Raw genomic sequence first — 144,179 nt, forward strand, 5'->3', positions numbered from 1 at the left:
TACAAAATTCATATATAGTGTTTGTTTACAAGCTTACACTCACCAAGGAGAGTTTTTGACTCATGGCAAACAAATACAAAAGCACAAGTGTATGACTCAAGAAAAAGGAAGCTTTGGCCATCTTTGCATCTGTTAGGTCGACCTAGCTCATCATCAGGTCGACCCAAACTGAAGCAAATAAAGGATATCACTGTTAGGTCGACCTAGCCCACAATCAGGTCGACTCAAACTGAAGCAAAAACAACATGTCTCTGTTAGGTCGACTCATTCACGTTCCCATGTCGACCTAAACTGAAGAAAAGTCTCAAGAATGAATTCTAACTGATTTTAGGTCGACCTAGACTCCCAACAGGTCGACCCAATGGAAACAAATTCAAGCTTGCTTAATATACTTCATTTAGGTCGACCTAATCAATGAAGTAGGTCAACCTATCTGCTCAGAAAATGCCAAATTGAATGTTTGCTCAGCACCAACATACTAGCTCCTTATATATCATCTTATGTTAATTATTTTCTGATTAACACCAACAACTGAAAGAGACACAAAGGCTTCTGATCTTCGATCTTCGTCACAACTCCAACACAACTACACACAATCATTTTTGCGTTGAGGGTTTGCGTTCAAGATCGATAACGTCCATGGAACGGAATTGAAGATTCCTAGTGGGTGAAGATTTGTGGGGTTTTTGGTGAATAAAATCTGCGGATTTTGTCCTCCAAGATTGGTGAATTTTGGGGGTTTTTATCAAGAGGCTTTATCAAAGATTCAGCTGAGTGTGAAGATTAAAGAACAAGGGTTCAAGGAATTCAATACACTGCAGCAAGGAAATCAAAGTGAAGCTCTTGGAAGATACTTGATCTGGCTCAAGATCAAGGGGAAGAAGATTCAAAGGATCAACATATTCGGTTTATCGTTATCGCTTTGTTATCTTCTTTGTATAAACTGCCTGAACAAATATCGTGTTCTTATCGCTTTTATCTTTTCATTTACGTTTCGCTTATTTCTGGTTATAATCACAAATTGTTCAAAGGATCAAGTGTTAAACTTGTGTGTTAAAACCTAATACAAACATCACAAGTCACCACACATTGAATTAATATCAATTTGGTTATTATCACCAAGTGTTTTATATATTGCTTAAACTATTATCAAGTCATTGCAAACAAGTTAATCAAGCGTATAGTTTAAACGATTTACATTAGTGTAACTGTTTGATTCGATAAGCGATCTTTTCATCATTAATCCTTAACTATTTTGTGGTTTTATCACATATCCGATTCTTTCAATAGAGGTTCGGAATAGACGCAAGTCGATCCGGATACGCTTTCGCCTAAGTTTGAAATAATTCCGAAAAATTCTGTGTGATCTATTCACCCCTGTCACACGCTCACGAAATGATGAACAACAGAGTCGCCACCAATATATTTATCCCATCGAGGGAAAGGAATATCAGAAAACCTAGGATGAATAAGAACGAGGTCTTTCGACCAGAGATAGGGTACGAGAGTCGGTTACGCAAGGGGAAGGTGCTAGCACCCCTCACGCCCATCGTACTCGATGGTATCCACCTCTGTTTGTTGCTATCTAAATGGTGTATAAATATAAAGCTTAATCACTAAGGGAATGCATGCAAATGAAAGAAAAGGAAACACGGGGAAAATAAGGATTTTAAATAGTTGTGCTCGCTTAGGCCCCGCGACCTAATGCCTACGTATCCTTTTCAGGAATCAGAGCGTCGTAGTTCGGCTCACATGTTTTTGTTTGTTTTTGTGTTTTTTAGTGGACGGAGTTACATTCGCAATTTAGCGTCAGGATAGCAGCTCGTTGAGTGGAGTTTTATGCATTACCAGTCTGCGATCGAAAGGAAGCAACATGTCCGTTTAGAGAAAGAATGCCTCAGAGGCGAGATAAAGAAGAGATTTTGAGCGTTTCAAGTGGAACCCTTAAGCAAGGGAGACTCGAGTTGCTCTATGGTGGGTGTTTTTTTATGACTGGGAATTTCCACTCAAGTGATTCCCTTAAGCAAGGGAGACGAGAGTTTCTATTTCCCTTTTTCATTAGTCAAGCATTTATTAGTCATTTTTTAGGTATTTTCTTGGTATCTTTTAAGGGAAATTAAGTCAAGTATTTGTTAGGTGTTTTAAAGTTGAAAATGAAAAGAAACTAGCCTAAATGAAAACTAGCCTAATATTGAAATGGGAACTTCTAAGTCCTAATGTTATCATGGTTTCTACCTAAAGTTAGGAATTAAAGGGGACATGAAAATTAAAGTCACATTAGAAGCGAAAATGAAGAATGATACAATGGTGCAAAGTTACAAACAAGCATGAAGTAACGAGTCAAAATATAGTACAAAAATGAAGTGAAATACTACTATTTTTTATATTGATTTTTATGGGAGAAATTGAATTACAAATCAAGTAAAAAGACAAAAAAACAAATAGCCTAAAAACTAATATTTTTGTGCACATTTCTATACGTCAACAATTGTGTTAAATGTCTAAAACTAAAAGGAAGAGAATTAGCATTTTTGTTACCTAAAAGAAACATGAAAAATCTAAGTAAGGAACTAAATTCTACTAATTTTTTATGTGAATCCAGGGGGGGGTGCAACTCTGAAATTATAGGTGCAAAGAGCACATGGGGCGCAGGGCCCAAGGGTGATTATTGGTGATTATTGTTGCTGAGTTTGTTTACCAAAAAGAAAGCCCTGGGGGTGTAAAACTTAAAAATAGTGATGCAGTAATGATAAGGGCGCCGGGCCCAAACAGGACCTGGCCCATAATTGTTTTTTTGTTCAGTTTCTGCCTAGCAAAAGCGTGTAGCGATGGGCCTCAGGGGTGTGCATTCAGTAATTTTCCCCAGGTTATTTGCATGATCCAACTATTATTGTTTTTTTTTCAGATTTTTATTATATTATATAATAAATTTAATTAAACAAATTAAAAAAAGATAAAGAAAAATAGAAAGAGGAGTTAGGGTTGTGTTAATGTGTCGATTTGGCTTCATCATTCTCAGACCTCCTTCCTCTCTCAACGTGCACGAACGGCGCCGGAGAAGCCTTCTTCTCCGAGCGGCCGTCAACATTTCTTTTTGCCTCATCCTCTCGGTCTCTCTCGTCTCCGTCCCTCACTCTCATTTTTTCGCCTAATAATCTAACAAGAATAAGCCCTAAGTCTAGCGGAGCAGATTCAAATCTAAGCTTCAACGAATTCTAGTCAATCGGAGTTGCAACAAGCATCACGTCGAGAATAATGAACAATAGAGGGCAAGAATATGATTCGGGAACTTACTGACCGGAGCAGCTTCCGGTGGCTCTTCACACTGACGGCGTCGGAGACGTGTCTTCGTGAAATCCAGGTAATAACCAGCATCCACAAGTTTCACCTCTTTGCTTCCTTCGATTCGGTTTCTTATTGTTTTCTTTATGTTTGCGATGGCGAAGATGTTCGGTGATGGTTCTCAATGGCGTTGAATTGCTGTTGCTTCATCTTCATAGGTGATGGGGATTCTTGGTGATGATTGAAGATTGGTGTTGTATGAAGATTCAGAGGTGGAGAATGGGAGTGAAAAAGATTGATGGTGAAGTGAAGAGAGAGCTTGAAGCGTGTATGAACAATGGTTGAAGAAGATGAAGGTGATTGTGAGGTATGAAGAGTGAAGGAAGAGAAGAAGATGAAGAATGGAGCAATGCTCTGTTATATAGAGTGAAGATTGAGCACTCAGTTACAACTTGAAGCCTTCTCAACCTCATGATCAAAAGTCAGTTATGTTCAATGGATGGAGGAGATTGAGTCTGGTTAAAAGGTTAGTTACAATCTGTAACAAACTGTTTTTTCTGTTATTGATAGTTAGGATAGTTGGTTACAAATCTGTTAGAAATGGTTAGGATTCTGTTATTGGTGTTGGTGAAAGTTGTTATGACAGTTATCAGTGGTTAGAGATCAGTTGGGAAATGGTTAGAGTTGGTTATAAAGAATCTGTTAGGTGGTTAAAAACTATTAGGGAAGTTAGTTGTTGGTTGAAGGTAAAAATAGTTAGAATTCTGTTTTAAAGTTTAGAAGGAATAAGAACAAGTTAGTTAGGATCGGTTATGTGGTAGTTTGTATGGTTTGGAAGGTTGGTTAAATGGTGTACGTGTGTATGCTGATTGTTTATGGTATGTAGATAAGTTTACATGCTGAAAGGTTTGTAACTTCCCTTTATTTGAATATGCAGGGACCCTGTTTAGAATGTGGAGAAGCTGGCAGGTCTTGGATGCTTGATGATGAATGGAGCTGCCGGTTTGATTGTTGCAGGAACTGTTTTCTGGAACTGCTGCATCTATTTGAGGGCAGCATATGGTGCACCACGTAAGCCACGTGAAACTGAAGCTTTTGAGGACTTGAAGGGGAATAGGTCTTAGGGGAGTGTCGACTTTGTAATTTTGTATCTCTTTTGTAGTGAACTTGTAACTTGGATGAACGTGAACGATGTTGACTTTCATAAACTTGTAACAAACTTTAGAAGCTTGTAATGAATCCTGATAACCATTTGAATGAGCTTTATAAATGGGCTCATCTCAAATATTGAATATATTCGAAACTTGGACTCTGAATGAAATATTTTCAAGTTGTTGCTTGGGTCCAAATTACAAGTCCCATATGCTCAAATTAATCTTCTTTCCCAATTGAATCTTTTACGTTCACGCTCATTTTGATCAATGTCTTGCATATAATTCCATGACCATGGTGTGAGCCTTTTAAACAAGTGAGGGACTAATGCCGAATACAACCATAATTTGCAAGATGAAACCAAATGAATTCTCTTCCTTTCTTGACCAATGCCTTGTGACTCAAGCAACAAAACAAGCTCCTTTTGATTAACCCTGAGAAACCTCAATGACAGTGAACTTTAGAATACTCATCACAACTCTACCCATGCTCTTGAGATAAGGACCGACTGCATGCCTCAAGGTATGTATATGGACCCTATCTTTTCAAGACCCTTGACCCCAATTCTGAGTTATTGATTAATGATACATGGAGTGTTAGATGACCTAATGAAAACATGCAAATGAAATGTGCAGCTTAAGCCAATTAGGAATAAAATCAGATGGCCAAATTTTGGGGTGTAACAACCCCCCCTCCAGATCCTTAAGCCTAGCGTCTAAAAAGTGGCATCAAGAGCTCTGGTTTATTCCGTGCTACGTGAAACATTTAATGGAAAGATGGCTTCCGAACCTAAAGGGGCTCATAATAGAGCTCCTGTTTTCAACGGTGAAAACTATGGCTATTGGAAGGATTGTATGTGCGTTCATATCAATGCAATTGATAAGAACATTTCGACACCAATTGCTAATGTTCCCTTTCAAATTACCATGACAAATGCAACTGGTGATGTTGTCCCTAAACCAGAAAATACTTGGGATGCTGAAGATGAAAAGAGATATGGATGCGACTGGAAAGCGAGAAACATTCTAATATCAGCTCTAGGAGTTGATGAATACTATCGTGTTTCCCATTGTAGATCCGCTAAAGCTATGTGGGACACATTGCAAGTTGCCCATGAGGGCACGGATGATGTCAAACTAGCTAGAATCAATACGTTAACTCAAGAGTTTGAACTCTTTCACATGGAAGATGGTGAATCCATCGAAAACATGCAAAAGAGATTCATGCATCTTAAAAATCGTTTGAACTCTCTTGATAGACCTGTTTCCAATGCTATTGCTACTAACAAAATCTTAAGGTGTTTAAACAGGGAATGGCAACCCAAGGTTACAGCCATAAAGGAAGCAAACGATCTAAATACCTTAGACATCACCACTCTCTTTGGTAAACTAGAAGAACATGAGCAACATCTTAAATGCCTTGACATGCATGAGAAAAGGGCAAAGAAAGATAAGAACATGGAGAAAGAGGAAGAGAAGAAGTCAATAGCTCTAAAAGCTTCAAGCTCCAAGATGATAGTGATACTAGTGATGAGGAAGACTCGGATGATGAGGAAATGGGACTGTTTGTGCGAAGGTACAACAAATACATAAAGAAAAATGGTGCAAAACACTCCGACAAAAGCTTGATCAACTATAGGAAGCAATTTAACAAGTACAAACAAGATGAGAATAACAAAGGAAAATTCAAAGGTCCTTGTTTCAATTGTGGTAAAGTTGGTCACTACAAACCGGATTGTCCATACCTTAAGAAGGAGAAAGAGAAAAATCAAAGCAAAAGCCACAATAAGCCTAGAAGAGCCTACATAGAATGGGAAAGTGATTCATCTAGTGAGGATTCATCAAGTGATGAAGAAGAATCAGCAAACTTATGTCTTATGGCTCATCAACATAAGAAAAAGAAACATGTAAGTCAACTTAAACCCGAACTCGTAGATAAGGTATCTCATTCTCAATTAAAATTAGCTTTTGAAGAACTACATAGAGATGCAATTGAAGATTTCAAACTTTTGGCCTCAAATAAGAAAAAAAATTCATATCTTGAATCAAAAGTTGAGAAAACCGAAAAGGATATGGAAGCTTTAAAACAATCTATGCTAGATATTCAAAAGGATAAAATTGAGGAAGATCCTACTTCATGGTTTGGTTGTGAGACATGTCATATTTGGCAAAAAGAAGTAGGAGATCTAAAGGCCAAATTAGATAAGGCTCTACAACCAAAAGTGACTTTTGCGGTTGATCCAAATAAGTTCAAAAGATCGTATACTCCTTTATATAGTAAATACACTTTTGTGCCAAAAGAATCAACTAGCAAAACATCATACTTTCATCATATTACTTGTAGAAGGTCTTAAACATAATCTCTTAAGTATAAGTCAATTGTGCGACAAAGATTTCAAAGTAACTTTTACAAATTCTGGTTGCACAATAGAACATACTAAGAAAAGAAACATTATATTTAATGGCATAAGAGTAAACAACATCTATATGCTGAATTTGGACGAAGTATCTAAATCAAGTGCCAAGTGTCTCATTGTTTTAGGTGAGGACTCATGGCTTTGGCATAGACGCCTTGCCCACATAAATTTTGACTTACTAAATAAGGTTGTCACAAAAGACTTAGTAATCGGCTTACCAAAAATAAAGTTTTCAAAGGATCATCTATGTGATGCATGTCAAAAGGGGAAGCAAACAAAAACTTTTTTTAAATCAAAAAACGTGGTTTCAACGTCACGTCCCCTTGAGCTACTTCACATGGACCTCTTTGGACCTTCAAGGACAAAAAGCATAGGTGGAAACATCTATGGTTTTGTAATTGTTGATGATCACTCTAGATTCTGTTGGACAATCTTCTTACCTAGTAAGGATCAAACTTTTCCAACTTTTACTTAGTTTGCAAGGTTATGTCAAAACAAAATGAACACTAAAATAGTTGCAATCCATAGCGATCATGGTGGAGAATTTGAAAACTATCTTTTTGAAAAATACTGTGATAAACATGGAATTGAACATAACTTTTCAGCTCTTAGAACACCACAACAAAACGGAGTGGTTGAACGCAAAAATCGTGTTCTAGAAGAGCTGGCAAGAACAATGCTCCATGAGGGTAGTCTACCTAAATATTTCTGGGCTGACGCTATTAGCACCGCATGTTATGTTTTGAATAGGATACTAACACTTCCTATACTAAACAAAACGCCATATGAATTATTAAAGGGTAGAAAACCAAATGTGTCACATCTCCACGTATTCGGTTGCAAATGTTTTATGTTAAACAACGGTAAGGATAACCTTGGGAAATTCGATGCTAAAGCTGACGAAGGCATCTTTCTTGGTTACTCTCAATCTAGTAAAGCATATAGGATCTACAACAAAAGGTTACTTATAGTAGAAGAGTCAGTTCATGTGTCCTTTGATGAATCTTATGCAAAATGTGTCGAGAAAGGTATATCTTTTGATAGTGCAGGCCCGTCTACTGAAGACATTGTCAAAGACAAGGAAGACGAAGGTGAAAGTGTTGCAAAGAAGGATGCTAAGCAAGAGAAAAATGAGTCTCATGATAATGTTGAAAAAGAAAGCATCTCAAACAGCGAAGAACTTCCTAAGGCCTGGACAAATGTAAAAGATCATCCAATCGACAACATAATAGGGGACATCTCAAAGGGCATGACAACACGCTCCAAGATAAGTAACTTTTGTCATCATTTTGCTTTTGTTTCACAAGTTGAACCGAAAAATGCTAAGGACGCATTACTTGATGAGTATTGGCTAATGGCCATGCAAGAAGAATTAAACCAATTTAAATGGAATGATGTTAAAAGTGCCTTTCTAAATGGCTACATTAATGAAGAGGTATATGTAGCTCAACCACCCGGTTTTGAAAATTACAAGTATCTAACTCATGTTTATAAGTTGAAACGTGCTTTATACGGTCTCAAACAAGCTCCTAGGGCTTGGTATGAACGTGTCGTCCTCGGTTTTTTTCTCGTGAGATATGAACTGACTCTTCTTTTTATTTTTTGAGTTTGTGAAAATCAGAGAGTCGCCACCGACTTTTATTTTATCCAATTAAGGAAAGGTTTATAAAAGAAACAGAAAAAGACCTTTAAGAGATTTTGGGTTCGGGGGTAGGTTATACAAAGGGAAGGTATTAGCACCCCTTTGTGGAAGATTTGGACACATTAAGCCCTTCTGCTTCAGATTATATGGATACCCAGATCAAGCTCCATACTACAGACCCAAGCAGATCATGCCAATCAATAAGCAACAATGGATACCTAAAAATATGGCCTTAATAGCTCATACATCTCTTAGAGTATCAACCAAAGAAGATTGGTATTTTGACAGTGGATGCTCCAGACACATGACTGGAATCAAGAATCTGTTATTTGATTTCAAAAACCATTCTACTAGCTATGTAACCTTTGGTGATGGAGCTAAAGGAGAAATCAAAGGGGTTGGAAAACTAGACTGTTCAGGAGTTCCAAATCTAGAGGGTGTTTTGTTGGTCAAGGGCTTGACTGCTAATCTTATAAGCATCAGTCAACTCTGTGACGATGGATACCAAGTTAACTTCACTAAAGCTGAGTGTGTGGTTACTAATGAAGGAAAGGAAGTAGTAATGAGGGGAGTCAGATCCAAAGATAACTGTTACTTGTGGGTGTCTCATGAATCTAGCTACTCAACTGTATGTTCTAAAGAGAAGAATATTTGCACTATTGACAGTGTAAATGATGTGGTGGATATGGATAATCTAGATGATCCTATTGACATTGCTGATGATGAACTCATTTCTAGCATCTCTCATAGAGTCAAGACTCGAAAGGGAAAACAGGTTGGTGATCAACATCTTTCCGAAACTAAAACTGCTCCTCAAAAGAACGTCACCAAAGAGAAGATTAAGAAGGTCCTTACTAAACCTTCAAAAACTGGGAGCAAGGTTGCTGTGAAGAAGAGGAAAGAAAGAAGTGTTTCTGACTCAGAAGACAATGTCTTAAGTGATGTCCCTGACATCCCTTCAAAGAAAAAGCATGCTGTCACCAAAGCCTCCACAAATGTTCCTGATATTCCCTTGGACAACATTTATCTGCACTATGCTTCAAATGTTATCCAATGGAAGTATGTTTATCAGAGAGGACTGGCTCTGGAAAGAGAACTCGCAAATGATGCTCTTGAATGTCAAGAAATCATGAAGCTCATCAAATCTGCAGGTTTGCTTAAAACTGTTACCCATTTTTCTAAATGCTATGAAATGCTTGTGAAGGAGTTTATAGTCAATTTATCTCAAGATTGTGCTGATGGGAAAGCTGAGGATTTTCATAAGGTGTATGTTAGAAGAAAGTGTATAGAATTCTCCCCAACTGTTGTTAACCTCTATCTAGGTAGGGATGATGAGGCTCAGCCTGAGCATGAAGTGACTGATAATGAGGTGTGCAAAGTTATCACTGGTGGTAAGGTTAAGAAATATTGATGAAGAGGCTGAGGGTAGTGAAGGTGCTGAAGAGACTGGGGAGAGTGATGTTGCTGAAGAGATTGGGGATAGTGATGCTGATGAAGAGACCGGTGGCTCTGAAAATTAGTCCTACTTTTCTTATTTTGTTTCTCTTTTGACTGCCGTATGTGTTGGTTTGGCTTCCTTTTGTGGCTAAAAAGGGGGAGTAATGGATTGTTTATATTTTGGTTTTCTGTTTCTGCTGCTTGTAACAGATGATTAATCAGCTGGTTGTTGTTTCCTTTTGCTACAGAATTTATTTTTCTGTATCCTTGGAGTTATGATCTGCTGCTTGTGCTCTGATATTATATGGTTACATCTGATCTTGTTTTAGCCAAAAATTCGCCAAAGGGGGAGTTTGTAGTTGTTGTTGATTGGCTGTAATTTTTGGTAAAACTCATTGTGATATTATCATGTCAAAACTGATGTCATGACATGCTTTCAGCTGTGGTGAAGTTTACTTATGCAGACCTTTTTACTTGATGACAAGGCCGATGTCATGACATCTGTTGCTGTTACGTCGTTAGTTGTTTTCAGATTGCTATTTCCGTATGTGTGATATTTTGAGATTTTATGCGCCCTGTTTGGAAAGATCATATTACGATCTGATTTGCTATTTCAAGGAAGAGTTTAATTGTTCCTTTTTTGGTTCCTTGATTTGTGGAAATTAGTTTTAATTAGGTTAAAGACTAATTTGGATCTCAGGCCCAGCTGCTGAGTTTTGAAGGCTATATATACAACGAAGAAGCTGCAACCCTAGTGTGGATTAGAGAAGTTTTTAAGAGGTTTTCGTGTTTTAAGTTTTTGCGTTCTAGCTTTCTTGTAAGCCAAACAATCATCATGATGATTGTGTTGGTCTAGGTGTTTTTGTTTGAGTTGTAAGAAGTACTTGAAGCTTTTAAGCAAGAGTACTATTGTACTTGATCAAAGCTTTTAAGCAAGATCAAGTTGTGTTTTTGAAGAGTGTCTTCTTTTGTCATTCGTCTGTTAATTCTTCATCACTGCTGTGATTGAGGGGGAGTGAGTAGGATCTCTGGTCTAAGTTGTTTAGATTGAAGTTGCATTGGGTAGATATTAAGTGAAAGGCGTAATATTGAGTTGTATTACCTTGAATTGATATTACTTATAGTGGACTTCCTCCCTGGCTTGGTAGCCCCCAGATGTAGGTTAGTTAGAACCGAACTGGGTTAACAATTTTCCTGTGTTGTTTTCTGTTTACACTTTGTTCATTTGTTTAAAAACATTCAGATAGTGATGTCGTGACATCCTGTAAGACATCGCGTGTCTGAGTCCAGAATTTCAAAAACTAATAATAATTTACTTGTTACCAGAACAGTCTGAATCCCTGACTCTGCGCCTGCAAAATTTAATTCTGTACCAATTGCATCAGTACTATTTATCTGCAAATAAATCTCAAATAAACAGCGTGTGTGAAGTGATAAACAGTACTTGGCGTTTGTGTAAGAATAAATTCAACAGCGAACCAAAAAACCGTAAAAGAAAAATTCTAAAAACCGAGTATTCTTAAAATCAAGATATTTATGAAATAAAATCCAAGATTATATGAAACTCCCAATTTTTAGACAGAAGTCTGTTGCCTTCTTTCTGAAAAAGATGCGGGCAAATTTTGGGGTATAACAGTTGCCCCTATTCAATCTTCTTAAACCTGAAGAGATCAATTGGAATCTGAAGGTAGAAGATGATTGAATATTTAGATGCCCTGAAAATTTGCACTTACCTCCACCAGAAGTGATGTTGGAAATTGCATTTGAATGTTGTCTAAGAAATGTTGTTGGCAGATCATAACATTACCTGAGATGGGCTTTCAGATGCCATCTAGCAAATGTGTTGATGGTTTGTTCATCAGAATGAATCCATTGATTATATCTTGATGATGGATTTGAAAACCTCTGCGTTGACCGTTTCGGAACCGTCCGAGGTTACCGCTTTAAATCTTGGAGGCTGATCGTTACGGAACTGTCCAAAATTTTTCCGCTTTAGATTTTGAAAGTTGATCTATGTGGAACCGTCTGAGGTATCAGCTTTAGATCTTTGAAGGTTGATCGTTGTGGAACCGTCTGAGGTATCCGCTTTGGATCTTGAAGATTGACTGCTTTAAGGAACCGTCTAAGGTATCGACTTAGATCTGAAGGTAGATCATGAAGGAACCGTCCAAGGTATCGACTTAGATCTGAAGGTAGACCATCAAGGAACCGTCTAAGGTATCGACTTAGATCTGAAGGTAGATCATGAAGGAACCGTCTGAGGTATCGACTTAGATCTGTGTTGCTTGTTTTGAGTTGACAGGTGATTCGAAAAGAGAGATCTCTTCAGAATGAATCTTTGGCTTGATTATATCTGAGAGGAATGTTCGTCTGAAATAGAATCCATGGGAACACTGCATGTGACTGAGAATAACTTTGCTGAGGATATTCGTCCACCTGAAAAAAAATTAAGTTAGTGACATGCAATGTCATGATTCATGTAATGTATATGTTGAGATTCTCAAACTAAATGAGAAATGTGCATGTTATGTATGCGTTTGTCATGAAACATTATATGCTATGTATGAATATGCGTATGATGTATGACTTATGCAATTTAGAGCGTGTCAAATTTCTGGTTGGGAAAATAAATCCCTGCTTGTTATTTCGTAAATGAAGGCATTATGATTGATGATCTTTGCTATCTTGTTCGAGTACACTCAGCTGGGGAACTTCCTTACGGACCAGGATGCTCTGTTGAGGGATATTTGACTACTGCTTGGGGATGAAGGTAATTTGAAAGTTCTGATTTTGATGCCCTTTGAATGGGAATAAGAAAGATGCATAATCCTCCGATGCACTATTTGACCAAGCCTTGGTGTGGAGGATCATGTCTTTTGGGGATAGTGACCTTGAACAGCCCTGCTGGGGAATAAGGTTTCTCGAATCACTTTGTTGGAGAGAAAAATCTCATTGATGATTTTGCCAAGAAACGTATCTCTATTGGGGAACTTTTCTTCTGATACTGGTTTCAGGATGATGTCCAGGTGATTGGGACATTACCTGAATGCTATTCCTGTTTTCTTATAAACATCAGTTATATTCAAAAGCATATGTTCATTCAAAATTATCATTGGGACGTTTATATGTTCAAAACAGAAAAAGTGAAAACATTGATTTTGAGCATGAACTATATTGATTTTGAAAGAGAGCCATAATAGGCGGATTAATACAAGGAGACAAAAATCCTAGTAGTAGGAAATTGTCATAAAACATTGAAAAGTACTTATAAAGAGAAATAGCTATGTGAAAACAATCCAGTAAAGTTTCAACTCTGCTATTGCCAATCTGTCTTTGAGTATCTCATCCTTCACTTGTTGGAAGAAAGTGATCGGACCGATTGGTGCCTTTGATGTGTTGAACTTTGAAGGTGAGTAGGTAGCCAAACGGGACATAGTCGTACGCTTTATTCCCTAACTTTTGCCTAGGCTGCCTTTTCAGGTTTTCAGCCTACCGGGATAATTATTATTTTTTTAGTCTCTAACTTTTGCCTGGATCGCCCTTTCAGGTTTTCAATCCACCGAGACGCTCATTTTTTGGCTAAGTCGCCCTTTTAGGTTTTCAACTTAGTGAGCTTTTCTTTAAGCGAAGTACTTTTTGACTATGCCCGCATTTACAGGGTATGGGAAATCCTCGCCATCCATAGTGGTAAGTAACATGGCTCCGCCGGAGAATACCTTCTTGATTACAAATGGTCCCTCATAAGTGGGAGTCCACTTGCCTCTGGGATCACCTTGTGGTAAAATGATACGTTTGACAACCAAATCACCGGTTTTATATGCCTGACCTTTGACTTTCTTGTTGAAGGCTTTGATCATACGCTTCTGGTACAACTGACCATGACAAATAGCTGCAAGCCTCTTCTCATCAATCAAGTTTATCTGGTCCAACCGAGTCTGAATCAAGTTTATCTCATGCCAGTCTTTGTAGGTTACTTTCATCTTTTGTGTGATCTTCTTGATGTTGTTGTTGGCAGCTTCTACCGCGCCATTCATCTTTGGTCGATATGGGGATGAATTATGATGTTTGATCTTGAACTGCGTGCAGAGTTCGGTAATCATCCTGTTATTTAAATTTGTGCCATTGTCTGTGATGATCCTTTCAGGGATGCCATACCGACCAATGAGACTGTGCTTGATAAACCGGTCCACAACATTCTTTGTGACTGAAGCAAACGAGGCTGCTTCTACCCACTTTGTGAAGTAGTCAATAGCGACCAGGATAAAACGATGTCCGTTGGAGGCAGTAGGCTTGATTTCTCCAATCATATCAATACCCCACATTGCAAAAGGCCAAGGGGCCTTCAAGACATTTAATGGGACTGGAGGTACATGCACTTTGTCGGCATATATCTGGCATTTGTGACAAGTTTTGGAGTGATGATGGCAGTCTGTCTCCATGGTAGACCAGTAATAACCTGCTCTCAGAATCTTTTTAGCCATTGAATGTCCACTTGAATGAGTACCAAAAGCACCATCGTGTATGTCTTCCATAATCTGTTCTGCTTCCTTCTTGTTCATACAACGAAGCAAAGTCGAGTCATGGTTGCGTTTGTACAGGATTCCATTACTCAGAAAGAATTTAGCAGCAAATCTTCTTAGAAACTTTCTATCATTAATGGATGCCCCTTCAGGGTACTCCTGAGCTTCGAGATATCTTTTTACTTCATGGAACCATGGTTTTTCTTCCACTCCTTCGGTATCAATCTCATTGCAATAGGTTGGTTCATCCAGTCTGTAAATGGTGATCATTGGCGCCTCATTGTCCCACCTGACTTTGAACATAGATGACATGGTAGCTAAAGCATCAGCTAGTTGATTTTCTTCGCGCGGGATATGTTCAAAAGTGATTTCTTCAAAATAAGGAATCAAACTCAGCACATATTCTTTGTATGGAATTAGATTCGGGTGCTTCGTGTCCCATTCCTCTTTGACTTGATAAATTACAAGGGCCGAGTCTCCATAGACCTCTAGGAACTTGATTCTTAGATCGCTTGCAGCTTTGAGACCCAGAATACATGCTTCATACTCGACTATATTGTTAGTGCAGTTGAAACATAATCTGGCAGTGAATGGTGTATGTCCTCCTGCAAGAGAAATGATCACAGCTCCAATGCCATTGCCAAGCGCGTTAGAAGCTCCATCAAAAACCATAGTCCATCGGGATCCTGGCTCGGGTCCTTCCTCTGGTCCTGGTTGTTTGTAGTCAGTAACTAGCATAATGTCTTCATCTGGGAAGTCAAAGTTCAACGCTTGATAATCATCCACTGCTTGATGAGCCAGATGATCAGCTACCACACTTCCTTTGATCGCTTTTTGTGAAGTGTACTGGATGTCATACTCTGTTAAGATCATTTTCCATCTTGCTATTCTTCTAGAGAAGGCAGGTTTTTCGAACACATACTTGATAGGATCCATTTTGGAGATCGGGAAAGTGGTATGGTTTAGCATATATTGCCTTACTCGGCGAGCCGCCCATGCTAAGGCACAACAAGTTTTCTCGAGCAGTGAGTATCTTGTTTCACAATCGGTAAACTTTTTGCTAAGATAGTAGATTGCATGCTCTTTTCGGCCAGACTCGTCATGTTGCCCCGGTACACACCCCATTGAATCTTCTAACATAGTTAGGTACATTATCAGAGGTCTTCCTTCCACTGGTGGTAACAAGATTGGTGGTTTTTGAAGATATTCTTTGATCTTGTCAAAGGCTAATTGGCATTTGTCGTTCCATCTTTCCACTTGATCTTTCTTCAACAATTTGAAGATCGGCACACAAGTAGTAGTCATATGGGCAATAAATCTGGCGATGTAGTTCAGACGTCCCAAGAATCCTCTGACTTGTTTCTCGGTACGGGGTATGGGCATTTCTTGAATGGCTTTGACCTTGGCAGGATCAACTTCAATACCCTTGCTGCTGACTATGAAACCCAAGAGCTTACCGGATCTTACTCCAAAGGTACACATGTTCGGATTCAGTCGCAACCTGTACTTCCTGAGTCTGTCAAACAGCTTGTGCAGATGACCCAGATGTTCTTCTTCGGTATTGGACTTTGCAATCATATCATCGACATAAACCTCTATTTCTTGATGAATCATATCATGGAACAGAGCTACCATTGCACGCTGATATGTTGCTCCTGCGTTCTTTAAACCAAAGGGCATTAATTTGTAACAAAAGGTTCCCCAGGGTGTTGTGAAGGTTGTCTTTTCCATGTCTTCGGGCGCCATCTTGATTTGATTGTATCCTGAGAATCCATCCATAAAGGAGAATACCTTGCATTGTGCAGTATTGTCAACCAGTACATCGATGTGAGGTAAAGGGAAATCATCTTTGGGGCTTGCCCGATTCAGATCTCTGTAGTCTACAGGCACTATGTTAGCTATCCATGGAGGATAACTCACAACTTTCAGAAAGCCAGCATTGAATTGCTTCTCAACCTCGTCTTTGATCTTCTTGGACATATCGGGCCTACTTCTCCGTAGTTTCTGCTTAACTGGCGCGCTACCTTCTTTGATTGGCAGGCGATGAACCACAATATCCGTGTCAAGGCCAGACATATCTTCATAGGACCAAGCGAATATCTCAAGGTAGTCTTGTAACATTTGAATCAGTCTTTGCTTGACACTGTCTTCTAGATCAGCCCCTATCTTGACTTCTTTCTTTTCTTCGTCACTGCCTAAGTTGATAACTTCAATTGGTTCTTCATGCGGCTGTATACTCTTTTCTTCTTGTTCTAATAGCCTTGCAAGTTCCCTAGGTACTTCACAATCTTCCTCACTTTCGTCCTTAGTTTGGTAGATCGGATTTTCAAAGTCATGACTGGCAATAGCAGAATCGTTATCAACAAGATCCAGAGTGAATGTGAATCTGCATTTATTATGTGGGTGTGTGTAAGAACACATAGCTATTTGAAAATGCATAAAGCAAAGAAAGAAACAAAAAAGGATCATAAAATTTGAATATGCAAACGTCCCATGATTTTATTGAATGAACATGATCATGGTATGACAAACCCTTATAAAAAGGACTAGTGTGCTTCGGGCAAGGCACCTGGCTTTTAAGTTCATGGTTCGATAGTACAGGAACCATTTTTATCTTTGAACATATAAACAACGAAAACAGGAAATTGCATTTACTCCTGATCAAAGGAGATAACATCTTCAGCTTCCCAGTTGTTCAATCCATTGTTGTGAGTAGGGAATATCCAGCTGCTCCAGTTGCAACTGTCTTCTTTGTCTTCCACAACATTGATTTCTTTAGTGATGAAATGAGCTGTTGATCCTTTAGGATGAGCAAGATACTCTGCTAGATACGAGAGCCCAGGCTGAGATACTTCTGTTGGCTGAGCGAGATACCCGATAAGATCGTCCCATCCAGTTGGGATGATGTCTTTGAGGGAGACTTGTGCATTCTGGGGAGCAGTGTACTGCATCAGGAAATTATTCTCGTTATTTGGTGTTTCCCAGACTTCATCAGGAGCGACAGGGCTTGTGAATGTCATATTGTCTTCGAAATGGTTTTCCCATCCAGTTGGGGTGATATCTTGAATAGCGACTTGCGAGCTCAGGGGAGAGGAATGCTTCACCATAAAGTCATATTTACCACTTGGTTCTCCCAGTGTATCCCAGACTTCTTTTGGACTAGGTGTACTTTGGTATTGCTCGGTAATGGAACTTGTGAGACTTTTGTAATCTTCGAACTGATCATCCCATCCAGTTGGGACAATGTCTTCAATGGCAATAAAAGAACTCTAAGGAGCAGTGTACGTTACTAGAAAATCATACCTGCCGCTTGGTTCTCCCAAAGTATCCCAAACTTCCATGGAAACAGGTGGAACTTCATTTGGATATTGTTGAATAATATGATTCAAGATCATTCCATCGTCTTCAATAGAATTCACTCCTTGGCTGATGAAATGTGACATTAATCCTCCAGAACGAGGACTTTGATCATTCTTTTGAGTTCTATTAGCGTAGCCCAAACCTAGCTTATCGAACTTGTAAGGCACATCAAGGAGTTGTCCCCATACTGTGCAACCACCCTCTTCGATCACAGCTTTAGCATCTTTGAGAGAAGCCATTGTCGGAGTTATTTTTGTAACAGGAGTAGCAGAAATATGTTTGGTAGCAGAGATAGCTGGAGGGACCACCTCAAAAGATTGGCAGGGGGTTTCGATGAATTCGCCATCCATCTCAACATACTTGGAGTTACTCAGGTGGCTAATCACATATTCTTCTTCGCCATAAACTGTGACGACCTTGCCTTTTACTGGATACTTTAACTTCTGATGCAGGGTAGAAGTTACAGCGCTTGCCCCATATATCCAAGGGCGTCCTAGTAAATAGGAATATGCTGGATGAATTTCCATCACATAAAAGGTAGAATCAAAGATCTGAGAGCCCACTCTGATTGGGAGCTTAACTTCTCCGTACACTGTTCTTGTTGACTCGTCGAAGGCTCTTACCACAACATCGCTTGGTTGTAACACAACTCCTTCGAAGTCAAGTTTTTCCAGTACTGCTTTTGGTAACACGTTCAAAGAGGAACCGTTGTCTACCAGCACATGAGACAGAGTGGTGCCGTTACATTCAATAGAGATGTGCAGGGCTTTATTGTAATTTTTCCCAGCAGGGGTTAAATCAGTATCAGAGAAACCGAGACCGTTATTCACTGTTAGACTGGCAACACAATTTTCAAATTGATCGACTGAAATCTCCTGTGGTACATGGGCAGCTTTCAGGAACTTCATCAGGGCCTTGGCATGAGCTTCAGAATACTTTAGCAGAGACAACATTGAAATATTTGAAGCAGTGTGCCCCAGTTGTTCGACAATATTGTAATCACTTTTGCAGATGATTTTCAATATTTCCTCCATTTCTTGCCTCGATGGATCTTCAACAGTGACTTCCACCGGTGTTTGAACTGGTTCAACTAGTGGCTCTTTGCCTCGAGCGTCGATATCTTGATTAGGAACTGGGACCTGGACTGGATTAGCAGCAACATTTGGAGAAATTTCTGGTGAAAAGATCCTTCCACTTCTCGTAATCTTACTAGTCCCCACAATATTATCGACAGTTGGAGTAGTAAAATTCACGGCCTCTTCAGCCAAGGTGTCTTGCTTAACTCCATGGACATAGAAATTAGTGTCATAATTCCACGGGACAGCTTTGTCTGAGGAGTATGGAAATGGAGTCGGACTGGTGATGATTACCGATGCCACTCTGGGTGCAGCAGAAATTTTGAAAGGAGTTTTGGTAGGGATTTTCAATGGTATGTTAGAAACCACTTAGACATCCTCTATTTTCATCCCATTTGAAAAAACTTCGCATAAATCGTCCATAGAAGGGAGCCTCTCAAACATAATGATACGACGATCCATCCACTTTTGAATTCTTATTTTCAAATTCTCACAACCATTGGGTAGGTGTGCACAATAAAAGCAATCAGGGTCACAACCTGGAAAGAAATCAGCTCGTATTAACTTTCTTTTAACTTCAAGGAGCGGAGTTGACAATTCTCTCACATCATAGATATAAACAGTGTCTATGATAGCATTAACGGTCTTGTCGTGCTTTGGCATAGGTGTAGTGATGACATTTGGAGTCTTTGGAGGATCAAATTCAATTTCCCCAGCATCTATCATGTCTTGTATTTTATTTTTCAGGGCCCAACAGTGATCTGCGTCATGTCCTGGACAGTTAGAATGGTATGCACATATTGCATCGGGGCGATAACTCGGAGAGGAAGTGTTGACATTCTTTGGAGGGTCTTTCAATGTGATCAGACTTGCTTTTAACAAGTGTTGCAATGCTTGAGAGATTGGCATATTGATTCTGGTGAAGTTTCTTATTGGTGCATATGGTCGACACGTATACTTCGGCGGTTGATCTTTTTGAGGTGCAGATGCAGAGATCAGAACAGCCCCTACAGATTGGTGATGCTCACTTTTGCGACTTTTCTGACTGTGCATTGTATTGACTTCATTTCTCCCATTGATGGGCCTCTTTGTAGTACCAGAGGAGGAGCCTATTTGAATTTTTCGACTTTGAATACCGCTTTAAACACACTCTCCAGTTAATATCAGGTCAGTGAAACCTGACGACGAGCTTCCCAGCAAATGACTGTAGAAAGGGCCAGTTAAAGTACCCATGAACATGTCGACCAGCTCGCGATCAGATAAGGGTGGTTGAACCCTTCCAGCTAGATCTCTCCACTTTTGTGCATACTCTTTGAAACTTTCTTTTGGTGCCATAGTCATGCCTCGTAGTTGAGTACGGGTTGGTGCAAGGTCAGCGTTGTATTGATACTGTTTGTAGAAAGCAGCAGCCAAATCTTCCTAGGTGTGAACTTTTGCACTTTCCAGTTGGTAGTACCACTCGAGTTGTGTACCCGACAGACTTTCCTAGAAGAAATGAATCCACAATTTGTTATCTGCCGTATGAGGTAGTATCTTCCTCACATAGGACCTTAGATGCAGCTTTGGGCAAGAGACTCCATCATACTTTACAAAGACAGGAACTTTGAACTTTGGAGGGATAACAATATCTGAGACGAGTCCAAGATCATTAAATTCTAAACCAGGTATTTTTTGTATCTCCATAGCTTTCATGCGTTCTTCCAATTGCTGGTATTTGCTATCACCCTATTCATCTTCGGAGTGATAATCTTCTTCGTTTGAAGAGAGGGAGTGTTTGGCAGAACCCTGGTTGCTGTGATTTTCTTCTTGATCACCTTCACCGACTACTTCAGGGATCGGCGCCTTTTTGGACCTCCTGACAGGGATTTTGACTTTCCTCGCAAGGTGACTTAAGCCTACAGATCCTTTGGGCTTCTTTTTCTTCTTGATCATTAGGGCTTTCAGTTCTTGTTCCCCCTTTGCTAGCTCCAAAATTGCCGTCTGAACTTGGGCGTTCTGTGCTTCGAGGTTCTTGATGCTTGTTTTGGAATCCATCCCTTCTAACTAAAATAAACAGCGAGGAGATGAGAAACCTGTCATGTGAACCTGTTATGCAATGTTTATGAATGAAATGTATATGCAATGTTTTCAAGGATCTTAGAATTCAAATTTGTTTAAACAAAAGAGAAACAAACATTTATTAGTCAAACAATTTATTTCTTTTTTTTTCTTTTCTTTTGTCTCTTTTTTTTCTTTTTTCTTTTCTTTGCCTCTTTTTGGGCTTACAAAATAAAATAAAGACAATAAAGGATTTCTCAAGCCTCCCATGGACTCTTTTTCTTTGCACCCAGGAACATGTTGATCTGCTGTTCTTCCTGGAGTTGTCTGGTGAGCTCCAACACTTTCCTCTCATAGCCTTGACAGTGTGCTTTGAAGGTGTCTCTTTCTTCTCTTAGTTGAACCCAAGATTTCTGCAGCTCTTCTAGGTCAGTTGGCATGTCCGGATGTAGAATAACTCGAGGTTCCTCCCCTTCGACTTCTGGCTCAATGGTCACAGGTAGGATAGCGGGATATGGCATGATGAACTTCTGAGCACGAGCACGCACCCATTTGAGGTAAGGCTCCATGGGAATAGAATTCCATTGTCCTAAAGTCTTTCTTTCTACTTTATAGACACTGCCCCACGCATGTATAAACCTTCATTGATACCTTTGGGAATCATCTTCGTAGTCGAACACAATGCCACGGATAATCATGTCATGAGGACCGTTTCTTCGTGCATATCCAAATTGGCGCAAAGCTAAAGAGGGGTTGTAAGTGATGCCTCCCCTGATGCCAAGGAGTGTCACATTAGGGTACTCCCCACAATGGTCAATGAGAGTGATGTCTCTTTGAAAGAAGTTGTTCCACCGGATATCTGAATGAGACAAAGACATAATCCTGCGAGACCATTGCATCCTTTGTTCGTTTCTCAACACTGATCGGGGAAGGTGTAATGTAAACCATCTAGCTAGTAGTGGTACACAGCACATAAGAGTTCCTCATTTCTTCATAGTACGAGTGTGTAAAGAATGTAGTATGTCTCCCAGCAAAGTAGGTACCGGATCGCAGGTTAAGAAAATGTTGATAACGTGTACACTTATGAATTGGTCGGGATTAGGGAATAAAACCAAACCATAAATCAAAAGAGCCACAACTTCTTCAAAAGCTAGGTAACTTCTTTTTTTTAGTAGTAATCGAGCCTTTTCCATTAAGAACTTAGCGAGCAAACCCTTGACTCCACTCTTTGTTTCCCAATTGGACTCGATTTCTGACTTTCGTAAACGTAAGGCAGCAGCAATTATTTCAGGTTTTGGAATCTTTTCTAAACCAGTGAAAGGTAATTGATCTCGAACAGGTAACCCAATCAGTTCAGAGAACTCTTCCAAGGTGGGTACTAGCTGGTAATCAGGAAATGTAAAACAATGATGTTCAGGATCAAAGAATTGGAACAGGACATGTATCATGTCTTCTTCAAATTTTGAGGTAACCAAATGGAGTAGGTGACCGTGCTTTTCAGTGAATTGAGCATTTCTGGGAAATTCTGATATTAAGTCCTTAATTTCAGATGGCACTGTTGAGATGTTGATCCGGATATAATCTCTAGTAGCGGGAGCCATTACCTGTAACAACAGAACAAAGGTAAACTCTTCGATCCTTGAAATGATTAGTGAGAAAATGATATGTTTATGATGCTTATGATGTCATGATGTCAAACATGTGGCACACACAAACAAATCAAACAATAGCCTTAGGTTTAAAGGCTTGCATGAGGTTCATAGGTGATACCCTCCCCACTGAAGTTGAGTTGGTTTAAACATGTCTTAAAATAGTATTCGGGTTCTATGATCCTTGGAGACAACATCTTAATACGGCCCTCGGACGGCCGATCAAAATATTCCTCGAGGATAACTAACTTCGATCAATTTCAAAGCTAGTCACTTAATAGGCTACAAGTCAAGTTCAACTAAAGGTTCTAAGACAAATTAGTGTTTAATGACATTTCGGAAGCCTAACATACTCCTTGATCGTTTTCAAGGGATATCAGTACAGACCAAAGTGTCGCACTAACGGTGACTACCAGATCAACCATATCGGTACATGCCGTACAGTTTCCTTGGTCTATTGTCACATACTTAAGGTATCTTGAGATTCGGGTTAGAATCTTTCACACAAGTAAATACCCAAACAAACCTTTGAAAAAATAGAACAATCAAGACAATCAATTGAAAACATCGAAGTGATCTAAACTCTAAGGTAACCCCTTTTGAAAACATTTTGTTTTTGAAATCCCCAGCAGAGTCGCCAGTTCTGTCGTCCTCGGTTTTTTTTCTCGTGAGATACGAACTGACTCTTCTTTTTATTTTTTGAGTTTGTGAAAATCAGAGGGTCGCCACCGACTTTTATTTTATCCAATTAAGGAAAGGTTTATAAAAGAAACAGAAAAAGACCTTTAAGAGATTTTGGGTTCGGGGGTAGGTTATACAAAGGGAAGGTATTAGCACCCCTTTGTATCCATGGTTATCCATGGGCTCTTAATTGCTTAGCTCACTTGTTTGAATCATTTGTCTTGCTTTGAAATGCTTGTATGTGGTTTTAAAATACCTTTGTAAATTAACTTTGTAATGATCCTTGTGCGGATGTATACAAAGTGTTTTATCTTTCGAAAGATGTTTTGAAGAAAAAGATCTTTAACTTCGTAATGATCCTTGTTTGGATATATACAAAGTATTGTCTTTTTTGAAAGTTTTATTTTGAAAAAACAATGAATATGTGAAGCATTTGTTGTTTTGATGTGATTTGAGCAAGCAATTAGGAGATCTACCCTAAATTTATAAGGTCCTTTCCTATTTTCTTTTAGAAAATTTTCTTTGACTGGATACAGAAAGAAATTGTTTGAATTGTATTTGAAACAGTAGAATTGATTTTGAAAAGAGTAATAGAGGGATTACCCTAAGAGGTGCAAGTGTGATTGTGTTTTGATTTAGATATTTTTGTCTTTGAAGTTAGTGATCTAACGCTTCAGTTATTATCTTTGACATACACGCAGTTTTATATGTACAGAAATTTAAAGTGCGGGAATCTAAAATGTGGGAAATAAATCTACGCTATTACATCGATTGTGCGAGAAATGTAAACTACGCTATTTACATGATTTTGACAACCTATACACTTTATCTATGAATTTAAATTGCAATAAGATAAAGGGAAATATTTTTGGATTTTTTGGATGGTTGATTTTAATTAGAATTAATGCATAGTTAATTTAATTAAAAGGCTAAGAATTAGAAATAAAATTTAAACCTAAAAAATTAAGTTTAAAATATGTCCAAATTGTTTGTTAATTAATTTTAAAATAAAACTAATTTTTTTTGGGATTTTTGAAGTTATTTTGGATATTATTAAGCTAATTAATTAATAATTATACAAATAATTATACAAATAATTTAAACTTAAAGGGAAAAATATTCTAAATATGTACAAAATTAGTCTATAATATATAAACTAAATTTACTAAAAAGAACATATTTTTTTTCTGATTTTTTTGATAGGTTGAAATAATTAAAAAGCAAATATATAAATATATACTAATTAATTAAACAAAATATTTTAATTATTAAGAAAAATAAAATATTTTTGTGTCAAAAATTAATAGATTATTTTTAAACCTAAAAATTTTTTTTGCATATTTTTCTGATTTTTAAAAATCATTTTTAGATAATTTTGCAAAGAAAATTAAATAAAATGAAAAATATAAAATATATATTAAACATGGATCATGTGTGGCTGATGGGAAAGTCCATAGCATGGACTAGCGTGTTTGGTGCGTTGGATTGAGTGACTGGATTAATCATGTGGTCACTGAAACGAAGAGCATGGCAAGAGCGTGGGCAGCGTGACACAGGATCCAAAGGATTTGAAAAAGCTGGCGCGCGCGTTCTGACCAACCAGAGCTTGCCACGCTTCATCTTCTTCATTTCAAATTTTTGCAACTGTAGGTAAAGGTTTTACCTACAGTTTTTTTCCGTCACTAAAGCCCCTGCACATTAAAAATCACAAGATATGCAATATAAATACAACATGAGACCATGGATCGATTGTAAATGATCCACTGAACACAACCATGGCCTTATTTTTCCCTGATTTTGCCTTAAAAAAGAAACCCCGTTTTGAGCTCATAAAACCCTAAAATGGCATATGCTTCAAACGTCCATGAAAATCAAATTTAAGTTCCAGAAACGTTCAGAGCACCTATCTAAACATAAATATGCATTTACATCTTGCTAACCATGCATGTATGATTATATTTTGGTAGGTTTATGTTTGAGCAAACCGTGAGCTCTAGGTGCGTGTTCTTGAAGTTTCAATGCTTGCAATTGATCTGGATAGGTTCAGTGAAGTTCAAGGAACGTGTTTGAGTGTTTAGTTGGTATTGAAATTAGCTTAAACTCATAATTCGAATTTTGAATTTCTTTGAAATTTTCAAGTTGCTACAAGTATGATACAAGCATAGGATTGGGTTTGAATTCGTGTGTCCCTTCCTACTGAAGTATGCTAAGCATTATATGAGCAACAAGAGTGCTTAAATCTTAAGCTAACAATTATTGATGGCTTTTGATTTTTTGAATTTTTTAATATATAAAGCTTTGAATTTTTTACTATGGCTTCATTTTTCTTCAACCTCTTGCTCTAGGCCTGCTGTACCATCTCTTTGTTGCAGAAATTAAGCCACCTTGGTGACTCATACTAAGGACAAGAGCCTTGGATAATTGTCTTGAACCATTTCTTTCTTAATTTAATTTTAAATGTAATAAAATTAAATTAAAAAGAAACAAAAATGTCATGGGCCTAATGTTGATCATGGGAGCCCTTTAGTATCATTAGAAACATGTTTGGATCATGAATGCTTGGCCTCTTTTGGAAGAAAAACATTTTTGATCAATGTTGGTTTCATGCATTTTCCCAAAAAATAGCCAACTTCAACAAGGCATATCTCCCTCAATTTTGATCATATGAAGGAGTTCTTGTACTTTTTAGAAACCTCAAGATGTCCTCTACAAGCTTCTTTGAAAAACTTTTTTTCATTTGGAGAAGTTATCTTGATGTTATGGCCTTTGACAAAAAACCACTTTTTGTTGACTTTGAAAATGACCTGTAATGTCTGAGCTCATATTTTTCAAATGGTGAATCCAATGACCATGGGATCAATTGCATTTGAAAGATAATTGAATTTCCTTCAAGACAAGCTTTGGTTGGAATTTTTTGAATGAACGAGGAGAGAGTTATGGCCGGTCAAAGTTCAGTTGACTTTTTAGGAGAAAACCCTAATTTTGAAACTTAGGGTTTTGTTGATTTTTGATCTTTTATTGATGAATTATGATCAACCATTGATCAAATTATGAATCTTTTGACAAAATATGGATGTTGACAAAAAATTTCATTTTTGACTGTCTGTTGACTTTTCGGTCAAACTGGTCGTCTGTTGACTGTTTGAGCTGCTGACTGTGCTTCTGAGTGAATTGAAGTTTGAAAATTTGTATGGTGGTAATTTGAGACATATGGAGGCCCATGAAATCCATTTTAGGTCTCAAAAAACTTGTTCTCCTGAAAAAAAACAAAAACCCTAGTTAGGGACTGTTCGTGTAGGAGACAGTTAAGCGTACCTGATTTATGTGCAGTGTTGAGTCTCTGCTGATCGTGTGATATTCAGAAGACTTCTAGAACAAAAATCTTGGAATTTTGAAATGCAAAAGAGATTGACTTGATTGATGGTACAAAACACGGAGAATCGCGATGTCAGCGGGTTTGACTGTCAACTGGCTGTCCGGACATTAACGTAACAGTTAAATTGAAAATTCAACAGTTAAAGTTAATTTTTTCTTTTTGTTTTTTGTTGTGTTAATGGTGAAAATTTATTTACATGAGTTGTTAGAAAAACACAAACATAATAAAGAAACAAAAAATACTGTACGCGAACAAAATTACCGATAATAACCTTGAAAAATATTTAATGCACAGAAAAAAAATATTTATCTGGCAGAAAACACACATAATATTATTTTGATAATTTAAACGATAGTATGACGGATAGTACGACATTTAATATTGACAGAACAAATATTACATAATATAATGAACAGTACGACAAATATAATGAACAGTACATTATTTGAAAGCGAAAGATATGACAAACTTTAATAATGACGATTAAAAACCCATGCTATAAATAATAACATATAGATGATAGGGAGTGTAAGCAACCCATGTCCGCATTTTTCAGGACTATGCAGACAGAAAAAGGACATGATCACCACTAAAACAGTGATGACCGTAAGAAAACACGTATCCATCCACTTTGCCATTTTTGTCGGGGAAGAAGAGAAAATATGAGGTAGAAGTTTGTGAAATGAGTTGAAATTTGATGTGAGAATTTATGGAAAAAATGAGAGGTATTTATAGAGTGAAAAGAAGGATAGAGACGTTGGGGAATGAAGTGATTTCGTACAAAAAAGGAAAATTTGAGTGGTAGTAGGATTTGAAAGAAAGTGTATGGTAGGGTTTGAAAAGAGAGATGTATAGAATAAAGTTAGGATTTGATTTGAAAGAAAGAGATTTGAAAATAATAGAAGAGATTTTGAAAATAATAATATAGTACAAAAATTAGTGGGAAATAAAAACTAATAATAATTTACTTGTTACCAGTACAGTCTGAATCCCGGACTCTGCGCCTGCAAAATTTAATTCTGTACCAATTGCGTCAGTACTATTTATCTGCAAATAAATCTCAAATAAACAGCGTGTGTGAAGTGATAAACAGTACTTGGCGTTTGTGTAAGAATAAATTCAACAGCGAACCAAAATACCGTATAAGAAAAATTCTAAAAACCGAGTATTCATAAAATCAGGATATTTATGAAATAAAATCCAAGATTATATGAAACTCCCAATTTTTAGACAGAAGTCTGTTGCCTTCTTTCTGAAAAAGATGCGGGCAAATTTTGGGATATAACAGAACGTTTAAGCAAATTTCTACTTAGTCAAGGATACTTTAGAGGTAAAGTTGACACGACTCTCTTCATTAAAAGAAAGGATAAAGATATACTTTTGGTTCAAGTTTATGTAGACGATATTATATTTGGGTCGACTAATGCAAAACTTGTCAAAGAATTTTCTAAGCTTATGCAGAGTGAGTTTGAGATGGGCTTCATGGGAGAATTGAACTTCTTCCTTGGTCTACAAATCAAGCAACTTAGTCAAGGAACCTTCGTTAGTCAAACCAAGTATTGCATGGAATTGCTTAAGAGATTTGGAATGAGTGAGTCAAAGGAAATTGACACACCTATGGCAACCAATGGCAACCTAGACAAGGATGAAAAGGGTAAAGAAGTTGATGTGAAATTGTACCGAGGTATGATAGGCTCACTACTGTACCTCACAGCTTCAAGACCGGACATTATGTTTAGTGTATGCATGTGCGCAAGATACCAATCATGTCCAAAGGAATCACACCTAAAAGCTGTAAAAAGAATTCTACGATATCTCCGTGGAACCACTACATATGGCCTATGGTATCCTAAGGGAAATGAATGCTATTTGGTAGGATACTCCGACTCTGACTTTGCTGGGTGCAAATCTGACAGAAAGAGTACCAGTGGGACATGTCATCTATTCTCAAACTCATTGATAAGTTGGCACAGCAAGAAATAAGTATCAGTTGCATTATCTACAACTGAGGCAGAATATGTAGCTGCCGGAAGCTGCTGTGCTCAGATATGATGGCTCAAGCAGCAACTCATTGACTTTGGTATTAAGCTTGATCGAATACCTATCATGTGCGACAACACAAGCGCCATCAACTTAAGCAAGAATCCTATACTACACTCACGAACCAAGCATATCGAAATAAGGCACCACTTCCTAAGAGATCATGTAGAAAAAGGAGAAGTAATATTTGAACATGTGGAGAGCAAGAAACAACTAGCTGATATCTTCACCAAACCTCTTGCAACCGAGCCGTTCTTCAACATTCGAAGAGAATTAGGGATATTAGATATCTCTAATTTGAGCTAAGCATGCTCCTTCCCTTGTTTATTTAACTAATTTTAACTCCATACTTTAATTATGTTCAATCTAACACTTTTCTTAGCATGAAGGTAGTACGAAATCAATCAAGGTTCGTGCTACATTGACAATGATGACAAGATATCTGCAAGTTGAGAAGATGGTAACATGTTTGTTGTTCACTTCCAAAAATTCTATTGATGCTATGATATGCTATCAATTAACATGTTTATAGTGACTTCATGTATGCTTTTCCACATATCTCATTTACATGTATATGTTGTTCATCATTACTCATAATAGATCATGCTTAAGCATCCAAATGGTAAAATGAGCATACATCAAACATTCATAGGTCTATCCATTTCTATTTTAAGCATTTTAGACATATTAGGTCGACCTCCTATGCATCTGAGTCGACCTATTGAAGCAATTTTCAAAATTTATAAAACATCTTCCAGTTACGTCGACCTACTCATGTTTTAGGTCGACCTAATTCTGAAATTTTTCCTATTGCTTCTGCTAGGTCGACGCAGTCTTAATGTAGGTCGACCTACTGAGACATAAATGTCAAAAATTGGGCCTTTTGGTCGACCTGACCCACCCTTTTTCATACATAAGCATACACATTTCATTCTCATTCATTTTCAAACACCTTGTGCTCGGCTAACCCTAATTCCCCAACACAAACTTCATACAATTCTCCTCAATTTCACTCAAATCATCTCAAATCATGCCTCAAAAATCCAGAAAAGGGGAGGAAATTGCCTCCGGATCATCCTCTCAACCGGTAAGTGCTCTAGCTCTTGTTCATCTTGACTGTAGAGACAATTTTGAGAACTGGCAGATGAAAAGAAAAATCATCAAACAATATGTGTATAATCCTAAGGTAGCAGACCGTATGCATATACCCGAAGTTACTACTTTGATTAGGCATCAAAATGTCCATCCACTATTGGAATGTGACACTCCTTACTGTGAGAATACTGTCAGAGCGTTTTATGCGGGGTTACAAAAGGGGGAAAGTTGTTGTTTCAGATTCAAAATGGGTTCTAGAGCGCACGTAGTTGACAAAAGAGTTTGGGCCAGTATATTTGGTCTCACAATTGTAGGAGATGAACTCTGCATCGAAGATGGTGAAGTTCCGGCCAACTATGACCACTTGGCCTACATGAGATCAATTCTCAAAGACCCCTCCGTTATGGAAAAACCAAATGAAACGATAACAGCGGGGCACTTGAAAAGAGATCCTAGGCTGTTGAATTGGATCATCTCAAGGATCATTCGACCACGAGCAGGCCGGTACTCTAGAATTGAAGGCAATGAAATTCTGTTAATGTATCTCTTTCAAAACAGAACCCGTGTGAACTGGCCACACTTTCTCGCGAACAAATTCTATGAGGTAAAGCAGAAAACAACTGCTCTATGCTATGGATCAATTATCCAAACAATTGTGAATCATTTCGATATGAAGCTTGATGGACTGCCTTACATTAGAGTCAAACAGCCTCAAGATTTCTCTCAGACTACCTTAACTCTCATGGGATATCACTGGGATCCTGGCAGGAAAACCTACTATCTCATCCAAAAACTCTCATGGGATATCACTGGGATCCTGACAGGAAAACCTACTATCTCATCCAAAAAGGAACCGAAAAAGTTATTTACAATTATGATGATCCTGCAGAATTTGGTCATCTTGGTGGTAATGAAGAAGAAGAACATGATCATGACATGCCAAATGATGATGATCACCCAATGGAAGATATTCCTCAAGATACGGACTTAAATTGGCAATATGTTCCTCCTCAAGAAGAGGAAATCCCTTGGGGATACACAGGCCCGCCTCAGCTGGATCATTCCAACATCATTTCCATGTTAGAAAACATGCAGCTTCGTCAACAACAAAACTTTGAAGCACAACAGCTTCAATTTCAGAATATGCAACAGCTCCAAGAGGATCGTTATAATGCTCACTAGCTCCAGTATGAAAACCTTCATCGCTTGACTCAAGAGCACAAAAATGATTTTGAGACCTTTGCATCCAACATGATTGCAAGACAAAATCAGTTTGAAGAATCAGCAAACAATCGGCACGCCAGTTTGAGCCAACGATTCAACATTCTCAACACATCCGTCTATGAACTGATGGAACAAGTTGAAGAGGATCGTCCTCAAGGTTTCCAAAGAGGAAGAGGAAGAAGGGGCAGGCGTTAGCGACCATTGCATTAGTTCATTTCATTAACATTACATCTCATTTCTGTCATAACATTATATTTTTTCACTTGAATTTCAGTTTGGTGTATAACTTTAAAACATCTTTGAATTTTGTGCTCTAAGTCTTTACTATTATGCTATGCAAGATTGTGTTTTGTTTATATTATTCTGTTATTCTCTTCTACTATTCTCTTTTACTTTATTTTCTATCTTTTGATGTTGTCAAAGGGGGAGATAAATTGAGAGAGTACGGGGGAGCTTAGTACGAGGGAGCTTAAGCATACAAGTCCGGGGGAGCCTTGGTCATTCACTCAATTGTTTGCCATCATCAAAAAGCGGGAGTATGTAAGTACAAGCTTACACTCACCAAGGAGAGTTTTTGACTCATGGCAAACAAATACAAAAGCACAAGTGTATGACTCAAGACAAAGGAAGCTTTGGCCGTCTTTGCATCTGTTAGGTCGACCTAGCTCATCATCAGGTCGACCCAAACTGAAGCAAATAAAGGATATCACTGCTAGGTCGACCTAGCCCACAATCAGGTCGACTCAAACTGAAGCAAAAACAACATGTCTCTGTTAGGTCGACTCATTCACGTTCCCAGGTCGACCTAAACTGAAGAAAAGTCTCAAGAATGAATTCTAACTGATTTTAGGTCGACCTAGACTCCCAACAGGTCGACCCAACTGGAAACAAATTCAAGCTTGCTTAATATACTTCATTTAGGTCGACCTAATCAACGAAGTAGGTCAACCTATCTGCTCAGAAAATGCCAAATTGAATGTTTGCTCAGCACCAACATACCAGCTCCTTATATATCATCTCGTGTTAATTATTTTCTGATTAACACCAACAACTGAAAGAGACACAAAGGCTTTTCATCTTCGATCTTCGTCACAACTCCAACACAACTACACACAATCATTTTTGCGTTGAGGGTTTGCGTTCAAGATCGATAACGTCCATGGAACGAAATTGAAGATTCCTAGTGGGTGAAGATTTGTGGGGTTTTTGGTGAATAAAATCTGCGGACTTTGTCCTCCAAGATTGGTGAATTTTGGGGGTTTTTATCAAGAGGCTTTATCAAAGATTCAGCTGAGTTTGAAGATTGAAGAATAAGGGTTCAAGGAATTCAATACACTGCAGCAAGGAAATCAAAGTGAAGCTCTTGGAAGATACTTGATCTAGCTCAAGATCAAGGGGAAGAAGATTCAAAGGATCAACATATTCGGTTTATCGTTATCGCTTTGTTATCTTCTTTGTATAAACTGTTTTCAAACATAATGAAAGACATCCCAATTCCCGTTTGGAGTTGGGGGCAGATGTAGTCGTAGCGAGGACGATCGACGAACTGCCTGAACAAATATCGTGTTATTATCGCTTTTATCTTTTCATTTACGTTTCGCTTATTTCTGGTTATAATCACAAATTGATCAAAGGTTCAAGTGTTTGATATATTGCTTCAACTATTATCAAGTCATTGCAAACAAGTTAATCAAGCGTATAGTTTAAACGATTTACATTAGTGTAACTGTTTGATTCGATAAGCGATCTTTTCATCATTAATCCTTAACTATTTTGTGGTTTTATCACATATCCGATTCTTTCAATAGAGGTTCGGACTAGACGCAAGTCGATCCCTATACGCTTTCGCCTAAGTTTGAAATAATTCCGAAAAATTATGTGTGATCTATTCACCCCCCCTCTAGATCCTCAAGCCTAGCGTCTAACAGTGTTATCATCAAAACATAGAATATTGATCAGAATAAATCTTGTTCTAACAATTTTCCCCATCAAAGACCGGAGGTCTGTTGTAACCATTGAAGCTACTGCTGTCATCGTTACTATTGTTGTTGTGCTTAGTGGGAACAGGTGTGGGTGTTGTTTCAACCATTATAACAGAGTGTTTTCTCCCTGAATCTTTTGTCTAACACGGTTAAGTGCTTGCACCTAGAACTGGCGCTCTGATGCCAATTGAAGGAGTGAAAAACACTTAGAAAGGGGGGATTGAATAAGTGTAACTCAAAAACTTTGGATGATAAAAACAATGAACACACTTATTTTTATCCTGATTCGTTGTTAACGAAACTACTCCATTTCACCCCTGACAAGGTGATTTACCTCAACTGAGGATTTAATCCACTAATCCAACTGATTACAATGGTTTTCCACTTAGATACCCTCTAAGTCTTCTAGAGTCTACATATCACAACTTGATCACTTTAGGAATCCTTTTACAATCAATGTAAAATAAAGTTTACAAGAGTTTGTTTGCTTCTAATAAAGTTGTAATCACAACTGTGATATTTCTCTTAAGTTCTAAAGTTAACACTCACTAAATATTACAAGAGTTTGTGAGGTTGAAGATGAAGTTCGTAAGCTTTTGAATTTGAAAGCGTTTCTGTATTTTTGCGCAAGTGTTCTATTTTGCTTCTGATCAGAACTTCTATTTATAGACGCTTCAGAGGAAATGACCGTTGGGAGCATTTAATGCTTTGCGTGAAAAGTACAATGCTACATTTAATGTTTCACACTTTTGTCAACTACCTCGAGCCATGCTTTTGCTGCTTTTACTGACTTTGCCTTTTATAGCTTCTATGTTCCTTTTGTCAGTCAGAGATTAGACTTAGTAGCCTGTCATCTTGTACTTTCTTATGGACTCAGATTTGAAGATAAACAACATTTAAATATCAGAGTCAACAACTTGGTGTAGAGAAACTTCTTGTCTTCTGACTTTGAAGAGCTTTGAGCGTGATACCAATAGAGCTTTAGAGCTTATGCTTCTGACTTCAGTCTTCTGATGCTTTATAGTCCATGTTCTAATTCTGCTTGACCATCTTCTGATGTCTTGCCAGAGCATGTTCTGATGTAGCCATCCAGAACCTTCTGAGTCAGTGCTTCTGAACGCTGCTTTGTGCATACTCTTTATATATTTCTTGAAATCGAAAATGCAAAGGATTAGAGTACCACTTTGTGTTATACACAATTCATACATAATGTTATCATCAAAACTAAGAATATTGATCAGAACTTTTATTGTTCTAACATATTTGTCTGAGTTTTTGTTTATTTATGTTTATGCATTTTCACTTTAACGTCATTCTATGCGAATGTTGTTATTGTTGATCAATTCATCTTTAAAATTTCTCTGAGTGTTATACATGTTGTCAAAGGGGGAGAAGCTAAAACCAAGAACTAAGAACAAAGTATAGTTTTTAAAATATTAAAGGGAAGATGCAAATATTCAGGGGGAGATATGATCAGAGACTACAAAAGACTAGAAATATGCCACATGTTTTTCCATCATGAAAACGGAGGAGTATGTGAGTGCAATATCCGCTCTTAGATGTTTTGAATGATCTCAAAACTAGGAATATAGATGTTTTAAATGATACCAAAACTAGGCATATGTAGTATTTGTACATTAGATCTTATCTTACTATGTCTAGGTTGACTTTTCATCTTACGACTATTATAAAACAAGTCAAAAGAATTTGGTCAAGTCAAAAATAAGATTTTTTTATGAAAACTATGTTTGGAACTGACACATCCATGTTAGGAGTCGACTCCCTCTGAAGAAAAATTTAAACAAAACTTGTTTCTTAGTATGAATCGACAAATAAACCATAAGATTCGATGCATAACACGAATGGGTCGACTCCCTTAAGCTGTGAGTCAACTCCATCTGTAGCATGGATTGACTCCCTAACTTCTAGGAGTCGACTCCCATCTCAAATGGGTAAACTCGCTTGACTTAAAATTTTCCAATTTTGTAAATTTGCTTTCTAACACCTCACATGTATACACATTCATACATCATTTCAAATTGATTGAAACAAAAATATAGAAAGAGATTTTCATCATCTTCATCCTCTCTAATTGCATACATACAACAATTATATATAATCATTTGTGTTATGTGATCAAGAGATAATTTGATAAGCTTCAATTAGGTTTGTTGTAATCAATTAGTTTGGAAATTCTTTGGGGGTCTCAAGATAAATCCATTTGGGGTTTTCCTCCAAGATCAAGGATTAATTTGGGGCTTTTTCACAAGATTTCACAATTTGGATTCAGCCAAGTGAAAGCTTTGAAGAAAGATGTTAATGTCAAAATAGTAATTGTAACTAGGTGATCAATTTTGTAATCTCGTGTCACAATACTTCGCAATTTGGATTCACTCGAATGAAAGCTTCAAATAAATGGGTTATGTCGAAGGAGTAACGGTAATCAGAGCATCAAATTGGAAGTATTGGGTTACTTGATCGAGCTTAAGATTAAGGGAAAAGAATAAACTAGGAAAAATATTAAACATAGGGTTTAGAGGGTTGGATTGGTACTTTTCTCTCGTAAACTACATTTGTAAAGGTTAATTTTCATTATCTCAATTCTTTTGGAACTAGGGACAGACGTACCCATAACGAGGCCAATTGGGAAACTGCCTGAACAAATCCTTGTGTCTCTCTCTCACCCTCTTTTGCGTTTACTTGTAAATTGTAAAACCGTTGATTGTGCAATCAATACATAGAGATAAATTCTTCGAATAATTCTTTAAATTGTTTTTTTTAAGTTGATTGTAATCTATGTGATTGTAATTGGTTTTTATATCAACAAAATCAAAGAAAAATATGATTTGAATTTATTGCACACCAAGTTTTCGACAAATTGCGTAAGTAAATTTTTGTTTGTTATTTTACTGGAAATCAACTACTATTGTGTAATTTTATTCAAATGTTTCTATTAAAAATATATTGATTAAGTTACACATCTAACATATTTGTTCTACAAGGTTTAATGCATATACGATCTTTTCCATAACGGTTCGAAAGAAACGATTTTCGATCTGAAATTGTTTTCACTAGCCATACACTCTTGGAAGATCACATAGGCCATCTAACCAGGAAGTACTAGAGGCTAGGGATGACCACACCCAGGATGTAAGCCGCGTCTGTCGATGTATTATGGATATGGAGAGATCAGGTATTCATGCAATAATATTTTTGGAAGGCAGTCTCCAATTAGTCCTCGTAGAAGGCAAAAGAATTGCAATACAGGAGGAGAGACCGTGGGATTAGACATACCAATTAATTTATGTTTGTTTGTATTTCTTTTTTGTATTTTCGGAAAAAATTATTTATGATTTGTACATTTTGTATTTAGTTTAATTGATGTATGAATTTTATTAATGTATATGTAGTATTCTTGAATCAATTAATGTTTAATTTTTTTAATATATGAACTAAAATGACCTAAAATATAATTGGTATCAAAAAATGTCATCGTTAGAACAAGTCATCACAGTGGAAGCTTTTAGGTGTGTTATGGGGATCAATCGGAAGAGTCGGATATTCGTAGAAACAATGGAAAGAAATGGGAGTTTTTAAAGCGGGATGTGGGAGATAGATTGTTGGAAGCCATTGTTGCCTTGGGGGTGGTTGATGTTGAGGGCCAAAATAATATTGGGTGTAGGAATGGAGATTCAAAACAAGGTGGTGAAATAGAAAGGGAAAGAAGGAGCTCATAAACAATGTGCAATGATTAAAGGATCATTAAACATTAGAGGGGGGTGAGTTCACTCAAAAGAAGGAGAATGGGTTCTATAATTAATAAAGGGTGACTAATATGAGTGATGAGGTGGCTAATAGTTTTTGGAGATCCTCGGAGAGTGGTTTTTCTTTCTCTAATTCGGTGGGTAGATGGGGGGGCTAACCACTTTATGGAAAAAAGATAGTATGGATGTGCTAAATAGTTTTAAAGGAGAAGGTTTTTTAGGGGTAAAGGTGAGATGGAAGGAAAATATATACTATGTAGTGAACATATATTCTTCTTGTGATATCATTAAGAAGAAACGTATGTGGGTCGATTTTCTTGATTTGACGAAGAATTTTCGAGACGGAGAGTGGATTATGGGAGGAGATTTCAACGCTATTAAGAACGGTAGGGAGAGAAATTGAAGGGCGGTTATGGTTAATAACAAAGAAGCCGGGCTTTTTGTGGAGTTTATTTTTAAGAGTGAATTGGTGGATGTTCCGTGTAAAGGGAAAAGGTTTTCTTGGTTTAGCGGTGATGGTAAATCAAAGAGTAGGATTTATCGATTCCTTTTATCTAGTACGGTGGTGAATATATGGGATGTAATTGGTCAAATGATTGGCGATAGAGACATATCGGATCATTGCCCCCATTTGGATTATGTTAGACAACCACAATTGGGGACCGAAATCGTTCAAATTTAACAATAAATGATTTACTTTTGATTCTTTTATTCCTTTCGTGGAAAAAGAGTGTAAAAGTTTAAGTGTTCAAGGAAGAGGAGATTTCATCTTAAAGGAGAAGCTTAGACTTCTTAAAGACAAACTCAAGAGATGGAATAAGGAGGTGTTCGGGAAGATCAACTTAGAGGTAGAGGAAGGTGTTCACGACATTAATACCGTCGACGAAAGGTTAGATTTCACTTCTACTTCTTCTTTTAATGATGATCTAGTTTTTATAAAGGAAGCGTCTTGTAGATTTTGGAGGAATCTAAGGATTAAAGAAAACATGCTTTTACAAAGATCTAGATTGTCTTGGCTTAAGGAGGGAGATTTGAATAGTGGCTTTTTTTCTTAAAGTGATGTGTAATACGGTGGGAGAACTGACTTTTAAAATGTTGCGGATAGCAAGAGTCGCCACCGACTTTTATTTTATCCAATTGGAAAGGCAAAAAGAACAGGAAAGACCTTTGAAAGCTTTTGAGTTCGGGGGGTAGGTTATACAAAGGGAAGGTGTAAGCACCCTTTATATCCATGGGCTATTAATTGCTTAGCTCACTTTTTGTTTTCAAAATGTTTGAAGTGTCGTGTGTGAATAGGAAAAAGACAAGGACTTTAGTTTGTAAATAAGCGTAGCCTTTTGGAAATTGTTTTGAAAAGGAGCTGTGAAAAACATTTGAAAGTTTGAATGTGGAGCAAGCATTTAAGAACACTTACCCAAAGATTGTCTTTCTTGTTCTTTAAGTTTTCGTTTGAAAGGGCTATCCATACCATAAAGAGGGTAGGTAGTCCTTTCATTGGATGTATCGGGTCATCGAGAATTATTGTTCGCCATGAGACTGTCCCTACCATAAAGAGGGCAGGTAATCTCGGGGAAGGATATAATAGTCATTAAGGCAACAGTAAGGATACCTTAGCAATCGAAGGGACTATCACCGTTTAATCGAGGGACAAGATCATTTATACCGAAGGCGACATCGAAGGGACTATGATCTTTTAATCGGAGGGACATGGTGATTTTGAATCAAAGGCAGCAGGCTAAGGTATTCCTACGCTCGAAGGGACTTGACTATTGAATCGAAAGGCAACGAAGAGGAATTACCCTAGAGGTGGGTGTGTGTAGCAATCACGTGAATTAGATTCGAGTATTTATCTTGCGTTAGTGAGCTACATCCAGTTATTATTCTTGCCACTCCCTATTTTACTAACCACGCAATTAATATCATATAAAAAAATAAAGCGCGGAAATTAAATCCTACGCTATTACAAGGTTTCGGGGAGGGGGATTACAATAAAAACCTGTCGGGATGTGCGGAAAGTAATAGTGCGGAAAATAAAAGGTCCCAATTACTATCACATCAAAAAAACCTTTGCGACCTATACATGATTTCTAGAAATTAAATAACAAAAATTAAATAAGAAATAACCACACATGCGACAATCAAGAGAATTTGGAGATGAGAAAAGAATCGAAAGGACAAGTTAAGATTGCAATAAAATCAAGTTTAAGAAAACTATTTGAAAAAGCTAAATTAACCTAATTATTAAACTAATCCTAATTTAATTTAAATCTAAATTAATTACCTAATTAATTAACGAAAATATAATTTCTAATTAATTAAAATTATTTAACCTAATTAAATTAATTAGTAAAATTAAAAAAATTGGTTAATTATTTCCTAATCAACTAATTAGTTTTAGTCTAAGATTAATTAATTTTAAAAAAAGAAATTAAGAAGTAATAAAATAAAATAAAAGAAAGAAGGAGAAAAGAATAAAATAACTAAGGCTTGTTGGGCGTGAAATCCAGTGTTGGTGAGTCTTGAAGGTGTATGGTGCGCCTGCCTTCTAGTCCTTCTGATCTGGCAGCGTGGATATCCAATGGCTCTTATGTGAGTGTGCAACGTGGTCTTCCGTGAGTATGTTGCGTTGAATCTATGCTGAAGGGAAAATATGAAAAAAAATCGTGAAGCACGTCTCCCCTGGGTATCGAACCCAGGTTTCTTGAACCACACAGCTTAAGCCTTACCAACCTCACTACAATTCATAGTTGTTAATAATATTACCTTAAATCAATAAATATAAAAATATCCAACAAACCTAGGATTCAACGCGTAGTCAAAGTGGGACCCTCGGTTGCCTGCGGGATCCAATGGAACGTGGAGAGAGAAACATTCTTGATTGACCGACCACTCATATCCTTCACGCGTGGTCAAAGAGTCCAACATACTGTTCATCTCCTTCTCAAATTTACCTGCGGATTTTGTTGGGGTTTTTGCTGCGAGTTTTGTTACGGAGTTTCCTTCCTCGTAGTATCAACCATGGAAGCCGCTTGAGACCTGCAAAAACCAAATCCAACAAAAACGAAAACAGTCCAGTCTGACTCAAAATCGCCCACTGAATACGAATATGATCTCCTTTTCTCATGAAACCAAACAAAGTACGAAAACGAAGAGTTTCTTCGTTTATGCCCTAGTAATGGTGATCTTTCATATAAGCGTGGAAGCTCCAATCTAAGGGACCAGATCCTCTCTAAAGGTCACCAAGAACTCAAAAAAAACCATTAGATTTTGTCAAGGCATAAAGGTATATTGAAAACGAAAGTTTAACATGGAAGAACATAAAGAACCTAAGAGATGAATTCTTGGCAGCACGGGACTTACTCAATCCATTAAGATCATTCTATTTCACCTTGGGAATACGATTGAATGATATGAACACGAAATTCACACTTTCTTTGATATTTTGTAAGCTTTGAAACCCTAGGCCTTGCACCAATTTTTCATCCTCCCCTGTTCTAAATGTCCTCATGTATATATAAGGGTCGGAATTAGGTTAGAAAATTTGGAGAGAAAACATTTGATTGATTGCAACAGATTTGATATGAAAATTTGCATTCGATCTCTATATTTAGTTCAATCATATTTCTTGCATATTTCTCATAATTTTTGGCCATTAGATGAGATTTAATCTGATTATATGAGAGAATATTCCATATCATCTTTCATTTATTCAAAATATGATTTTATTTGATTTTTTTAAATTTAAATAAATAAACTAAAAACTAAATGAAATAATATCATAAAATAAATAATTTTTGGTTTATTGGCCTCCCATACACTTGATATTTCGTGGGAATTGCAATTTCAAAGGCCCATTACTCAAAAGTATGTATTTTGCCAATTAAGGTTTCACACTTTTCTTGAAAATCGACCAACTTGTACCAAGCATATCTCTCTCATTTTTTATGGTATGGAAGTGTTCTAGGACTTTTTGGAAAGCCCAAGATGTCCTCTACAAGCCAATTTGGAACATATTTTTCATTTGGAGACTTTATCTTGACGATATGGCTTATGAGAAAAAACTGCTTTTTTTGCGAGCTCTTAGAAGGACCTGTAATGTTTTGGCTTATATCTCCCAAATGAAGCATTTGTGGCTTTGACATGTGAGAGACAAAGTTTTAGGGAATTCACTTTCCTTCAAAGTGAGCTTTGGATGAGAAATTTCTGATGTTCAATGTGAAAGTTATGCCCGGTCAAAGTTTAGTTGACTTTTTAGCCCAAAAACCCTAATTTAGAAACTTTGAGTTTTGTTGATTTCCGAACTTTCTTTGATAAATCATGATCAATCCTTGATCAAATGATGAATGATACTTCAAAATGAGTATGTTGACCAAAAATCAGGAATTTTGACTGTACTTTGACCATAGTTGACTTTTAGGTCAAATTAGTCGACTGTTGACCATTTGAACTGTTGACTGAGCATTCTTATGGATCAGAGCTTGAAACTTGACATGAGGATCCTTTGAAGCATATGATAGGACATGGATTCCACTTGTGGAATCAGAGGTTGATTTCTCCTTGAGAAAAGAGAAAACCCTAGCTGGAGGGCTATTGCTTAAGAGAGTGTACACTCAGTCAAGTCCTGAGCTTTTGTCATTCAGATGAGCTTGAATATGAAAATATGATGGGAAAATTTTGGGGTATGACATGATGAAACAAAGAATAAGAAGTAGTCATATTGGTCTTATTCTTTCTTTGAGAGGTATGGTGGAATCGGTGGAAGAGGTTAGGAAGGAGGTTTTTTCTCATTTGAGCGCAAGTTTTGTGAAACGGAGGCAATTAGACCTTCGTTGGACGGAATTCCTTTTAAGGATATTAGTAGGGAGGCGGCGGAGGATCTTGAGAAACTGTTTCTTGAAAATGAGATTATGACGGCGATGTAGGAGTGTGGAGGGACGAAGAGTCCGGGCCTAGAAGGATATTCTTTTCTTTTTATAAAGAAGTGTTGGAACATTATTAAAGAAGACGTTATCAATTTTTTCAACTATTTCTTTCAAGGAGGTACTATTTCAAATGGGATCACATCTTCTTTTTTTACTTTAATTCCGAAGTCTAAGAACCCGGTTGGGTTGGACGACTATAGACCCATTTGTTTGGTGGGCTGTTTATATAAAGCGGTGGCTAAAATTTATGCGGGTAGATAAAAATTTGTGCTAAATTCTATAATTTCTCCTTCTCAAAATGCCTTTGTTCCCGGTAGGCAATTATTAGATGGAGTATTTGTGGAGAATGAGGTGGTGGATCATGCGAGGAAAGAAGGGCGCAACTGTGTTCTTTTTAAAGTTGACTTTGAAGAAGCGTATGATAACTTCGGTTGGAGTTTCTTAAGATACATGCTAAATAGAATGGGGTTTGGGGAAAGGTGGAAGACGTGGATGGATATTAACACTAACCTTCATTTCTTAGAGGCGGCTTCCCTCTTTCTTTCTTGTAGGTTGGAAGAGAGCAACTTCTATTTTTTGGGTATTCCTATCTGGTTCAATCCGAGGAAGGAAGCCACTTGGAATCCTCTTTTGCAAAAAATGAGGAATCGCTTGGAAGGATGGACGAACCGATTCTTGAACTTGGGAGGTAGAATAACTCTTCTAAAATCCGTTCTTAGTTCGTTATGTATATTCACTATATCTTTTTACAAGATGCCGAAGAAAGTGGTGAAAAAGTTTACTAGTGTGCAAAGTAAATTTTTATGGGGCATAGTGGAAGAAAGAAGGTGTATCCATTGGATAAAGTGGGGGGCGCCACTTTACCTTTGAATAAAGGAGGGTTAGGCGTCAAGAATATGGCTATGTTTAATTTGGCTCTTCTCAATAAATGGAGGTGGAGGAATCTTCAAGGCCAAAATTCTTTGTGGTATAACATTTTAAAATCGCGTTATGGTGATTTATCTTCAAAGGCGTTCGGGTTGGATAGTAAGGTAAAAGTTTCTCCTCTTTGTTCCATTTGGTGGAAGGACATTTTAAAGATAAATTCTTCTTCCTCATCCTTTCCTCCTTATTTAAATGATCCTATTGTTGGAAGTTGTAGATATATTATTCGTAATGAACATAACACACCTTTTTGGTATTCTATTTGGTTGGAAGACACAACTTTATATGAGGATTATCCAGATTTATTTCTTGTTTTCTGTTTAAAGAATATGTCAGTGGCGGCTATGGGGGGTTGGATGGAAGAAGTGTGGCGGCGGGGGGACTTGGGGCTGCCCGGTTTTGTAGCGGAGGACCCGGTGCTATCGCCTGAATTGTTGTCTCTAATGGGTGGTTTGGTCCGGAAGAAGTCTCAGATTTTGTATGGCCCTCCTATTAACCATGCGGAAGCTTTCGGCCTTTTGTGGGAAAATGGAAGTTCCGTTCAAGATAAAGGCTTTTGGATGGAGACTCTTTCATAATAGACTTCCAATGAAGGACCTTTTGGTGATTCGATGTATGTCTTTTCCTTTAGAAGAATTAAAGTGTATTTTTTGTGGTCATAGTGCGGAAACAAGGGACCACTTCTATTTTGGTTGTTTGGTGGTGAGAAATATTTGGAGTGAAATAGCTTTTTGGGTGGGTAAAGGGTTTTTTTTTGAAGAAGAGTGTTTATCAAATTTTATGGATTGACACTTTTTCTTTCATAGTAAAAAGGTGTTGGATAGAAAAATTGGATATAGTTTGGTTTGCTACAACTAGGTGCCTTTGGTTGGTTAGAAATGGTGTGCGTTTTCGCAAAGAGGCTTGGAATGTGAATAACACGGTTTGAAGTATAATGATGTTGGTGTGGAGATGGTCGTATTGCGGAAAAATTACTCATCCCAGATATTCTTTTATGAGTTTTGCATGGATCAGTTGTACTATCTCTCGTAATGTAATTGGTTAGTAATTTTTCTTTTGTGGGGGTTTACCCATTTCTCTTTTGTAATCGGGTTGGAGAACCATTAGTTCTCCCTTTATATGATATATTTCTTTCTAAAAAAATCAATGTTGCTGTCTAAAATGCATTTAGGAGTTTTCAAAGATACCTCTCTGAAATATCCTTTGAATTTTCAAATTTGTAGAGCGTGTCCAATAAGATAGGGTAAGTATTTGTCAAAAATAAAAAACTCTTTAAAGGCTTTATTAAGGGTAGGGCCTTCTTTAAGAATGCGTGTTCTATCTCTTTGGTTGCTTCCCTTCCGTTTTAATTTTTGTATTGATGATGTGCTTTTTTCATTTTTTTTTAAAACTTTGATAACTTTTGAAAAAATTTTAAATAGTTTTCTTTTTCAATTTAAGTTATAAAATATCTAGTTTTTAAATTAAATTTCAAACTATTCATGCTTTAAAAATATTACAGTAACGAGCATACGTCAGACTAATTAACGCCTATGTGCTTTTATTATATGCATGTGTCAAACCAATTGGTATCTATGTGCATATCTTTTATGCATGTGTCACACCAATTACCACTTGCATATAGAAAATACATATAGGTGTCAATAAAATTGACAAATGCGTGCATGTTGCAAAGGCATATGCATCAATTGATTGGTGTATGTTCTTTAGTGCAATTTTATTTTGTTTGAAACATGAATAATTTGGTATATATTTGAAAAAAAATGATTTATTTTGAAAATTAAGTTGGAGAAAATGATTATTTTGAAGAAAAAAAATTTACTTTTAATGCCCGTAATTAGGATATGTAGTTAATCTTTTTATATTTATTAATGACCTAATTTTTTTATTTAATAGTTTAGTTAAGTTTTAATAAAGATATAGAGTCTTATCATAAATAATTACTAGTCAATAACTTTAACAAAATTCAGAGTAATATATTCATTAACAAAATTCAGAGTCTTATCAGAAGCTAATCTTAAAAATGTAAAATCTACATTCAAATATTTTTTGACACAAAACTATATTTAAAGTAAAATTCAAATTTATTTTACACACGTTTGTTGCACGTGTTTAGACAAGGACACTCTAATCAGTAAAATCTTTATTGATAGCTTAACAAATATTTACTTTATAGTTTGTTAAATTCATCCAATATCAAACAAACAAAAAATAATTCAATAAGCAATTTTTTTAATGTTGAGTACTATTACTAAAAAGAAACAATGAATCAGAGATTCTAAGGGAAGAACAAAATCATTTTTTTATAGATATTTATTTATTGGTTCATGCATGCGTTATGAACCTTGAAAAATAGTCAAATAGTCTTTCTTCAGTTTTAGTATAATATCATTTCTATTTGTTTATTTATTTTAAAAAACCTACTCTTTTACTTTTTTTTGACAAAAATTTAAAAAAATATTGTTGACTGCTAAACGAATTTTCTTGCTATATAATATTGTTAAGTAACTTGTTTTGATTAATTCTTTCACAACAAACTCTATATTGTGTAACAGCAACAATAATAATCTTTCATTCATCCATGGTATACTTTTTCTGTTTTTCTGTGTCTTTTAAATTTGGCTCTATAGTTTTAATTCATGAGCATTATATTTTCTGTTTAGTTTCTTATTTTTATTGTGTGAAATTTTGTTTACTTAATTTCAAATATGTATATAGGATCCAGAACTTAGTTATATTGGAAGTGGTGAGTATACTGATTTCAAAGGCAAGACAGCAGATAGAAGAAAGCATGGTGGAAAAAAACTGCTTCCTTTGCATGTGGTAAGTGAAATTTTGTTTCTTTTATTTTTATCACAAAATGTTATTCTTACACCAAGCCATATACCTGCACCATATGTACGGGCGACAGTGTTTAGGTACGGGCGATACTGTTCATATACGGATGAATATTAATCATGTACACACAAATACTATTCATGTACGGACGTTTATTTTTAATACTTAGACGTGCATTAATCAACTTCATTACTGCATTAACCAGGTTTTTACACTGCATTAACTAAATTTGATAACTGCTAAAAATTATTTTTATTACCTGGATGTTACATTAATCAACTTTATTACTGCATTATGTCGCTACCGCGAAAAATGGAATCAGAGTCGCCACCAATATATTTATCCCATAAGGGAAAGGAATATCAGAAACCTAACTCGGGATAAGAACAAGGTCTTTCGACTAGAGAACAGGGCACGGGAGTCGATACGCAAGGGGAAGGTGCTAGCACCCCTCACGCCCATCGTACTCGATGGTATCCACCTATGTTTGTTTCTATCTAAAGGGTGTATATCTATGTCTAAACCTAAATACGAATGCATGCAAAAGAAATACGGGGAAAAGAAGGAATTATTTACAAGTGTGTTCGCTTAGGCCCCTCGACCCAATGCCTACGTATCCTTTTCAGGAATCAGAACGACCGTAGTTCGGCTCCATAGTTTCCATTTGTTTTGTGTTTTTTAATTAAACAGAGGTTAAGGTCACAATCCACGATGCTCGACCTTTGGAGACTTATACGCCTATTTTGGAAAGGACTTAACTTGTTCTTAAGAGAAGAGAAATTGGGTTTGTGTTTTTTATGTAACTACATGATGAACAAAACCCAATACAAGGTTTCGCACCACTTCATCACTTTGTTTTAATTCGAGCCTTTATTAAGTGTTTTAAGTATTTTTGGTTGGGTATTTTTTAAGGGAATTTACTTTGCGATTAGAATCACATAAAATGTATAATGATCGAGAAGCAGATTAGGGAATGAATCCCACTCACTTCTATCCCATTATATAATGTTCAAGAAACAGATTAGGGAATGAATCCCACTCATTTCTATCCCATTAATTAATGTTTGAGAAACAGATTAGGGAATGAATCCCACTCATTTCTCTCCCATTAAATAGTGACCGAGAAACAGATTAGGGAATGAATCCCACTCATTTCTATGCCACTAAGTGATTGAGAAACAGATTAGGGAATGAATCCCACTCATTTCTCTATCACTTTCTTAATGTGATTCGCATCTTTATTTATTAGTGTTTTAATGTTGAAAAAGAAAAAGAATGAACAAAAGGGAACTAACCTATTCTCTAATCTAAGTTATTCTATTCTACAAGTGACCCTAAGGTCAAGGATAAGGGATCTCTACTTATGTTATCATGCATAGATTACAACCTAAGTTGTTCTATGTGACTAATCTTAATGAAGATTGAAGTCACCGCCCTAAGGGAACATGGTAAGCATATAGTAAGAGATAATAAAAGCAACAACCAAGGTAGGTGACTTAATGAAGTCCCTAACCAAGTCTAATCCTAAGAGAGACTACACACGATGAATCCCAAGAGAAAACAATCCACAAAAGGTGGAGGAAGAACAAACAATCGTCGCCTCTTAAACTAACAACAATCAAAGTGTAAAAGAAGAGGCAAAGCATGAGAAAGAGGGAAGAAAGCCCTAGGGCATTAGCAAACCTAGGAAATTAGTGTCCTAAATCAAACACAAAAGCATCATGGCATCACACGAAAATATTCACAAGAAATTACCAAAGTATCGCATGAATCGTTACTTAACAATTAGTGAACAAACATCAATTAATCAAAACAAAAAGCGAATGAAAACATGAACTAAATTTGAGGTCAGTAGCATATTATATCATTTAGGTCTAAGGCTTTGTACCAATCTATGTTAGTCAATTAGCTTGAAACAACACAAAGTTTTAACAAAACTAGGTCAAAACTAGTTAGTAGGATTCAAATTAGGAGTGAAGTTAGAAAGATGTAATCAAATGGTAGAAGTCAGTAGCTAATGACCTCTAATAGGTATCTAAACAATCATGGAATCAATTCAAGAAGTCTCATACAAAATTATAGGTCATTTGGACAAGTTACGATACAATCGTTAATCAAAAGCAAGTTATTTACATGTAAGAAAGGAAAATTCAATTAAAATAAGAAAAAAAACAATTTAAAAATCTAATTCCAGGTCTTAGGACCTCTTAACATCCCTAATTATATGTACAAAAAGTATCTAAGGCCATTTCATAAATTCAAAGCAAATTATAGGTCAAATTCACATGGTTATCCGTTTAGAAACGCACATAAATCGGGTATAGAAAACCTAATGAAAACCTAACCAAAACATGGAATTGGACTTTCATTTTTTACACACAATATGGTATATGAATCTACTGATATCACACAAAAAATGGCAGTTAAATTCTATTCCTAAAGCATTTAACCAAATTAATTTGCAAAACATATCAAACTTAAAAAGAAAATGAAAATGTTGAAGGAAAAGATTTTTTCAAAAATAGAAGAACAAAATCTAAAAATATACAAAAAATACCAAAATCATCTAAACACATTGAACTATCTAAAACATATTTTTATTGATTTTTATTCCATAAGAAAAATGATTTACCAATCGAAAACTAGAGGGAAAACAAGTTTAAACAAAAAATGCAACTCTGCCTAGCCAGGGGGTGTAGTAGAAAAAGAGACTGAACTGAAATCTATTTATATGGCGCTAAGGCCCAGGCAAGAGGGGGGGTGCAGAAAGCAGGTATATGCTAGGCCCAATGCAGCCTGAATTCGTGGCCCAGATTCACTACAAAATTCACTTATCCATTTTTATTTTCACTTTATCATTCCAGTCTTATTCAGCATGTGTTATCATCAGTTTATTATATGGTTTTTTTATGTGAAAAATGCATGTAACAAATATCAATGGGTCAAGGATTTTTAAGTAGCTAAAAGACAAAATAATTCAAAGCCAATAGCAAGCTGACATATAACCACGCCAATCATATGAACAAAACAAAAGATCAAAAGTTGGGGAAAGGAGAACCAATCCCGCAGTGACACGTATGCAAAACGGAGGTGGACACAATGAACATGCAGGCGCCGGAGATACCTTCTTCGGTTGTCTCTTCCGGCAAAGCTCCGCCGTAGCCATGACCTAACGCGCCCAGAAAGACGCGAATCAGACCTCGTTCCACTCGGATTCGCGCGTAGACTTCAAATATGGCCTCGGTTTTCCCTAATTCTATCTCTAACTTCTGAACCGAGACACATCTTTAAAACCCTAAGATTCAAGATTTCCCCTAAAACACACAAAATTGGTGCCAACGCAAACCTCATGCTACAAGGAATTCGAATACTCCATTCATACATTTAAATAAGCATCATATCACAGAAATCGAAATCAAACTTCAAGATCCAAAAATTCACATAGAATGCAACACATACTTGAAGACATGGTGGTTCTAGTTGTCCTAACCCAATCCCTGATGACGGGTTCCAGGCCTATACATGCTTCTAATGCAATGGAAAGAGAGCTTACTTATTTAATCTTGATCAAGATTTGAAGAAGAATTCTACAGCCGCGTTCCAATCCTTGCTCCTTGAGAATGATGATGATGATTTGCAGTGGAGAATGAGTGTACACTTGAGAAGTGAACTCATAACTTGCAGCTTAAATGATGAGGATAACTTGCTTCTCTTGAAAGTGATGATCACAAAATGATTATGGAGATGATTGATGAAGATGATGGTGATGCTTTGGAGCTTATATCAAGTTTCGATTGAAGCCATAATAGTGATGAAGATGATGATTGTGTGAGAATGAAGATGAAGGTAGATGAGTTTGTTACAAAATTGTAACAAACTTTGTAGAGAGAGAAAGAGAGTGATGAGAGAAAAATGAGAGCTTTCTTTTTTTGAAAAAAACGAAAATGAATCCCCCTTTTTATTTGTGAAGATGAACTTTGTTTTATATGTGAGTGTATGGTTGTATGGTGTGGACGATGTAGCGTAGCTTTTTTCTTCAACACTTAGTGAACAAGTAATGTGTATTTGTGGAATGTTCTTTGCATGCCTTTCACGTTGCAGCATAATGCATGGTTGTTTCGAGTAAAAACTGATGGTGGACACTACATACTACACGCATGCATGCTGCAAGAGAGATGCTTGGCCTGATACACTCTCAACACAAGTTACCCGTGGTGCCAACATTATGAGTTTATATCTCTAGCCATGAGTCACCATTGGCTGCAAACTTATGATCAATATAAAGAGGTTATGGAACTGAGAAAATTAGATGTTGAAAGTGTCTTGAGAAAACGCTTATGAGTGTGAGAAAAATAGCTATGAACTCATGGTGTCATCACAACCAAGGTCCTGCGCGCGTGCCCTGGGGTTATGATCGCGCCCTTGTCAACATGTGACTTGGCTAGGGCGCTACTTTAGTGACTTGTATCTGGCTCCACACATACCCAAATTCCATGATTTTTGTCTCGTTGGGTAGAGGACATAGGCTATAACATGTTCACACTAGAAGTAGCCCAAAAGGATCCCCACGCTTCTCTAAAATTTGCTTTAGATTTGGCATGCCACATGTTTGACAAAATGCCTCGCATGTGCCTTATATTCTTGCCCTGCCGCCTGTCACGAAATAACTTTGCGAGACTACCACTTTGAATCCTCCTAATTCATTCGTTACACTTCCAATTCCCATGGTTCTTGGCTCATTGGGTAGAGTGCGTGGAGGAGAGTATTTTGATTTTAAGCTTGAGTCAAATGGATATTTGTAGTTCCTTATAATCAAGTTCAAAAATGGCACGCCACGTGCTTGTGAAAATGCTTCCCGTGACTTAGAGATCTTGCCCAGACCCATGACTTGCACAAATGAATTTCTTCAATCTTCAAACCTCTATAACTCTTGATCTAAACTTCAAATGGAAAAACTTCCAACTATAAATTTGTAAAGGGCTGTGATTTAAACACTTTTGATGTTGACCTTGTCTTGAAATGAAGACTTTTACCACGTGTAAATTGGTCCTGAAGTCAGCCTTATAACCATTTTTCAAACCTCAAATATTTTTCTAAGTGTTTTTTTTTCTATTTTTGGCAACTTCACATTTCAACTACCATTCCCAAAATGGAAATTTTGAATATTTCTTGATTTTATTTATTTATTTTGACTTTCTTTGATCGATTTTCCACCAAAAGTCAACATTTGACAGTTGACTTTGACTTTGACCAAAAAGTCAACATTTTCTGATTTTTTTCTGATTTCAGATGAATTTCCCGATTAATCCACTTCGGAACCAATTCTCAATCAACTTCCAACCAAATAAACTCCAGTGAATGATATTTCTTCAAGACAGCCATATTTCACGTCCCAGACATCTCCTGATTAAATCCTGACCAGAAAGTCAACAAGGTTGAATTTGGTCAAAAACCCTAATCTGAAAGCCCTGATGAATATGAGATTTGTATCTTTTAACTTGAGCTTTGATTTGGAGAGAATAAAACCCTGATTTTAGGAGTATGCTGATGGAAATGATCCTCTATAATCAGACTTCAGATCCTTTCTTCTGAACCAAGAGATTTTCTTAATAAGAGCTCTTTTTTGTCACTTTTCTTGAACAGTAACTGTGATATGGATGACTGTAATGGATGAATGGCCTATATGAGATATGCACATGAATGTAATGTGAAAGCCAAATGGGGGATAAATAAGTGGGCAAATTTTTGGGTGCAACAGCTGCCCCTATTCAATCTTCTTGAACCTAAATGCACGAACGACACAAGTTCTGGACATGAGAGGTGTAAGTGGATTGAATACCCGAAAATACCATCAAAATTTGCATTCTATGGTAAATCAAAGAGTGTTGAATGTTATCAAAGGATACCAGCTGAAGGTGGATTTTAAATAGATTGCTAACCTTAGTTAGACTTTGAACAAAAGAGACGTAGCCATGGGCCGACTCTTAAAGGAAGAAACCAGCCGTAGGGGAATCTTACCGCAATGCTAACCTTACTCAGCCTTCCAAAAGAGACACAGCCGTGGGGTGACTCAACAAGGATGAAACCAGCCGTAGGGGAATCTGATCCTGATTGCTAACCTTAGTTAGACTTGGAGAAGAGACGTAGCCGTGGGACGACTCTTAAAGGAAGAAACCCGCCGTAGGGGAATCTACCAAAATGCTAACCTTAGTTAGACTTTCAAAAGAGACACAGCCGTAGGGTGACTCAACAAGGATGAAACCAGCCGTAGGGGAATCCGATCCTGATTGCTAACCTTAGTTAGACTTGGAGAAGAGACGTAGCCGTGGGACGACTCTTAAAGGAAGAAACCAGCCGTAGGGGAATCTACCAAAATGCTAACCTTAGTTAGACTTTCAAAAGGGACACAGCCGTAGGGTGACTCAACAAGGATGAAACCAGCCGTAGGGGAATCCGATCCTGATTGCTAACCTTAGTTAGACTTGAAGAAGAGATGTAGCCGTGGGACGACTCTTAAAGGAAGAAACCGCCGTAGGGGAATCTACCAAAATGCTAACCTTAGTTAGACTTCCAAAAGAGACACAGCCGTAGAATGACTCTAGATCTGCAAAGGTATGCCAATAATCATTGGACTTTCCTGAGGAGGACTAGTAATGACTAGACTCTATGGGGATGTTTATGAACACTGAATTTTGAAGGCGATGCCAATAAACATTGGGCTTGAAGGCGATGCCAATAACCATTGGGCTTAACTGAGAGAAAGGCTAGTGACAACTAGAATCAATCAGGTGATGCCAGTAAACACTGGGCTTTTAGGAAGATATTGATGCTTGCGAAGCATAAGAATTACATGGATCCCTCAGGCCAAAGGCGGGGTGTAATTCTACAAGAGTGACAATTACTTGAATTGCCACACACAAAGTATGGGTTATCCAAACGATTGAACTCATCAAAAGGGAAATAACCAAAGAGGCGATGATCTTGATGAAGACTGACTCTGTATTCAATCCACACTGAAAGGAGAAAGTGAGACTTCTTTTGGGGATATGTTACTTTGTACTCTTGGAGTACATACAAACTTGACTTATGCATTGATGCATGTTTGAATCTTTCCATGGTGTAATGCTCCATATTCATGGAAATGCTACGCTTTTTGTAGATGCAATGTGAATGCAATGACTACTATATGCAGAAAGGGTGAATGAACATCGGAAAGAGCCTTATGCCCTAAGCACTCTGTTGGGAATTTTTCTTGAGGCCCTGACTTGCGAGGCCACACCAGATGGTTTCTTGACCGACCCCCAATATGTAAATTCTGCAGGGGTGAAACTTGCACCATAAGACTTGTGAGGAAGGAAGCGCGATGGCACCTTTGAGAGCCATTACGGTCATCATGTTTGAGAACCTTGAAGATTGCACCTCCCCTTTTGAACTTCCACATCTTTGTCGAAGAATAAGGGAATCTAATCAACACTGCGGAGCATTTGAACCTTGGATGAGAGTTCCCCAGAGAAATAAACTATGGTATTTGCGGGAAAGGAGACCTTTGGGTTCCATATCGACAGAGATGTTTGGTTGATACTTCTTGAAGCGTAGGTACTGGCATCCGACTATGCTGAATGATCGGAGATTCCTGCAAAACAAATCAAGCAAATATGCCCCAGGTATGATGGCTCTACCTCGTCCACCATCCCAAGTACTCAAAATTTTTAAGCAATTCTATCTGTTTTAGATCATGTTCTTTTTGTAGGACTTCGATGTTAGAAATGCAATGCTTACCAAAATAATTGGACGTTTTTGTAAACAAAACAGTAAAAATAAAACGATGTAAGAATTTTTGAGTGAAATATTTTTTTACTAATGAAAAGAAATGCCTAACGTAGGCGAGTACATCAGGAAGTGGCCTCCTTGAGGAGGTGGCCACCAAAAGGGAAAACAAACAGCATTTACAAACATGGCAACGTAAGAAAAAGATTCCATTGGGTTCCAATCTTGCTATGCCTTGCAGATCTTCCATATTCCTTCTGTTTTGCTTTTAGAAATGGATGAATGAGTTGGATCCTTTACCCTTCTGAGTCCTCCAGTTGTGGTGACTAACCATGCTCGAGGATCCAATGCACGACGCAGTCATTCGCTTTTTGTCCCTCTTTTGCCTGGACCGCCCTTTCGGGTTTTCAATCCACCAGGACCCCTTTTTTGCCTAAGTCGCCCTTTCGGGTTTTCAACTTAGCGGGTGTACTTTATTTCTTTTTCATTCTTTTGCCTGATCTTTTCCTTTTCTTTTTATTTTCATTTTTGATCGGGTTTATGCGAAGTATTTTTTAACTGCGTCTGCATTTACGGGGAGTGGAAAGTCTTCGCCATCCATAGTTGAGAGGATCATGGCGCCACCTGAGAAGACTTTCTTTACAACATAAGGCCCTTCGTAATTCGGAGTCCACTTTCCCCTAGGATCGTTATGAATGGGCAGGATCTTCTTGAGCACAAGGTCACCAACCTGAAAGTGTCGAGGTCGAATCTTCTTGTCGAAGGCTCTCTTCATCTTCTTTTGATAGGCCTGCCCATGACATATGGCTGCTAGTCTCTTTTCATCAATGAGGTTCAGTTGATCAAATCTGGTCTGGACCCATTCAGCTTCACTGAGCTTCACATCTGTTAATACCCTTAATGAAGGAATCTCAACCTCAACCGCAAGAATCGCTTCCATGCCATATACTAACGAGAAGGGAGTTGCCCCTGTGGAAGTACGTACCGAGGTACGATAACCATGTAAAGCAAAAGGCAACATCTCATGCCAATCCTTATAAGTGACCACCATCTTCTGCACAATCTTCTTGATGTTCTTATTGGCCGCTTCAACTGCGCCATTCATCTTTGGCCTGTACGGGGAGGAGTTATGATGCATAATCTTGAAATTCTTGCATAATTCCTTCATCATCTTATTATTAAGGTTGGATCCATTATCAGTGATAATTCTCTCAGGAACCCCATAACGACAAATTATATGGTGCTTGATGAAACGAGTCACTACTTGCTTGGAGACATTTGCATAAGAAGCAGCTTCAACCCACTTGGTGAAGTAGTCAATAGCAACGAGGATAAAACGATGTCCATTAGAGGCGGTGGGCTTAATTTCTCCAATCATATCGATGCCCCACATAGCAAACGGCCAAGGAGATGTCAACACATTCAGAGGAACCGGAGGTACATGAACTCTATCTGCGTACACTTGGCATTTGTAACATACCACCACATGGTTGAAACAATCATGCTCCAGGGTCGACCAATAATAACCTGCTCTCAATATTTTTCTAGCCATGGTGTGTCCACTTGCATGTGTACCAAAGGATCCTTCATGCACCTCTTGCGTGATCTTTGCTGCTTCGTGTCTATCCACGCATCTGAGTAACACAGAATCAAAATTCCTCTCGTACAACACACCTCCAGCAAGGAAGAACTTGGCTGATAGTCTCTTCAGGGTTTTCCTATCCGTAAGGGAGGCACCCTCAGGATACTCTTGGGTCTCTAGAAATTTCTTAATGTCATAAAACCATGGTTTCTTATCGGGCACGTTATCAATAACGCCACAGAATGCGGGTTCATCCAACCTTTTGATCACAATCGAAGGCGCTTCATTGTCCCATTTGACTTTGAACATGGATGCTAAAGTGGCCAAGGCGTCAGCCAAATGATTTTCCTCTCGAGGGATGTGATCAAAGGTGATCTCATCAAATTATTGAGTCAATTTCATGACATGTTCTCTATAGGGGATCAAGTTGGGGTGGCGTGTTTCCCAATCTCCGTTGATCTGACTAATCACCAAAGCAGAATCTCCATAAACTGCGAGATTTTTAATCCTCAAATCAATGGCGGCCTCGATACCATATATGCAAGCCTCGTATTCAGCCACATTATTAGTACAATCAAAACAAATCCTGGCCGTGAATGGAATATGAAAACCTGTCGGAGAAGTAAGCACAGCCCCAATACCATTACCCAATGCATTAGAGGCACCATCGAACACGAGCTTCCATCGCGCCCCTAGTTCAGGTCCTTCCTCTTGATCTTGACTCTTAGAAATCTCTGCCACACACATTATATCCTCATCAGGAAACTCAAAGTACATAGACTGGTAATCGTCCACAGGTTGATGCGCAAGGTAATCAGCTATTACACTACTTTTAATGGCCTTCAGAGTAGTGTATTGTATGTCATATTCTGTCAAGATCATTTGCCAACGGGCAATCTTTCCTGTCAATGCTGGTTTCTCAAATATATATTTGATCGGATCCATCTTTGAAATCAATAAAGTGGTGTGAGTCAACATATACTGTCTCAGTCGGCGAGCAGCCCATGCCAAAGCACAGCAAGTTTTCTCGAGTAGTGAGTATCTTGATTCACAATCGGTAAACTTTTTGCTAAGGTAATAAATTGCGTGCTCTTTTCTACCGGACTCGTCATGCTGACCCAGCACGCACCCCATTGAATTCTCGAGGACCGTCAGGTACATAATCAAAGGTCTACCTTCCACTGGAGGCATGAGGATTAGAGGCTCTTGCAAATACTATTTAACCTTATCAAATGCCTTTTGACAATTGTCATCCCACTTTATTGCCTGATTCTTTCTCAATAGCTTGAAGATAGGTTCACACGTGGCGGTAAGGTGTGAGATGAACCTTGCAATATAATTCAACCTTCCCAAGAACCCACGAACCTGTTTCTCAGTTCTCGGCTCAGGCATCTCTTGTATAGCTTTTACCTTGGCGGGATCGACCTCAATACCCCTTTCACTTACGATGAAACCAAGCAACTTTCCTGATCTCACTCCGAAAGTGCATTTATTAGGATTCAACCTTAACCTGAACTTTCTTAACCTTTCAAACAACTTCTTCAGGTGGACAAGGTGCTCCTCCTCAGTATGGGACTTTGCAATCATGTCGTCCACATAGACCTCAATCTCTTTATGAATCATGTCGTGAAACAAAGTCACCATAGCTCTTTGATAGGTTGCCCCAGCATTCTTCAACCCAAACGGCATGACCTTATAACAAAAGGTGCCCCAAGGCGTAATGAATGTTGTCTTTTCCATGTCCTCGGGCGCCATCTTTATCTGATTGTAACCAAAAAAACCATCCATGAAGGAGAAAACCGAGAATTGAGCAGTATTATCTACCAACACATCAATGTGAGGAAGCGGGAAATCATCCTTCGGGCTCGCTCTATTCAGATCTCGATAGTCAACACATATTCGTACTTTCCCATCTTTCTTGGGTACGGGTACAATATTGGCGACCCATGGCGGATAAACTGTTACAGCAAGAAAACCTGCATCAAACTGTTTCTGAACCTCTTCCTGGATTTTCTTGGACATGTCAGGACGTGTTCTCCTGAGTTTCTGTTTGACCGGTGGAGAGTTTTCTTTAAGAGGTAACCTGTGCACAACAATCTCAGTATCTAATCCAGGCATATCTTCGTAAGACCAGGCGAAGATATCAGAATACTCTTTCAACATTCCAATCAACTTTTCTTTCACATCCTCATTCAAAGACGCCCCTATTTTAACCTCCCTTCTCATCTCTTCGGTGCCAAGATTCACCGTCTCAATAGGCTCTTGATGTGGCTCGATCACTTTCTCTTCTTGTTTCAACAATCTGGCCAACTCATCAGGGAGTTCACAATCTTCTTCATCCCCTTCTTCAGCGGTGTAGATAGGATTGTTGAAGTCATAACGAGGCATAGCAAGATCGTTACCAACAGAATCTGGAGGAGAAGTGGATCTGCATGAATTATGATTTATGCTTTATTTTAGAGTAGAGGGATGATGATGAATAAGAAACGTTGCCATTTTTTTTATTTAAAACAAATGTAAAAGTAAAAAAAGAAAGACAGGGAGCAAAATATTTGAATGCAAAAACGTCCTTTTATTAATGGTTTTAACATTGAAAAACAACAAGTGATGCCCTACATGTGTTCACTATGTCTTGGGCAGAACACAGGAATTATTGTATGATAAACAAAAACAGACAGTATTACTCTTGATCAGAAGAAATTGAGATGATGTCCTCGGATGACCAGTTGAGAAGCTTCTGTCCTGGGACACACGGCTTGATCCATTCTTCAATGTCATAATCTCTATCCATATCATCATCAGCAGCACAAATATGATCCTTGACGATGCCAGCACTAGAGAACTTGATCGGAACGAAGGTTCCAGGCTTCTTGGAGGCCTCATTAGATGAACTCTGACCCAACTGATATCCAATCCCACATTTATCCTGCTTGATTGGTAGATCCAAGACTCGGCCCCATCCTTCAGGATGACCAGATTCAACCACAGCTTTAGCTTCCTTTAGTGAAGACATGGGAGCCTCCAACTTCTTATTGTCAACATAAGGGATCTTGATAGTCTGGACAGCCTCAAAGGCTTGGCAAGGCGTCTCGTGGACCTCTCCTTCCACATCAATATACCTGAAGGACGCAAGATGGCTTACCACGTGTTCTTCCTCCCCACATATTGTGACTATCTTTCCTTGAGTCGCGAATTTGAGTTTCTGATGCAATGTGGAAGTCCCAGGAGACAACTGTGAGACGGGTGGATATCCATCACAAAGAAGGTAATAGTGAAGAGCTGAGGGCCTATCATTATCGGCAAGTCAACCTCCCCAAATACTGATCTCTTTGACCCATCAAAGGCTCTCACTGTCAATTCACTCGGCCTTATCTCGACACCAGAATAATCTAGCCTCATCAAAGACGACTTCGGTAATACATTCAGAGAAGATCCATTATCCACGAGAACACGAGATAACATAGTCCCTTTACATTCCACTGATATATGCAAAGCTCTATTGTGGTTTCTACCTTCGGAGGGCAAGTCTGCATCAGTGAATCCCAATCCATTACCAGCATTGATGTTTGACACCACTCCTTCAAGTTGATTCAATGAGATTTCTGGAGGGACAAAGGCAGTACTTAGAAGCCTCAATAAAGCATTTCGATGTGTCTCCGAACACAAGAGCAACTGTAAGATCGAAATCTTTGATTGAGTTTGACTCAGTTGGTCAACCACTTTATACTCACTCTTCTTGATGATCTTTAGGAATTCTTCCATCTCTTTGGCCACAGTGTCCTCAGAGTTAGAGCTTTGCCCCTGATCCACTGTATCTTCTACCACTCTTTTCCCTTTTGCTTGAGCTAGAGCTTCTGCATTGTCATCGCGAGTATTCTGGGGAGGATTGAAAATACGACCACTTCTCGTCATTCTTCCAATGCCCACAACATTATCAACATCCTCTTTCTCCACCGGCGCTTTGACCACGTATTTGGCCCCTTGGTAGAAAACTTCTCCCCCATAATTCCATGGGATTGCTCTTTCACTAGTATATGGGACGGGGCCAGGAAGTGTAATGACCAAAGGAGGTGTTCTGGCAGGAATTGGAATCTTGGCAGGAGTATACGGGATGGATGCCACATTAACTGCGTTTTCAACCATTTCAGGACGTCGCACACGCTCAAACTGTAGATACCCACTATCCATCAACTCTTGAATCCCATCTTTCACCTTATCACAAACTGAGGAAGTGACCATGCAATCAGTACAGAATTCTCCACAACCAGCGTATAGCCTCATCCTCAACAATTCCTTCTTCAATAATGGCAACAATGAACCCAATTGGATCACATCCTTGACCAGGTGAGCGTCTTCAACAACCTCGATGGCATTTGCAGCATGAGTTCCATGGGGAGGCATGGGATTTTGAACAACATTAGGTCCTTGAGTAGGAGTAAACTCAATGGCCTTAGAGTCGAGAAGATTTTGAACCAGATTTTTTAATGCCTTACAATTTTCAATATTGTGCCCAGGTGCCCCAGAGTGGAATTCACATCTCGCATTGGCATCCAATTAGCAGGCAACTTTCAGGAGTGGCTAGAGTCCTCAATTGTACTAACTTCAAATCAAGGAGATATGGCAGTACTTGAGCATATGTCATTGGGATCGGATCGAAAACCCTTTCTGGCATTTTCGGTCGTTGTTGATACTGACGTGGCGGATACCCTTGTTGTTGATGCTGGAAGGGAGCATTTGGTATAGTCACAGCGGCTACTTGTTGATGAGCCTGATTTCTGCCCCCGCCATAGTAAGCAGCACTAGTCTCACCTTCCCTCTTCTTGGCAAACCCATTGTATGGCTTCTTTCCACCAGCCCCAGAAGAGGAACTAGCAGCACTTGGATTCTGTATTCTACCAGCCTTAATCCCACTTTCAATTCGTTCACCAATCATAACCAACTCAGCGAAACTCGAGGATGCAGAGCAGGCGGAGTAGTATTGGCCCTCTAGAGTGTTGGTGAATAGGTCCATCATCTCTCTTTCCATCATAGGTGGCTGGACTCTAGCTGCCAACTCGCGCCATTTCTGCGCATATTCTTTGAAGGACTCATTAGCTTTCTGGGCAAGATTCTGTAACTGAGTGCGATTCGGGACCATGTCAACATTATACTGATACTGCTTCACGAAGGCCTCAACTAGGTCCCTCCAACTTCGGATGTGAGTTCTCTCCAACCTCATATACCATTCCAAGGAGGTCCCAGTCAGGCTATCTTGGAAAAAATGCATCAACAGTCCTTCGTCCTCAGAGTATACATGCATTTTGCGATAGTAAGCTCGGACATGTGTTTTAGGGCAAGTATTCCCCTTGTATTTCTCAAAATCAGGTACTTTGAATTTCGGTGGCACACGGACGCCAGGAACCAAACCCAAATCACTGATATCCATACCAAGTCCTTGGCCTTCCATTGCCCTCATCCTCTCTTCCAGACCTCTAAACATCCTTCCAGCATCATGTGGAAATCCCCATTCACTTTCAGGAAACAAATCCTCATGTCGGTCCTCTTCCAACACGGGGATAGCAGCAGCCCTTCTGATTTGTTGTGTGGTTTTTCCTTCAAGAGTAGGCTGGGGAGGCCCACGGGGATTACCTTGATTAGCAGCAGGAGGAATTACACCAGGTCCTCCGATCACAGGTTCACCATTGACACGAATATCAGCGGGATTTCTTTGCGGGGGGTCCGCAACAACCTGAGCAACTGTGTCCATCCTGATTCTGAGTTCTTCTTGGCGATCAGCCATGTTTTGCATGACTTCCATGAACTGAGCCATCTGAGCAGTAACCTGAGTTCTCATCTGGATAAGATCGTCCCTTAACTGATCCATTTGCAGTGAGTGATTAGCCCTTCTGTAGTAGCGATGTGTAGGCGTAGGTGCAATTGCTGAAAGAGAAAACCTGATCAGTCAGATAAGAACACCATCTGATGTACCTGTTTGTGCATGATGTGCATGAGGTGCATGTGTGCATATGATGTGAGGTGCCATTTTCAGAGTATCCAAAATATTTAATATTAATCAAGAATGTTTAATAATGTGACAAAAAGATAAGCATCAAGAGGAAATGACAGACTCAAATTTCATTAATAATCTTCTTTTGAGTTTGGGCATACCCATTCATTGACAAGATAGTTCAAACAACAGAAAAAGAAAGGACCCCATCCAACAAGCCTGGTGGTGGTCATGAAATACGAGCTTAAACACTAATCCATCTTGGTGTAAAACAAAGGTCCTCCTTGTTTGAAGTGCCTGTCGCTCCACTTCTTAGTTTCATCAAACATTTTCTTGGTCACTTCTCGATCTCTTCCTTTGACAAAACTTTCAATCACCACATCTTTGCGGAACAACTGCCCCTCTAACATCTCACAGTGGGCCACCAAGCTCTCACATCCTTTGCAATCAGGGGGGGTATCCTTCTCAGATGCGCTTCCCATTTCTGTTATCTGATTTTTGAGTTTTGCATTCTCTTCTGTTAGTCGAGCGGAGCGGAGATGACTACCTTTAAGTTGAGTCTCCACGGCTATCCTTTGAGTAATTTCCTCTTCAAGCTTCTTCTTGATTGCTATCCTCTGAGTGGTTTCTTCTTCAAGCTTCTTTTTCAAACTCTTTACTTCGGCCCTAGCTTCTTTCTCTACTCTGAGCTTGTGTGCCCTTATGTCTTCTCTATATTCTTGCTTGAGCTTTTCTTCTGCTTTCTTCACTGCTTCTTCTATAACCCTTTGGTGATCCTCAACACGAACAGTGGTAGCTCTTTCACCCTTTTCAGTTCTAGCCCTTTTTTGAACTCTGGAAGATCCTCCTTTCAGCATTTTAACCTCATGTGCTAATTCAGCCCTCTTCTGATCCACCAAGAAATACTCTATTTTAGCGTCTTCTCCTTTTTCTCGCAACCTGATATTCTCCACATGTACTTGGTTATACTCCTCAGCTGGTACAGTGGCAGTTAAAATCTCAGGTGGTTGTTCATAGAGAGGGCTGACCTTCGGGAAAGGCAACAGGCGCTCCTTAACCCTCTCTCCAACCCATTCAGTATAAGCTTTCTTAGCAATAGCATTCTTTCCCCCCAAGGTAGTTTGGTCTTCTGTATGAATTTTGTTCCATGCACTCCTTACCTTCTCCAAACCTTCTGGATCGGTTCCTTTCTCAAAGCAGACGGACTCAAATATCTCTTTATCCAAAGGCTTGTCCTTCAGTACAAAACCCAACTGGCGCAGTGCGAGCTTCGGATTATAATTGATAACTCCTTTCGTCCCTATGAGAGGAACATTGCCAAAACTGCCACATCTGGTTATAACTTGCTCAATGTCTGTTCGGAGGTGATACCAAACAATATCATTTGCAGTAAGTCCCATAATCCTTTGGGGCCACTTCTGTGAATCTCTTGTGGTGACAAACGCTCCGCTTTTTGGCAAATGGGAAGAAAACCATTCGTACAGTATTGGTAAACAACCCCCAACTGATCCTTTTTTCCCATACCTAGAATGGATGGCATAATAAGTGTCAGCCAACAGAGTGGGTACAGGATTTTGATCCATAAAGAGACAAATGGCGGTGAGATCAACAAAATTTGGAATATGCGGGAACATCACTAATCCATAGATCATGACGGCCAGGAGAGCATTGAATTCTTTCCACTTTTCCTTATCAGCAAGGGCTTCAGCTTCCCTCATCAGAAATTTCACATAGAATCCATGGGTCCCACCATTAGGCTTCTAGTTATCCTTAACGTCTTTCATGCTCAAATAAAGAGCATCAGCAATGCGATCCATTTTGGGCTTCTCAGGTGCACACACAAAAGGAACCTTATGTTGAACTTTGATTTGAAGAATATGTGCATACTCCTCGAGGGTAGGGGCTAATTGGTAATCTTGAAATGTAAAGCAGCGCAGCTCAGAATCATAAAACTGAAGAAGGGTGTAGAGACCCCACTCATCAATACGAGTAGTTAACATAAGCAGAATGTGGCCATAAGTCTTTCTGAATTCATCTAGATTTTGCCCAGTAACTCGGGTGCTCAATCGAACCAAAGGTGTTACATCCTCAAAGTAGAAACTGCAAGAGAAGGTATGCTCCGTAGCCTTTTTGTTGACGGTCACACTGTTAGCCATTCTTGATGAGAGGTGTTGACTTTGGATACCCTGAAAAAATGGCATGCATATGAATATTAATCTCTTTTCTTTTTTCTCTTTTTCTTTTTTTTTCTCTTTTTTTTTCTTTTTCTTTTTCTTCTTTTTTTTTTTGAAATTAAACATGCTATGATGAGTATGATGCAATGAGAGGTCCTCCCCATATAAGAGAGGTGTATGTTGCTTCTGAACAAGATCGGATGTTGCAGGATCAAAAGTCCGGCATAGATACCACAAACCCATAAGAACCATAGTCACCAACAGAATAGAACAGTCACCAATGGTACCTGTCATGAATATCCCACCCCACTCATAGGTGAATCTAGGTCAAGGTATGTCAAAAGGTCTCCAGCGTTAACAACTCTCTTGAAACACCATCATTGTTGCAAATACATGCCAACAACGGTATCCCATTCGAGTCTCGGCTAGTCGTGGGTCTTATGATCGCAATCAACAGAACCTGACGTTCTGTTGGCGTCATGACTATCCATTCTATCCTAGGTATCCTATGTGTCAACTCTGGCATGGGTATTGGGCCTTTTACCTCATAAAACATCCCACCCAACCTGCAAAACAAAGCAGAAAAATATGTGGTCCCCACGGGGACCCATAATATAGTCCAGATGCATGATATGCAAGCGGAAAATAAACATGATGTGCAAGCATATATACAACATGAAAACATATAAGCAAACAAACAAAGAAACACCCAATAAACAAACAAACAAAGGCTAGGATCGACTCGCTAAGAACGGACCAGCACAGGTCTAGCAACGTCCCCAGCAGAGTCGCCAGCTGTCACTACCGCGAAAAATGGAATCAGAGTCGCCACCAATATATTTATCCCATAAGGGAAAGGAATATCAGAAACCTAACTCGGGATAAGAACAAGGTCTTTCGACCAGAGAACAGGGCACGGGAGTCGGTTACGCAAGGGGAAGGTGCTAGCACCCCTCACGCCCATCGTACTCGATGGTATCCACCTATGTTTGTTTCTATCTAAAGGGTGTATATCTATGTCTAAACCTAAATACGAATGCATGCAAAAGAAATACGGGGAAAAGAAGGAATTATTTACAAGTGTGTTCGCTTAGGCCCCGCGACCCAATGCCTACGTATCCTTTTCAGGAATCAGAACGACCGTAGTTCGGCTCCATAGTTTCCATTTGTTTTGTGTTTTTTAGTTGAACAGAGGTTAAGGTCACAATCCACGATGCTCGACCTTTGGAGACTTATACGCCTATTTTGGAAAGGACTTAAATTGTTCTTAAGAGAAGAGAAATTGGGTTTGTGTTTTTTATGTAACTACATGATGAACAAAACCCAATACAAGGTTTCGCACCACTTCATCACTTTGTTTTAATTCGAGCCTTTATTAAGTGTTTTAAGTATTTTTGGTTGGGTATTTTTTATGGGAATTTACTTTGCGATTAGAATCACATAAAATGTATAATGATCGAGAAGCAGATTAGGGAATGAATCCCACTCACTTCTATCCCATTATATAATGTTCAAGAAACAGATTAGGGAATGAATCCCACTCATTTCTATCCCATTAATTAATGTTTGAGAAACAGATTAGGGAATGAATCCCACTCATTTCTCTCCCATTAAATAGTGACCGAGAAACAGATTAGGAAATGAATCCCACTCATTTCTATGCCACTAAGTGATTGAGAAACAGATTAGGGAATGAATCCCACTCATTTCTCTATCACTTTCTTAATGTGATTCGCGTCTTTATTTATTAGTGTTTTAATGTTGAAAAAGAAAAAGAATGAACAAAAGGGAACTAACCTATTCTCTAATCTAAGTTATTCTATTCTACAAGTGACCCTAAGGTCAAGGATAAGGGATTTCTACCTATGTTATCATGCATAGATTACAACCTAAGTTGTTCTATGTGACTAATCTTAATGAAGATTGAAGTCACCGCCCTAAGGGAACATGGTAAGCATATAGTGAGAGATAAGAAAAGCAACAAGCAAGGTAGGTGACTTAATGAAGTCCCTAACCAATTCTACTCCTAAGAGAGACTACACACGATGAATCCCAAGAGAAAACAATCCACAAAAGGTGGAGGAAGAACAAACAATCGTCGCCTCTTAAACTAACAACAATCAAAGTGTAAAAGAAGAGGCAAAGCATGAGAAAGAGGGAAGAAAGCCCTAGGGCAGTAGCAAACCAAGGAAATTAGTGTCCTAAATCAAACACAAAAGCATCATGGCATCACACGAAAATATTCACAAGAAATTACCAAAGTATCGCATGAATCGTTACTTAACAATTAGTGAACAAACATCAATTAATCAAAACAAAAAGCGAATGAAAACATGAACTAAATTTGAGGTCAGTAGCATATTATATCATTTAGGTCTAAGGCTTTGTACCAATCTATGTTAGTCAATTAGCTTGAAACAACACAAAGTTTTAACAAAACTAGGTCAAAACTAGTTAGTAGGATTCAAATTAGGAGTGAAGTTAGAAAGATGTAATCAAATGGTAGAAGTCAGTAGCTAATGACCTCTAATAGGTATCTAAACAATCATGGAATCAATTCATGAAGTCTCATACAAAATTATAGGTCATTTGGACAAGTTACGATACAATCGTTAATCAAAAGCAAGTTATTTACATGTAAGAAAGGAAAATTCAATTAAAATAAGAAAAAAACAATTTAAAAATCTAATTCCAGGTCTTAGGTCCTCTAAACATCCCTAATTATATGTACAAAAAGTATCTAAGGCCATTTCATAAATTCAAAGCAAATTATAGGTCAAATTCACATGGTTATCCGTTTAGAAACGCACATAAATCGGGTATAGAAAACCTAATGAAAACCTAACCAAAACATGGAATTGGACTTTCATTTTTTACACACAATATGGTATATGAATCTACTGATATCACAAAAAAATGGCAATTAAATTCTATTCCTAAAGCATTTAACCAAATTAATTTGCAAAACATATCAAACTTAAAAAGAAAATGAACATGTTGAAGGAAAAGATTTTTTCAAAAATAGAAGAACAAAATCTAAAAATATAAAAAAAATACCAAAATTATCTACATACATTGAACTATCTAAAACATATGTTTATTGATTTTTATTCCATAAGAAAAATGATTTACCAATCGAAAACTAGAGGGAAAACAAGTTTAAACAAAAAATGCAACTCTGCCTAGCCAGGGGGTGTAGTAGAAAAAGAGACTGAACTGAAATCTATTTATATGGCGCTAAGGCCCAGGCAAGAGGGGGGGTGCAGAAAGCAGGTATATGCTAGGCCCAATGCAGCCTGAATTCGTGGCCCAAATTCACTACAAAATTCACTTATCCATTTTTATTTTCACTTTATCATTCCAATCTTATTCAGCATGTGTTATCATCGGTTTATTATATGGTTTTTTTATGTGAAAAATGCATGTAACAAATATCAATGGGTCAAGGATTTTTAAGTAGCTAAAAGACAAAATAATTCAAAGCCAATAGCAAGCTGACATATAACCACGCCAATCATATGAGCAAAACAAAAGATCAAAAGTTGGGGAAAGGAGAACCAATCCCGCAGTGACACGTATGCAAAACGGAGGTGGACACAATGAACATACAGGCGCCGGAGATACCTTCTCCGGTTGTCTCTTCCGGCGAAGCTCCGCCGTAGCCATGACCCAACGCGCCCAGAAAGACGCGAATCAGACCTCGTTCCACTCGGATTCGCGCGTAGACTTCAAATATGGCCTCAGTTTTCCCTAATTCTATCTCTAACTTCTGAACCGAGACACATCTTTAAAACCCTAAGATTCAAGATTTCCCCTAAAACACACAAAATTGGTGCCAACGCAAACCTCATGCTACAAGGAATTCGAATACGCCATTCATACATTCAAATAAGCATCATATCACAGAAATCGAAATCAAACTTCAAGATCCAAAAATTCACATAGAATGCAACACATACTTGAAGACATGGTGGTTCTAGTTGTCCTAACCCATTCCCTGATGACGGGTTCCAGGCCTATACATGCTTCTAATGCAATGGAAAGAGAGCTTACTTGTTTAATCTTGATCAAGATTTGAAGAAGAATTCTACAGCCGCGTTCCAATCCTTGCTCCTTGAGAATGATGATGATGATTTGCAGTGGAGAATGAGTGTACACTTGAGAAGTGAACTCAATACTTGCAGCTTAAATGATGAGGATAACTTGCTTCTCTTGAAAGTGATGATCACAAAATGATTATGGAGATGATTGATGAAGATGATGGTGATGCTTTGGAGCTTATATCAAGTTTCGATTGAAGCCATAATAGTGATGAAGATGATGATTGTGTGAGAATGAAGATGAAGGTAGATGAGTTTGTTACAAAATTGTAACAAACTTTGTAGAGAGAGAAAGAGAGTGATGAGAGAAAAATGAGAGCTTTCTTTTTTTGAAAAAAACGAAAATGAATCCCCCTTTTTATTTGTGAAGATGAACTTTGTTTTATATGTGAGTGTATGGTTGTATGGTGTGGACGATGTAGCGTAGCTTTTTTCTTCAACACTTAGTGAACAAGTAATGTGTATTTGTGGGATGTTCTTTGCATGCCTTTCACGTTGCAGCATAATGCATGGTTGTTTCGAGTAAAAACTGATGGTGGACACTACATACTACACGCATGCATGCTGCAAGAGAGATGCTTGGCCTGATACACTCTCAACACAAGTTACCCGTGGTGCCAACATTATGAGTTTATATCTCTAGCCATGAGTCACCATTGGCTTCAAACTTATGATCAATATAAAGAGGGTATGGAACTGAGAAAATTAGATGTTGAAAGTGTCTTGAGAAAACACTTATGAGTGTGAGAAAAATAGCTATGAACTCATGGTGTCATCACAACCAAGGTCCTGCGCGCGTGCCCAGGGGTTATGATCGCGCCCTTGTCAACATGTGACTTGGCTAGGGTGCTACTTTAGTGACTTGTATCTGGCTCCACACATACCCAAATTCCATGATTTTTGTCTCGTTGGGTAGAGGACATAGGCTATAACATGTTCACACTAGAAGTAGCCCAAAAGGATCCCCACGCTTCTCTAAAATTTGCTTTAGATTTGGCATGCCACATGTTTGACAAAATGCCTCGCATGTGCCTTATATTCTTGCCCTGCCGCCTGTCACGAAATAACTTTGCGAGACCACCACTTTGAATCCTCCTAATTCATTCGTTACACTTCCAATTCCCATGGTTCTTGGCTCATTGGGTAGAGTGCGTGGAGGAGAGTATTTTGATTTTAAGCTTGAGTCAAATGGATATTTGTAGCTCCTTATAATCAAGTTCAAAAATGGCACGCCACGTGCTTGTGAAAATGCTTCCCGTGACTTAGAGATCTTGCCCAGCCCCATGACTTGCACAAATGAATTTCTTCAATCTTCAAACCTCTATAACTCTTGATCTAAACTTCAAATGGAAAAACTTCCAACTATAAATTTGTAGAGGTCTGTGATTTAAACACTTTGATGTTGACCTTGTCTTGAAATGAAGACTTTTACCACATGTAAATTGGTCCTGAAGTCAGCCTTATAACCATTTTTCAAACCTCAAATATTTTTCTAAGTGTTTTTTTTTCTATTTTTGGCAACTTCACATTTCAACTACCATTCCCAAAATGGAAATTTTGAATGTTTCTTGATTTTATTTATTTATTTTGACTTTCTTTGATCGATTTTCCACCAAAAGTCAACATTTGACAGTTGACTTTGACTTTGACCAAAAAGTCAACATTTTCTGATTTTTTTTTCTGATTTCAGATGAATTTCCCGATTAATCCACTTCGGAACCAATTCTCAATCAACTTCCAACCAAATAAACTCCAGTGAATGATATTTCTTCAAGACAGCCATATTTCACGTCTCAGACATCTCCTGATTAAATCCTGACCAGAAAGTCAACAAGGTTGAATTTGGTCAAAAACCCTAATCTGAAAGCCCTGATGAATATGAGATTTGTATCTTTTAACTTGAGCTTTGATTTGGAGAGAATAAAACCCTGATTTTAGGAGTAAGCTGATGGAAATGATCCTCTATAATCAGACTTCAGATCCTTTCTTCTGAACCAAGAGATTTTCTTAATAAGAGCTCTTTTTTGTCACTTTTCTTGAACAGTAACTGTGATATGGATGAATGTAATGGATGAATGGCCTATATGAGATATGCACATGAATGTAATGTGAAGGCCAAATGGGGGATAAATAAGTGGGCAAATTTTGGGGTGCAACACATTAGCCAAATTTTTACATTGTATTAACCAAGTTTGGTGATTGCAAAAAATTATTTTTAATACCCGAATGTTGCATTAACCAACTTCATCATTGCATTAACCATGTTTTTATACTGCATTGACCATATTTAGTGACTAATGTAAAATACAATTCATGAATAGTAACGTGAAAAGTTCCGTCCATATATAAATAGTAGTCGTCCATACATGAATAGTGTTGTTCATACATACGGTGTAGGTGTATCAAGTATAACTTGGTGTAAGAATATATTTATGCATTTTTATTCATTCAAGTAATTCATTTTTTATTTTAATATTAAGTTCTCTATTTATATAGTTTTATCTCATTTTTATATTTTTCAATAAAAGTAGCGATCTAATATATTTTAAATGCTATGATAAATGATATCATATTCATCTAGATGAATTAATTATATATACATTATCAACTACTTATACAATTAAAATTACAAATTAAATCTTTATGGTTTTTTTAATAAATTTCATGGATATTTATTTTTTAAATTAATTAGAATGTATGTCAAAGTATTTTAATATTTTTAATAATTAAAAAGATATAACATAATTTAATAGAAACTTAGTTATGTTCAAATTATTGATTATTAATTTATAGTTAATTTTTTCAAAATGTATTTTTTAAATAGTACACATATTTAATTAATTATTCTTTCAATATATATATATATATATATATATATATATATATATATATATATATATATATATATATTTAAGTTTTTAATATTAAAATTAATGATTGTTAACTTATATCCTTCGTTTTTATATAGTGATACTTATTCTTATTTTTTGTTGCATTTTTTTTTGTCGCATATTGATTCCAAAAATCCATTTACAACAAACTTAGCATTGTAATAAAAAAATGCTTCATTTGTAAAAAAAATAATATTTATTTAATGGGAAAGGTCCAAAAATAGACCCTATTCAGTTTTAGTAAAATAAAACATCACATTCCTGTAAAAAAATAAAATAAAATATTACATTTTTATTTTACAAAGTCTACTATTTTACTAATATTTACTAATATTGATGGAATCCTATATTTTATATCAAATTTTTATTTAATAATATCTCATCTTGTAGATAGTTGTAAAAATACTTATTTTTGAAATTTTTAGTTAAATATTATTTTAGTAAAAAGTTCCTCACAAATTCAATCAAGATATATATTAAATTAATTAATATATTAAATATCACAATAAAGTAAATATATGATTATGACATGATACATATTAATAAATCTAATGGCCATTTCTATGTGTGCAGTTGTAGAGATTATGCAGAGTTTGATCATCTCATGCAATGGAGTTACCTTAGTTGATTACTTTTTCAAGTCAATGCATTATTCAGTTTCTGAATCTTCAGTTATGGTTACCAACTTCTTGGGAACAGCTTTTCTGCTCAGCATTATTTGGGGATTTATCAATGACTCTTACATAACAAGATTCACTGTATTTGTATTTTCTAGTGGCTTAGAACTTATGGTATGAAAATCTCATTTCTCTTTTTTTTTTATAATTATTTTTTTTATATATCAATTTTTATATAAAGTATTAATATTTTAATCAATTCAAATTAAAATCATAAATTGATTTTTTAAAATTGAGCATAAAAAGAATATTATTAAATGTGTTTGCATTCCCTTCGATAATTAAATTATAAATTGAATTTAAAAATCGAACTATAATGCCTATATATATTTTAATACTTTTCTATTATTTTATTAGTACGGCATATTAGATTACACTATTTTATTATTGTTTAATTTCTAATTTTATCTTTGTTACTTATTAGTTTAATTTAATATATTTAAGCTTAATTTATATTTTTTTAAAGTATCTTGTAATATTAAGTTTTATTTTATTGTGCCTTTATAACATCAATATTAATAAAAAATGATAATTTATAAATTAAGTTGGATCTAATTTTTTAAATTACTCATTCAAAATTAAATTGAACTGCTAGTCTATGTTTAGATGTTGTGTTGTTCGATGTTGTCTGTTATTTTTTCGGGGTTAGTTTTAGATTGGAGTTTTACCGTGTTGTAGTCTTCTAAGTACGTCTTGTACTTGAAGCATCTTTTGTTAGTAATAAATTTTTAGTTTCTTCAAAAAAGAAAATTAAATCGATCTGCAAATAATTTTATCATTTCATCCGAATATATTTTTACCTCAAAATTTATCCAAACCTCACCATGCACACTTCTAATATACCCTATATTTTGTTTTCTTTAAAATTCAGGGACTACTCATGTTAACATACCAAGCACAAAATCCTAATTTGCAGCCACAAGAGAATAAAATACCATCATACATTCAAGCTCTTTACCTTTATATTGGACTTTATTGTACAGCCATGGGAATTGGGGGAGCCAGGTCTACCTTGGCTGCACATGGGGCTGATCAACTTGATCAAACTAACAAGAGTCTCATTTCCTCTTACTTCAGTTGGTATTTTTTTAGTTTATGTACTGGAGGTCTTCTGGCAACAAGTGTTATCGTTTCAATTGAACAAAAATATGGATGGAGTACAAGTTTTATGATAATGGTTTTTGTTTCAAGTTTAGCATTATGCACTTTTGTGTCTGGTTTTTCATTATATAGATATAAACGCCCTGCTGGAAGTCCTGTGAATCGGATCATTCAGGTACTTGCTGCTTCAATAAGAAATACAAAGGTGCCAACTACTGAATGTTTGAATCATGATGTCACAGAACAATTACTTCCTCAAGAGAAATTTCATGATAAATTCAAGTAAGCTCTTTATCATCTTACTGATTATAAAATTGAAATATAACTTAGTGTCTGGTTGGTTTATTTTTTTCATAGATTAGATATTTAAATAAATGGTATTTTAAAATATGAATAAATAGATATTAAGAATCACAAAATAAATAAAATGTTGTTACTTTTTTCCAGGTTTTTAAACAAAGCGTTGATGGATCAAAACATTGGCGTTGCTCAAGTTAAGGAAACAAAAACCTTTATAGGACTTCTCTTAATTTTTCTCACAACAATCATGGTGAATTGTAGTCTGGAATATATTTTACTAATATTGATGGAATATATTTTATATCAAATTTTTATTTAATCATATCTCACCTTGTAGATAGTTGTTAAAATACTTATTATATTTCTATAAAAGGTTATAACTTTATTTAAAAATTATTTTAGAAAAGTTCCTCACAAATTCAGCCATAATATATATCAAGCTAACTTTTTGTGAAGCACATGAATCTTTGTGAGTGCAGTTGTAGAGATTATGCAGAGTTTGATCATCTCATGCAATGGAGTTACCTTAGTTGATTACTTTTTGAAGTCAATGCATTATTCAGTTTCTGAATCTTCAGTTATGGTTACCAACTTCTTGGGAACAGCTTTTCTGCTCAGCATTATTTGGGGATTTATCAGTGACTCTTACATAACAAGATTCACTGTATTTGTATTTTCTAGTGGCTTAGAACTTATGGTACGAAAATCTCATTTTCTCTCTTTTTATTTTTATTTTTTATATATCAATTTTTATATAAAATATTAATTTAAAAGTTGAATATAATAGAAAAAATTATTAAATATGTTTGCATTCTAGTTGTGAGTAATTAATCATTCTAATTGGGAACTTTTATGAGTCTAGCCCCTCATCTTGTAATCTTGCTTGGATCTTTTTGATCCTTATTAATATATTTCTTGATTACAAAAAAAAAATGTTTGCATTTTTTCCGTAATTAAATTATAAATTGAATTTCAAAATCGAACTATAATGCCGATATATATTTTAATACTTTTCTATTATTTTATTAGTACGGCATATTAGATTACACTATTTTATTATTGTTTAATTCTTAATTTTATCTATGCTACTTATTAGTTTAATTTAATATATTTAAGCTTAATTTATATCTTATAAATTATTTTGTAATATTAAATTTTATTTTATTTTGCCTTTATAACATCAGTATTAATAAAAAATCATAATTTATAATTTAAATTGGATCTAATTTTTTAAATTAGTCATTCAAAATTAAATCAAACAAAGGCAAATAAATTTATCATTCGATTCAAATATTTTTTTACCTCAAAATTTATCCAAACCTCACCATGCACACTTCTAATATACCCTATATTTTTTTCTTTAAAATTCAGGGACTACTCATGTTAACATACCAAGCACAAAACTCTAATTTGCAGCCACAAGAGAATAAAACACCATCATACATTCAAGCTATTTACCTTTATATTGGACTTTATTGTACAGCCATGGGAATTGGGGGAGCCAGGTCTACCTTGGCTGCACATGGGGCTGATCAACTTGATCAAACCAACAAGAGTCTCATTTCCTCTTACTTCAGTTGATATTTTTTTAGTTTATGCGCAGGAGGTCTTTTGGCAACAAGTGTTATGGTTTCAATTGAACAAAAATATGGATGGAGTACAACTTTTATGATAATGCTTTTTGTTTCAAGTTTAGCATTATGCACTTTTGTGTCTGGTTTTTCATTATATAGATATAAATACCCTGGTGGAAGTCCTGTGAATCGGATCATTCAGGTACTTGCTGCTTCAATAAGAAATACAAAGGTGCAAACTATTGAAAGTTTGAATCATGACGTCACAGAACAATTACTTCCTCAAGAGAAATCTCATGATAAATTCAAGTAAGCTTTTTATCATCTTATTAATTACAAAATTGAAATATAACTTAGTGTCTGGTTGGTTAATTTTTTTCATGGATTAGATATTTAAATAAATAGTATTTTAAAATATGAATAAATAGATATTAAGAATCAAAAAATGAATAAAATGTTGAAACTTTTTTCTAGGTTTTTAAACAAAGCGTTGGTGGATCAAAACATTGGTGTTGCTCAAGTTACGGAAACAAAAACCTTCCTAGGACTTCTCTCAATTTTTCTCACAACAATCATGGTGAATTGTAGTGTGGCGCAAAGCTTAACATTCACAGTACAACAAGGGAATCTTATGAATAGAAAGATATACAGTTTCATAATCCCTACACAATCTCTAGCAATTATTCCAATCATAATATCGCTAACATTCATAATCGTATTTGAACAATTCAAACACATGAACAAAAGTAAAGGCATAACTACCAACAATATATTTTACCAGCCACTTTTTAGGATGGGAATAGGATTGGCATTGGTATCAATATCAATGTTTGTGGCTTCAATCATGGAATCTAAAAGGCTCGAAGCTTTCAAGAATGAGAATACACTTTCTGTCTTTTGGTTAATGTTCCAATATGTTTTATTAGGGTTCTCTGAAACACTTACAACGGGAGGAATGCTTGAATTTTTCTACTCAGAAGCACCTGAAAGTATGAGAAGTATTTGTACTTCATTGTCTTGGTGTTCAAGTTCTATAGGGATGTTTTTAAGCTCTGTGTTGGTGACTTTAAGTAATTCAATTAGTGGAAAATTTGGCAAGGAATGGTTTGGTGGAAAAGATTTAAATCATTCTAGGTTAGACTATTTTTATGCTCTTCTTGGTGTTATCAATTTTTTTAATTTTTCCCTTTATGTCTACTTTGCCAAAAGGTACTAAATCTCTTTGTTAATGTAAGTTAGGAATACAATAATATTTTAAGATCTGATAAACGACATGTAATATATTTGAAATTAAAATAAATAAATAAATAAATTGTTATTGTTAATTTCTATCAATTGGCTACTTATCTATTGTCCAATTAAATATTGTACCATTACATTACATTACATTTATTTATGTTTCATTGTCAAATAGTTGTCTGCAAAATCGATTCTCATTAAGTTAATTTTGAATGAGTCACACATATATATGTTTATACATACCATATGTTATTTAATTTTTTTATTTATATTTTAATGATATGAAGTTTTAGTGTGATAGGTCTTGGAAACTCACTAGGGTAAGGGAATATGTCAAAGTTCAATGGCCGTTGATAGAGGTACTTGAGATTACCTACCAAATAGATCTTCACATGGAAACATGAGTTGAACTCACACTCTTGAGAAGTATAAGTCATCTACTTAACAATTGAGTGAACCCCTTCAGTGCTATGTATTTGTTATAGGTAAAAAACAATTATTTATTAAGCGTTTGTTTGATTTCCATTGAGATTGAAAAAATCACGATGTACTTTAAATTTATCAAATTTGCCACAATTTTAAATATGAACTAACTCCTATAGATAGATTTCAAAGAAACTTTTCAAATCTTATTCAATTACTTTTTCTAATTGATAAAAGTGCAGAATAAAAACAGAGAAGGAAAAGGAAAATGAAGAAGAGCTGCTCATTGACCTTGCATAGGATTTTAATTATGACAAATACATAAAAAAAAAAAAAATACAACATACTACAATGAAAAAAACATTTTACCTCAGTTGAAAATAAGCTTTTACCTTGGTTTCAAAGGCGAGGTAACGTTAAGCGTCGTTAAAAGTTTTCACTCTAATCCTCGGCTGTTAAATAAATGAGGCAAAAGTGTATTGCACATGAGTTAGAACTCCAAAAATTATAATTTCGTATTTTGTAGAAAAATATACAACTTTACATATCAGTTATAGAAATTAACGAGGTAAAATGTTATATATATATATATATATATATATATATATATATATATATATATATATATATATATATATATATATATATATATATATATATATATATATATATATATATATATATATAATTTCTTATAAATATTCATATATATTAAATTTTCATTGGAATACAAATTAATTTTAATAATTTTGAAGAACTTTGAAACATCTTCATCATTATTCTTGTGAATTTTGGGGAATATTTTTCATTCCTTCTAGTGGCGTATATTCTATGTGGCTTCTCATTCAATTGACTTGGATATAGAAAATTAAACAAATGTAGATAAAGAAACTAATTTATCATGTATAAAGGCAAGAGATTATGTAAAGAACACAAACCTTAAACCAATAACATTTTCTGCTCTTGCAATTCATCAGAAAGACTATTTTCAGACTCCTTTAAGTTTCGCTTTATTTTAATTTTAAATGTTTTCATTTACTAATGTTTGTGATTTATTGAGAGCATTTTATAATGAGAGATGAGAGGAACAAATATCAACCATTAGATTCATCAAGAGAGAGAAATTAATAGTCATATTAATGCATTAACATTCTCTCTCTTGATGAATCAAATGATTGTTATTTATTCCTCTCATCTCTTATTATAAAATGCTCTCACTTGATATGCTCCCTATATATATATATATATATATATATATATATATATATATATATATATATATATATATATATATATATATATATATATATTATGGAGTTTGTATTCTCAATGACTTGCGTGATAGTTTCACGTGCATCACTAATGTTACTTTTGGATTAATGTAATGAAAGTTTCAAGAGTATTGATCCACTACTAGAAAAAACCCCATTTGCTGCCCAGACTTAGCGTCGGCCACCGACTCTGACGCTGACTTTCAACCATAGCGTCGACCAAACCGACACTAATCTCAAGCTACAATGCAACCTATTACTTTCTTTAAATATTATATTTAATATTATTAATTAGATACGGATTTGTTGACGCTATAGGATGCCAAATTAATAAAAAATTTATTTCACTATTTAGACAAGGATCAACCGCCGCTAAATATGTATTAGGTCAATTTTTAAATAAATTTTGTATTTATTAAATGGTAGTGTCGATCTGATCAACACTAGATCTTAAATATTTGACTTACAATTTTCCCTCTCCTTATTAAAACAGGTAAAATGTCTGCAAATTTACTCTGTCGGTTTGAGCTCCACCGTGATAACAGATAAAACACAACTTTAGAAAATGGTGAAAAGAGAAATAATGTCTAAAACGATGAAGAGGTTTATATTTTATTCATTTACAAATTTTTAGCCCTAACATATTTTTCGAGTCATTAATTTAACTTTTTTTATTGGTCCATCTATATAAATAAAACCATGTATATTTACTAAGTTAATTGTTTAACTTTTTTTAACATGAATCCATGTAATTCAAGCAAGGTCAGAGTTGTTGGTCTACCAAATCTACACTAAAACAAGACACACACACACACACACACACACACACACACACACACACACACACACACACACACACACACACACACATATATATATATATATATATTCTACAGGTATTACATATATTTACATCATACTAAACCAAATTATACTCTACAAGTCACATGTTTTAAATGTATTTGTTTGTTGATCATATATTTTGTGAGGTAAGACTTCATTGATAAAGGGGTGTGTGAAGAATTGTTTCGACTCTTACAAGGTAAAAAATACTATATTACACTAATTACTATTAATTTCACTATCTTTTTCAATAAAAGATTCTAATGTGAAAGTCTTACATTTTTACCCATTGCCGCGGATAACAATTGCAGCGAAAAAGATAATTCTTCCAACCAAGATTTCATGTTCGACCTTTCTCATAAAAAGCGTCACTGATTACACAAGATAAATTATGCAATGTATGTGCCAGTCGTTGAATACAATTTGTGCATGTGTTTGTTTCCCATTTTCAAAGTGTAAAAATATTATTAACATGTTTAGACAACATACGTTTAATTTTATCTTAATTTTGTTTAATTCTACTAATATTGTCTAAATAGAGTTATTTTTATCAACATGTATAACAAAAACTTCATAAAAGACATATATGTGCTATTGAATTAGTGTCCTAAGGTCATGTACGAAGAAGATATGACTCATAACACAATTTTAAAGATGATACCATTTATCATCTTGATTTTATTTATAATAATTGTGTCTAACTAATATTATTTTTTTAAATGTGTCGTGCCATAAATTTGGCTGCCGCTAGGAAAATAGTGGCGGTTTAAAATTAAACGTCGTGTAAACCGTCCTTCTTAACATAGTTAATTGTGGCGTTTTTGGTTTGAAAATAATGGCAAAAGTGTTGATGTGTTGGGGAGGATCCCTCACAGTAATGGAATGGTAGGCACATCGCACGTTTGGACTGGGTTTAGTATAGGAAGTGTTAATGTGTTGGGGAGGATCCCTCACAGTAATCATTCCTGCCTTCAACAGATGTTGCAACGCCAGATCTAATGACATGTTAATTTTGGTGAATTGACACTTAGGTGTGTTTAGCTTGCGTCGTTGTTGTGGAAGTGGTGTAGAGATTCAGAGTATCCAGGGTTCGAGCTTCCCGAATGTATATCTGATAAGAATATTTCAGAATGTCCGGGGTTCGAGCTTCCGGAATGTATATCTGATTGGAATGTTTCAGAAGTTTGGGGGACAAGCTTTCAGAATGTTCATCTGATTGGTACTTTCAGAATGTCCGGGGTTCGAGCTTCCAGAATGTATGTCTGATTGGAATGTTTTAGAAGTCTGGGGGTCAAGCTTCCAGAATGTTCATCTGATTGGAACTTTCAGAATGTTCGGGGTTCGAGCTTCTGGAATGTATGTCTGATTGGAATGTTTCAAAAGTTTGGGGGTCAAGCTTCCAGAATGTTCATATGATTGGAACTTTCAGAATGTCCGGGGTTCGAGCTTTCGGAATGTATATCTGATTGGAATGTTTCAGAAGTCTGGGGGTCAAGCTTCCAGAATGTTTATCTGATTGGAACTTTGAGAATGTCCGGGGTTCGAGCTTCCGGAATGTATATCTGATAAGGTGTCTGTAGCAACCTGCCTTAAAAATTAAAGATTAGAGTCGCCACCTATTCTACCAAGGCGAATAGGAAACCTCGCGCAGTTGAGAGATCAGGGTAAGATACTATATTCAGGTCGAGGGAAGGTGTTAGGCACCCTAAACCCTTTCCTAAGGTTTGCATTATAATGATCAAGGTTTATGGCAAAAAAATAAAGGAAGGTAACAGACAGTTAATAGGGTTAAATGGCAAAGATTATCATAATTAAAGGTTTGTAATTCAAAGAAATGAAATCTGGACAAAATGAGATTTATGGGGGAGGGGACTCGCCTTGTTGCCAAGTGCCTACGTACCTCCTTATGGAGGATCAGAGTCTACGTAGTTCGGGGAAGGGTTGTACGCCATAGGATTTGAATTTGATCTGAGATGGTTGAAATTTTGCTTCAAGGCTTTTGAAATAGCCTATGATAAGTTAGGAATTTGAAAAGGTTTGTTTTGGAAGTGTTTTAGGCTTAGGGCGTACAACCCTGATTTTTAATTTGTACTATTAACCGCAATAATCGATTGATTCAATTACCATAGTTAACAGATTAATAGTTGTATCATTACCAATTTTAATCGATTGATTCAATTATCACTAATAATGAATTATAGTATTTTTTAATAATTTTTATGAATTAATTTGTATCGTTACCCCTCGTAATTGATTGATTCGATTAAAAAGAACAACGAATTGAAATGAGAGAAATAAAGGGGTTAATCATCACAACTAATAGGATAGTTGAAACCATTTAACCAAATAGAAATTAATTACATTTTAATTAAATAACATTTTAATTAAAATTTATTATTGACCATAGCGATTAATCGATTTAATCGAAACGAACATCAAATTATGATTTTAATATTTATATCATATATTAATTTTATTTATAAAAATAATTATTATATATATAACTAATTATATTAAAAAAGGATTTAATTAAAATAAATATATTAATTAAAATAATTTTAGTTATTAGGGATTATGATTCAATGAGGTTAGGGTAGGGGTACATGTTATGGCTATCAGATTAGGGACGTTAGATTAGGCTGAGTGGAGAATAAAGAGCTGGATCATGAGGGTTCACGGTAGAATCTATGGCAGGGGGCGCACTGAATCAAAGAGGGAAATCTAGGAAAAAATTATGTGGGAGTGAGGGCTCAAACCCACACCCTAGACTCAACCAACACAACTCTTGCCACCTCAACTATGACACGCACGCGTTAAGGAAACACTTTCAGAATAACATATATGATAACCAAAACAATAATTGGAAAACGCGCGCGAATTTTAAAAGAACCAATACGATGAAGCCACATACTCATCTTCCTCGCCTGGACCTACAACTTTCAGAATCAAATAGCTACGAAATAGCTATGGTTTTCGTTCGTAGCATACAAACATGTAAAATAGCGAATAGCACATACATCCATAAAAATAATTCGCGACCCCTCCACTCTCTTCGTCTGAATCTCACGAATATAAATATGCCTTTATTTCCCTCTAATTTAACCTATAACGCAAACCCCCAATTTCAACCCTAGAAAACCTTACTCGGTCGTTATTGGCAACACACAACCAGACCACGCAAACTTCAATTCAATCATCCAGCAACGTTCACAAACATCATATGAATTATAATATACAGTCAATTATAAATGAGAATGCATATATTGGCCAGATCGAAGAGATTTTCAGAGTGACTTACCTTGACAAATATGAGATAATTCTGGGGGTGCTGAAGCAGAGTAATGATCCCAATCGATTCAGAAACCTCCAAGGAACCTTTTGCAATCCTTAAAAGCTCGTGAGAGTCTCCAATTCTTCAAATCCGAATCTTGGTTTTGAGTGAATTTTTGAGTTCTTGAGCTTGTGCCTCTGATCCAGATTTTCAACCCTTATTCGTGTGGTTTGCTTTAGATACTTATAGGCAATGGATTAGGTCAATAAAATTGTCCAAAACCTCACTTGAATCCAATCTTGCAATTTTGAGAAATATGATTTAAAATTTGATTGGAAACTTTCTAATTTTGTCAAATTTTGTATCAATATCTTCTCAATCAATGTGCCACGAAATTATATTGCTAATATGTCATAAATGTGATTGGAATTGGCTCATGTGAATATTTTAACACAATATTTGATTTTTCCTTCAATTATATTATTTTAAATCATTTTTAAATGAAATAAAAATCATATAAAATCAAATAAAAGGTAAAATTCGTGGAACTTGGTTTGGATAACATAAGTGACTTGTGGACCAAGGTTGAATCATAAAAATATAGGCCCATTTGCAAAAAAACCCAATTTGAACCTCTTTTATTTCACTTTTTGCCTCCAAAATCACCCAATTTTAACCAAGCATATCTCACTCAATTTTAAGCTATGAAGGAGTTCTAGGACTTTTTGGACACCTCAAGAGGTCCTCTATAAGCCACCTTGGAACATATTTTCATTTGGAGCTTTTATCTTGATCGTATCCTCTTTGACAAAAAACTGCTTTTGAAGGATGCTTGAAAAGGACCTGTAATCTTTTGCATTATGCCTCTCAAATGAAGCATTTCTAGCCTTGGCTTGTGAGAGACAAAGTTGTAGAGAATCCAATTTCCTTCCAAATAGGCTTTGAGTGGGGAATTTTTGATGTTCCATGTGAAAGTTATGGTCAGTGAAAGTTGAGTTGACTTTCTCTTAGAGAAACCCTAATTTGAACCTTTTTGTATTTGTTCATCTCTGAGTTTCTACTGATAAATCATGATCAAATTTTGATCAAATGTTGGATATACACTTCTATACTTGATGTTTGATCAATGATCAGAGGTTTGGACCATGCTTTGATTGTGGTTGACTTTTAGGTTTAATTAGTCGACTGTGAATCTTGGAGTTTGTTTGAGCATGTAACTTTTGGTGTTGGGTTTTGATCTTTGCCATAGAGTTATCTTAGGTCATTATGAACCATAGAACTTTGATTGAGAACCTTATCTTATTGATCTTTTCAAGAGAGCCTCAAACCCTAGCCTCAGGAGACTCTTGACTTATGGAATGTTGTTTGGATAAAACCCTCATTTTAGATGGGATAAAGAAGGCAAATTTTGGGGTATGACAGCTGCCCCTGTTCAATCTTCTTAAACCGGAAGAATCGGATAGGCGTGCTTGCCTATCGCGGTCTGAAGGTGGAAGATTATTGAACACTGAAAATGCCCTAAAATTTGCTGGTACTGGGGAATGTAGAGTAGATGCGTTGCTGGAAGAACACACTGTGCTGTTCTGATACCTGCATGACGTGGCGAACTTGTTTCGAGAAGCCTGGAAAATAAATCCCTATTTGTGGAGAGGCATGACTCTGTATTACTGCCAAGGGACTAACGTGATATGACATAACTTATTGCGCTCGGGGACTAATGCAATAAGTCATGGTTGGGATTGAAATTAAAATTGAAATTGAAATGAGTCTTGGTACTAACGTACCAAAGAACTCGGTTCCATATCATCGCTAAAGGACTAACGTGATAAGACGTAACGCAAAGGTCACAATTTGGATTGAAATTGAAATTGAAATGAGTCTTGGTTACTAACGTACCAAAGAACTTGGTGCCATATCATCGCTAAAAGACTAACGTGATAAGACGTAACGCAAAGGTCACGATTTGGGTTGAAATTGAAATTGAAATTGAAATGAGTCTTGGTTACCTACGTACCAAAGAACTCGGTGCCATATCATCGCTAAAAGACTAACGTGATAAGACGTGACGCAAAGGTCGCGATTTGGGTTGAAATTGAAATTGAAATTGAAATGAGTCTTGGTTACCTACGTACCAAAGAACTCGGTGCCATATCATCGCTAAAAGCCTAACGTGATAAGACGTAACGCAAAGGTCACGATTTGGGTTGAAATTGAAATTGAAATTGAAATGAGTCTTGGTTACCTACGTACCAAATAACTCGGTGCCATATCATCGCTAAAAGCCTAACGTGATAAGACGTAACGCAAAGGTCACGATTTGGGTTGAAATTGAAATGGGATCTAAAAGGGTTTAGAAGAACCAAGTTGGGAAACAAGCTTTACCTGTAGAATGATGCCTTGCAAATGCGTATGCTTATGATTTGTTGTAAATGCATGAATGTTTATGCAAATGGCGCGTATGTGAGTGTATATGAATATGAATAAGTATGATGACTTCGATGTACTATCTTTTGTCACCCATTGGATTTGTTTAAAACCTTTCGAGCAGCTTTGCGGATCTTAACTCAAATCGTATGAGGTTAGTCTATTGGGATATTGCAGTGTTTTCGGAACTATCATATCAGCAGGCGTGTATTGACTGCCAGAGATGTCGTGGTCTCATCCCCTTTATTTTGTCTAATGATTTGTAAGTTTCTTGTTTTAAGTTCAAAGTTTAAAGTTTATGAGGAATAAATTATTCTTTGCACTTGGTATTGAAATGACGAAGGACACAGTGTAAAAGGGAAAAACTTTTATTGATTATTGCCTTGAATTGGCGAATGTGCAAAAAGTATGAAAGAAAGAAAAATGACAAATAGAAATGATATTAATACTGCTATCGCTCTTTTATTATCGAGGGCCCAGTAATCCTTTGACTTCAGAAGTTGGTGATTGCACGACTTTTTATCCTTTATGAATCGTCTTGGATCTGGTTTGGAATCTTGCCCCTGCTATGCGTAGTACTTCTTGACTGCATCTGAATTGATTGGATGCGACAACTCATCTCCATCCATGGTGGTGAGGACAAGTGCTCCTCTTGAGATTACTGTTTTGACGACATATGGACCTTCATAGTTAGGTGTCCATTTTCCTCGGGCATCGAGTCGGGGTAGTAAGATCTTCTTGAGGACGAGATCTCCTTCTTTGCAAGTTCGAGGACGGACCTTTTTATCGAACGCCTTTTTCATCCTTTTCTGATAGAGTTGTCCGTGACACAAAGCTGTCAGTCGCTTTTCTTCAATAAGATTCAGCTGATCAAAACGGGTTTTTACCCATTCCGATTCTTCTAACTTTGTATCAGCTAGGACTCTTAAAGAGGGAATCTCTACTTCGATGGGAAGAACTGCTTCCATACCATAGACCAAAGAGAAAGGGGTTGCCCCTGTGGATGTGCGCACTGAAGTTCTGTAACCGTGTAAGGCGAAGGGAAGCATTTCATGCCAATCCTTGTACGTCCTCACCATCTTTTGTATTATCTTTTTGATATTTTTGTTTGCGGCTTCAACAACGCCATTCATCTTAGGCCTATATGGTGAAGAATTATGGTGTTCAATTTTGAATTCTTCGCACAGCTCCTTCATCATATTATTGTTCAAGTTCGACCCATTGTCAGTGATGATTCTACTTGGAATCCCATATCGGCATATGAGGTTATGTTTGATGAACCGGGTAACCACTTGTCTTGTTACATTAGTGTAGGAAGCAGCCTCGACCCACTTGGTGAAATAGTCGATGGCAACCAATATGAATCGGTGTCCATTAGAGGCTTTGGGTTCGATCATTCCTACCATATCAATCCCCCACATTGCAAACGGCCATGGTGAACTTAGCACATTCAATGGATTTGGCGGTACGTGTACTTTGTCGGCGTATATTTGGCATTTATGACATGTCCTTGCATATTGGAAGCAATCAGCCTCCATTGTCAACCAGTAGTACCCTGCTCTTAATATCTTTCTTGCCATTGAATGTCCATTTGCATGAGTTCTAAAGGTTCCTTCATGGACCTCTTTGATGATCTCTTTAGCCTCATTCTTATCCACACATCTTAGTAACACCGAATCGTAGTTTCGCTTGTATAGGACATTACCATTTAGGAAGAACTTAGATGCCAACCTCCTTATTGTCTTCTTGTTAATTGTGGAGGTGTTCTCTGGGTATTCTTGTTTATCTAAGTATTTCCTAATATCATGGTACCAGGGCTTGTTATCGGGTTGCTCTTCGATCGTAAGGAAATAGGCTAGTTCGTCAAAGTGTCTGATCGTTATCCGAGGTTCGTGATTTGGCCAGGTTACTTTAAACATAGAGGAGAGTGTTGCCAACGCGTCGGCCATTTAATTTTCCTCCCTCGGGATGTGATTAAAAGTAATGGTCTCAAACTCAGCCATTAGTTCCAGTATGAGGTCTCGGTATGGGATTAGCTTTGCATCTCGCGTATCCCATTCTTTATTGACTTGGTGGATTACCAACGCTGAATCCCCATATACCTCGAGTAATTTAATCCATAGATCGATCGCAGCTTCTAACCCCAATATGCACGCTTCGTATTCTGCAATATTGTTGGTACAGTCGAAACATAATCTCGCAGTGAAGGGTATGTGACGATTGTCAGGAGATGTCAAGACAGCCCCTATGCCATGTCCTAGTGCGTTTGAGGCTCCATCGAACGTAAGGGTCCACACCAATCCTGGTTCGGGTCCTTCATCGGGTCCAGGTATTTCATAGTCTCTTACTAGCATAATGTCCTCATCAGGGAAGTCAAACTTCATAGACTGATATTCTTCGATGGGCAGATAAGCTAGATGTTCCGCCAGTACACTCCCTTTTATTGCTTTTTGAGTGACGTATTGAATGTCATATTCTGATAGTAGCATTTTCCATCTAGCGATTCTTCCTGTGAGAGCCTGTTTTTCGAACACATATTTCAGAGGATCCATCCTCGATATTAACCATGTGGAATGGTTCAGCATATATTGCCTTAGACGTTTGGAGGCCCATGCTAGGGCGCAACATGTCTTTTCCAACGGTGAATATCGAGATTCGCAATCGGTGAATTTCTTGCTGAGATAGTAAATAGCATGTTCTTTCCTGCCAGTTTCGTCTTGCTGCCCCAGTACGCATCCCATAGACCTTTCCAGGACGGTGAGGTACATGATCAAAGGTCTTCCTGATACGGGAGGCACGAGTATCGGTGGTTCTTGTAAATAACGCTTTATGGTTTCGAAAGCTGCTTGACAATCGTCGTTCCACTTGATTGGTTGATCTTTTCTTAGTAATTTGAATATGGGCTCACATGTAGCAGTTAAGTACGAGATGAACCTTGAGATGTAATTCAAACGACCTAAGAAACCACGGACCTCTTTTTCTGTTCTTGGAACGAGCATTTCTTGTATGGCCTTAACTTTGTCAGGATCTACCTCTATGCCTCGTTGGCTTACTATGAATCCTAACAGTTTTCCTCATCTCACACCAAACGTACACTTGTTCGGATTCAACCTTAACTTGAATTTCTTTAAGCGTTTGAATAACTTTTGCAAGTGCGTAATGTGTTCCTCTTCAGTACAGGACTTAACGATCATGTCGTCGACATATACTTTGACTTCCTTAGGGATAATATCATGGAACAACGTGACCATGGCTCGTTGATACGTTGCCCCAGCGTTTCGAAATCCAAAAGGCATCACCTTGTAACAGAAGGTACCCCAAGATGTCATGAAGGTGGTTTTCTCCATGTCTTCAGGAGCCATTTTGATTTGATTATACCCAGAGAACCCATCCATGAATGAAAACACTGAAGCTTGTGCGGTATTGTCCACTAGTATGTCTATGTGTGGTAATGGAAAGTCATCCTTTGGGCTTGCCTTATTCAGATCTCTGTAATCAACACACATGTGCACCTTTCCATCCTTCTTAGGAACTAGCACTATATTGGCGATCCATGGTGGATATTCAACTACGGCAAGGAAACCTACGTCAAACTGCTTGAGTACCTCTTCTCGGATTTTATTATCCATGTCGGGTCGAACTCTTCTGCGCTTCTGTCTGACAGGTGTACAACCCTCTTTAAGCGGTAGCCTATGTACGACAATGTCTGTATCCAAGCCAGGCATGTCGCGGTATGACCAAGCGAATATTTCTACATAGTCATGGAGGAGTTTGACCAGCGTTGCTTTTATGTCCTCGTTCAGTGTTGCCCCAATCTTGATTTCTTTGGGTTCTTTATCGGTGCCCAAGTTTATGATTTCGATGGCTTCTTGAGGAGGGAGCATGCTTTTGGATTCTCTGTCCATTAGCCTTGACAATTCTTCCGGAAGTTCATCGTCTTCCTCATCCCCTTCCTCAGACTGATTAGAGAGAGGCTCGAGCTTACATTGAGTTTCAGCAGTATTATTATCGGTGATGTTAGAAGGTGATCTGCACATGTTTATGTTTTGTTTTTAGTATGCAATTATGATTGTGCTTTTGTTTTATGCAAGAATGTTATTTGTCATTTTAAGAAAGTAAATGCAAGAACGAGACGGTGTTTTCAATACCAAATGCAAACGATAATTTTATTAATAAACTCAAACTTTGAAAGTAAATGGGGCCCTTACAAACCAACTCTATGCTTCGGGCGAGGCATGAGCGACATTGTTTTTTTTTATTTAACTGAAAGGGAAATAAAACACACGACAAAAACAAATTACTTTAAAATAGTAACTATCTCTGGTATCTCCAGGCTTGTCCAATTTTGGAGCTGTTCTCCTGGTCTGATCATTCGGATGAAATTGGATGTACCCTCCATGCTAGATATCATGGATACATGCTCATATCCGCCTGTGACAAAAGTTTGCGCGATCGGAGGGAATCGTTGCTCTTCTTTTGCAACCTTCTTTGTTGGTTTGTATCCTAACCCCAGAAGATCCTTCTTCTCTTGAATTTCTGGAACTTTGCCCCAGCCTTCCATTTTCAGGTCTTGCAGGTCTCTCCAGGATGTCACCGCCCTTCGTATCTTCTCTACCGGTAGTGTGACAGCAGTTGCTATCTCTAGTGCTTGGAATGAGGTTTCCAACGCCCCTTCTCCAGCCTCGATGTATCAGTATGAGTCCAGATTGCTAACAAATATATCCTCCTCCCCATTGACGGTTGTCGCTACCGCGAAAATTAACAGAGTCGCCACTAACATATTTATCCTGCAAAGGAAGGGAATGCCAGCAAACCACAAAAAAAAACAACGGTCTCACGACCAGAGAAAAAGGGTAAGGGAGTCGGTTACGCGAGGGGAAGGTGTTAGCACCCCTCGCGCCCATCGTACTCGATGGTATCCACGCTTATGTCTAAACCTATGGGTGTGTAAGCAAAATGCGCTAATCTGGACTAAAATGAATGCATAATGTAGGGAAAAGAAAGAGTTATACTCGCACGGGCCCTACCCCGCTGCCTACGTATCCGTTTTGCGGAATCAGAGGTACCGTAGCTCGGCTAACTAATTTCTGTTTGTTTTGTGTTTTTTAGGTGAACGAGTTACATTCACACTCCACTGCTCGACCTTTGGAGACTTATGCTGGGAATGGAGCGGAAATAACAAGCTCTTAAGAAAAGAAAATCAAAGAGTGTGGTTTGTGTTTTAAAGAATGCATGAGGAAGACCTAAGCTAAGGGGGAAAGCTTGCTACCTAATGTTATCATACAAAGGGTGCAAATCTAAACTAAACAAACAACCTACGAGAAAAAGGGGAAGCATAAAATAATATCACACAAACGAGCATCCGCTTGTAAAGCAAACAAACCAACGATACTGACCGAATGGTAGAAAAGCGGTCCCGCCATAGCCAAGGGGAGCAGCTCAACCCAAGTCAACCAAGCATTAGACCTCGCGAAAGTGATCGGGCCATAAACAAGAGGGCGGTCCCCTCTCAGCAACCAAGCCGTCACGGATCGTAAAGGAAAATGGTGCGTGCGTACACCGAGCATCAACGTCGAGCGACGCGAGCTATAGGAAAGGCGGGGGTCCGGCTGCATGAACCCTTTCCCTGACATACTCGATAACAAGATCTTGTGCTGGTTCAGAAGCAAGCAACGTGTAGCGTGCGCTTACTGAACGGACTCGATGAGACTGGGCGGGGGTTGATTGCTAACCCTTTCTGCATGCCTTCCATGAGGACTTAACGGAGTGCCATATAGGACTTATTACACCGTGACTCCCTGCCGCAAAGCACAAATGTAAACACACCAACAAAAACAGAGCCTCTTTCGAGGGCTTGGCCAGATGCATGTCTAGGTCCTACTTCTCATGTTATAGGATGATGCGGAAAGCGGTAAAAGGGACCAGGAGGCAATACCGAACGGATAGCAAATCCGCAATGAGCTAGCAAGCGTAAGCAGAGAAGAAACTTCACGTAATCTAACATCCATCAAAGCCAGGAGTCCAGCATAAGCATCAAAGCGATGCGGTGTGAAAATAAATCACAACCAGTATGTGGTGCGTATCAAACACAACCACACAAGCAACCTGCAAGAGAAACACAAGCCAGACGATACAGGAATATACATCTCAATGAATGAGAGATCAGGTGAATCGCATCGGTAATAAGTCCGTGTCCCACAAATAAAGTGGAACACAACACAAGTCAAGTCGCACCGGAAGCGAGTTCGTGTCCCACAAATAAAGTGGAACACGAAGCAATCGAAGGCCCTCTCGAAGTACCTCGCACCTCTCAACAACCAAATCAGTAATAACAAGGAGGCATGCACCCGCCATAGACAATAAGAGAAAATAAATTCTAAATGAATTCTAAAAGAAAATCTAGCAAGATTAAATTGTTTTTTGTAACATTTTTATCTAAGAATAAGAACAAAACTATGTAACCAAAGCATTTAAAATCTAAGAAAGAAAATATTACATGTTTTTGATTATTTTTATCATCTAAAACAAATGTAGAAGACAAAAATCTAATTCTAACTAGAAAAGAATACATGTTTTGATTTATTATCGATTTTATCATGCGAAAACTAACAACAAAATATTTTTATACTAAATTTTCATCGTGAAAGAAAAATGCAAAGAAACTAAATCTAACAATAAGAAAATGTGAGAATCAGGGGGGGTTTGAAACTGAAAATAATGTGTAAACAGCAATGAGGGCGCTAGGCCCAAGCAGATGGCCCAACAGATTTTTCTTCAGCATTCAGCACCCAAAATGGAGGCGCTATGGGCTTAAGGGGGTGTGGCAACAGCATTTTCGTACATGGCCCAAGGTGTATACCAATTATCAGAATAACATCCAATGAAAGCCTTTTTCTAATCAGATTTTTGTTAATATTTTCAATTAATATCAATTACTATCATTTAATCAAATTAAAAAAAAACAAAATCAAAGATTAACAAAGGATTAGGGTTACGTGAGTTATGGCCATTGAATTGATTTTGAAGAGGCATTCTCCTTCTTCACAAAACGCAGCAGCGCCGCGACAGCACACACCGACGGATCTCAACGGCGTGCCACCGTGATCTCCCCGCTCTCGATCGCCTCTCTCTCGATTGCCTCTCACTCGTTCCAACCTCTCCAGTTCTCTCTCGATCTCGCTCTCATGTTCGTCTCCGCTCTTAGATCTCTTCGATTCAAATTCCTCACATATCGTCTCCGTTCAGACTCTCACAAGAACCGCGGCACACACCTCCCTCAGTTCTCATCCGATGTGATTTCTTGCATATTTCAATTCTACGTTCCTGATGATTGGAGCGTGATGTTGTTGTTTTCAGAGATGCGGATGAAAGATTAGTGTGAAGTTGCGCGTGGTGGAGATCGTTGAAATTTGGAGACGATGAGGATGTAAATCGTGTTACTCAGTGACGGCGAAGGTGTTGCGTTCTTGATGAATTTGCAGTGGATTCGGTGATGATTTTTTATGCGAAGTATTGAAGATTCACGATGATGAAGCGATTCGGTTCAAAGATGTTGATGAAGGCGTGGAGTTTATGCCTTTTGCAGATCGAGTTGAAGATGTCGGTTCAGAGATATTGATGAATTGTATGAAGCGCGTGAGGATTCAAGATGATGATTGAAGCGTGGAGAGGTGAATTCGATGGTGAGTTTCTGGAAAGTGAAGGTTTGGTGATTTCTGTTATCGTGAATCCAGAGAGAAAGATTGAGGAAGGCGTTGAAAATTGACCGTGGATTCAAGAAGATGATGAAGGTTCAGAGGTTCTTGGAGAATTGAAGATGAAGAGGATGAAGGTTCTTGGAGAGAGTTTTTGATCGTCAAGAAGTTCTTAGAAAGTGAAGAAGTTTGTTATAAGGTGAGTCCCAGTTTGTTACCACTCTTTTTCCGGTTATCATTGAATTTTTCTTCTTTTCTGAGTTCGGTAACCTTTGCTGCCAGTTAGCTTTTGCCGGTTTTGTCTATTTTCATGGTGCAGCACGGTTTTTCTTTGGACCGATACTGGTTCATTTTCAAACCGGTTTCGGTTTATTTGCAGGCTGGTTGTCTTTTGAACAAGTTTTATGCAGATTTGAGCATGGATGGCCGGGGCTCGGCTTTTGATTCATCGGATTTGTTGTGTGAATTGCCAACAAGCTTTGTCAAGTAGGAGGCTAATGGGAATGAGATTTAGGATAGATTTTGGGTATAAGTTTCTTGTAATACTTTCCTGCGTTTTTCTCTGTGTAGATATCTTTGTATTGAACCATGATGGGCTTGATTTTTGAGTATTATGTAACATGAATTGGATTTTGGACAATGTAAAGCTTGATGATAACTCTTGAACATTTGCATTTGAAATTTTGAACAATGATGAATAATATCTACATGAAATGATGAACATCCGGTAAGCCTTGTAACAGTTCCGATAAACCAACTCAATAATCTTGCAAGCTTAAAACTTCATACAATCGTGGGCAAAATGCGAAGTTATGGAAACACCCGAATCTACTTCGAATCCAATCGTCTTGCATTCTTATCGGACTCCTAATTCAATCCTTAAACCAAATTAACTTGTATTATGCTATGCTTTGAATATGTCTTGTAAGTTCTTTATCTCAATTTGAATACTTTTCGAACATTCCACTTCAAAGATTAATGAATGAATTTTAACCAACTTACACCTCCAATGAACCTCTATATCAATTCAATTTTTGATGTCTCGATTTATCAATTCAATAGCAATGCCTTGAACAATCTTTGAAGACGAATTTTACTTGGAGCATAAAAGCAAACTCAACACACAATTCAATCAAACACTCAGATAATAAACTCTTTATTATTTTTCTTTGATTTTTGGGAGACGAAATAAACGTCATTATTAACTTATAGCTCAAATAAAGAGGGCAAATTTTGGGGTGCAACAGCTGCCCCTATTCAAACTTCTTGAACATGACGAGTGAGAAACGAAAGTTTCGAACCGTTGAGGTGGAAGGAGATTGAATACCAGAATGAACTCGAAAATTTGCGCTCTTGATCAATAGAAGATTCCATCTTGCAATAAGAAGGAATGTACCACCCCGCAGGCAGGGAGAAAAAACTTCAATTGACCTGGATAATTAAATAGCTCCAACTTGCGATAAGAAGGAACAGGTAAACCCCACAAGCAAGGGAAAAAAGTTTCAATTGATCTGGGCATCAAGAGAAGGAACATCTCGACTGATCTGTGTATCAGACGTAGCTGATGTCTTCCGAACAGGAATCGGGGATAGATGTCTAAGTCGATCTGGGCATCGAAATGAGATATTCCGGCTGATCTGGGCATCAACGGGTAGTAAATATCTCTGGTCTGGGCACCAAGGCGACATCTCCATCTGATGCAATTAAATCATCAGGCAGATATTCCAACTGATCTGGGTATCAGCGGCTTGCTCCTTTGTAAGATCGACGAGATCCGGAGGCGGTTCCCTCAACTGAAAGTCTTGTTTATCAGGAATAGGAACAATATCTCTTCCGAACTGTGTACGCCGGGAAAGGAAGTCTTTAAACTGATCTAGGCTCGATGCTAGAAAATAAGTAGAACAATCCTCTTCTGAATGACAAAGTCAATCAGGCAGATATCTCCATCTGATCTGGGCATCAGTGGCTTGCTCCTTCGTAAGATCGACGAGATCCGGAGGCGGTTCCCTCAACTGAAAGTCTGATTTATCAGGAATAGGAACGGATATCTCTTCCGAACTGTGTGCGCCGGGAAAGGAAGTCTTTAAACTGATCTGGGCGCGATGCCAGAAAATAAGTAGAACAATCCTCTTCTGATTGAAAAAGTTAATCAGGCAGATATCTCCATCTGATCTGGGTATCAGTGGCTTGCTCCTTCGGAAGATCGACGAGATCCGGAGGCGGTTCCCTCAACTGAAAGTTTGATTTATCAGGAATAGGAACGGATATCTCTTCCGAACTGTGTGCGCCGGGAAAAGAAAACATCTTCAACTGATAGTAAGCATCAGGACTGGGCAGATGAGTTCTTCTTCTGAACGAAAATAAATCGTCAGGACGTAGATATTTCCAACTGATCTGAGGCATCAGCAGGCTTGCTCCTTCGGAAGATCTTGGGATCCGGAGGCGGTTCCTTCAACTGAACTGGAATCAGGATAGGAACAAATATCTTCAACCGATCTGGGGACATCGGGAATAAGCATGACTTTCATCTAATCTGACAATGTCAGGGAGAGGGAGACAAACTTCTTCTGATTTAGACATCAGGATAAGCCCCTATAAGGATTAGGTGAGTTGCTCTCTGGGAGGCATTTGTATCTTGATAACTTTCCTGCAGAAAGAAACAGAAATGATATGATTTATGCATGATGCATGTATGAATGTGTACGGAATAACGTTTCTGAGAAGGAAGACGCTACGCGCTTAGAGAATGCAATGCGAATGATGCATGATTCGAACGTTGCTTAGGGAAACAACGGATGAGCACTGAATTGCTGAAGAAGTCCTGGAGAGAGTATAGAACTCTGCGGGGAGGACAAGACGAGTGACCAGAAGCCACAAACTGCGAGCTGGAAAAGATGGATCAGAAATCTGTTGTAGACGATCAAATCTGGACGCGAGCTCTGGTTGGGGGAATAAATCCTGCTTGGGGGATAAGAACATCCCAATTAATTGCTTGGGGAAGACCCTGGCAACTTCATTAGAGAAGCAAATTCTCGACACTCTGGGGTTGTGGAGATAAGAGCAAGTCATGGAGATAACTCTGATGGGGAGTAACCGACTCGCTTGTGTAGAACGCATTTCGCTGGGGAAATCCTTGAAGGACACAGATTCTGCTGAGGATGCATGTGAAACTCTGCTGAGGAGAGACTCAGTGGAGAATATGAATACTTCTGCATAGTGATCCACTGAGAAGATAAGAAATCCGCTGGGGATAAGGAACTCGGCATAAGAACCTCTTGTTAAGACCACTCCACTTGGGAATAAGATGACTCTCCTGGGGAAAACAGGTCAATCTGCTGGGGAGAGAAAACCTCTACTGGGGAGAACAAGGAATTCGGGCAATGAACCTCGTTAAGAGCTTGCTGGGGAATCAGATGCCATTCAATCATGATCCAACTGGGGAGAAGATATTCCACCGGGAACAAGACTTCTGGAGCATGGAGAATGCATTGAGATGCATTTTGCTGTGGATATGAGAATCTTGGAACAAAGAAAATCTCATCTAGATATACTCAGCTGGGGAATGAGAATTTCTCACTCGACTAGATCCATCAATATGCTGATACGATGCACTTGCAAGGATGTACCTGCGAGACAAACAGATGAAAATGCCTCAGGATATAGCATGACGTCATTGAGGTTTCCTCACATGGCAGAGGATAGTGATGCTCACCCACAATGGAAAAATGTAGGAGCAACAAATTGTCAGACATCTGAGCTTTGAAACTTTCCAAATAGGTAATGGATTCAATGAGTTTATAGGCAAGCAGTGATTAGAATGCCAAACATGCATCGGTCGGAGTATCAAACATGCATTGGTTCTCCAAGAGAATGTCACCAGGAAGTGGGCTTAATGGGTCAAGCAAGTGTTGACTTCAAAGAGACCAAACAGGCATTGGCTTTCATAGAGTTCTGCATATTCGTATTGATTGTAAAGATGCCAACAAGTATTGGACTTTCAGCTTCTGACTGCTGAAGATGATGACCCTGACGATTCTCAAGTTCATAAGTTGTTTAGCTCACACCCGAACTTTAAACTGAACACCTCCTGATGCGGAAAGAATGCCATTGCATAGTGTCTTGCCCCAGCCTGTAAGGACTTTATAGAAATTCATCTCGTAAGGACTTCTCAAAATTTGTGCTATCATAGCCAACTTGCTCCAGTATCATGAACTTTGGAACCGTGCCCCTGTATGACCTGTGTTGGAGATAACTTCGACTGTGCTTGGGTGAATTCCCCTGATTACTCAACACTTTGAGAGATTCTTCGAATCATGACCTGATTGCCTCAGATTAACTGAAAACTTGCATGACACAGTATTCAAACGCTTCTTGTGCCCCTGGGGGTGATCAAACTTTGAAATATTGTTGCCTCTGCTTAACGGAGTTCTGAAGACAACTCGTCCTTCAGGAGGAATACACTTTTCATCTGAAGTTCATGATGGAAACTTTCTTGATGTTAAGCACTTGTTTATATGCAAAGAATGTTTATTATGAGAAATATAATTCTAATGCAAAGAGTATGTTTGTCTCGAAGTTTAAAGAAACTTTTTGAAAGGATGTCGTAAATTCAAGTTTTTATGAAAGAAAAGATGGTGTGATACCAACTTAAGCGTTTAGCGGATCTCCTAGGAGTCAGCTTACCGTATTCTCGTGTATAGTCTGCTTTCGAATTAACCCTGCTTCAATTAGGACTTTTAAGGGTTGTAACGTGGCCAGGTTCACGGTTTTTTAGAAAAAAAGATTTTTAGGCTCAAATTATTTGGTGCCCACCCCCTTCATGATGTTCTCCAGTCCTAAGTTCAGTTAACTTGACACGAGCATTCATCTTTCAAGAGGAACTTGAGATGGTTGAGGAGTCAATGAGGTCTTGGACATGGCAGTCACTTTACCTTTTGTTTTTGGTGTCTGATCACACGATTTTGTTCTTTTGATAAGGATTCTTGTTTTGTAATCCTTGTTTTTCTTTCGCTTTTTTTTTTGTTTCCCTAACTTTTGCCTGGACAAATTCTTTTGAATTTTGATTTGGATGTCCAGCGGGATGCCCTAACTTTTGCCTAAGTCACTTGTTTTCAAGTTGTTGACTTAGCGGGCTTTTATTTTTTTTTCTTTTCTTTTTGATTCTTTTTTTTGAACAAGTCGTGTGATCCTGAATCTTTGATTTGTTGGAAGTGATTGTGACTGCCTGAGTCTTTGACTGATGAAGAATTACCACTGAGGTATTGCCATCTTTTGACCTCCTGATGTGAGGGATAAACCATTGTTGTATCGTCCTTCTGAGATGAGGGATAACCGTTGTGGATTTGACTTTCCTCAACCTTTTGAAAGATAGCCATTGTTGTATCCTTAGATGTGTGCTCCTGATGAATTTAGAATACTCGATCAGGTTAACTGAATACTACCCTGTCCCTGGGTTAAATGTGAGGGTTTTTTTTTGAAAAGAAACTCCTACTTCGAAGGCTCTGAGGGGTAACAAAGGTTTCACTCCCTTATATCTCCAATGTTTGGGAATTTGAAACAATGCCTGTACATCATCAACAGGGTTCTACTCAAAAGCATACCATTTGAGGTTATTGGTATTATGTTCATCATTCTCCCTACGGAGTTATCATGCTTTGATAACAAGAGTTAGGTATCACAAAAAGCATATAAAAACATATAAGAGCAAAAGCGAATGGATTTTTTTGTAAGACAAACATATCCAATGCATTATGATTATAGTTCAAAAATAAACAAGTTTTACATACAAACAGTATTGAACAAAACAAGAAAGCTTAAACATGAACATGCATGATGATTTAGGAATTGTCAACATTGAGGAGATCCTCTCCTTATGGACTTATTGCTTCAGAAGATCCAGTGAAATAGAGGAGAATTTCAATTCTGGCCTTCAAGTGCGAATGTGATAGCCTTTGTATCAATCAGGTCTCGAACCTTTTCTCTGAATGGCTGACAGCCTTCAATCAGATAACCAAGTGCCCCATAGTGGAAAACACACCAAGCACTAGCATATGTTCCTGCTGAACACTTCAGATTACTTCCTGGAAGAAGATTTCGGTGAGGCCATACAATAGTTGTAAATGCTCAGATTCAGGGATTTGAGTCGTGTCAGTGGTGCACAAACTCAAGATACAAGGTGTCTTGCTTATCCCTCGGTCGGGAGCCCCAAATACAGCGACTGGAGTTTGTGAATGCTTTAGGGATTTGAGCTTCCAATGATGCGAACTCAAGAACACGGAGTCTTGCTTATCCCTCGGTCGGGAGCCCTAAATATAGTTGCTGAAACAGAAAACACCATTATGAATGGAGGAAACTTGTATTGCTATCGGTGAACAACAATAACCTCTGACGCTTGGCTATCAAAGTCAATACTTTGAACATACAACAGTTGTTGGGAAGCAAGCCTCTGGTAGTACAAGTTGCAAGTGATTCTCATGAGTTACTCCCTCGAGGAAGAACAAACATTCTACTTGCGGTGGATGAAATGGGATTAACCGGTGGAAACCATTATGAATAAACTCAAACACCTCTGCCTTGAGAAAGTCCTAGGCTCTTTGTACTTCAACACCTTGTAAGGCTTGACATTAGGATCAGATGCCTCGGCATGGAACATACCTAGTATTGTCATTGAAATCAGGAGAGCTATATGTGGTGAGAAAGACCCAAAGCACGAATCTTAACCAACTGAAATTCCAACAAGCAAGGATGCAACCAGACACAAGGCATTAGGATTCTCATCAGTTTGCTTCTTATACTCTTTTCGTCTCTGTTGACAAGCAATGGTTGCTGAAAAGGAAACTCCAAGAGGAGTAGGTGACTCTGGATATGAAACAAAACCTTGAGAATGAGAGGTGCATTTGTAGATCACTCTTGATTACTGTCTAGCAGAAGATTTTGGCGAAGTCACATGGAATTTGTAAGTGCTTTAGGGATTCGAACAATGCAAATGGTGCAATGCTCAAGATAGACAATGTCTTGCTTATCCCTCGTGCGGGAGCCCCAAGCAACTTCAAAGACTTGCAAATACTAACATCATGACCAGGTGCCCAGAATAGAACTCACACCTAGTGTCATTGTCATTCAGCAGAGAATTTGCAAACATCAATGCAGTATGTGGCTTAACCAGTTGCAAATAAAGCAAGCATGGAAGCAAATGAGCATAGGACGAGTCTTTAAAAAGAACCCCAAACTGAGCTTTCATCTTGTTCACCCCACAAAGTTGTTTCATGATTGATCTTTGAACACACAATATGAACAAATCAAGTCTCTGAGTCTGGTGAAAGTACCAAGTCTGAATAAGAGATCCTCAACTCTGAACACCTGTTATGCATGAGATGTATGAAATGCATGATATGAATGCAATTCCATGTTCATTCGATTTCCAAGGAATTCTCATGTTTTGATTTTTGACAAGCAAGAAATGGAAAAGCTCGGCACGAGACTTAAAGATATGATTCCTTGGAAATGAAAGGAACATGTATGCTAGTTATTTTTTGTACATCATTTTTTGGAAAGTAAATATGCAATGATGCAAAGTGGTGGGATTTTGGATGTCTCCCACCGGACAAGTCTGGATTTCCTCAAAGTTACACGGTCCAGGTTCAAAAGTTCGGCACCGTTTCGTAACTCCCCGTAGATCACGGGCCATAATCAATAGAAACAGAACCATAGTCATCATAACAGGAACAAAACCACTCGAACAAGAACCACATTAACCCTCGAACAAGAACCATGGTAACCCTCGAACAAGAACAGCGGTAACCCTCGATCAAGAACCAAAGTCACCATCAATGTACCTGTTAAGCAATGATTGATTCCCGCCCCACTCACGGGTAAATCTAGGCCAAGGTAGGTCAAAAAGCCAACAGAGGATTGAATGTAGGCGCTATCATACGATATTGCCTCATTCCACCAAGCTCTGCCCGTGGATACGTGATCAGATCAATCAGGCATACGCCTTCTGTCCGTCACGGCCACTCTATTCCTAGTTCCTATGGTATCACTCATAGCCTGGGTATTGGGCCTTTTACCTCTTGAAACACCCACCCACAGACAGAAATCCAGACAGTCCAGAATATGATGCAGAAAAGTAAAAGCGCACATAGAATGCAATGCAAACAGATAAATATACAAAGCAATAAAAACACCCAAAGATAAACACACAAGCGCTAGGATCGACTCGCTGAGTCCGGACCAGCAACAGGTTGAGATGTCCCCAGCAGAGTCGCCAGCTGTCGCTACCGCGAAAATTAACAGAGTCGCCACTAACATATTTATCCTGCAAAGGAAGGGAATGCCATCAAACCACAAAACAAAACAACGGTCTCACGACCAGAGAAAAAGGGTAAGGGAGTCGGTTACACGAGGGGAAGGTGTTAGCACCCCTCGCGCCCATCGTACTCGATGGTATCCACGCTTATGTCTAAACCTATGGGTGTGTAAGCAAAATGCGCTAATCTTGACTAAAATGAATGCATAATGTAGGGAAAAGAAAGAGTTATACTCGCACGGGCCCTACCCCGCTGCCTACGTATCCGTTTTGCGGAATCAGAGGTACCGTAGCTCGGCTAACTAATTTCTGTTTGTTTTGTGTTTTTTAGGTGAACGAGTTACATTCACACTCCACTGCTCGACCTTTGGAGACTTATGCTGGGAATGGAGCGGAAATAACAAGCTCTTAAGAAAAGAAAATCAAAGAGTGTGGTTTGTGTTTTAAATAATGCATGAGGAAGACCTAAGCTAAGGGGGAAAGCTTGCTACCTAATGTTATCATACAAAGGGTGCAAATCTAAACTAAACTAACAACCTACGAGAAAAAGGGGAAGCATACAATAATATCACACAAACGAGCATCCGCTCGTAAAGCATACAAACCAACGATACTGACCGAATGGTAGAAAAGCGGTCCCGCCATAGCCAAGGGGAGCAGCTCAACCCAAGTCAACCAAGCATTAGACCTCGCGAAAGTGATCGGGCCATAGACAAGAGGGCGGTCCCCTCTCAGCAACCAAGCCGTCACGGATCGTAAAGGAAAACGGTGCGTGCGTACACCGAGCATCAACGTCGAGCGACGCGAGCTATAGGAAAGGCGGGGGTCCGGCTGCATGAACCCTTTCCCTGACATACTCGATAACAAGATCTTGTGCTGGTTCAGAAGCAAGCAACGCGTAGCGTGCGCTTACTGAACGGACTCGATGAGACTGGGCGGGGGTTGATTGCTAACCCTTTCTGCATGCCTTCCATGAGGACTTAACGGAGTGCCATATAGGACTTATTACACCGTGACTCCCTTCCGCAAAGCACAAATGTAAACACACCAACAAAAACAGAGCCTCTTTCGAGGGCTTGGCCAGATGCATGTCTAGGTCCTACTTCTCATGTTATAGGATGATGTGGAAAGCGGTAAAAGGGACCAGGAGGCAATACCGAACGGATAGCAAATCCGCAATGAGCTATCAAGCGTAAGCAGAGAAGAAACTTCACGTAATCTAACATCCATCAAAGCCAGGAGTCCAGCATAAGCATCAAAGTGATGCGGTGTGAAAATAAAACCACAACCGCTATGTGGTGCGTATCAAACACAACCACACAAGCAACCTGCAAGAGAAACACAAGCCAGACGATACAGGAATATACATCTCAATGAATGAGAGATCAGGTGAATCGCATCGGTAATAAGTCCGTGTCCCACAAATAAAGTGGAACACAACACAAGTCAAGTCGCACCGGAAGCGAGTGTCGCACGCTCGCGAAAAATGAGCAGAGTCGCCACCAATATATTTATCCCATAAGGGAAAGGGATATCAGAAAACCTAACAAAGGAAGGAACAGGGTCTTGCGACCAGAGAATCAAGGTACGGGAGTCGGTTACGCAAGGGGAAGGTATTAGCACCCCTCGCGCCCATCGTACTCGATGGTATCCACCTATGTTTGTTTCTATCTAAAGGGTGTGTACTATGTCTATGTCTAAATGCGAATGCATGCAAAAAGAAATACGGGGAAAAGAAGGAAATATTTACAAGTGTGCTCGTTCAAGCCCCGCGACTTGATGCCTACGTATCCCTTTCAGGAATCAGAGCGCCGTAGTTCGGCTCTATAGTTTTGTTTGTTTTTGTGTTTTTTAGTTGGGCGGAGTTAACGCTCGCGCTCTTGCATAAGGGATCGACCTAGGATGCAATAGAGCGGAGATAACAATGCCCTTAAGAAAGGAGAGAAAGAGAGAGAGTTTGAGTGTTTCGAGGAAATCCCTAAAGCAAGGGAAACTCGAGTTACTCTTTGGTTTGTGTCTTTTAGAATTTGGGAACTTACGCCCGAATGGAACCCTAAAGCAAGGGAGATCCAAGCACTCGAACATTCCCTAAAGCAAGGGATGTTCAAGCTTCCATTCCCTTTTTAAGAATTTTCACTTTGATTATTAGTGTTTTAAGTGTTTTCTTTGTATTTTTTATGGGGATTTTATTTTGGATATTTATTAGATGTTTTAGTGTTGTAAAAGAAAAAGAAATGATAAAGGGGGAGACTAGCCTAATCTCTAAGCCTAATGATTGTTGTTTATGTACAAAGGAGTCTAATCTAAAGTGATCATGATAATGGAATCGATTCTAAAAGGAGCATTAAAATGATATTAACAAAGTAGGCCAAAATATGGCCAAAAACAAGCAACAAAGTCAAACAAAATTATACGAAAATAGCATGAAAATGATACAAAAACAATTCAAGCATTAGTGCAAAATTAAACTAAAAAACTACTATTTTTTTATGACTTTAAGTGTTAAGGGAAATCTAATTCAAGCCTAACTATGTTAAAATCTATTAATCCTAAAACTAACATTTTTATTGTTTTCTATGTCATTTTTTATTACCTAAAAATCTAACAAAAATTATGATTTTTATTTTTTTTTTATTATCTAAGAAAAAAGTATAGTAAAAAAGAACTAAGTAAAAGGACCTAAAATCTATCAATTAAGTGTGAGTCAGGGGGGGTGTTAAACTGGAATCTGGTTGCAGCCCTAGTAATTGGCGCTGAAGCCCAAGCTGAGTGGCCCATGAGACTATTTTTGTTGTTCAGATTTTCTCTATGTCCAACACGGAGGTATGATGGGCCAGGTGGGGTGTGAATCAGCAACTCATGTATGGGCCAAGGATATTTTTGTTACAGATTTATTATCATGATTTTAATAAAATAAAAGAAAATTAAATAAAACAATGAAACGGTGCGTTTCATGTGTATGGGGTTAGGGTCAATGTGTGACGTTTCAACTTTCTCTTTTCAGACTCTTTCATTCTCGTTCCATCTTTCCCCTCTCAAAACGGCGCCGGAGAATTCCTTCTCCGAGCGGCCACCGTCGCAAGAGGCTAACCAAACCACCGTCTCCTTCCGTCTCTTATTGTTCCCTCCAAAACATCTTTGATTCAAACAAAACTTAGAATCCCCAATTCGAACCCTAACTTACTCAGATTGAAATCAAACAAAAAGCTGACCCTAAACTCATTCAAACATTGCACCATGGGATTCAAACAACGATGCTATGCCATGAACAGAGAGGATTGAAGAGGTTTTAGGCTTACCTGGAGTGGAGAACAAACGCGAAGCGGAAAGAATACCAGAGAGATTCCAAGAGCTCCAAATGCGAAACAAACGCGAGGAAACGGAGAAATTATTCAGGTGAGTTCTCGATTTTGCGTTTCTCGATCATTCTCCTTCTTCTGTGTTCTTCGACTCTTCTTCTTTGAGTATTCTTTTTTTGTTGAAATTCTTGTGTTGTTGTTGCGTTGTGAGGATGAGTTCTCTGTTACAATTTTCTTCTCTCTTCTGTTAGTTTTCCGATTCTTTTCTTCTGCAATTGAAGGTGGTGAAGGTGAAGAGGGGAGAAAGAACAGATTGAAGACGGTGAAGTCGTGAAAGTGATGGAGATGAAGTTATGAAGATAGTGAGGTTGCAGAGATTCTGAGAGAGTGAGGGAGAAGATGAAGGAGGTTGAAGTATATGATGGTGAGTGAAGATGAATGTTGAAGTGGTGGAGAAGATGGTGAAGAAGATGGAAGAGATGGCGTGTGTGAAGAGGTGAAGGAAGGAAAATGGCGTGTAGCTTGAATCTGAGAAGAGAGTCAGTTATATAGGTGACTTGAAGTTGAGAATTCAGTTAGAGGGAAAGGGAATGGGGGCCATCAGATTGAAATTCGGTTGGAGAATTGAGTGGTGAGGATTAAGCGGTTTTGGTGGTTATGAGTTGGTTAGAGTTTTGTTGAAATCTGTTATAGGTTAGTATGCTGACTAGGATTGGAGGTTGAGAGTTGGTTATTAGGCAGTTACAAATCTGTTTTTCTGTTATATGCTGACTAGGAAATGGTGAGAAGGTTTGTTAGTGTTGACAAATAGGAAGGGTTTGAAATTCTGTTATGGTTAGTTTGGTTTATGAAAGGTTAGTAGTTAGGAGAGCTAGTTGGATGGAAATGATGTAGGTATTGTTTTGGATTGTGCTGTTTGAACCTAATTCGGTTTTCTTCTTTAATATGAAACTGAGCAAACATTGCTTTGAACTGAATGTAGGATTTGATGGTGTTTTGTATGATATGCAGGATGTTTTGTACTTGTGGATTAAATGGTTAGAAGGTCACTGTGTGGAATGGCTGTTTAGAATTATATGCGGGTTCAGGTACTAGTACGGTGCGGTTCGGTTCTGTCAAGTGCAGAGAAGTTTGAGTGTAACTAGTTAATGATGTATGGACTGCTAGAAAAACAATTGCTCATGACAGTTGGTATGTTAGGCTTTTTCTTTGGATGGTCTTGGTACTGATTATGTGTATTTGGTTTCAGATTTAGCATCACCGCGATCGGTTCCAACGTTCATTCTGTTTCCTGTCCTGAGAACAACCTCAAGGAGTTTGAGGAATAGCCGGCTGTTATTTAGTTCCTCATTTGCTGCCTCCAGGGTTCGAAAGATTGCCATCATAATGTTTTATTTTTATTTTGCTGGCAGCTTATTGTTTGTGATGTTTTGTGGATTGAAACATAGTGCTGGCTGACCTTGGTTTATATTCCTGCAGGTTGTTGGTGATGTAGAACATGGTCGGGCATGCCTTGAAATTGAGTTTGGAGCGGCAAGGCATTATGTACAAAGAAGTGGATCTGATTTTGATTAGGCGACAAAGGCGGAACATGACTCAGGGATACACCTTGGCTCATAGAAACTTGGCCTTAGCAATTTAGGATTTAAGAACATGTCTTGTAATCTTCCTCTCTTATAATGTTTTTTTTCTGTAATGACTATCACGTACATTTTCGGAAGTAGAACCATGAATGGCACTTGCAAATTCTTGAATAAACCTTGCTCTCATTGGAATGGTGTAACTTTGAACAGGAATGAGATTGAATGACTTTGGATGAAATTACGTATTTATGTGTGTAGCTCGATGAAACTTGTTGGATACTTATGTGCTATTTTTTTTAATTTCCTTTATGGTAACGATGCAAATGGATCTCATGAGGGAATGGATTTCATTGCCATGGAATAGTGAATGAATATGGTAAAGAAATTCTCTTTTGTTCCTTTTTTCTCCAACTTGCGTCAATTAGAAGTTCAAATCTTTTCATCTCATGTTCAATCTTGCCATACCCAAATGAATCAATAAATCCATGAGATATAAATGAGAACAAACTTGAGGTGGACTTTGGTCAAAAGTAAACCTCCCATGGTTGACTTTGATCAAAAAGTCAAAGTTAAGAACAATAACCTTCCAACTTGGTATGATGCTCTAGTACTGACATGCAACCTCCAATTCTTGCTTAACCAAAGGCAGAGACTTATATCATAAATGAATCAGTTGAAATCCCTCGAATGTTGAATGGAATCTAATTGAACCCTCAAGGTTAAGAGACAACCCATGCCAGAGGTCATATCAGACTGGATAAGCAGATGCAAGGGAGTGAACCCTAGAATTTGCTATTATCGTTTAGAATGAGGCACCCTGATCTTCGAATCCTTGAGGAGATCATATGCATTTGGGTGCTCTTGAAAAATCTTGATGAAGATGTCATTGTGGCTTGATCACTCTGGATGAAGAGGAGAACCTCAAAACCCCAGAGAACCCTAGTCCTTCAGAATCCTTGATCCCTTGTCAGATTATTGATTAATGAATGCATGAATCATGTTAATGTCCTAATGGAAGGTATGTACATGGATGCGAAGTCTAAGCCAGTTAGAAATAAGTTAGGGGTAGGACAAATTTGGGGTATGACAGTTGCCCCTATTTAATCGTCTTAAACCTGAAGGTGAGATTGGCGCTAGCCTTTCGAACGTTCAAGGTAGAAGAAGATTAAATATCAAAGTACCAGAAATTTGTCCTAAAGAGAATATGGTGTAAATGTTATCCCTATTTTTTTTCATTTTTGATATCTGCTGGGGAAAGGGAAATTTTTGTTTTTCTGGTGGAGTATATGGATGAATGGTGGTTGTCAGGCGGAAACTGACTTCACCGTAGGATATTAGACGAGGACTGAAAGTGATGGAAATGATTTGCCAGGGCGAGAACTGGACTTTGAAAAAGTTTGCCAGGGCGAGAACTGGACTTTGAAAAAGTTTGCCAGGGCGAGAACTCGACTTTGAAAAAGTTTGCCAGGGCGAGAACTGGACTTTGAAAAAGTTTGCCAGGGCGAGAACTGGACTTTGAAAAAGTTTGCCAGGGCGAGAACTGGACTTTGAAAAAGTTTGCCAGGGCGAGAACTGGACTTTGAAAAAGTTTGCCAAGGCGGGAATTGGGCTTTGAAAAAGGTTTGCCAAGGCGGGAATTGGGCTTTGAAAAAGGTTTGCCAAGGTGGGAATTGGGCTTTGAAGAATAATTACCAGGACAGGAACTGGATTTGGAAAATAATTACCAGGACGGGAACTGGATTTGGAGAGATGATTACCAGGACGGGAACTGGGTTTTGAAGTGATTACTAGGACGGGAACTGGATTTGGAGAGTTTTGCCAGGACGAGAACCAGGGCTTTGACTTGATGTGCCAGGGCGAGAACTGGGCTTTGGAATTGTTTGAGTGTTGGAAGGTAAAGGATTCACAACACGGGGGTTGAACCTGAAAAGTTTTCCCATACGGGGGAAGGGACCACGGCGACTAGTGACGACTAGACTCGATCAAAAGACATAATCACGAAGATGTTGATGCTTGCGAAGCATAAGAATTACATTAATCCCTTAGGCCAAAGGCGGGGTGTAACTCTTCAAGAGTGGCAATCATTCGAACTGCCACACACCAAGTATGGTTATTCAAATGATTGAAAAATGAGATGGGTTGAATGCCCATCCTCATTCGCACTCTAAGCTGCACGCAGCATACGGGAAATAACCTTGGAGACAACGATTTTGATGAAGAAAGACATTGTGTCTGATCCACACTAGAGAGAGAAGATGACACTTCTTCTGGGGATATACATTACTTCGTACCTTCTGGGTACATATAAACTGGCTTATGCATTGATGCATGTTTGAATTTTCAATGGCGTAATGCTCCATTTTGATGGATATGCTACGCTTTTGAGGATGCAATGTTATATGCAATGAAAACTATATGCAAGGTGCCAAATAAAGGCCTTAGTGAGGTAAACACCAGGGAGAATCCCCTTAGTGTTAAGAATTATGTACAGATGCCAATAGATATTGGACTTTTACTTGCAAGATGCCCCTTCTGGTTGTTGACTTGAAGAATAACTTCTGACTTCTCACCATGTGCCATTGCTTGGAAGATTTTTAACTTGAGGAGATTCCCTCGATTCACCACGTCGGGGATGAGAAATTCAGGTAAGGAGCCTTGATTAGGGAAGTCGAACAACTCTTAGGAGAAATAAACTCCTATGCTTGGGGAGAGCAATACAACTCAGGAGATTGTGCCCCAAGATTCATGGACTATGAAGGAATTTGCCCCAAAGGATCCTTGGAGAGATTTGTCAAATCTCGACGTAATTGCCCCAGATTGGTTGAACCCAAGAGAGATTCCTCGACTTGATTGCCCCAGATTGATGGAAGCTTGAATGGATGCCTCAGTTGACACAGTCTTCACACAACTTGCCCTTTGGAGTAATCAGCCTTTGAAGTGAACGGCTCATGGAATCGATCAACTTTTTCTGCAGTCGTTCATTGTTTGATCTTCCTTGATGTCAAGTGTTTATTCACAAGTAAAAGACATTTGTTTTGAAGATGATAATCCTAATGCAATGCTTATGCTAGCTTCGAGATCAAAGTTTTTGAAACAAAGTTGTGACATTCCGTGTTTGAATTATTTGTCACATCGATATCAACATGAATGGTAAGCAACATCTAGGAGTCAGTTTTACACAACTTGCTTTTGAAATAAACCCTGCTTCAATTAGGTCTTTTAAGGGTTGTAACGTGGCCTGGTTCACGGTTTTAGAAAGAAAGGATTTAAGGCTCAAAGTCTAACCTAACCCACCCATTCTTCGTGATGTTCTCCAGTCCTAAGTTCAATTTAACCTGATACGAGCGTCCATCCTTCAAGAGGAGTTTGAAATGATTGAGGGATCAGTCTTCTTAGGCATGGCGGTCACTCACTTTCTTTTTGGTGTCTGATCACACGACTTTGTTCCTTTGATGAGGACCTTTATTTTGTAATCCTCGTTTTTCGCTTCTGCTTTGTTTTCTTTTTGTTTCCCTAACTTTTTCCTGGACAAATTCCTTTGAATTTTATTTTGGAGTCCAGCGGGATGCCCTAATTTTTGCCTAAGTCACTTATTTTCAAGTTGTTGACTTAGCGGGCTCTCTTCTTTTCTTTTTCTTTTACTTTATTTTTTTTGATCAAGTCGTGTGATCCTGAATCTCTGATTTGTTGGAGGTGATTGTGACTGCTTCATTCTTTGATTGATGAGGGATTACCATCGTGGTATTGACTTTCCTCAACCTTTTGAAAGATAACCTTTGTTGTATCCTTGGATGCACACTCCTGATGAATTCTGAATGCTCGATCAGATTAATTGAATGCTACCCTGCCCCTGGGTTAAATGTGAGGGTTTTTTCTTTTGTATAGAAAAGAAACTCCTGCTTCAAGGCTCAAAGGGGTTAACGAGGGTCTATCTCCCTTATATCTCCAGTGTTTGGGGATTAGAAACAATGCCTGTACATCCTCAGCGGGGTTTTATTCAAAAGCACATAATTAAAGATTTTTGCATTTATTATATTTTTCATCATTCTCCTTTTGATGTTTTTTTGCTTAAACCAGAGTTTGATATCGATAGACAGACAGATATGAGTGAACACGAATGGATTGATTCGAAACTAGCATATGCAATGCATTTTTATTTTTATTAAAAACAAACAAGTTTTACATGGAAGAAACATTTAACAAAACAAGGAAAATTACAAATGAAAATGCAGAAATGAATTGATGATTGCCATTGTTGAGGAGGCTTGACTCCGTCTGGACTTGTTGATCTTGAATACTTTTGGCAGTTCTTTTCAAACACTTCGGATTTCCTCAAAAGAAAAACTTCATCAAAATCACCCAAGAGTTGTAATTTTTGTCTTACTTTAGGGATTCGAGCAATGCGAGTGATGCAATGCTCAAGATAAGAGTACGTCTTGCTTATCCCTCGTGCGGGAGCCCCATGAACCCTTCAGTTTATGTGAAGACCATTTGGAGTGGATGATATCGCTTTGGAGTCAATGAGATCTTGGACTTTGTGTTTCAAAATATTACAATCCTCAGTTGAATGTCCAGATGTCCCAGAATGGTACTCACATTTTGCATTTAAGTCATATCCTTGAGGAATCGGTGTCGGAGGTGGCTTAGCCTCCCTTAGTTCGACCAAAGATTCATTGAGTAAATGAGAGAGCAGTTGACTATAAGTCATAGGAATCGGGTCAATCTTTCTTGGTGGTCTTCTCGGCCTTCGTGGACCTTGATGTTGGAAATTTTGGTGATAGTTAAGAACATGAACCTGAGGGTAAGCAGGGAGTTCCTCTTCTCCATTCTTTGGGGTTGCATTTGTTTCACTTTTCTCTTCTTCAGTGAATTCAGGAACATTGACCATATCTTGTATTTTACCCATCTTTAAAGCATTTTCAATTCGTTCTCCTACGACAACCAAACTTGAGAATTCGGAGGAAGCACATCCAATCATCATGTTCAGATAAGGATCTTTCAGGGTGTTCATGAACATGTCTACAAGCTCTCGTTCCAAAAGAGGAGGTTGGACTCTGGAAGCTAATTCTCTCCATCTTTGTGCAAACTCTTTAAAAGACTCATCAACCTTCTGAGTTAAACTCTGGAGTTGTAGTCTAGTAGGAGCCATGTCACTGTTGTACTCGTAATGCTTGAGAAAAGCCTCTGCTAATTCATCCCATGTGCGGACATGAGTTCGTTCAAGTCGGGTATACCATTCAAGGGATGCCCCACTTAGGCTATCTTGAAAGAAGTGCATGAGAAGCTTGTCATTTTCTGCATACGGTGCCATCTTGTTGCAGAATGCCTTGATGTGACTCATCGGACAAGTGATACCCTTGTATTTCTCAAAATTGGGGACTTTGAATTTAGCAGGAATCTTGATATCAGGCACTAGGCACAAATCAATAGCATTTAAACCAGAGGAGCTTCGACCTTCTAAAGCATTCAATCTTTCTTCCAGGAGGTGGAATTTTCTCTCATTTTCCTCGATCGGGAATTTGAAAGCTTCAAGTTCAGAATCGTTCTCATGATGTGAATCCTCCTTATTTGGAACTTCCACGGGCACAGGTTTTGATCCTCCATTAGCAACAGTAGTCGGAGTACTATTAGCCAATTTAGCAACACTTTGTCTTAGCTCTTCTTGCCCTTGAACAACAACATGGAGAGTCTCAAAGAGTTGGGTCATCCTTTCCCCCATAGTATCCAAGTCCTTACGAAGCTCAGCCTGATTCTGTTCGAGATGGTCCATGATTCTCTTCTGATTAATCCTTGTATGCTACGGATGTAGGGAAGTCAAAGGCGTTGATGAAGCAGAAATCTGGATTGAAAGGGACCCCAATTAGCTTCTGATGCGGAACCATGAAATGTATGACGATATGAATGCAATGTTTCATTTCCGAGGAATCCTAAAGTCTTTTCACACATTCTTTCTTTTATCCTTTTTTGAAACCAAAGCTTTCTTTTTTATAGAATATCTTTTCTTTTCTTTTTTCTGCTTTCCTATTTCCTTTTTTCTTTTTTCTTCTTCTTTTTTGGAAATAGACTTTAGAATTCCTCACAAATGAAGTGGATAAAATAATGATGTTATGCAATGCAAGCATGGGATCAAGGTCCATATGATCTGAGTAACCACCACACAATCCTCTGAATAACTGATGTGAAGCTTCTGTACAGGCCAAGTGTCACAGGATCAAAGGTTCGACGCCTTTTTGAATACCAGAATATCAAGCACCATGAGAACAGACCAAATAAAGGTCCGACCTCAAATATGAAGAGCCAAAGGTATGTAGGAGTCAAGGTTTCCTGTCCCACCCCAATCTCACGGGTATGAAGTCTAGACACGGACAAGTGGTCCCTAATGGTCACTAGGGTCTACAGTTCCCATGGGGTACAAAGTGTTTGAGGCAGCAAGGGTGCCAGACACAGTGTTCCATGAAAGAACCTCGCCCAGTTGTGGTACCCCATGTTTAACTCGATCGTAGCAAGGGCCACGGGAGTCAACATGAGCATCCACGCTAATCCTATGTGTCACTGGCCTGGGTAGTGGGCCTTTTACCTCACAAAAACCCCCCACCTGCAAAACAGAGCAGAAAAATATGTGGCCCCCACGGGGACCCATAATATAGTCCAGATGCATGATGTGCAAGCAGAAATAAACATGATATGCAAGCAGAAAATAAACATGCAAACATACATACAAGATATAGACATAAAAACAAGTAAACACCCAATAAAATAAAACAAACAAAGGCTAGGATCGACTTGCTTAGGTCCTCCCCAGCAGAGTCGCCAGCTGTCGCACGCTCGCGAAAAATGAACAGAGTCGCCACCAATATATTTATCCCATAAGGGAAAGGGATATCAGAAAACCTAACAAAGGAAGGAACAGGGTCTTGCGACCAGAGAATCAAGGTACGGGAGTCGGTTACGCAAGGGGAAGGTATTAGCACCCCTCGCGCCCATCGTACTCGATGGTATCCACCTATGTTTGTTTCTATCTAAAGGGTGTGTACTATGTCTATGTCTAAATGCGAATGCATGCAAAAAGAAATACGGGGAAAAGAAGGAAATATTTACAAGTGTGCTCGTTCAAGCCCCGCGACTTGATGCCTACGTATCCCTTTCAGGAATCAGAGCGCCGTAGTTCGGCTCTATAGTTTTGTTTGTTTTTGTGTTTTTTAGTTGGGCGGAGTTAACGCTCGCGCTCTTGCATAAGGGATCGACCTAGGATGCAATAGAGCGGAGATAACAATGCCCTTAAGAAAGGAGAGAAAGAGAGAGAGTTTGAGTGTTTCGAGGAAATCCCTAAAGCAAGGGAAACTCGAGTTACTCTTTGGTTTGTGTCTTTTAGAATTTGGGAACTTACGCCCGAATGGAACCCTAAAGCAAGGGAGATCCAAGCACTCGAACATTCCCTAAAGCAAGGGATGTTCAAGCTTCCATTCCCTTTTTAAGAATTTTCACTTTGATTATTAGTGTTTTAAGTGTTTTCTTTGTATTTTTTATGGGGATTTTATTTTGGATATTTATTAGATGTTTTAGTGTTGTAAAAGAAAAAGAAATGATAAAGGGGGGGACTAGCCTAATCTCTAAGCCTAATGATTGTTGTTTATGTACAAAGGAGTCTAATCTAAAGTGATCATGATAATGGAATCGATTCTAAAAGGAGCATTAAAATGATATTATTAAAGTAGGCCAAAATATGGCCAAAAACAAGCAACAAAGTCAAACAAAATTATACGAAAATAGCATGAAAATGATACAAAAACAATTCAAGCATTAGTGCAAAATTAAACTAAAAAACTACTATTTTTTTATGACTTTAAGTGTTAAGGGAAATCTAATTCAAGCCTAACTATGTTAAAATCTATTAATCCTAAAACTAACATTTTTATTGTTTTCTATGTCATTTTTTATTACCTAAAAATCTAACAAAAATTATGATTTTTATTGTTTTTTAATTATCTAAGAAAAAAGTATAGTAAAAAAGAACTAAGTAAAAGGACCTAAAATCTATCAATTAAGTGTGAGTCAGGGGGGGTGTTAAACTGGAATCTGGTTGCAGCCCTAGTAATTGGCGCTGAAGCCCAAGCTGAGTGGCCCATGAGACTATTTTTGTTGTTCAGATTTTCTCTATGTCCAACACGGAGGTATGATGGGCCAGGTGGGGTGTGAATCAGCAACTCATGTATGGGCCAAGGATATTTTTGTTACAGATTTATTATCATGATTTTAATAAAATAAAAGAAAATTAAATAAAACAATGAAACGGTGCGTTTCATGTGTATGGGGTTAGGGTCAATGTGTGACGTTTCAACTTTCTCTTTTCAGACTCTTTCATTCTCGTTCCATCTTTCCCCTCTCAAAACGGCGCCGGAGAATTCCTTCTCCGAGCGGCCACCGTCGCAAGAGGCTAACCAAACCACCGTCTCCTTCCGTCTCTTATTGTTCCCTCCAAAACATCTTTGATTCAAACAAAACTTAGAATCCCCAATTCGAACCCTAACTTACTCAGATTGAAATCAAACAAAAAGCTGACCCTAAACTCATTCAAACATTGCACCATGGGATTCAAACAACGATGCTATGCCATGAACAGAGAGGATTGAAGAGGTTTTAGGCTTACCTGGAGTGGAGAACAAACGCGAAGCGGAAAGAATACCAGAGAGATTCCAAGAGCTCCAAATGCGAAACAAACGCGAGGAAACGGAGAAATTATTCAGGTGAGTTCTCGATTTTGCGTTTCTCGATCCTTCTCCTTCTTCTGTGTTCTTCGACTCTTCTTCTTTGAGTATTCTTTTTTTGTTGAAATTCTTGTGTTGTTGTTGCGTTGTGAGGATGATTTCTCTGTTAAAATTTTCTTCTCTCTTCTGTTAGTTTTCCGATTCTTTTCTTCTGCAATTGAAGGTGGTGAAGGTGAAGAGGGGATAAAGAACAAATTGAAGACGGTGAAGTCGTGAAAGTGATGGAGATGAAGTTATGAAGATAGTGAGGTTGCAGAGATTCCGAGAGAGTGAGGGAGAAGATGAAGGAGGTTGAAGTATATGATGGTGAGTGAAGATGAATGTTGAAGTGGTGGAGAAGATGGTGAAGAAGATGGAAGAGATGGCGTGTGTGAAGAGGTGAAGGAAGGAAAATGGCGTGTAGCTTGAATCTGAGAAGAGAGTCAGTTATATAGGTGACTTGAAGTTGAGAATTCAGTTAGAGGGAAAGGGAATGGGGGCCATCAGATTGAAATTCGGTTGGAGAATTGAGTGGTGAGGATTAAGCGGTTTTGGTGGTTATGAGTTGGTTAGAGTTTTGTTGAAATCTGTTATAGGTTAGTATGCTGACTAGGATTGGAGGTTGAGAGTTGGTTATTAGGCAGTTACAAATCTGTTTTTCTGTTATATGCTGACTAGGAAATGGTGAGAAGGTTTGTTAGTGTTGACAAATAGGAAGGGTTTGAAATTCTGTTATGGTTAGTTTGGTTTATGAAAGGTTAGTAGTTAGGAGAGCTAGTTGGATGGAAATGATGTAGGTATTGTTTTGGATTGTGCTGTTTGAACCTAATTCGGTTTTCTTCTTTAATATGAAACTGAGCAAACATTGCTTTGAACTGAATGTAGGATTTGATGGTGTTTTGTATGATATGCAGGATGTTTTGTACTTGTGGATTAAATGGTTAGAAGGTCACTGTGTGGAATGGCTGTTTAGAATTATATGCGGGTTCAGGTACTAGTACGGTGCGGTTCGGTTCTGTCAAGTGCAGAGAAGTTTGAGTGTAACTAGTTAATGATGTATGGACTGCTAGAAAAACAATTGCTCATGACAGTTGGTATGTTAGGCTTTTTCTTTGGATGGTCTTGGTACTGATTATGTGTATTTGGTTTCAGATTTAGCATCACCGCGATCGGTTCCAACGTTCATTCTGTTTCCTGTCCTGAGAACAACCTCAAGGAGTTTGAGGAATAGCCGGCTGTTATTTAGTTCCTCATTTGCTGCCTCCAGGGTTCGAAAGATTGCCATCATAATGTTTTATTTTTATTTTGCTGGCAGCTTATTGTTTGTGATGTTTTGTGGATTGAAACATAGTGCTGGCTGACCTTGGTTTATATTCCTGCAGGTTGTTGGTGATGTAGAACATGGTCGGGCATGCCTTGAAATTGAGTTTGGAGCGGCAAGGCATTATGTACAAAGAAGTGGATCTGATTTTGATTAGGCGACAAAGGCGGAACATGACTCAGGGATACACCTTGGCTCATAGAAACTTGGCCTTAGCAATTTAGGATTTAAGAACATGTCTTGTAATCTTCCTCTCTTATAATGTTTTTTTTCTGTAATGACTATCACGTACATTTTCGGAAGTAGAACCATGAATGGCACTTGCAAATTCTTGAATAAACCTTGCTCTCATTGGAATGGTGTAACTTTGAACAGGAATGAGATTGAATGACTTTGGATGAAATTACGTATTTATGTGTGTAGCTCGATGAAACTTGTTGGATACTTATGTGCTATTTTTTTTAATTTCCTTTATGGTAACGATGCAAATGGATCTCATGAGGGAATGGATTTCATTGCCATGGAATAGTGAATGAATATGGTAAAGAAATTCTCTTTTGTTCCTTTTTTCTCCAACTTGCGTCAATTAGAAGTTCAAATCTTTTCATCTCATGTTCAATCTTGCCATACCCAAATGAATCAATAAATCCATGAGATATAAATGAGAACAAACTTGAGGTGGACTTTGGTCAAAAGTAAACCTCCCATGGTTGACTTTGATCAAAAAGTCAAAGTTAAGAACAATAACCTTCCAACTTGGTATGATGCTCTAGTACTGACATGCAACCTCCAATTCTTGCTTAACCAAAGGCAGAGACTTATATCATAAATGAATCAGTTGAAATCCCTCGAATGTTGAATGGAATCTAATTGAACCCTCAAGGTTAAGAGACAACCCATGCCAGAGGTCATATCAGACTGGATAAGCAGATGCAAGGGAGTGAACCCTAGAATTTGCTATTATCGTTAAGAATGAGGCACCCTGATCTTCGAATCCTTGAGGAGATCATATGCATTTGGGTGCTCTTGAAAAATCTTGATGAAGATGTCATTGTGGCTTGATCACTCTGGATGAAGAGGAGAACCTCAAAACCCCAGAGAACCCTAGTCCTTCAGAATCCTTGATCCCTTATCAGATTATTGATTAATGAATGCATGAATCATGTTAATGTCCTAATGGAAGGTATGTACATGGATGCGAAGTCTAAGCCAGTTAGAAATAAGTTAGGGGTAGGACAAATTTGGGGTATGACATCCAATGAAAGCCTTTTTCTAATCAGATTTTTGTTAATATTTTCAATTAATATCAATTACTATCATTTAATCAAATTAAAAAAAAACAAAATCAAAGATTAACAAAGGATTAGGGTTACGTGAGTTATGGCCATTGAATTGATTTTGAAGAGGCATTATCCTTCTTCACAAAACGAAGCAGCGCCGCGACAGCACACACCGACGGATCTCAACGGCGTGCCACCGTGATCTCCCCGCTCTCGATCGCCTCTCTCTCGATTGCCTCTCACTCGTTCCAACCTCTCCAGTTCTCTCTCGATCTCGCTCTCATGTTCGTCTCCGCTCTTAGATCTCTTTGATTCAAAGTCCTCATATATCGTCTCCGTTCAGACTCTCACAAGAACCGCGGCACACACCTCCCTCAGTTCTCATCCGATGTGATTTCTTGCATATTTCAATTCTACGTTCCTGATGATTGGAGCGTGATGTTGTTGTTTTCAGAGATGCGGATGAAAGATTAGTGTGAAGTTGCGCGTGGTGGAGATCGTTGAAATTTGGAGACGATGAGGATGTAAATCGTGTTACTCAGTGACGGCGAAGGTGTTGCGTTCTTGATGAATATGCAGTGGATTCGGTGATGATTTTTTATGCGAAGTATTGAAGATTCACGATGATGAAGCGATTCGGTTCAAAGATGTTGATGAAGGCGTGGAGTTTATGCCTTTTGCAGATCGAGTTGAAGATGTCGGTTCAGAGATATTGATGAATTGTATGAAGCGCGTGAGGATTCAAGATGATGATTGAAGCGTGGAGAGGTGAATTCGATGGTGAGTTTCTGGAAAGTGAAGGTTTGGTGATTTCTGTTATCGTGAATCCAGAGAGAAAGATTGAGGAAGGCGTTGAAAATTGACCGTGGATTCAAGAAGATGATGAAGGTTCAGAGGTTCTTGGAGAATTGAAGTTGAAGAGGATGAAGGTTCTTGGAGAGAGTTTTTGATCGTCAAGAAGTTCTTAGAAAGTGGAGAAGTTTGTTATAAGGTGAGTCCCAGTTTGTTACCACTCTTTTCCGGTTATCATTGAATTTTTCTTCTTTTCTGAGTTCGGTAACCTTTGCTGCCAGTTAGCTTTTGCCGGTTTTGTCTATTTTCATGGTGCAGCACGGTTTTTCTTTGGACCGATACTGGTTCATTTTCAAACCGGTTTCGGTTTATTTGCAGGCTGGTTGTCTTTTGAACAAGTTTTATGCAGATTTGAGCATGGATGGTCGGGGCTCGGCTTTTGATTCATCGGATTTGTTGTGTGAATTGCCAACAAGCTTTGTCAAGTAGGAGGCTAATGGGAATGAGATTTAGGATAGATTTTGGGTATAAGTTTCTTGTAATACTTTCCTGTGTTTTTCTCTGTGTAGATATCTTTGTATTGAACCATGATGGGCTTGATTTTTGAGTATTATGTAACATGAATTGGATTTTGGACAATGTAAAGCTTGATGATAACTCTTGAACATTTGCATTTGAAATTTTGAACAATGATGAATAATATCTACATGAAATGATGAACATCCGGTAAGCCTTGTAACAGTTCCGATAAACCAACTCAATAATCTTGCAAGCTTAAAACTTCATACAATCGTGGGCAAAATGCGAAGTTATGGAAACACCCGAATCTACTTCGAATCCAATCGTCTTGCATTCTTATCGGACTCCTAATTCAATCCTTAAACCAAATTAACTTGTATTATGCTATGCTTTGAATATGTCTTGTAAGTTCTTTATCTCAATTTGAATACTTTTCGAACATTCCACTTCAAAGATTAATGAATGAATTTTAACCAACTTACACCTCCAATGAACCTCTATATCAATTCAATTTTTGATGTCTCGATTTATCAATTCAATAGCAATGCCTTGAACAATCTTTGAAGACGAATTTTACTTGGAGCATAAGCAAACTCAACACACAATTCAATCAAACACTCAGATAATAAACTCTTTATTATTTTTCTTTGATTTTTGGGAGACGAAATAAACGTCATTATTAACTTATAGCTCAAATAAAGAGGGCAAATTTTGGGGTGCAACAACGGTCACTATAGAGTTTCCATCCACAAATTTTACTTTCTGATGCAGATTAGAGGTAACTGCCCCAGCAGCATGAATCCAGGGACGTCCCAATAAGCAAGTATAAGCAGGTTCAATCTCCATTACTTGGAAATTAATGCAGAATGTATGGGGACCAACTACCACAAGGAGGTCAACCTCTCCAAACACCGGACTTTGTGACCCATCAAAGGCTTTGACCACCAGACGACTTGGTCTAACTACCAGACCTTCCAAGGCTATCTTGTCGAGAGTGGCCTTCGGCATCACGTTTAATGATGACCCTGTGTCGATCAGAACTCTAGTTAGATGAGCTTTCCCACATTGTATGGAGATATGCAGGGCTTTGTTGTGCTCTTTCCCTTGTGAGGGTAGCTCATGCTCACTAAAACTTAAACATGCCCCAGTAGTAAGATTAGCCACCATCCCATCAAATTGATTCACAGTGATGTCTTTAGTTACGTGGGCGGCGTTCAGGATTTTCATCAAGGCGTCTCGATGTTTTTCTGAATGTACTAACAGCGAGAGGAGTGATATTTTGGACGGAGTTTGGTGCAACTGGTCCACCACTCTATAATCACTTTTCTTGATCAACGCCAAAAACTCTTCAGCATCCTTGTTAGTAGTCTCTTTGTCCTTGGGCGGGCCTTCTTCAGTCGGGACCACAGTAGCTTGATTACTTGCTTGTGCTAAGTTCTCATTTGGTTTCGCAGTATTGAATATGCGACCACTACGAGTCATGCCCCCAGGCCCAACGATGTTTGTCACATCCGTATTAGTACTAGAATCATATTCCCAAGGGACCGCTTTCATTTTGTCCACCGGATATGGATCTCTGACTGGGATGATCCTAGTGTGTACTTGAGTGGGTATCAGCAATGGTGCTTTGGCGCAGGGGATGATTAATGTCTTCCTTGCCCCTGGACTAGGTATTATCAATGGCTCATTCCTCTCCCGCATGGCCACATACTCCTCCTCGGGATGTTCTTTCAACTGAATTACTCCTTGGTCCACGAGTCTCTGCAGGGTGTCCTTAAAAGCCTCGTTATGTTCTAGGACGAACCCCTTTGCGAGTAGATACCTCTTAAGGGCGTCTATAGGGGAGCTCCGTTGTTGAACTAACTCTTGCTCAGTGACGACCTCGATCGCATTGACTGTGCCATCGTGACGAGGCATGGGATTCGTCTTCACGTTAGGTTTGTCAAAAGCAATTGCCCCAGACTCGATTAGGTCTTGAGCCTTGTGCCTGAAAGCCCAACATTTTTCTAATGTGTGTCCAGGAGAATTGGCGTGAAATTCACACCTTTCATTAGGTCTGAAGTTGGGCGTAGCTCTTCCAGGAATCGGAGGTGGCATAGGTCTGAGTTCTACTAATTGCTCATTTACCAGATATTTCAGTATTTCGCTTCTGGAGGTGGGCAAAGGGTCGAATTTCCTTTGTGGCGCTAGGAATCTATTCTGTTGCAGCGAGTAAGACATAGGAGGTCTAGGGTCTTGATGCACTACTGCGTTGGTCTCCCCTTCCTTCTTTTTAGCGAAGGTTGAGGTGGGCCTCTTTGAGTGATAAGAGTTAGATGATGCTCCTTGTATTTTCCCATCTTTGATTCCGTCCTCAATTCTTTCTCCGATGACCACTAGATCTGAGAATCCTGAGGATACACTTTCGATCATCTTATCTTAGTATGGTCCTTGTAGAGTTCTCATAAACATGTCAACCATCTCCTTTTCCAGTAACGGAGGTTGGACTCGGGACGCCATTTCTCGCCATCTTTGGGCGTATTCCTTGAATGATTCTTCCTTCTTTAGGGACAAATTTTGTAGTTGCATTCGATTGGGTGCCATGTCCAGATTGTACTTGTATTGCTTTAGGAACGTATTAGCAAGGTCATTCCAGCTTCGGATATGCGTCTTTTCCAATTGCATGTACCATTCAACAGATGCCCCACTTAGACTGTCTTGGAAGAAATGCATCATTAGCTTTTGGTCATTGGCATTAGCAGCCATCTTCCTGACGTACATGCGTAAATGACTTCTTGGGCACGTAAGTCCTTTGTATTTTTCAAAGTTGGGTATCTTGAACTTGTGAGGAATAGTCAAATCCGGAACCAATCTCATTTCATAGGTATCCACATCAAAGACGTCATATCCTTCTACTGCTTTCAGCCTTTCTTCTAGCGCTTTGATTTGTCCACTATTTCTAGCACTTTCTTCAGAATCAGATTGGGTTTGCTTATGTTGGGGTTCTTGGTTTGTTTCATCTGCCTCCCCATATTGTAAATCCACGTAATCCTCATCCTTAGGTGGATTGTTAGCAGGGATACAAATCGTGCGAGGCGCCCCCTCTTTCTAAGTGGTGGGAATGAATCCTTCATGGGAAGCTTCTCCCTCTTCATGGATTCTGGTAACTCTCTTAGAGGAGTGAGCATTTGATTTGCGAGGGTCGAAGCCCTGAACAAATCCTAACAGCGGGTTGCCATCGTTCGGTATTTCCTCATACTGATTCCGAGCTTCCCTAGCCTTTTCCTGATCATCCCTGATGTCCTTCATGAAACTCAACATCTGAGCCATTCCTCCCTTAATCTCATCTGCAGTACCTTTCAACTGAGTTACTTCTTCGCGAAGAGCGGCTTGATTCTGCTCTAGTTGTTCCATGGCTTTCTTCTTCTGAGCACGGGTTTGGTATGGTGGTATGGTTGCTTGGTTGCCTTCTCCAATGGTGTGACTGGAGATAAAGATAGTTTTTTTTCTTTTAATGCTTTGAAAATAAATTATGGTATGCATGATATGAATGTTATGCTTATGCTATGTTCATGTCTTATCCACATTATTATAGTATATATATATATATATATATATATATATATATATTCCTTTTTTTTATATATTCTTCTTCTTTTTTTTATAATTATTTGGTGAATATTATAGGAACAATGAGTAAACGCGAAAATAAACACACTTTATTAATTGAAAGAAACACCACTTTATTGTTGGTTCACAAATAGGAATGGAAACTAAAATTAAAATACTTGAAATAAAAGCAACAAAGAAATAAAGTAAAATTAGGAACGCTTTTGGATGTCTTCTCGGAACTTGTCCACCATATCCCTACAAAGCTCCATGAACTCTTTGATTTCTTTAGGAAGGATGATAGGAGATGATTCTGCCTTTGCCAAACTCTTTGGAATGTCTTGTATTAAATCATTACACAAGAAGACTAGCTTATCATAATTATTGCGGCATTTTTCGTAGTCTTCAAGCATCTTAGGAACCATGCTCACATGTTCATTCGCCGTAGAAACAATTATGTAAAGTCTTTTCCAATGATCTCTTTCATCCATGGCTGCCTCGTATATCTCTCTTTGCCTTATGAACACTTGCCTAAGTGATGCCATAGCTTGAAGTGCTCTATCGTACTCACCGGTGCGCTGTAAAAGTGCTTCCTCCGTAGTTATTCTTCTTGCGCGCTCTTCTTGTCCAGAATTGCGAGCTTCTTGAAGATCAAACTTTAGATTCCTTATTTCCACCTCTTGATCTGTAGTTCTATCAGTTAATTCAAAGACCACGGTTTCTAAATTTTTCTCGGATTCCGCTTTATCATGAGAAGCTTTTTCATAACGTCTTCTCCACCTTGCAATTTCTAGATTTGCTTGTTCCAACTTCTCATTATATGCTTCTAGATTGTAATTAGCACTTAGAACTCCTTCGGTTGCACGTTTCCTTTTACTTCTTTGCCTATCATTATCTTCCTTCATTGCTTGAAGCTCTTGGTTTTTCTCTTTAAGGTCAAAGCGTAGTTGGCTCCTTTCGTTGGTAAGTTGATGTATATCAAGCTCTAATTTTTCTTTTTCCTTTCGGGACGCCTCTAGGGCAGCCCTGATCCCTTCTACCTCTTCGATGGATAGAGGAACAGGATTAGGAGAATCAGGCTTATATGCGGGATCCACAACAAAAGGAAGCAAAATCTTTCCAAATCTTTCTTGAACCCAACTAGTATAAGGTTCTCTAGCAATGATGTTCTTTGGCCCAAAACTCTTTGATTGCACATGTCTCCAAGCTTGAATTATTTTCTTTAAAGTCCTTGGTTCCCCTTTCCCGTTGTCATGCAAAAGTAATTCTTCCAATTGTGATTTGGGAGACTCACACTCCATGGAATGGCCTAGTTGGCGCAATGCTAGAATAGGATTATAATTAATGCATCCTAATGTTCCCATCAAAGGCACATTGTTGAAATCTCCACATTTATAAATAATCTTATCGGAATTTAATTTCTTTGCATACCAAAGGATAGAATCTGCTTTTAGAGCCCTTAATTTTTGGGACCAATCATTTCTAGTCAATTCTTTAATAAAACAACTAGCTTTGTAGAGATGGGAAGTTAATCAAGAATATAGAAAATGCACACAACAAAATAGCATCCCTTTCTTCTTCATACACCGCGCATGGATGGCATAATAAATATCAGCAAGGATGGTGGGAGTCGGATCCTTGTCAAAAATCTTAAAAGAGGTGAAAGCATGAATGGCGGCAGGATCAATATAATCAATATTTTTTGGCAATAAGACAACACCAAAAATCAAAAGAGCTAATAAATGTCCACAAATGTCCCATTGTTTCCTTTGAGCATACATTAAAGCTTGATTTTCTAAGTAAGATATTTTGATCCCATGCACATCTCAATCAGTTTTATAATTAGATTTCAACTCCGTAGCGGATAAACCCAAAGCTTTTGCCAAATCTGAGAAATCAACTTCTTTACCCACACCAGTATAGAATTCCCTTTTTATCCTTGAAAATCCTAACATAGCATCCCTTTCTTCCAAAGTTGGAGCCAACTGAAAATCTTGAAAAGTAAAGCATCTAAGCGGAGGATCATAGAATTGGACCAATGCAGTGATAGCTTCCTCTTGGACTTTTACCTTTAACAAATCCAAAATATCTCCATAACGGGCCACAAACCTATCCAAAGCACTTGATGGTAATTTTTCCTTTATTATTTTCAGTTTCTTGATATCTGGGGTGGAAACAGCAAAGTGGATAATGGGCTTCTTTGTACTCATCCTTCCTACAAATCACCAAACAAAATACATTTTTATATTTATATATTTTTTACTTTACTATTTTTCTGTGGATAAGTCATGATAAAATGCATATGATGAATGATGCATGCACACAAATAAAACACAAAAAACAAAAACAAAAATACGAATATAATAATCACAAATAATATTTCACATTTAATCACATAAACACAAAAGCCCTAGGTTCATAGGTTCGACGTAGCGGCTTTTAGGGAGCCTACCCTTTCCATTGGTATGTCCTAGACACGGGTCTCATGGGGTCGTTCGTAGCCTCCGAGACTTTTTGTCTCTTCGGATTTTAGAACAACTCATTTTATCCAATGAGGTTCGAATTTTTAGGGTAGCTTCTCGGAGAGATCAGCTGACTATCCAGTCCTGCCCTCAACAAAGTCAAGCCTCGTTTTGGACATTTCCGAATATTCAACCCACTCCAAGTGGAGTTATCAATGAGACTCGTAGGCGATTCAAGTCCCCCCCTGATCTCAAGGATAGCTCCCACACATAGGTTTTAACACAACATAATATATACCCAGCAGTGCATATAATATAACAATTATGCAATTAAATACAAATATCAAAGCAAATAGAATATTTTTAGAAACAATTAAACAAATAAAAAGATGAAAAACAAACAATTAACAAACAAACGCAAACCCTAAAAATGGCAACTTAGCCAAACCCTAACACTTTGCTAAACCTAAACCCTGCCAAAACCTAAAAACTATAGGAGCATAGTATTCACCATTTTTTAGTTTTCCCAGCAGAGTCGCCAGCTGTAGCAACCTGCCCTAAAAATTAAAGATTAGAGTCGCCACCTATTCTACCAAGGCGAATAGGAAACCTCGCGCAGTTGAGAGATCAGGGTAAGTTATTATATTTAGGTCGAGGGAAGGTGTTAGGCACCCTAAACCCTTTCCTAAGGTTTGCATTATAATGATCAAGGTTTATGGCAAAAAAATAAAGAAAGGTAACAGACAGTTAATAGGGTTAAATGGCAAAGATTATCATAATTAAAGGTTTGTAATTCAAAGAAATGAAATCGGGACAAAATGAGATTTATGGGGGAGGGGACTCTCCTTGTTGCCAAGTGCCTACGTACCTCCTTATGGAGGATCAGAGTCTACGTAGTTCGGGGAAGGGTTGTACGCCATAGGATTTGAATTTGATCTGAGATGGTTGAAATTTTACTTCAAGGCTTTTGAAATAGCCTATGATAAGTTAGGAATTTGAAAAGGTTTGTTTTGGAAGTGTTTTAGGCTTAGGGCGTACAATCCTGATTTTTAATTTGTACTATTAACCGCAATAATCGATTGATTCAATTACCATAGTTAACAGATTAATAGCTGTACCATTACCAATTTTAATCGATTGATTCAATTATCACTAATAATGAATTATAGTATTTTTTAATAATTTTTATGAATTAATTTGTATCGTTACCCCTCGTAATCGATTGATTCGATTAAAAAGAACAACGAATTGAAATGAGAGAAATAAAGGGGTTAATCATCGCAACTAATAGGTTAGTTGAAACCATTTAACCAAATAGAAATTAATTACATTTTAATTAAATAACATTTTAATTAAAATTTATTATTCACCACAGCGATTAATCGATTTAATCGGAACGAACAACAAATTATGATTTTAATATTTATATCATATATTAATTTTATTTATAAAAATAATTATTATATATATAACTAATTATATTAAAAAAATGATTTAATTAAAATAAATATATTAATTAAAATAATTTTAGTTATTAGGGATTATGATTCAATGAGGTTAGGGTAGGGGTACATGTTATGGCTATCAGATTAGGGACGTTAGATTAGGCTGAGTGGAGAATAAAGGGCTGGATCATGAGGGTTCACGGTAGAATCTATGGCAGGGGGCGAACTGAATCAAAGAGGGAAATCTAGGAAAAAAATATGTGGGAGTGAGGGCTCGAACCCACACCCCCAGACTCAACCAACACAACTCTTGCCACCTCAACTATGACACGCACGCGTTAAGGAAACGCTTTCAGAATAACATATATGATAACCAAAACAATAATTGGAAAACACGCGCGAATTTTAAAAGAACCAATACGATGAAGCCACATACTCATCTTCCTCGCCTGGACCTGCAACTTTCAGAATCAAATAGCTACGAAATAGCTATGGTTTTCGTTCGTAGCATACAAACATGTAAAATAGCGAATAGCACATACATCCATAAAAATAATTCGCGACCCCTCCACTCTCTTCGTCTGAATCTCACGAATCTAAATATGTATTTATTTCCCTCTAATTTAACCTAGAACACAAACCCCCAATTTCAACCCTAGAAAACCTTACTCAGTCGTTAATGGCAACACACAACCAGACCACGCAAACTTCAATTCAATCATCCAGCAACGTTCACAAACATCATATGAATTATAATATACAGTCAATTATAAATGAGAATGCATATATTGGTCAGATCGAAGAGATTTTCAGAGCGACTTACCTTGACAAATTTGAGATAATTCTGGGGGTGCTGAAGCAGAGTAATGATCCCAATCGATTCAGAAACCTCCAAGGAACCTTTTGCAATCCTTAAAAGCTCTTGAGAGTCTCCAATTCTTCAAATCTGAATCTTGGTTTTGAGTGAATTTTTGAGTTCTTGAGCTTGTGCCTCTGATCCAGATTTTCAACCCTTATTCGTGTGGTATGCTTTAGATACTTATAGGCAATGGATTAGGTCAATAAAATTGTCCAAAACCTCACTTGAATCCAATCTTGCAATTTTGAGAAATTTGATTTAAAATTTGATTGGAAACTTTCTAATTTTGTCAAATTTTGTATCAATATCTTCTCAATCAATGTGCCACGAAATTATATTGCTAATATGTCATAAATGTGATTGGAATTGGCTCATGTGAATATTTTAACACAATATTTGATTTTTCCTTCAATTATATTACTTTAAATCATTTTTAAATGAAATGAAAATCATATAAAATCAAATAAAAGGTAAAATTCGTGGCACTTGGTTTGGGTAACATAAGTGACTTGTGGACTAAGGTTGAATCATAAAAATATAGGCCCATTTGCAAAAAAAACCCAATTTGAACCTCTTTTATTTCACTTTTTGCCTCCAAAATCACCCAACTTTAACCAAGCATATCTCACTCAATTTTTAAGCTATGAAGGAGTTCTAGGACTTTTTGGAAACCTCAAGAGGTCCTCTATAAGCCACTTTGGAACATATTTTTCATTTGGAGCTTTTATCTTGATCATATCCTCTTTGACAAAAAAACTGCTTTTGAAGGATGCTTGAAAAGGACCTGTAATCTTTTGCATTATGCCTCTCAAATGAAGCATTTCTAGCCTTGGCTTGTGAGAGACAAAGTTGTAGAGAATCCAATTTCCTTCCAAATAGCCTTTGAGTGGGGAATTTTTGATTTTCCATGTGAAAGTTATGGTCAGTCAAAGTTGAGTTGACTTTCTCCTAGAGAAACCCTAATTTGAACCTTTTTGTATTTGTTCATCTCTGAGTTTCTACTGATAAATCATGATCAAATTTTGATCAAATGATGGATATACACTTCTATACTTGATGTTTGATCAATGATCAGAGGTTTGGACCATGCTTTGATTGTGGTTGACTTTTAGGTTTAATTAGTTGACTGTGAATCTTGGAGTTTGTTTGAGCATGTAACTTTTGGTGTTGGGTTTTGATCTTTGCCATAGAGTTATCTTAGGTCATTATGAACCATAGAATTTTGATTGAGAACCTTATCTTATTGATCTTTTGAACAAAGCCTCAAACCCTAGCCTCAGGAGACTCTTAACTTATGGAATGTTGTTTGGATAAAACCCTCATTGTAAATGGGATATGCTTTCCAGAGTATATATCTGATAGAGATTGATTTGTTGATGGCATTTGTCTGACCGGTTGGTCGACCTGAAAGGCAAAGTTAGTTATATGTGATGTTATGAATGCAGATGCAATTTTTTCAAGGATCTTTAGGAATTTAGTTAGCAACATTAGAAAAATGATTTGGTAGCGTATTTGTCCGAAGAATTTTGATTCTTAAACGTTCTTATATGGGAATCGAGCTCACCATATCGAGTGGGTCATTGCCTCTGATTCGGGATACTTCTGAATTTGAAGGTACATGGCTAGAGGAAAATAAATCCTCTTGCCCCTTGATAGGTACTGAGTCTCTCAATTGGAAGGTATGTGGCCAGAGGAAAATAAATCCTCTTGCCCCTTGATAGGAATTTAGTCTTTGATAAGAGCACCTAAAATTGTGCGCCCTAAATTCCTAATATCCTTGAAAGGATTAGTTAATATGCTATGTTATGATGTCATGATGTCATGCAAATGTTATGCATTAAGGAAGAACATAAGGTAGTACGGACAAATAAGTCCTATAAGCAAAACCTGCAAGGAAATCAAAGGGTTAGTAACACACACAAACAAGTCACACAATTGTCCTTAGGTTTAACGATTTGCATGCAGTCTGACCAGGTAACTACCCTTCCCCGAAGGTACTTCTATGGATAAAGAGATTTCAGCAACAGGGTTCTACCAGTTACTCAGAATTGTCAGCCCCTCTAAAGCACCCTCGAACATGGTACATGCATACCACGCAATGATACTTTAAGAAGAAACCTATATGAGTTGTAGTATCTGGTCGCGACCATAACTTGACATGCATCAAGAATAGCCCTCCCACTACGTTCCTAAAAGTTAAGATGGGTTAAAGGTGACTAAAGGTCCTTGAGCTCCGACGCACCCAAAGATACATGCGTAAACCTCTCTCATGCAAAAGAGGTACACAATAACCAGTGGAGGCCTAACTCAAATGCGAACTTCATATTGACCAATCCCAAGCATGCACAAGGGAGGTCTCCATGACTATGTCGCTCCTATCTTAAGTGTACTTGAATCCGGGTGTAGGATTCGTCCTTCATTTAATTCCCAAAACAGCCTTGAAAAATAAAGCAAGCAAAGCAAACAATAGAAAACATTTAAGTGATCCTAAACTTTAAGGTAACCCCTCTTTTAATTCGAAAGTCCCCAGCAGAGTTGCCAGTTCTGTAACACGGTGGGAGAACTGACTTTAAAGAAAATGTCGCGGTAAGCAAGAGTCGCCATCGACTTTTATTTTATCCAATTTAAAGAAAGGCTAAAAGAACAGAAAAAAATCTTTTTGAAAGAGATTGAGTTCGGGGGGTAAGTTATACAAAGGGAAGGTTTAAAGCACCCTTTGTATCCATGGTTATCCATGGGCTCTTAATTTCTTAGCTTACTTTTTGTTTGAATTGTTTGAAAAGAGGTGTGTGAATAGAAAAAGAACTTGAATAAGGACTTTAGCTTGTAAATAAGCATAGCCTTGTTTTTGAAAGTATTTGAAAATGAGTGGGAAAAAGAGTTTTGAATTTGAAAAGAGTAAGCAATCTGGAGCACCTACCCTAAGTTAGAAAAATTGTTCTTTTAGCTTTTCGGTTTGAAAAGGCTATCCATACCATGAGAGGATAGGAAGTCCTTTCATTGGATGTTAAGGGTCATCGAGAAATTATCGTTCGCCATAAAATTGTCCCTACCATATAGAGGGTAGGTAGTCTCAGGAAAGGATATAATAGTCATTAATCTTTTTTAGGCAGCCAGCGAGGATACCTTAGTAATTGGGACAATCATCATATTACCGAGGCAACATCGAGGGACAAGATCATTTACTGTTAAGGCAACTTCGAAGGGACTATGATCTTATGATGATGAACTGAGAGTAACATTTGTTTTGCTTAGGTATCCTCGGAATCAAGGGACTTGACTATTTTAGAATCGTAATTAAAAAGACAACAGGCAACATAAGAAGGGTTACCCTAAAGGTCTTTGTGTGTGGCACAATCATGTGTTTAAATTCAGATATTTATCTTGTAGATAAGTGGGCTAATTCATTTTAACAAGGCTTGCACTCCCTAAGATTACTAACCACAGCAGAAAATAAAACATAATTAAATGTCAGTAAAATAAAGGCAGAAAAATAAAATCCTAAACTATTACATGGCTTTGAGGCAGATACAAAATTAAACAAATTTCCCTAAGATTACTAACCACAGCAGAAAATAAAACAAAACTAAATGTCAGTAAAATAAAGGCAGGAATTTAAAGGCAGAAAAATAAAACCCTAAACTATTACATGGCTTTGAGGCACATACAAAATTAAACAAATGATAATAAGCGTAATAAAAAGGTAACTCCGAATGGGAAAAAAGTTAACCACAATTAATAGAATAGGCAAGGCAAAAACAAATGGCAAATAAATAAATAAACAAGTTTTACCACAAAAATAAATAAAACCTAAGGGTTAAAACCTAATGTGAAAACCTAAGGGTTAAAAAAACTAATGGGAAACCCTAAGGGTTAAAACCTACCGTTAATAGAACTCTTACATTATTGATAAATTTCAAGGTTTACCTATGATTTTTGAAGTTTAAGGCTAAACCTGATTAAAAACCTAAAATAACTTAAAATTATTAAACTTAAAATTATTAAATCTAAAATTAAATTAATTAGCCTAAAAATAATTTAATTAGCCTAAAATAATTATTAGCCTAAAAATAAATTAATTAGCCTAAAAATAAATTAATTACCCTAAAAATAATTATTAGCCTAAAAATAAAGAATGTGATAAAATCCTAACCCTAATTCATGAAAATGGTCAACATCTACCTATTATATATATATTTTAGGGTTAATGATTAAAAAAAGAGATTTTACCAAGGTTTTCAAGGGCAATGAAGCAAACAAATAAGTGTAAGGAAGAATTGACACCTGCTCCCCTTTGGCCAAAGGAGGTACCTGCAAAAATAAAATAATAATAAGAAAAGAATATTAATAATAGTAATAATAATAACACAGGAAAAGAATTGGGGTTTAGCAAATTAAATTATGGACAAAATTACGAATAACCTTGATTTGGCCAAATACCAAAAGGTTTTTGGCCAAATATGAATAACCTTGATTTGGCCAAATACCAAAAGATTTTTGGCCAAAAAAACAATTGGGGGTACCATCCACTTGGTCAATCCAAAGAAAACCTGATTATAAATCAAATAAAATAAGAACACGAAACTACAATTTTTTTTAGATTTTTTTGAAAATATGAAAATAGAAATTAAATCAAATAAAATAGAAAAACGAGGAATTTGCGACTAATAGGCTCGAAAATTTATTACTGTGCTGCAACCGGAATTGCAACCCTGAAGAAGGAGAAGTAGGAGAAAATATTTTTTGTGTTTGTGAGAAGAGAGAGTGGGAATAAGGGTTAGAATTGTTAGTCCCTAATGTATAAAAAATATTAGTATTTATAAGAAAAATATTAGGTTAAAAAACAATGGACCTGGACTCTAAAAAAGATTTAATTAGTAGTAAAAATAAGATTCTAATAACTATTAATTATAATACTAAATAATAATAATAATAGCTAACTAACTATAATATAATTAGAAATAAAAGTATAAAACTAATAATAACTGAATTAAAACTATAATAAAAAAATATCTATCTGATATAATATTTCTAAATCTTTAATATAATACTAATAACAAAACTAATGCTTAAAATAAAAAAGTAACTTCTAAAAACGATATATATTTTTTGTAACTTTTGAATATATTTTAGTAAAAGGAGTATAAAAATTAAGATTTAAAGAAAAAAGATGTTTTAAACTTCCTGATAAAAAAGAAGAAAATTATAACTAAAGAAGTTAAAAAATAATAAAAAATGGAAAAAAAGTTAGAAAATAAAATGACATAGACAAATATAAGAGGGCAAATGTTGGGGTATGACAGTCAGCTACAATCATAATCTGTTGTGTATTAGGTGCTTTAAAATCGCCGTAGTTTACTAGTTCTAAGCCAATAAAACATTCTTCAACCCGTCACAATTTTCAAATAGATTAAATAAATTACTTTTTAAATATGCTAAAATAAATTAATTTTTTTGACATAATTTAACACCAGAATTAAATTTAAATCAAAATATATATATATATATATATATATATATATATATATATATATATATATATATATATATATATATATATATATATATATATATATATATATATATATATATATGTAATTGTTCAATTTCTTCAAAATTACATAATAAATCTAACTGTATGATATAAATTTCATATGCTATTCCCTAAAAATGACAATAATTTATGTGTCTATTATCTTAAGTTATTCTCATAGAAACATGGTTTAGATCATAAAAGGGCCATAAAGAAATCAAGCGTCATTTGCAGGACCTTAATCATTTACTTCATGTGTATTGTTTGCAACCAATAATCTTCTTATGTCATAAGGCTATGAAAATTCTCTTCTTACCCTTATGTCCTAAATCGCCATTGACGTGTAATTTTCTTTTCGGCCACTTGACAGTGTTGCCTTTGTCACTGGTTTTGAGTGTTGGAAATTATAAAATAATAATTACTATAGTGTGTTTTAATGTGACAAAAAATTGGAATAGATTTTTGGTTGTAGCATAAATTTGTTTTTTGAATACAAATTTACAATATTTCATGAAGGGGTGCCTTGTGTCATTATAGATGAACCATTGTAATATATGGTGAAAAGGTGTTGTTTTATCAAGAGTTACAAACTTAATTATGAAACAACACATGCATGGCTTATAAATACACATTTATGTATCCAAAATAAAACACACAAAAATCATAAATCCTCTTTCAGACACTCTTCCTTGCATTCAAGTTTTTCGTCGGTCTTACGCAAACTCGACAAAACGCTGAATTATCCTGGGTATTCCTGCGTTCCAACTCTAAGACATATTGAGAGTGCTTGAAATACTTATAAGGCAACTAATTTTGTTCACGGTTCTAGCCTCAGTTCCATTCGGTTTAAATTAATTTTCTAACAATCTTATAAGTATTTGTTTAATGGCAATGAGACTTTCGTTTCAAAGCATCAAATAATGAATTGTTGTATTGTGGACATATTCTGAACACAAGAACAATCACTATTATAAATCCGGGTATGTTTTTATTACTATTTCTTTCCTGAAATTAGAGGACGTAAAAATAATGATATCTATGTCTTGAATAAATTTTTTTTAATAATTGATATCATAACATGGTTACCAATATTATATTTTTTTTAAAAAATAATACATGTAATTGGTTGTGTTGTAAAGTCCACACATAAATTCTAAAAGAATTATTTTACTGGCATTCACTTTGATTAATACACATATGCATTCACTTTTATATATTCATGTATATGCATATAGCAGTATGTGACACAGTACTGAAACATGTTAACGTTACAATATATGTTGGGGTTGATTTGAATAAGAATATATATTTTTGAAATGCCGCAATATACCAGTTTAAAAGGATATGTAATAATACAGAATACAATCTTTTTCATCTTGGTAAAGATACATACAAGAAATGTAAATATTCTATTTCATGTGGGAGATGTAGTACTAGGAAACATGTGCATTTTGCATAGCAAAATATAAATATCTTTTATTGAGAAACAGGATAAGCAATGTATAATATGAAATTGTCATACGCCTTTACGATTTCTTAAAATTTGTTGTATGATATGGCTTTGGTTTCAATTAAAAAAAACCGTTACTAATTCAAAGAGTTTCAAATCTTTACCTAAGACGAGGCTATTAAAATATTGGTTCATTTTAGTAAATTCTCTTTTTTTTTAAGTGGCATAATTTGTTATTTAAATGCAAACAATCGATGCATGATGATGTAGAAATATGTTTTGGTTAAATTGTTTATTTCTGGAAGTGAAATTTTAGAGTATGGATTCGTTGATTACTAAGGTAGTCAAATTTATTTCAAATTATATTAATTCAATTGTGCAAATTAAATTTTGATTTGGATTTCATGTGAATTATTTGTATTTGGTGAAATTTATGATTATAAAGCATATAAAGATCATATAGAGATGTATCGTTGCTTATATAGACCTATGAATTTGGACTCTAATGTAACTATTGAATTCCAAGATGTGAAATTTTGAGATCCTTATCATGGAGGTTAAGAAATTCGAGTTTCGCACAAATGAAAAACCTCGTGAGGAATGTTGTCAACAGATTATTTAAACACAAACCGAAAGTTTGTCAATGATTGTTGAAAAACAACTTGAATTTAAAATAATCAGAGTGTCTTAAAGGCTAAGGATCTAAGATTGAACAAAATCGATTCTCGACTTATTTCTCTTATCTAGTAGAATAAAATACCGAGAACTATGTTCGTAAGATTCCTGTGGAAGATGATCTAAAGATTTACAAGAAGTAACTCTAAGAGACTTCTCTTGGAATGATGTTATCCAAGACGGAAAAAAATTCAATAATGTCAAACCACACTTGAGAACTTGACGATATACTTAAAGGATAAAAACCCCTTGGATGCAAATGGATGTTTAGAATGAAGTATCATAGTGATGGTAAATTAAACATCTACAAGGATTGATTAGTAACCAAGGGTTTTAGACAAAAGAAAGATGTTGATTATTTTGACACATATGCATTAGAAGCAAGCATAATGAAAATTATAGTTTCGCTTGCACTAGCTTCATCAAATAGATGTCAAAGTAATATTCCTAAATGGAGATCTCGATGAAAGAGATTTACATGGAGAAACCAAAAGGTTATGAGCTTTCTGGTAATGAACAAAAAGTGTGGAAGCTTGTCAAACTATTGTATGGATTAAAACAAGCACCGAAACAATGATATCAAAAGTTTCACTCTGTCATTGCAAGATTTGCAAATTAAATGGGACACACACAAGTTAAGGGGAGAATTATCAATCTTATCAAAACAAGAATTCAAAGAGTTTGTCATCATAAAAAATGGGGAGATTGTGAAGAATATATCTTATATTTAGTTTTGATGAAGACAAAGGTTATCAAAGAAGAAAAGGATCAAAAGTTGTCGCACGCTCGCGAAAAATGAACAGAGTCGCCACCAATATATTTATCCCATAAGGGAAAGGAATATCAGATAACCTAGCAAAGGAAGGAACAGAGTCTTGCGACCAGAGAATCTAGGTACGGGAGTCGGTTACGCGAGGGGAAGGTACTAGCACCCCTCACGCCCATCGTACTCGATGGTATCCACCTATGTTTGTTTCTATCTAAAGGGTGTGTACTATGTCTATGTCTAAATGCGAATGAATGCAAAATGTAGGGAAAATAAAGAATTGTACTCGCACGGGCCCTACCCCGCTGCCTACGTATCCTTTTCAGGAATCAGAGTTACCGTAGCTCGGCTCACGATTTTCTGTTTGTTTTTGTGTTTTTTAGTTGGGCGGCGTTAACGTTCGCGCTCTTGCATAAGGGATCGCCTACAATGCGTACGAGCGGAAATAACGGTGCCCTTAGGTGCCAACCAGGCAAAAGAAAAAGAAATGATTGGTTTGTGTCTTTTAGGGTAATTCCATGATGACGAAAACCCACTACAAGGTCTCGCATCATTTCCTTACTTTGTGTTGAATCTGACCATTTATTAGTGTTTTAAGTGTTTTTGGTTGGTGTTTTTTAAGGGGATTTTAACTTTGTGACTTAGATCATACCAAAAAGAGTTTTTGTTTTTTGAGTATTTAGAGAACGCACATCGAGGCCTACGCCACAATCGTTTCTCTAAATAGCGGTTAAGTAATACATCGAGGCCTCACACCTCAATCATTTCTTTTCCGCTAAGTAAAAGAAATACAAAAAGGAGTTCTTTTGTGAATATTTAGAGAATGCACATCGAGGCCTACACCACAATCGTTTCTCTAAATAACGGTTAAGAAATACGCTGAGGCTTCACACCTCAATCATTTCTTCCCCACTAAGTAGGAAAGAACATACATCGGGGCCTACACCCAATCATTTCTTTCTTACTAAGAAATATAGTAACGGTATGATCTTCATCGATATTTATTAAGTATTTTAAAAGTTGAAAAGAAAAAAGAATGAGAAAGGGAACTAAGCCTATTTTCTAATATAGAGTTATTGTTATTCTAATCTAAGTTGTCTATACAAAGGACTTAAAATGATGAACTATACAATTTATTAACAAAACTATACGTGGAATAGGTAAAGGAAATCAATATATGGCGAATAAAGTTGAGAACTATAGCAAACAAAAGATATTCACAAACACACATGCATCTATTAATTCTATACAAAAATCGAGACTAAAAATCAATTCCTAAGTCTATTGAAGAATTATTTACAAAGAAGTGTTAAACAAAGAAAATCCAAGTGTTGTAAAAGAAAAGATTTATTAAAAGGGTTAAAACAATTAAAAAAAATTAGCAAAAAAATCGTGACAATTATTTACACACCCTAAAATATCTAAAACAAATTTTATGTATTTTTATATTTGAGTCAAAAAGGATTTATGAAACAAAAATTGCAAGAAAACAAAATTAAAAATAAAATCTACAATCTAGACAGCAAGGGGGTGCATCAGTAAATTTCTAATGAACTAAAATTACATACAAGTAAAACTGGGCCTGATTTAGAGGTGTGAAGAGCATGGGCGCGCAGAGGCCCGGTTTTAGGGACGTGGGGTGCATTAGCAACAGGGGGTGCAGTTTAGAAAAGATGATGAGGCCCATGTAACTCAAGGCCCAACGCTCTCCACTTATTCCATTTATTTCACTTTTATTTTTAGTCAGCATGTGGAATTATGTCATAACCTATGATTGGAAATAAAACGGAGAACGTGACTTGGTATCAATTGGTGCAGTGGAATTTTAAGTCATAAGAGGCCAAAACAGGTATCAACCAATCAGAACCACACACATCAATTCCCAATGATTATAATAAAACAAAAGGCCAACAAAATTGAAAGAAAGGACCAATGATAAAGCGCCACATATGCAAACGGAGGGCACTACCATAACAAACTTCAGACGCCGGAGCTCAGCTCCGGTCGTCTTCCTCGGCCGTGACCACCACCGGCGAGATCAAAATGCGTCCAGAAATAACAACCGTTACCACCGTCTGGCTCGGGTTTTCGTGCTGAGCACGAATCCGACATTCATTTTCATCAATTCCTCCCCTAAATTCTTAACTGAATCATGTATGGCAAGTCCTACGTTCATGAAAATCACCATAACACATGTTGCATTCACCAACACGAAGATCATGATATATAGAACCTAAGCATGCTACTCAATTATCCAAACAATAAGCAATGCGCACGTAGTGAAATCCAGTTCAAGCTTTAAACATAACTCATGCAGATGCAGCACCGAGTGTATGGCTTATTGCATATGATCTAAGATGCTGAGAAGGTTCAAAGATTTACCTGATAAAATCTTGGATTCAAATAAACCACAAAGAACTCCGCGATGCTATCTTTGATTCCTCTTCGTCGGTGGCGAGCGATGTTTGAACTGGATGTGAATCTAAATGGAGCAGTGGAAGATCTTGATGCGTCGATGGTGATGGTGATGATTGCGTGGTGATTATAGTTACAGGTTGTTGCTGATTGGTGAAGATGATAGGGGTTTTTGAGTGGAGGTCGTGATGGTTTGTATATGATGAAGATGAAGGTGATGGAAGTAGTTGTTCAGTCACGGTGGAGGTTGGTGAAGAATGGTGGCTGAGAGTGGTGGCTGTGGTGGTTGAAGAGTGGTGGTTGAAGTTTGTTACAATTTGTAACGAACTTTGAAGGAGGGTGGGAAGAAGGAATCGGGAAAGAAAAGAGAGAGTGAGGAGAGAATTTTTGAGAAATGAAAAAATGAGAGTGTGTGTTGTTGTTTGTGAATGGATTTGATTTATATATAGTATATGAGGCTGCATGGAGTGTTATGGTGGAGTGAGAAGCATTGGATTGTTAGAATTCTATGCATGGTGCATGCTGTAAAGCAAGCTGCATAGTCGACTTGGGCAATGCCTGGGCAAGTGCAAGGCATGACTCAACAAAAACGATCCTTTTCACGTGACTGACTTTGGAGCCTCGTATATTGGTGATCACACAGCCAAAAGCCATGGTAATTGATTCAATGAGTAGAGGACATGGAGGAGGATAGGGTCATATCATGTTTGAACTTGATGGGTACCTGTAGTGATCTTAAACTGACTTCCAGTATTGCGAACCACGTGTTTGTGGAAATGCTTGCGTGCTGCCCTTGAGTGTGCCCAGCCAGATGCATGACATTGGGCTTGGGAGGACATGACTTTGGGGCATCATATCTTCCAAACCACATACCCAAAACCGGTGATCCTTTGCTCATTGTGTAGAAGGCATATAGGAGAATAGAATGATACCAGACTTAGATCAATTGGGTGCTTGTACTTTTCTGCATATTGTCTCAAAGATGGTACGCCATGTGTTTGTTGAAATGCTTCACGCATGACCAAAAATCTGCCCAGCCTTGTGAATTGATTCAAATAAAAACCTCAACTTCACACCTTGATAACTCTTCAACCAAGCTTCAAATGGAAAGGTGTCCAACTACAAAGTTGTTCTCCTCCATGAGAGGAACAACTTTGATGTTGGAAATTTCTCCAAATAATGTCATTTGCCACGTGTAATTATGCTGTGAAGTTGATTGATCGTCACACTTGGAATGTACCAAAATTTTTCTAACTATGAAAAAACTTCCATTTTTGTTTTTTTTTCTATTTTTGGCAACTTTTGTCAAACTCCTGATTTTATCCATTCTCTGACTTTTTTTGACTGATTTTCCACCAAAAGTCAATATTTGACTGATTCTTCTGATTTTGACCTAGAAGTCAACTGTTCCGATTTTTCTGATCATTGATGGGATTCTTGATTAAATCTCCTCCGGTCCAATCGGGTCAAACAAACACATCCCCATAGTCAGTATGAGAAGCTTTTCACACATAGGAACCATTCCTGATTAAATGTTGACCAAAAAGTCAACCAGTTGACTTTGGTCAAAGAAACCCTGATTTAAAGAACCGGATGATTTGCAAGCCAATATCCTTCAACCAACGCCTTGACTTGAGACAGAGAGAAACCCCAATCCAGGGGGCTTCCTTGGACATAGAACCACATGATTATACCTCAGTCTCCTTATTCTCTGATCAAAATTCTTTGCAACAAAGCTTTTCTTGCTAGCCTTTGAATAGCACCACTGATATGAATGCATGAGTGTGAGTTATGACCTAAGTGATGTATGTATATGGATGCAAATGCCTAAGCCAGTTAGAAATTAAAGGAGAGGACAAATTTGGGGTATGACAGCTGCCCCTATTTAATCGTCTTATACTCGAAGGTGAGATTGGTGCCAACCTTTCGAACATTCGAAATAGAAGAAGATTAAATACCGAAGACCTGAAATTTGTCCCGAGGAGATGGAGTGGTCTTTATTCTTTTATTTTTGTTTTGATATCTGCTGGGGAAAGAGAATTTTGTTTTTTCAGATGGAAATATTTACAGTGAGTAATTGGAAGAACGGTGATAGCTTGTAACGTAGCCAAAGTGCCAATACAAGGTTCTCAATGGAAATGATCGTTGTATGAAACTGTGATTTGAAAATACAGGTTCGATGGAATGATAGGATCTACGATCCACAAGAATGAAAAAGATGAGGATAAGGTCAACGGACCTACGATCCACAGGAAATGAAAAAGATGAGGATAAGGTCAACGGACCTACGATCCACAAGAATGAAAAGATGAGGATAAGGTCAACGGACCTACGATCCATAAGAATGCAAAGGATGAGGATAAGGTCAACGGACCTACGATCCACAAGAATGAAAAGACGAGGATAAGGTCAACGGACCTACGATCCACAAGAATGAAAAGACGAGGATAAGGTCAACGGACCTACGATCCACAAGAATGCAAAGGATGAGGATAAGGTCAACGGACCTACGATCCACAAGAATGAAAAGACGAGGATAAGGTCAACGGACCTACGATCCACAAGAATGCAAAGGATGAGGATAAGGTCAACGGACCTACGATCCACAAGAATGAAAAGATGAGGATAAGGTCAACGGACCTAGGATCCACAAGAATGCAAAGAGGAGGATAAGGTCAACGGACCTACGATCCACAAGAATGAAAAGACGAGGATAAGGTCAACGGACCTACGATCCACAAGAATGCAAAGGATGAGGATAAGGTCAACGGACCTACGATCCACAAGAATGAAAAGACGAGGATAAGGTCAACGGACCTATGATCCACAAGAATGAAAAGATGAGGATAAGGTCAACGGACCTACGATCCACAAGAATGCAAAGGATGAGGATAAGGTCAACGGACCTACGATCCACAAGAATGAAAAGATGAGGATAAGGTCAACGGACCTACGATCCACAAGAATGCAAAGATGAGGATAAGGTCAACGGACCTACGATCCACAAGAATGAAAAGACGAGGATAAGGTCAACGGACCTACGATCCACAAGAATGCAAAGGATGAGGATAAGGTCAACGGACCTACTATCCACAAGAATGAAAAGACGAGGATAAGGTCAACGGACCTACGATCCACAAGAATGAAAAGATGAGGATAAGGTCAACGGACCTACGATCCCCAAGAATGAAAAGAATGAGGGTAAACAACGAGGCCGGAGCACGAGAAGATTATTGAAAACACTTAGGCTGGGGATTGAGAAAACCAAGTATCGGCACCGTAGGTGGAGGAGATTTGTAATGGAGTAGCAGATATCAATTGGAGTCTGTGAGGACATTTTATGTGGGGATGTATCATTGTCTTGATTGAGGGATGATTTGCATTATCCGGCTTATGCTTTGTATGCATGTTTGACTTTTCCTATGGCGTAATGTTCCGCTTTTGACGGATATGCTACGCTTTTGACGGTGCAATGTTATATGCAATGGAAACTATATGCAGAGCGCCAAATAAAGGCATCATTGTGATAGGGGAGCAAAACCATTGGGGTCCGTTGCTTATTCTCTTGAGACGCCATTGTAGATGGGCGTTTGGAAACCTCATAGTGCCAAAAACTATTGGGAACCGTGTTGAGGGTTAGAGCATAGCCCTGCTGGGGAGGAAGTGACTTCGCCCGACTTTCCTTACATCCTATACTGCTTGGGGAATCATGAGTTTTGAGGGACCATTCTTTGTCTGCCATATTGAAGAGGGATATGGACCTCTTCAGGTGCCCCATGCTTACCAGCACCGATGAATTATACTCTTGAACTTTCATACGGGATGATGACGACCTTTGTGACATGTCATAAGCCAAGATGACGGCTAGAGCCTGCAACCTGCACAGAAAACAACGTTTGGATGCAAATGGCGCCCCTTAGAGCACTTTTATGTTCATGTAACATCATGTTTCGTTTTGATTTTGTGATTATTATTCCCCATGCTTTCAATGCAATGTTTAATAACGAATTAAATCACACCTCGCATGCGAAAAATGAAAAGTAACAAGGAAAGTTTTTTTTTTTTATCCAAAGATCATTTTATTGTTGGGATGCCTATGAATAGGCTTCTGTACAAGGAAGCAACTCCTAAATGAGGTAGTTGCGAAAAAGAAAATAAAATGCAAAGAGCAAAATGGCAAAGAGAAACGCTCGGATTTCCATTAAAACTGATATTGCTACAGTTCCCATATCCTCGATCCTCTCAATGCTTTGCTTCAGAAGGGTAATGGTTGAATTGATCTGTCCGTTCTGCCAAGGGCGTATAGTGGTCTTTGTGAAGGATATTCAGACTGCAGCCTCTCGCTTTTGATCCCTAACTTTTTCCTGGATCGCCCTTTCGGGTTTTCATTCCAGCGGGATACCCCTTTTTGCCTAAGTCGCCCTTTCGGGTTTTCGACTTAGCGGGTTATTCTTTTTTTGTTTTATCCCTAACTTTTGCCCAAACCCTTTTGGTTTGCCGGGATGCCCTTATTTTTGCCTAGGTACGTCGACCTAGCGGGTCTTTTATGCGTAGTATTTTTTGACTGAGTCTGAATTGACTGGAAGCGGAACGTCTTCCCCATCCATCTTTTTCAGGATTAAAGCACCGCCTGAAAATGCTTTCTTCACAATGTATGGTCCTTCATAGTTGGGAGTCCATTTGTCCCTTGGATCGGTGTGAATTGGCAAGATCTTCCTTACGACTAGGTCACCTGTGTGGAATTCTCGAGGCCGAATTTTCTTGTCATACGCTTTCTTGATCCTCTTTTGGTACAACTGGCCATGGCAGATAGCAGATAAGCGTTTCTCCTCAATTAGATTGAGATGATCAAGCCTCGTTTGAACCCATTCTGTTTCATCGAGTTTGGCGTCCATCAAGACTCTCAACGAAGGGATTTCCACTTCGACAGGTAATACGGCCTCCATACCGTAGAGAAGAGAGAAGGGAGTTGCCCCAGTTGAAGTACGAACCGAAGTTCTATAGCCATGTAAAGCAAATGGCAACATCTCATGCCAATCTTTATACGTTCGTACCATCTTCTGGACGATCTTCTTTATATTCTTGTTAGCAGCTTCGACTGCGCCATTCATCTTTGGCCGATAGGGTGATGAATTGTGGTGTTCAATCTTGAACTCTTCACACAACTCTGCCATCATCTTGTTATTAAGATTGGACCCATTATCAGTGATGATCTTGTTTGGAACCCCATATCGGCATATGATCTCTTTCTTGATGAAGCGAGTAACGACTTGCTTGGTTACGTTCTTGTAAGAAGCAGCTTCAACCCATTTGGTGAAGTAGTCGATAGCAACAAGAATAAATCTATGTCCATTTGAAGCTTGTGGCTCTATCCGTCCAATCATGTCTATGCCCCACATAGCAAAGGGCCAAGGCGACGTCAGGACATTCAGAGGAGTTGGAGGAACATGAATTCTGTCAGCATACACCTGACATTTGTGACATTTCTTCACATACACATAACAATCACTTTCAATTGTCATCCAATAATACCCTGCTCGCAAGATCTTTTTGGCCATAGAATGTCCACTGGAATGAGTTCCAAAAGATCCTTCATGAATTTCCCGCATGATCAATTCTGCTTCGTGTCTATCCACGCATCTGAGAAAAACTGAATCATAGTTTCTTTTGTACAGGACGTCTCCTGACAAGAAGAATTTGGATGCTAACCTTCGAAGCGTTCGCTTATCACCAATCGTAGCATCTTCGGGATACTCTTGCTTCTCAACATACCTCTTGATGTCGTAATACCATGGCTTTTCATCATACACATCTTCAGTAGTGAGACAATGAGCAGGGAATGCATGGGCAGGCTCTTTGTAACGGAGGATCATTATGTCTGGCACTTCCTTAGGGGAGCTAACTCTGAACATAGCCGCCAAAGTAGCCAAAGCATCTGCCAATTGATTTTCCTCTCGGGGAATGTGATTGAAAGTGATTTCCTCGAAAGCGGGCAGCAACTCCAAGATATAGTCCTTATAAGGAACTAAATTGGGGTGTCTTGTCTCCCAATCACCTCTCACTTGATGTATAACCAAGGCAGAATCCCCATACACCTCAAGGATCTTGATCCTCATATCAATGGCTGCTTCGAGACCCATTATGCAAGCTTCGTATTCTGCGACATTGTTTGTGCAATCAAAGCATATTCTAGCTGTGAAAGGGATGTGAGTTTGACGAGGAGAAGTCAAAACTGCCCCAATACCATGGCCCATAGCATTTGATGCACCATCGAACGTGAGAGTCCATCGCTCTCCTGGTTCGGGTCCTTCATTATCATCTAGTTTCATGATATCCTCATCAGGAAAGTCAAACTTCATTGACTGATACTCTTCTAATGGTTGATGAGCAAGATGATCCGCAAGGAAACTCCCTTTGATGGCCTTTTGTGTGACATACTGGATATCATACTCTGATAAAAGCATTTGCCACCGGGCTAGTCTTCCTGTAAGAGCCGGTTTTTCAAAGATGAACTTTATCGGGTCCATTTTGGAGATCAATAGAGTGGTGTGAGTCAACATGTACTGCCTCAGTCGGCGTGCAGCCCATACCAAAGCACAGCAAGTTTTCTCGAGTAGTGAGTAACGGGATTCACAATCGGTAAACTTTTTGCTCAGGTAATAAATGGCGCACTCTTTTCGACCAGACTCGTCATGCTGGCCCAGCACACACCCCATAGATCCTTCAAGCACAGTTAAGTACATAAGAAGCGGCCTCCCAGGAACCGGAGGCATGAGAATTGGCGGCTCTTGGAGATACTGTTTAATCTTCTCAAAAGCTTCTTGACAATGATCATCCCAACGGATATCTTGATTCTTGCGCAGCAACTTGAAGATGGGTTCACAGGTGTCAGTGAGATGAGAAATGAACCTGGCTATGTAATTCAATCTCCCAAGGAACCCTCGAACTTCTTTTTCATTCTTCGGTGCTGGCATGTTCTGTATTGCTCTTACTTTATCAGGGTCGACCTCAATCCCTCGTTGGCTCACAATGAATCCAAGTAATTTTCCAGATCGCACTCCAAAAGTGCACTTGTTTGGATTAAGCCTCAACTTGAATTTACGCAAACGAGCAAACAGTTTCTCAAGATATACCAAGTGTTCCTCCTCAGTTTGGGATTTTGCAATCATATCATCGACGTACACCTCAATCTCTTTATGGATCATGTCGTGGAATAGAGTCACCATTGCTCGTTGATATGTTGCACCAGCATTCTTAAGACCAAAAGGCATCACCTTATAACAATACGTACCCCACGGAGTCATAAAAGTGGTCTTGGTCATGTTTTCAGGAGCCATCTTTATTTGATTATAGCCGGAAAAACCATCCATGAAGGAGAACACCGAATACTGAGCAGTGTTGTCGACTAGCACATCAATATGAGGCAGAGGGAAATCATCCTTCGGACTTGCCCTATTCAAATCTCGGTAGTCAACACACATGCGTACCTTTCCATCCTTCTTAGGAATAGGGACGATGTTTGCAATCCAAGGAGGATATTCACACACAGATAAGAAGCCAGCCTTCAACTGTTTTTCAACTTCTTCCTTGATTTTCAAAGCCATATCAGGTCGAGTTCTTCGTGGTTTCTGCTTTACAGGCGGACATTCTGGTTTGAGCGGTAACCTGTGCATAACTATGTCCGTGTCTAAACCAGGCATGTCCTCGTATGACCAGGCGAAGATGTCAACATACTCTCGAAGCAGCTCAATCAACCTTCTCCTTACATCATCTTGCAAAGCGGCCCCTATCTTGACTTCTCTCTTTGTTTCTTCTGAACCGAGGTTGATTATTTCTATGGCTTCCTGATGTGGCTGAATAGATTTCTCCTCTTGTCTCAGAAGTCTTGCCAATTCCTCAGGGACTTCACAATCTTGCCCACTATCCTCATCAGCTTGGTCAATTGGATTCTCAGAGATATCAAGACGTGGAACTGTAACATTATCATTTTTGATGGAACTCGCACCGGATCTGCACGATGGATGATTTATGCCTTAGAATGCAACACATAAAAAGGAAAAAAGAAAAGCTTTGCCATTTTTGAAAAAGTTTTTAAAGTAAAAACAAAAATGAAAGAAATGGAACAGTAATTGCATGCGAGGATATGATTTTCATTCAATATTAAACAAATTGAAACAACATGGGGGCCCTTCTTTATACAAGTGGTCAAAATGCTTAGGGCAAAGCACATGACTTATTGAAACAAGAAAATTACATCTCCATAAAAGTGACTCTAGGGATATCCAAGATAGTCCAATTGTTGAGTTCCTGTCCAGGCGCAGCATGGCAAATAAATCTGGAGAGATCTTCTTCCTCATCATCATCCACGGCGAGAACTTGACTTCCAGAACTGGTGCTTACACTGAC

The 144,179-nt window shown here is 37.8% G+C and overlaps 1 protein-coding gene, 3 long non-coding RNA genes and 2 pseudogenes across 4 annotated transcripts; 5 read left to right on the forward strand and 1 right to left on the reverse strand.

The window, feature by feature from the left end:
• Window positions 1–2,981: 2,981 nt before the first annotated feature.
• On the forward strand, window positions 2,982–4,605 carry LOC131633469 (uncharacterized). Its single transcript, XR_009293329.1, has 3 exons — window positions 2,982–3,361; window positions 3,447–3,808; window positions 4,220–4,605. It is a non-coding gene; the product is annotated as an uncharacterized LOC131633469 (long non-coding RNA).
• Window positions 4,606–42,458: 37,853 nt separating this feature from the next.
• On the forward strand, window positions 42,459–72,343 carry LOC131633473 (protein NRT1/ PTR FAMILY 4.1-like; annotated as a pseudogene).
• Window positions 72,344–72,485: 142 nt separating this feature from the next.
• On the forward strand, window positions 72,486–74,785 carry LOC131633474 (protein NRT1/ PTR FAMILY 4.2-like; annotated as a pseudogene).
• Window positions 74,786–102,063: 27,278 nt separating this feature from the next.
• Window positions 102,064–104,115, forward strand: LOC131633476 (uncharacterized). Its single transcript, XR_009293330.1, has 3 exons — window positions 102,064–102,438; window positions 103,591–103,706; window positions 103,821–104,115. It is a non-coding gene; the product is annotated as an uncharacterized LOC131633476 (long non-coding RNA).
• Window positions 104,116–112,293: 8,178 nt separating this feature from the next.
• LOC131633477 (uncharacterized) lies at window positions 112,294–114,345 on the forward strand. Its single transcript, XR_009293331.1, has 3 exons — window positions 112,294–112,668; window positions 113,821–113,936; window positions 114,051–114,345. It is a non-coding gene; the product is annotated as an uncharacterized LOC131633477 (long non-coding RNA).
• Window positions 114,346–116,888: 2,543 nt separating this feature from the next.
• LOC131633475 (uncharacterized) lies at window positions 116,889–118,800 on the reverse strand. The gene is made up of 2 exons (XM_058904186.1): window positions 117,340–118,800; window positions 116,889–116,927 (listed from the first exon to the last, which is right to left on the reverse strand). The coding sequence occupies exons 1-2, from the start codon at window positions 118,798–118,800 to the stop codon at window positions 116,889–116,891; spliced, it is 1,500 nt and encodes a 499-aa protein (XP_058760169.1).
• Window positions 118,801–144,179: the final 25,379 nt, after the last annotated feature.

Source organism: Vicia villosa, unplaced genomic scaffold (assembly GCF_029867415.1).
Source record: "Vicia villosa cultivar HV-30 ecotype Madison, WI unplaced genomic scaffold, Vvil1.0 ctg.001126F_1_1, whole genome shotgun sequence".
NCBI lineage: Eukaryota > Viridiplantae > Streptophyta > Magnoliopsida > Fabales > Fabaceae > Vicia > Vicia villosa.

Coding starts and splice junctions, on each gene's coding strand:
- LOC131633475 (XM_058904186.1), bottom strand. CDS start 118,800: ATGTCTTACTCGCTGCAACAGAATAGATTCCTAGCGCCACAAAGGAAA. Junction 116,928..117,339: donor CCTCTAATCTGCATCAGAAA/GTAAAATTTGTG, acceptor GGATTGAATTAG/GAGTCCGATAAGAATGCAAG.